Source organism: Amblyomma mixtum, chromosome 10 (genome assembly GCF_055824585.1).
Source record: "Amblyomma mixtum isolate Tamu chromosome 10, ASM5582458v1, whole genome shotgun sequence".
Classification (NCBI taxonomy): domain Eukaryota; kingdom Metazoa; phylum Arthropoda; class Arachnida; order Ixodida; family Ixodidae; genus Amblyomma; species Amblyomma mixtum.
The window spans coordinates 15,277,299-15,382,500 of record NC_143021.1 but is presented as its reverse complement, the minus strand read 5'-3'; the positions used below and the strand labels follow the sequence as shown (position 1 = coordinate 15,382,500).

General features: G+C 48.7%; 1 protein-coding gene across 2 annotated transcripts; it reads left to right on the top strand.

Moving 5' to 3' along the window:
• The first annotated feature begins 9,429 nt into the window (after positions 1–9,429).
• Positions 9,430–57,416, top strand: LOC149325192 (uncharacterized). 2 transcript variants are annotated; one of them, XM_089563116.1, is made up of 4 exons: positions 9,430–9,535; positions 15,769–15,907; positions 24,179–24,370; positions 56,786–57,416. In XM_089563116.1, the coding sequence occupies exons 1-4, from the start codon at positions 9,441–9,443 to the stop codon at positions 57,026–57,028; spliced, it is 669 nt and encodes a 222-aa protein (XP_089419242.1). In that variant the 5' UTR covers positions 9,430–9,440; the 3' UTR covers positions 57,029–57,416. The 2 variants fall into 2 exon arrangements, with proteins under 2 accessions (XP_089419242.1, XP_089419243.1); XM_089563117.1 differs by lacking the exon at positions 24,179–24,370.
• Positions 57,417–105,202: the final 47,786 nt, after the last annotated feature.

Below are 105,202 nucleotides of genomic sequence, written 5' to 3'. Positions count from 1 at the left end.
CCTTTGATGTCCACAGTTTGTTCGAGCTCGGGGCTTGACTATGATATTCTTCCTTAAACCGTACACACTTCTTTTTTCCTGGTATTTTGTTTCAAAGGTAGATTTATCCAACCGGTATTGGCGGTAAACTTCCAGGCTTAGTCTGTATTTGTAGAACTGATGCATTTGGAGTATTCCATAAGATTTATAGTAGGGCGCACAACTAGAAGACAGTTCCAAGTTACCGATAGCGCGTATTGCTCTTCGCCCCCCAAAATGCAGAGCCCGCATTGATAATTTGGGCATTACTGAGTCCTATGATATGACAAATGCTGAATTCAGTGCGGTGCATATATCTTTATGGTTTCTTTTTATTCTGCTGTCTAGTATTAATCTAAGCGTTATGCGGCAGAGTTCACCTGTGCAGGCGAGAAAAGTGAAACCATTGAAGCAATCCTGGACAGTTCCTGAAAGAGAGGACAGCGACGCAGCTTGCAGTACTGTCCATCTTCATAGGTTTTCAACCCATAACAGTCAAACATGCGCGTAAAAAGCGCGTACTTTTTATCAAAAACTCGCGGAATTCAGCATAACCCTTAAGAAAGGAAATCTCGCGGGATTCTATATTTTACATTTGTATACTTAGCATTTTAGATGCCGAAGTGCCGCTGCTATTAGCAACGGGCAAAGCCCAGAACGCATGTCCTCATCAGAGCCAGTTGGGGCACAGGACCGGTGCGCCTAAGTGAGAGCAGCAAGCAGGCATGGAAGGTTAGGAGAAAGGGAGAGAGTACGCTGTGCTTATCGCTGGTGACACTCAGTGTGAGGTGAACTATAATACAGTGGGTAAAAGGAGATAAACGAGTATCAGATGGGACTTTTGCTGGAGGGTCAATGAACGCGGTGCTACAAGAAACAAGGAGCAAATTGTGAGATAATAATCCGGAGCGTAACCTTGTAATACTTGCTGCAGGACTTAACTGTGGTCTCAACGGTCACCTAGCAGGAGTAAGCTGAACGATTATCGCGAAGAGTCGAGGATATGCCAGCAATGGCGCCGCAGGTAGAAAATTGGAGGGAACACTCAGGCTGTGCCTTAAAGGTATGACGTGTTAGCGTAGTGGTTTAATTTCTATATGTGCACACGATCATTCCCTACTTTACATTCATAGATCCCGGGGGGGTCCTCATACCCCTCTTGGCTCAGTGGTGCAGCTGGTAAGCGATGCGCCACTGGTCTGCGAAGGAAGGTGCTCCAAGCGGTGGGCCTTGTGCGACCAAGGTTGCTCTCCCCGAGCGACCATTCATTCATTTCACTGCCACCTGCCACGGTGGGCAGTTCGCTCACTGTTAGGTGGGCAGGTTGTGATTACGACGCAAGACCACGTTACCTAGGCCTCCTGGGGACAACCTGCCAGAGACACGGCCACGATTTTCCACTCGCGACTCCGACAACGGCGACACCGGATTCTCTGGTGAACAGGAGCTTCAATGCTGTCGCTTTAAAGCCCTGATGTGCACAGTCGCACAGGTGCTAGAATGGAACACAGAGGCGAAGAGGGACATGGTGGCTGCTAATCGGGAAGTCAAAAGTTCGAACCAAGAGAGGGATTTCGCAGGGGCAGAGATAAACAAAGAAGTGCAAGGCGTTAGTTTTGAACGAGAAAGCATCCATTTTAGTGGAAATCTGAGAGGAGCGCCAGGCGGACGCCTAAAGAACCGTGGAGTAGCTTTTTTAGGGGTTCACGATTACTCCGGAAGTTGGAGTAGGGGACAGCGAGGAAAAATATATCAGAACGCGGGAGGAGCCCAACAAAGTGGCCATCATGAGGAGCAGGCAGTTGAACAACAAAGAAGAAGGCAGGGGGGGGGGGGGGGGGGGCAGATATGCTGATATATCGAGTAACAATTGGCAAAACATAATATCAGCTTGCAAAAAACGTGTCTGAGTACCAGGAATAATGGCAGGCAGTAGGACGTAGCTAAATGCATCCTATTTATGAACACATTTGCAGACAAGAAAACGAGAGTCTAGAAAAACGCCTTCATGGGGACGTAACTTTTCGCAGATGGTACGGATATAATTCTATTGGGGGATATTAATGACCGCGTCGAGGATCTATATGTATGAATAGATTGTAACTGGAATTTAATGCCTAGTCTCTGCGCGCGCCACGACTTAGCTACTGTTATCAGAGAACCCTAATATGAAAAACAAACCACATGGGAATTTTCAAACAGGCACAAGATCATTCGCTACAGTCTCATGTCGCTGTAAATATAAAATGGACTATAAAAGAAGGGGAAGTACAATTAGGAAAACGATCATAAACAGGTCAATCTGCAGATGGGACACCTGGTAAAAGAGAAATGCAAGAAACAGAGAAGGAGAACGCAGATTTAAGGACCGAACCACTGGAAAAGAAACAGGGATCCACGAAGCTAGAGGAATTTGAACAACGGCGGGAAGCTTCGAGAAAATACCAGCAGATGAAGCGCAGCTTTCTCAATATGAAAAAGAGAAAAAAGTAATTTATATGAACAGAATAAAAACTAAGAGCAGATCCTTGTCTAAGACAAAACAAAGCAGCCCACTGATCGCTGGATGGCGGAAGTTTGCGGTACAACTACATGTGGCCAAGGAATTGTTTGTTAACCATATTAGACTATTAATTACTTATGATTCAGTCAATTTCAATCTTTCAATCAACTTTATTCAGCATTTTTTGTCCTGAACAACAGAAAAGAAAAGCTAGGGTAGGAGCAAAAAGTTACACTATTGCACTATTAATCGCCCACTCAACAAAACCACAACATAAAAAAATGATAGGGTTTTAATGTAGGCGAAGCGAGTACAACGCGCGAAGGCACTTAAGGCAACACCTCCTCAAAGGCAACCGCATAAAAAGAGACAGCACGAGCAGCGCGCATCCATCTGCGCCTCGCGGTTGCTCGCGTTATTCCGGCGCCGATGCCTCTCGCGCGTCGGGAGCGGGGACGGCGGAGCGCACCGGCGTCGCACGGCGAACAGTTGCTTTCCTCGCGGGCAGACCGAGAGAGGCATTACGTTGGAAAGGGCAGCTCGGCGTCCGGTCTACTAGCCTCCCCAACTCTCCCCACCCCTCTCTTAGCTGCGTTACGTGAGCCACGGTGGAGGTAGTGAGGGCTGCTGCAGTAGTCACGCATCAGAGCGAGGTGAGAGGAGGGAGAGGGGGGGGGGCATTTCGCGAAGGCATTATGCTCACCGATAGCAACTACGACACTGCGCTGCAAGTCCTCAGAGATGAGTTCGGAAGTCGGGGCCTGCTGGTGGTTGAACACCTGGATAACCTCCTGGCTCTGACTCCAGTGCGTATCTCGGAGGATGCGGTCTCGTCGCGGATCCTGTCGTGGAGGAATTACGTCGAAGCAGGGCAGACCTCGTAAAGTTGCAGTCTCAGTTGACGAAGAGACAGAGCTCCTGCGCCGAATGCATATGCGTATTATTGTGGGAAAGGAGGTGGAGGCATGCCGGACCGTGATGAATCGCTACCGGAAGGAAGCTAGCTCCGATTTGCTGGCAGCCGTTGCCAAGAAGATCAAGTTCCTGAAGAATGTGCTCACCGACTACCAGCACTCACCCTACCGGACGGACAACGAGCTGGAAGAGCTACGGAATGAAATGATGCTGGACTGTTGTCCAGCGAATAGCGCAGGTGCAAACTGACGAGGTCCAGTTTACTTACGGCCAGGCGGGGGACACCAGCTTCTAGGTGGTTCACTTGGCGGGCAGTCCGCTGGATGTGGTCTTCAGGCTGCGCATAGAGAACTTTGCTGTGCTGGAAGTGATCGATCCGCTGCGGCAAGGGTCGATGTGCTGGAGCAATTTGGCTGCTCCCAGGATATGACTGCTCAGGCGCAGCTCAACTTGAACCGGGTGCACCTCACGACCGTGAGACCCTGCAAGAGCTGCTGGCATCAGCAGAGGCCAAGAACAGGCGTCAGGTGGACGCACTTGGGAGCACCAGCGAGGACTTCCGGCAAGGCTGCTACACGATAATCGGTTATCGGACTGGCGTTCTAAGTCAGGAGCACTTTAAGCTCATGCACTCGTTTGCCGACTCTCCCGATGACTACTTGCTTTTCCAGAATAGGCAGGCGATAATCCGACAAGTTCAGTGGCTCTGCCCCCTGAAAGCGAGCCCATAACGCTAATCGCCAGTGCGGGAGATGTTGAGAATAAAGGAGTTCCGTCCTGCCTCTAGCTAGCGCGAATGTTCAGGGAATCAACGCTGTTAGCTTTCATAAGTGGCACGACCAGGCAGTTGATTTCGTTCTTCTCTGATTTGCAACTGCGCTTTCGACCCAAAAAGTCCCCTATGCTCCTTTGTTTCGGTGACTGTTGGCTGCCTTGAAGTATGTCGTAACCAGCCCCTCTTTTCCCTTCCTTTTTGGCTGAACAGCTACAGCTGAGTTATTCGGGAGCGACGATAGGGCAATCTCCATGAACAGAGAGTATACTGAATTATACTGATCGTATAATTGAACAATCTTAACGCGAAAGAATTGGAGGCAAGTTTTCCAAATGGACATCCGCAGGTATTAACGAAATTCCAATCAATCTAGTTGATTAACTTGGTCCAAGAAGCAAAGAGGAGTTGTTGAAAGCATTGGACACAGTCACGTCCGATCAATTATACGTATGCTATGCAGCCGGTTAGTAATGAATTTTACCAGTTAAATGGAATTGATCTAGGATCATCATAAAATTTTTAGTAGTCACAACGATAACGTCAGTTACATATACGCTACCAATGCAAACAGTGAAATTCAAAATGCAGACATCGATAGAAAGAACCTGAAGTTCATAACGAGTTCACAAGCTGTAGGCTCTTTACTGATTGCTGGTTCATCCTTACGCAAAGTATAGAAATAGCTAGGGCGGAAAACAAGCCTCTGCATTCAGGCTGCCTGGAGATAAGCGGAGCGTGCGGTAACGTAGACAGTTAGCTCCTGTGGAGCATACTGAACGGTGAAGGCATTGATGATGTGATAATTTATTTCATACTGGAAATATACTGACCCGCCGCGGTGGCTCAGTGGTTACGGCGCTCGGCTGCTGACCCGAAACAAGCGGGTTCGATCCCGGCCGCGGCGGCCGATTTTTGATGAAGGCGAAATTCTAGAGGCCCGTGAACAGTGCGATGTCAGTGCACGTTAAAGAACCACAGGTGGACGAAATTTCCGGAGCCCTTCACTACGACGTCTCTCATAGCCTGAGTTGCTTTAGGACGTTGAAACCGAATAAAATAAACCAAACCAAATATACTGAAATAATAAAGTTGAAACTGCATGGGAAAAGATAAGTACAACTATCAAGGAACACAAAGGACAACGCAGAGTTTTCCCTTGTCGCTGCTGCTGTCCATGATATATGCGATAATTGTTGATAGTTTCAAGAAAGTAATCTTGATAATAATCTCTCGTACAAATTACAGAGAATGGTCTTAGAGCACGAGCTGCTGTGTTTATTGTATGCGAACGATATTGTACTGTTTAGGTGACAGCCAGGACGATTTTCAGACTTTGGTTAGTATCTGTGGACGAGCAGGCGCGCACCAGAATTTAGTTTTATCGATATTAAGTCATGGTTGATGAGATTAAAAGATTTTACTGTTCAGGTGCTTAGAATACAAGGCCAAGGCTATGAGAAACCCAGGCCGGCTAAATACAAATATTTCCGGCTATGCGTAAATGAAGGACACACACTCATGAAAACGTATAAAAGGACTACTAGGGCGAAAGGGCGAAGAGATGTCGCCTTAATGCAGCATAGCGCATTAGGGAGGTACAGAAGGTATGAAGCACTGAGAGGTGTTTGGAAAGGAAGAATGGTGCCAGAGCTTACTTTCGGGAATGTAGTTTTGTGCCTGAGGGCAGAAGTTCAGCCGGGCCTGGAAAGCAGTCAGCGAGTGTTGGAAAATTAGCTTCAGGCACGCAAATCAAAACCACTCATGAGGCAACAGAAGGGTGCATGGGTTGGGCATTGTTCGAAGCACGGTGCAGCTAAGGCACTTAAATGCTTGTACAGAAAGGGCGGCGACTCACAGTGGCGGAAATGGACTAAAACACTAACCAGTCAATACGCATAAAACCTGTACGGAGGGATAAGGAGCTTTAAAAGACAGCTTAAAAGCACTCGGGCTAATTTAATGAAATAATAAGACTCGGGCTAATTCAATGAAAAATAAACTGACGCTAGGCCTGCATAAAAATTGTGATGGTTTAAGCATGGCTTGAACCTAGTTATACGAACGAAAGCTTTGTTAAGCATGGTTAGCCTTGCGCCTACGGTGCAGACGTGACGCCCTCGGACCGGCGCGCGCTTCATCGATGACGAGACTGAACGACTAGCGCCGGCGAAGCAGCTGTTGAATTCGCGCTAGTCATTTGGTACCGCAGTGGCAGGGCACCGAGCGAGCGCAGCTCCAACGCCTCTCCGCAGCGGGTCAAGTGGCTCGGCGTCACAGGACACACTCTGCTCCGCCGGCTGAAGGTCAAACGCGTGCAACATTTGACCTTGGGCGTTCGCCTCGAGCAGAAGAGCTTTCTCTGGGATTGAAAAATAAGGAAGGATTCTCGTCTGTGATAACTCAGGAGCGAGCGCCGCACTGTCTGAAGCAAGATCATGATTTCTTAGAACGGGAAACTACAAAAAGAAATTTAGAAAAAGAAATGACGCATGCGCATCATCAGCATCAGCCTGACTATATCCACTGCAGGGCAAAGGCCCCTCCCATGTCTCTCCAATTAACCCCGTGCTTTGCCAGTTGCGGCCAGCTTATCCCCACAAATTTCTTAACCTCATCCGCCCACCTAACTTTCTGCCGCCCCCTGCTGCGCTTGCCCTCTCTTGGAATCTACTCCGTTACCTTTAAGGACCAGCGGTATCTTCCTTCACATTACGTGCCGTGCCCAAGCCCATTTCTTCCTCTTGATTTCGACTAGGATGTCATTAACCAGCATTTGTTCCCTCACCCACTCCGCCCGGTTCCGATCCCTTAACGCTACACCAATCATTTTTCTTTCCAGAGCTCGCTGCGTTGTTCTCAACTTAAGCCGAACCCTTTTTGTTAGCCGCCAGGTTATTGCCCTTGCCTGGTACCCCAATACTGTACTCCACAAGCCATAAGTTTCAGGCGGTGGCGTTTGACAGGTAAATATCATGGTCCTCACATGTGCAACAGCTAAAAATCAAGCTGTGCTCTTACGCCTCTATCTTTTGTAGCCCTCCACCATCAGAATAGGCTGTTCAATAACTTCATTACTACGACTGTATGGAACGCTCAATGAAGGTCTTTTGCGCTAGTCTCCCAGCTCTTCAGTGTCTTTCGCAATACATTATTAAAATCCTTGAAGCTATGCAAGCTAAAGCCATGCGAATCTGCCTCGGCCTTCCCAAAAACACCTCCACAGTGGTTACTCTGGCAGAGAGCAGACGTCTATCTGCATCAGTACTGCTAACCCAGGAGCTCCTTCGTGCTCAGGTGCGGTTTGTGGCTCGTGTACCTAACCATCCACTCGCAGAGTACTGCATGGAGGAAGTTTCTAACATTCCTTCATCACAGTACCAGTGACCTGTCACAACTTCCTCCGCACCTTGGAGGTACGCAGCATGGGAAATCAAGACCATAGTCCCTGGAATTAAAAAAAAAACAAATACCCCCGTTCCTGCACTTACTTTCCTCTTGAGCACATTTATGGTTGCTACAGCGCGTACCGCCACATCTACACTGATGGCTCTGTCACAACCATCTCATTGGGGATTGGCGTCTGGATTCCGTCAACACGCAGCACAATTTCGGCGACACTCAGTCACCGCACCACGACTACTGCTACCGAGCTGGCTGCTCTGCGAGCAGCATTTCATTACATTCTACAACAACCGCCAACAGCGTGGGTTATCCTCAGTCACTCTCGCGCTGCAATACAATCGGTAAAGTCATCAGGAAGCCTTCAGGAACAGATAGTCGATGATTTGAACAGATTACACACCGAGGCCAGTGAGCTACATCACCGTGCTGTGCTTCAGTGGTTACCCGCTCACTGCGGCCTCGCAGGTAACGATCGCGCTGACGGTGCAGCGAGGTCGGCGCATGGCAACTCTTTCTTGCTCCTAACCATACCCTTTTCTCGTAGTGATGGCGCGAGACTTCTGGCTGTTTAGTCCTGGCAGATGCAACGCACTTTGTGGTGTGATCCGCAGCGTCAATATAGACCCCTTCTTCGCATCAACCCCACTTGTGAATTTCGTATGCCACGTAATTTACATAGACGTGATCGTAATTGCCTCCACCGAATTCGTCTGTATGTTGCCTTCACTACATTCTGTCTTTATAAAATTGGTGCACCAAGTAGCGCTCTGTGCTGGACGTGTGGTGTGCGCGAGGATCTTCAGCACTTGATCTGCCGCTCCCAAATCTTAAATCCCCATCGCAAGGAACTCTTTAAGCGCTTAAGGACTCCGTCAGGATAGCCCCGAGCACCTGGATCATGTCCTTAGACCCTGGAGTGATGCGACTTTGGCGGCGCGAATGACAAAAGCATTCTTAGTTTTTCTTAGGGGCACGTGCTTAGTGCACATCTTTTGATAATCATGTCTGTTTGAGAGTGCGTGAGTGTTGAATCAGTCACCTTTCTTTTTTCGCTTTTCCTCTCTTTTTCACCTTTTCCTTTCACCACCATCTGGAGTAACATGCTAGGCGCATAACCAGTGAGACCTCTAATTTATTCATTAAAGTTTACCTCTCTCTCTCATAGCCCTCCAAAAATCAGTAATAAAATTCAATTACGGAAAGGGTGTCAGGCAGGCAGACACGATCTCGCCAATGCTGCACGGCGCCTGCTTAGAGGACGTGTTCAGGGACCTGAAATGGGAACAGTGGGGGATACATGGGTTAACGGGGTACACCTAAAAAATCGACGATTCGCTGATGACATTGCCTTGATAAGTCACTCTGGACATGAACTGCAAAGCATGATCAATGAGCTAGACAAGCAGAGCAGAACAGTGGGGCTAAAGATCAACATGCGAAAAACCAAAGTAATGTTCAACAGTCTAGCAAGGAAACAGCAGTTCGCAATTGATAGCGAGTACACATCTGCAGTGCTTTCAAATACATAAAATATTGACCATATTCTACTGCGGTGTAAGGCTATCCATCCAGGAGTCATTAAAGGTACAATCACTCTCCCTGAGGGCCACGCGTTTAGAAATATCAAAGGTAACGTGGATAAACCTGCGGTAGTCTTTCGGTAGAAATTTCGCGCCCGTAGCCACTTCGCGGAACAACCGGAATGGCTACTTTAGAGTTGCGTCTCCAGAAAGTTTTTCATTGACGCGTGCTTCTCGAAAAAGTAGTAACTGCTGTGTGACTGTCCCTTTATCAATCTTTTTTTCCTAACAGAAATTCGAAGAGTACATGACACCAGCACCTAGAGGCCGCGCATCCATCACGGCGTTGGGGATTAGTGTGGTCGGCTACATGGTGTTCCAAAGGTTCATGGATGTCTTTAAGTGAGTGTCCAATTCCTTTCAAGTTTTCTCGCTTCTAGATGTGGGGTACAATGTAGTGTACCGCCAGGCAATTTTTTTCTGCACTTAAAGCTGTGATGCCCCTACTAGGAAGTGTTGAGTTTGTACCCTGCCTGAAGAGTGTGCCTTTCAACACAGACTTCAGTCAACCCCTCCTACGTGAGGTTTCTTGTCTATGATTTTCGAGCAAAATCTCAAAACGTATACCACCTTATTTAGTGCTTATATGAATGGTAGAATGAACAAAGTTTGTTTTAGTTACATCCTCTAAGTTCAGTCCCATCACGGTATACTGCTATCATTTCTAAGCCTCTAACATCGTTTGCATTTTTTGAAAAGAATTCAGAGGAGATGGGAACAGGGGCAATGTACAGTTCGAGCCGGTCATTTGCCGCTTGCCAAGAACGTTTCTCCTGGCGTGACGTTTCGATGGAGGCGAAACGAGAAAGGTGCTTATGTGAGCTACAACGTCAGTGCACGTAAAGATCCCCTTATGGTAGAAATTATTTTGTAGCCCTGCACTACGCCTTTTCCTTTCTTTCATATTTCACTCTCTGTATTTGATCTATTCCTCACGTCAATCCTGAGTGACCGAGAAGTGAGATATTTACTCTGCCCTTTCTCTCCTCAAAACCAGTTTTTCATTTTTCTCGGCGTGTGACGATGCCTGTTGCATGGCACGCTTCCTTCCTACTGCTGCACCTCTCATGCCCTTCTCCTCGGTTAAACCCCAGGAAAGTAACATGAAATCATAGTACCCCACTAAGGCATCTCTTCTTCCCTCTTGCTTCACTCCTTCTGCACCTCAGCGCGCTAAAAACGTCCCTGTCTTGCGCAATGTAAACCACAGTATCTGATGCACTCGAAACTATTTCAGAGCCTTTGAGTGAGCAGACTTTTGCAGCAAACAGCTCAGAAGTCTGCCCCCCAAACGGAAGATAGTTATTTGCAGACATGGTCAGTGCGGCATATGAGTTTAAAACAGGCTAAAATATACTCCTAGGGTCTTGTGCTCTTCAGTAATTTCAAGTTGTTTGTCTTCTTAGTTGAGGAGGTGGTTTTGGATTACTGATACGTTTCTTTCGCGGAATTTTGTAGCCTTGGTCTTGGTAAATACGGATGTATCTATACTGAGGATGCATTTATGTAGGCGTTAACTAAAGGGATCTCAGTATGCTGCCCTGAGTGACGCAACTGACTGGAAAAAGATGAAAGGTCATTGTACACAGGCACCTGGCTCTTTTCTCTTTTGGTGGTAGTCCTCAAGCAATTTGAGGCGTTTACCACGGATTCCGTATATCTGGGGTTTCTTGGGAAGCATCGGACGGCTTGCGCAATCGAAAGTCTTACTAAAATAAACGAAAAGGCCCACCATATACAAGTTCTCATTAATATTGTTCAGAGTTCCTTCATTACTTAGAAGACTGTTTCTGTGGATTTACCGGTCGCGAAACTAAATTGTGAGTCAGGTATCAGCTTACGTTTATCAAAAAACTTGAAGAAATAACTTTTTCCAGTCCCTTCGGAAAAGAGAAATCGGCCTGTATTTAGGGGGCATATTTTGGTCACCTCCTTCATAAATTACACGAGTTTGCAGTTTTCGTTCCACTGGGAAAAATCCCACTTCCAAATGAAAGATTGTAGTGGTAAGAAGACGAGGTGAGATGATAGGTTAGACATAATTCAATGGTTTTATCTGCATGGCGTTGATATCTAAAGCTTTAGTGCTGCTAATTTCCAAGAACACGTTATGAACTTTACTTGCACCGGTAGGCCAGAATAATGTAGTCTCACAAACCTGATCAGGATAAAAGGCAATAGTAGTGCCTGTAAAACCTTGAGGTGAAGAAGCCTCTTTCAGAAAATGTTCGTTAAGATGATCTGCGGGAAAACAGTGTCTGAGAGGTAGCGAAATCCTGCCGGAGGGACGAGAAAAATTTGTAGGCAAGATAATAAAAAATATGGCTGACAGTCGTAGAGCTCGCCACAAAACAAGCTTTCACTTAGCTGTGTTGTACTTTCTGGAATTGCGTCCCTCACTTCTTCCCACAAGGGCTCCTTAGTTGGCTCCTTTGATGAATAATTCATTCTAGGGTCCATGCGACATTTTGCTATTTTGCCGGAAGCAAGTGTAGTGAACAAACACTGACTTTCCCGCACGACTCCTTTTCTTGTCATGTGACTGTTCCGCCGTGCAGTCATTGGTGAGAGGGCGCAGCTAGCACGCTGTCTCAGCGGAAATTTCCACCTTGTTGGAACCACTTCGCTCTGGCCGGCGGAGCCACCGCGACGGGTCGAAACAGGTTTTTTACGCCGCGGCGACAGCAATCGCGACAATTTTCGCTTGTATGCGAAGAAGCGTTAAGTCGCGTGTCCAAGCCGAGCAACTCACTCTCTAGACTTGCATGCATTGCGCGAAGCGTCTGATCTTCAGCAGCATGGTTCCGGCTTTTAACCATTTCAGCTCTTCGCTTTTCCAGAGGCTCTTTGATGAAGTCATGTGGCAATTCAGTGCTCATTGCTCTCAACTAAACCTTGCTTTTCAATCTTGATTTTTCGAATTTCTCTTGGCATTTCCCGCTCATCGACAAACCGAATAGTTTAATTTTAGCTTTTGCTCCATCTCTTAACTTTGCAATATCATCTCTCAAATTCTCTTTCATGTTTGCTGCCTCCTTGGCAGTCATTTCTGAACGTGTATCGCCTTACACTCAATTAGCACACTCGATAAAGCAAGAGGAGAAAAAAGAAACGCAGAAATTAGGAAAAAAATCTGAACACCTGGCAGCAGCCACAAGCGGCTAATAACAATGCTCATAACTAACGCGTTGATTGCGCTAATCTGCGATGAAGGCAGAAATAGATTAGGAAGGTTCCATCGCGTTGGTCGCTACCGCCAAATGTCGGGTATGCCGACGAAGGCGCTTTTTTTTTCAGTGGATGTGGTCACGCGTGAGCCAACGTGTGAGGTCACAGCGCCACCGACGATAATGCTTCTTTGACCCAAGTGGTTTCAGTTCAGTTCAGTTCAGTTTATTGCCTTATTGCCAGTTTATTGCCTTAAAGACCCCTATTCAGGGGTATTACATAAGGGGTGGGGCTACAGATATAACATGAGGTTTGGTTTAATCGAACATCAGCTGCGTTAACTCTTGGTGGAATCTTGATGGACAGGTAATGGATGCGTCTTGGTGGGAAAGGCCGTTCCAGTCGGATGCTGCTCGGGCAAAAAACGAGGCTGAGAACGCAGTGGTACGGGAGCGTGGACGAACAACTTGAAGCGGATGACCAGTGCGCTGGGATATGTGCATGCGGCGTACGATGTAGGGTGCTTCGTGCAATGAACTGTTGAAGAATTTATGAAAAAGGCAGAGGCTAGCAATGCGCCGGCGGTGGGAAAGAAGTGACAAGTTAATTTCAGCTTTTACAGACGATACACTGATGTCGTATGAGTATGCGGAATGAATGAATCTAACAGCGCGATTTTGAACTTGTTCAAGGTTCGCCTTCAGATAATTTTGATGGGGATCCCAGATGGCTGATGCGTATTCAAGTTTAGGTCTTATCAGTGACTGATATGCTAGTAATTTTAAGTCTTTTGGTGCATGGCGTATGTGGCGTTTGAGGAAACCTAGTTTTTTGTTGGCCGATGAAATGATGTTCACAATATGCGCATTCCAGGATAGGTTAGTTGATAGTGTGACGCCTAGGTACTAAAATGTTTGTACAGATTCTATTGGTAGGTTGTCTATTGTGTAAGCAGAACGAAAAGGTCTAAGACTTCGGGTGAATGACATGAGCTTACATTTGTTAGGGTTAAAAGTCATTAACCACTGGTCGCACCATACTTGTACACTGTTAAGGTCAGTCTGAAGAGCGTTTTTGTATGAGATGTTAGTTACTGTACGATAAATAACGCAGTCGTCAGCAAATAAGCGGATTGAGGAAGACACATGCAAGGGTAAATCGTTAATGTATATTAAGAAAAGAAGAGGACCAAGGACGGACCCTTGTGGGACGCCTGAGGTTACGGGTAGGGGGCTAGACGACTGGCTGTTTATGAGCACGGATTGAGTACGATTAGTAAGAAACTGTTCTAACCATCTTAAGACATGTGGGTGTAAATTTAAGAGGGAAAGTTTAAGCAGCAAGCGTCGGTGGGATACTTTATCGAATGCCTTAGCGTAATCTAAAAATACAGCGTCAGTCTGGATGTTACGGTCAAGATTTGCATGCAGGTCATGTAGAAAAAGTGCCAACTGTGTTTCAGAAGAAAATCCTTTCCTAAATCCATGTTGTGAAGAGTGAAAGAAGTTGCTAGTATCTAAGAAGTTCATGATTTGCGAGTATATGACATGTTCCATGATCTTGCACGGCACGCTGGTTAGTGAGATGGGACGATAATTCAAAGGGGAATTTTTATTACCTGATTTGTAGACGGCAACGACCTTTCCCACCTTCCAGTCGTGAGGCAAAATACCTGTAGACAATGACTGCGAAAATATGCGGCACAAAAATTTTGCAGAGGTATGTTTGGTATTTTTTAACACTTTCGAGTTGATTTCGTCGATGCCGGCTGATGATGAGAGTTTAATATTTTGAATTTGGGAAGCGACACCATCAACCGAGAACGCTGTGGCCGGCATGTTATTCGTTATGTTTCTGGGAAGGGTAGACGCGGAAAGTAGGCCGGTATCTTTGGTAAATACAGATGAAAATGCGTGATTAAACATGTCTGCACTGTCAGCATCTGCGATTATTTCATCACATTCGTTAGTGATAATAACTTCGCGGGGCTGTTGGGGATTTATTATTTTCCAAAATTTTTCTAGGCTGTGACGTAGGATGTTAGGCAAATCATTTTGGAAAAAAGAGTGCTTTGCGTCGCGGATAGCTGCTAGATAATCTTTGCTGCTAGATAACCAGGATAGCTGCTAGATAACCAGTGCGATTCGTGTTTCCGAAATGGCAGGCTGCAGGATGAATCGATGCTGCCGCCCAGTATGAATGCACAAGCACGACCTGCGGTGAAGGCAGTAGCAGATTTGGAGGTTTCCAACGCACTCGTCGTTACTGGCAAAGAATATTCCTCTGCTTTCAGGACAAAGTATGACATTCGTTCGTATTTTGCAAGGCCAAGAATGTTATGCCTACTGTTTTCTTTTCTTTTTTAGGTCATTGTAGAGAACCTGCGCTGCTCAGGTGGCACTGCAGTTATTTTCTAGGCGACTAAAAACTGTTGCCGTCGGTCGCTTGGGCCGCTACAAACGCGAGAGCACATTCTGAACGATTAGAAGCCCACGTTTGGCGGATAGCACTATTTGCCTCTCTTCTGTAGACATAACCCAGATAACTGACACGCACCACGTGTGGCTTCGACAGAGCCCAGAAGCGCGTGCCAATAGGCTCAGAAAGGTGGCGTGGAATAGCAGCACGAGTGCCCCCAAAACTGCTTGCTCCTCTTGCTATGCTGTGTGTTACGGCGCTGCACTCGACACGGCGAACTTCAGTGCAGGTTCCTTGTTCTCAGTGAAAGTAGTTATAAAACTGTAGTCGGCTTCTTCAAGATTTTTGCTGATGAAATTCATGCTTGTTTCAATTTCACCCAGTTCAGTACGCAGGTTTCTTTCGTCTGACTGAATGCTCCGTTCAAGTGGCTTTCGACGGCTTCCACGCTGACTTCATTTCCTCCTGGAAATCGTAGAACTACTTACATTTTTTTAACCATAAAACCAGGCAGCAGCGGCACCGATACTATAAGAAGTCGAAGTGCGATAATACAGATCTTCAGCAACAATTAAGGCGCTCAGTGTCGTGCGTGTAATGCTGTCGCTGCTGCCATGTGCGGTGTCGCCGAGATGCTTCAGTTTTATATCTTTTGGGGCAGTCACGTGGCCCAGTAGCAAGCCATACGAGGGTGGTTTTCTTGTTGGCAAGGCGGGGCGGGCACGACGCTTGCGTAGACCGACGATGCTGGCCCGCTAGACGCAAAATTAGACCTGCAAGGTGCAGAAAAAGTGTTCAGTGCATGTAGCCCTGTCGCGGCTACCAAGTATATAGTGTACTAAGTATGCATAGTATGTACTGAAGTGTACTAAAACCTCAAGACCCATCTTGGAACAGCCGCTGACATTGCGGCAGGCATATCAAAAACGATGCATATAGAGCAGAAGACGACCTTGGGATGCATGAGGTGCGTTTGTCTTCTTTTCCAGGACCATATATACGCCGAACGTGCTGGTGACTGTGGCTCACCTCACGTTCCGTGACGCCGACCGGCCAAACTGCCTGATCCTTCCGCCAACCATGGCGAACCACAAAAGTCGTCTTAACCCGACCTACTTTAATACAATGGTGAGCGCGCACATGCTTCTTAAACCGTCCCCGTGCCTTGTCTGCGTGTTTGTTAGTGAGGTAGCATTAAAGTGCACGTCAGGAGCAAAATGGGCTGTCCAAGGTCAAGAAATTTGCTGACTGGTCTAGCGAGGTCACATGACCTTGTGGCGTCATGACAACCTGCCTTGATGGTTCACCCTGATTGGTCGAGAGAGATCCGTGACCTTGTAACATCACGACAGCCTGGTCACTGTAATAGGTTGCGAACTGTCGGACAGACTCTGAGAAGCGTGCCTACCGTGGCAGGTGGCGTTTAAATTAAGGAGAGGTCGAGACAGGTGACGTGGCTTTGTGACATCATCACGACCTGCCCCACTAGGCTGTGAGCAATCGAGTCTATAGATAGCAACCTAGATAGCATTAGAGTTGACGTTGGGCGTAATGCAGGAGCAGTCCGTTGTCACAAAAATTCACTGACTGGTAGAGTTGGTAGAGGGAGGCATGCGGTCACAAGGTTATGTGACTCCAGTGTAAGCAATCACAGGCCGCTACCCAGAGGAGGAGAAATCCAAAATGGATCGAAATCGATAACGGACAATTCATACAGGGTGTATCATTAGTGATTGGTAGATGAAGTGAGATGAATTAGTTGGCTGATTAAAAAAAAGTAGCGGGAATGGGAGAAATGGTGGATTAGCGGCCAATAGACACTTGTCATCCCGCCATTGCTGCCACCAGAAACACAGATAGGAGAACCTGAAGGCACGTTACAAGCCCATCCACACTGCTTTCGAGACTTCCGCCTACGACTCATATAGGAATGAGAAAAAAAATATAGGGCAATGTAGGCACTGTCCCAGCATGCGGTTCTCGTCTACTGCCTCCAGCAGTCCGAATATGGCGGTTGGAGGGAGCGACAACTGCAAAAATCTGAGGCAAACATACCAACAAGTAGCGACAGGAGCTCCGATATATTTGAAATGTACATTTCTCGCTTTGCAGAGCGCGGTGCTCCCATAAATTCATTGGCTTTTATTTAACACTTTAACGCCTTGTGCTGCGAGTTTACAGCATGCCAATTTCATTGCGTCTACTGATTTGCTACGCGCACCTTGCTTGAAAAAATTCGATGACAACTTTGTCACGAAAAAGGGGGCCCGAATGTGCGTCTGCCAGTCAATGAGGAATTTCTCGTTCTTAATTTCGCAAGAACTGCTCCAGGAAGAACGATAAGTAATTACTAAAAACTGCTTATAGTGACCTTATAGTGACAGGAGGCTTGGAGCGTATATTTATGAACTTGTTAAACCTTGGTTAGGCGACAGACAGCGAAGGTAGGTGTTTGCAACATTAGAACACGTCGAAGGAAATATTATTACGGGGGTTAGCGCAGCAGCAGGTGCGACAGGCCGCAGTCAAGGCACACCAAACCACCACCCCACGCACTAGTTGCCACGTCCTCGACGTCGTCAACTGCCCAGCGCCAAAACAACTTCGTCTTCACCTCGCGACTATGCACCGTAACGCTACGCCCCTCCGCCGTGCGGAAGGAAGCACAGTCCCTGGACGTCCTGCGGTGGTGGGTTTCAATTGTAGGGCTTGAGACAAGCGACGTGCGCACGAGCTCTGTGGAGGGGGCCGCACGAGGAATGTGGGGGTGCAGGTGTGTGATTTCGTAGACCACATTGCTCAGCTGCCGCAAGACGCGGTAAGGACGCACGTAACGAGGTAGCAGCCCACACGGCGCGAAAGGAGCCAGATGAGCACGAGGGAGCCAGGAAGGTAGTGGGCGTCATGGTGATGAAGGTCGTACCGTTGTTTTTGAGCAAGTTGTAAAGCGTCGAGACCATCTAGAGCGATTTGGCGGGCGTCGTGAGCACGGTCAACGGCGTCTCAAACGTAACTGCTGGTAGAAGCGTCATGAGGCAGTAAGCTGTCACAAGGTAGCAATGGGTCGCGGCCAAAGAGCAGGTAAAAGAGGAGTAGCCGGTGTTATGATGCCGTATGAAATTGTAGGCCAACGTCACGAAAGGTAAACTGACGTCCCAGACCCGATGGTGGTCCGAGACATACATATACAGCATGTCCGTCAGGGTAATGTTAAGGCGCTCTGTAAGGCCGTTGGTCTGAGCATGGTAGGCCATCGTGAACTTGTGCCGGATGGAGCATGAGCGCAGAAGGTCGTGGACGAGTTTAGAAAGAAAGCAGCGGCCGCGATCCGTAAGCACTTGGCGAGCAGCGCCATAAAGTAGGACGACGTCATGGAGAAGAAAGTCGGGGACATCCGAGGCACAGCTGGTAGGGATAGCGGGGGCGATGGCGTACCGGGTAATGTAATCGGTTGCAACGGCAATCCACTTGTTCCCGGAAGTTGATGTGGGGAAAGGACCGAACAGGTCCAGACCATCACGTGAAAAATGGGTGAGTCGGAGTGTGTATGGGCTGAAGCTGGCCACTAGGCGGAAGTGGGGGCGTTTTCCGGCGCTGACATTGATCGCAAGCAGGAACATAACGGGGGACAGAGCGGTAAGGGCCAGGCCAGAAGAACCGCCTGGGCACGGTGTCGTATGTTCGCGACACGCTGAGGTGCCCTGCAGTAGGAGCGTCACCAAGTTGGGAAGTACTGTGGAGCGTAGATGGGTCGGGACGACGAACAAAAGCTCGGCGCCATCTGGGTGCATATTGTGTCGGTACATAGTATCGTGACGCTGGCCGAACAGGCGACGAGCAGGATCGGAAGAGTCGCTGCGGAGGCGGTCGACTAGGAGGCGCAGAGATGGATTAAGGCGCTTCTCGTCACCGATGTGTAGAAAGTCCGATACCGAGAGAACACAGTTGTCGGTATCTCGGGTGTGGGAATCAGGAGGATCGACAGGATGGCGGGACAGAGATTCAGCGTCTTGGTGCAGCTGTCTGGAGTTGTAGACAACAGTAAATGTGTATTCTTGCAAGCGCGAGGCCCAGCGACCCAGGCGGCCTTTAGGGTCTTTAAGAGAGGATAGCCGCCACCATGGCCACTGGCGTCCGTGCCAAGTTCCGTAAGCGCAGATGGGTTGAAATTGGCCAGCGCAGGTGGAGCAGTGAGGAGCGCAACAAGTGCCGTGAAGGAGCAAGCTTGGAAGGAGCAAGCAATACGAGCAGAGCCCGTGGAAACTTCGCACATCGCTTGAGGAACGAGGGATGGGGAACTCACGGGCGGCACGAACTTTGTCTGGGTCGTGCTTTACACCAGAAGCATAAACCAAATGGTCGAGGACCTTGGCGTTGGCCGAAGCTGCACTTCTTCAGTTCAGTTGAAGACCAGCGCGACGGAAGAGAGCAAGGATGGCAGCAAGACGTCGCAGGTGGCTTTCGAATTTGGGGGAGGAAATGAAAACGTCGTCTAGGTAGCACAATACCGTCGTCCATTTGAAGCCACGCAGTAGCGAGTCCGTGTTTCGTTCGAAAGTGGCAAGAGCGTTGCGGAGGCCGAAAGGCGAAACTCTGAATTGGTACAGGCCATCGGGGGGTGACAAAGGCAGTCGTCTCACGGTCCCGTTCGTTAACAGCAATTTACCAGTAGCCTGAACGGAGATCAATAGAAGAAAAATAGCTGGCACCATGTAAACAGTAGAGAGCGTCATCAATTCTCGGAAGAGGATAGACGTCTTTCTTTTTTACTTGAGTAAGATGGCGATATAGTCTACATAGAAGTGCCATCTGCCTCTCTTTCTTTTTGACCAACACCACAGTGGACGCCGAAGGGCTGCCAGAAGGCTTGATAATGTTGTTCACCAGCATTCTGTCCACCTCTGTCTGGATGACATGACACTCAGGAAGAGGGGCACGGGGGCCTTTTTTATATAGGGCTGCCATCGCCCGCATTGATGCGATGGGTAACGAGGGTAGTTTGGCCAAAAGGACGATTCCCGAAATCAAAGACGTCACTGTAGGGTGCTAAAAGGGTGCAGAGGGCGTTGGAGTGGTCAGGTGGCACATCCGCCGCGATCATCGCAAAAGTGAGGCCGGGAGTGACGCGGTCGAGCGAGGAAGGCCATGGAGACCACAGTTAAGTTAAGCTGAGAGAGCAGAGACTGCATTTGGCCAAGGGAACCAGTTCAGCCAGTGTGATACCACAGGGTAAAACTTGGGGAGACAGACTGAAATTCAGAATCGGAAGGTATGTGCGGTTGCCGCTGACGGTCAGGATTCTGTGTGGAACGATTACGTTACGCTGAACGACAACGTCCTTGATTGGGTACGTGACGTAGGCACCATCAGGAACGGCGGGAGACGGCGACATTGAGACATAGACTGCAGCGTCGCGTGGCAGGCGTGTGAATTCTGCGGCACGTAAAGGCCGATTCACCCTACGATCTGTTCGCCCGCGGCCCGCGCGATACCTGTTCATGGGTCACCAAATTGAGAGGCGCGCGGATCAGGCCGTGGGCCGACAGCGCGCCTCTCAATGTGCGGATGCATGAACACGTAATGCCCGGGCCGAGACGAACGGACCGTAGTGTGAATCGGCCTTAAGCGGCGCGGCTTGGTATCGGCGCATTCAGAGCAGAGCGGCAAGTGCAAACGAAAAAGGCCAGTGGAGCAATCAATCAGCGCCGCGTGCGTAGTTAAAAATTCGATGCCGAGGATCACATCATGGGGCAATAGTCGAGGACAGGGTACAGGACAGGTGTAGTACGACCAGCAGTGCAAACGCGCCCAGTGCACAGTCCAACAATGGCAGCAGCACTTCCGTCGGCGACACGAACGGCTGAGGAAATGGCAGGTGTCACAACCATCTTTAGACGACGGTGAGAGGAGGAGCTCAAGACAGCAATTTGGGCACCAGTGTCAATCAGAGCGGTAACTGGTACACCGTCCACGGAGATATCGAGGAGGTTGCGGCGAGGAGCGAGGGTCAGGAGAGGATTTTGGGCCGGGTCATCAATGCAGCGTCACCTCCGGGGGCTGCATTGGTTAGTTTTGCGAGTGAGAGCAAGGTAAGGGCGGAGTGGACGGGCGTCGAAAATTCGGTGAACGGGAGTGGTGGACTTGAGGCGAAGGCTAGTGGCTGGATTTTCGGAGGCGGAGTGTTGAAGGCGTGTGCAATCTAAGCACGGGAAGATATCTGACGTGGTTCGTAGTCGGCACGACGATCGTAATTAGAACTAGGTCCGTAGTCGTCACGACGGTCGTAAGTAGAACGAAGTTGAGGTGGTGAAAACCAACGGCGTGCGGCAGTGGCGGGAAACGTGGCCGACACGCGAAGAGGTGAAGCAGATTGGTCGGTAATCCGAGGTTCGCCAATACGCAGGATTCCTGTAGCGGTAATGTGGCAGTATGGTCGGAGTCCGTGAAGCAGCAGCAACCAATGGAGCGGTGGTCTTCAAACAGGGCGACGCAGAGGGCAGGCCAGAATTGAGGCCCACGTTCGCGAACTCCTGGCGAACTACGGCCTTGATCAGCGTTATTGTAGCGTCGGCCGGCTGAGGGCCAAAGATGGCGGGAGTCATAGCTTTCAGTTCGCGGCGTACAATTCGGGTCAAATTGGCAGGATGGGACGGCTGTTGCAGTGTTGGCAGGTCTTCGCAAGAGTAAATCGCCGCTGTGTTCGGAAGGCGGTCGAAACGAGAAGCAATCCGACGGTGTTTTGCTCGCTCGAATTGCCGGCATACCTGGAGGACGGAGTCGACCGTTGCACAATTTTTGCGCAGGAGAAGGTGGTAGGCGTCATCAGTTGTCCCCTTCAGCATGTGGCTCACCTTGCCTGTCTCTGACATGACGCCGTCTACTTTATGGCATAGAGCGAGAACGTTCTTGATGTGGGTGAGATATGACTCTGTAGACCACTGAGCTCAAGAAGCAAGGTCTATTTTTAGCGCCCAGCTTACGTCCAAATGGCTTGCAAAATCAGTCCCGAAGCTTTGGTTTACAGTTGTCCCAAAAGGTGAGGTGTTCTTCATGCGTCTCAAAAGAGACACCCGCCGTGCCCGCCATGTAGAAAATCACGTTAGGAAGCATGAGGGTTGCGTCAGACGAAGGGAGGCCCCTTTTATCGCTAAAGTTCATCGCAACCGTTTTATTTCTCGCTTCGTTCAAACTAGGGCTTCGAGGTCTATAATACTCGCTCGCTTCCACAGTGACATGCTGCACTACGCAACATGGTGACCCAGACAGCGTTTCAATTTTAAAATTCGATTAGTCATGGACAGCAGCAGCACTATGACAGGTCAAAGGGCAGTGGTAAAAGCTCGCTCTTGTCCGCTTTCGCACGTGCTTGTATTTTCCGCGATCGTTCTCTTCATGCGTGGTAGTAAGCTTGAGCTAACGCTAGCGTCCTTGTTCTTTGTCTCGGCGTGACCGACCTGACCTCACATGGAGCGCATGGCAGCGTTGGAAAGGAATAGAAATTATCATGAACAAATGCGGCGATTTTAGTACACACGTTGTACACCACTTCCCCGCTGCTGGACGTGGATGCTTACAAGTGGAGTAACGAAAAGAATACATAAAGTTTTCTTTTGAAAACCTCCCTTGCTATTTTGCTTGTGCGTGAGATTAATACAGCCAGCAGAACGCATGCATTCCCGCTGTGGTCCAATGTAGGCATAGCAAATTTTTAGCGCAAATACTTTTAGAACGTTACTCTGCTTGTTTCCGGAATCACTCACTTCCCATAAGCCGCCAGCACCGTAGTGAGGGCACGTCACATGAAATTAAAACCTTCTCCAAACTTTGATAGTGTTATGTCGTAATAAAATGCAAAGGGGGAAAGCAGCTGGTGAGGATCAGGTAACAGCAGATTTGTTAAAGGACGCAGGAGAGATTGTGCTACAAAAACCAGCCACCCTGTATACGCGATGCCTTGTTACCTCGAGAGTACTAGAAGCTTGCAAGAACGGTAACATTACCTTAATTTATAAGACAGGAGACGTGAAGGACTCGAAGAATCACAGACCGGTCAGCTTATTGTGTGTTGCCTACAAGGTATTTTCTAAGGTAATCGCTAATAGAGTAAGGACAACCTTGGACTTCAGCCAACCAAATAATGAGGCAGGCTTTCGTAAAGGATACTCGACAACAGACCACATTCACACTTTCAGTCAGGTGATAGAGAAATGCGCAGAATATAACTAACCCCTATATATAGCCTTCATTGATTACGAGAAAGCATTTGACTCAGTGGGAACATCAGCTGTCATGCAGGCATTGCGAAATCAGGGTGTGGAAGAGTGTTGTGTGAAAATATTGGAAGATATTTATGACGATTGCACAGCTACTATAGTTCTCCATAAAGTCAGCAATAAAATTCTAATACGGAGCAGTGTAAGGCAGAGAGACACGGTCTTGCCAGTGCTCTTCACAGCCTGCTTACAGGAGGTATTCCGGGGCCTGAAATCGGAAGAGTTGGGGATAAGAGTTCATGGAGAATACATGAGTAATTTGCGATTCGCTGGTGACATTGCCTTGCTATGCCACTCACGACAAGAACTGCAAAGCATGATGAATTAGTTAGACAGGCAGAGCAGAACGGTGGGGCTAAAATTAACACGCAGAAAACCAAAGTAATGTTCAACAGCCTAGCAAGGGAGCAGCAGTTTGCAATTGGTAGCGAGGTGCTGGAAGTAGTAAGATAATATGCATACTTAGGGCAGGTAGGGACCGCAGATGCGGATCGTGACAGGGAAATAACTAGAAGAATTAGAATGGGGTGTAGCGCATATGGCAGGTACTCTCAGATCATGAATAGTAGTTTACCAATATCCCTCGAGAGAAAAGTATACAACAGCTGTATCTTACCGGCACTCACCTATGGGGCAGAAACGTGGAGGCTAAGAAAGAGGGTTCAGATTAAGTTAAGAACAACACAGTGAGCTATGTAAAGGAAAATGATAGGTATAACGTTAAGAGATCGGAAGAGGACGGAGTGGGTGAGGGAACAAACGGGGGTTAATGTGCTAGTTGAAATGAAGAGGAAGAAATGTTTTTGGGCAGGGCATGTAATGTGAAGGCAAGATAACCGCTGTTCCTTAAGGGCAACGGAGTGGGTTCCAAGAGGAGGGAAGAGTAGCAGGGGACGGCAGAAAGTTAGATGGGCGGATGAGAGTAAGAAGTTTGCGGGGATACAGTGGCCGCAACTGGTGAAGGACAGGGTTAAGTGGAGATACGTGGGAGAGGCCTGTTTTCTGCAGTGGGCGTAGTCAGGCTGATGATGATGTCTTAGACGCCACAACAACAAGCTGCACTGAGCACGTGACTTTCGCCTTATACTATGCCTTTTTCCATGTTGTTCCCTGACACCTGGACAAGGATCACTTTCTACTACAACTTCAGGCCGCTGCTCGCGCCGGAATTCGCTCTGCTGCTGCCATATCCCTCACAATGAAGGCGCGTTGGTACAAACCCAGGTTCCCAGACCCATCGGTAATGGACGCTGGAAACTACAGCCTATTTGAACCCTGTACCACTTTCCAGGGCGAGCAAGAGATCTCGCCTTCTGTCGTAAGTACCACGGCGCTCGCACACCAACTGCGGGCGTGCAGGCACTGCCTTTGCAGGTCTCTGTAGTGTTTGTTCATTCTTCAAGGCTGCCGGCACACCGCTTTATCGCTCTGTTTGTGATGCAAGAGGAAACACAATTCACATTTAAATTTAAACCCATTATTACCAGCTCAGCCGGAGAGTTTAACCCCTCGCTGGATTTGCCGTTGACAGATGGCCAAGTTACAAGATTTAAATCTTATCTGGTGATCATCCTCGTATGCAGAATAAGATGGTTTTCAGCAGCACTCTCTTTAAAGAATTCGTTCTAACTATGAAAAGTGCGCGCCTGAGAGCACCTCCTTTAGGGACACCTTTTCTCCTCTATGTACTGCTTTTAATATGATTTACCAACAAGAACTTTGAAAGTCCTTTCGGAGAAGTAACTTTGTATCGATTTCAGCATAGTCCCTGTGATGCCAATGGAGGAGAGGCCGCGGGTACCGTAGCGCCAAGTGGTTTCAAATGCCTTTTCAAGGTCGAAAAAACAGACAATGTTGTTTGAGCGCGAATGCATCCTTTGCGTAACACTCACATGCAACGAGCTGATCAACTGTTGAACGCCCGGCCCTAAATCCTGCTTGGTGTTTGTTGAATTCAAGGAAATGAAAAAGGCGGCGATTTACCATTTTTTCGAACAGCTTACTTAGCCTGCTGGTTAGAGAAACGGCCGACAACTCGCTGTGAGCGTTGCTTCCTCTCTTGCTCCTAATATTGGGACAACGATCGCGTCCTTCCAAGATTTAGGATATCGTCCTGTGGCCCATATTTTATTAAACCGACAGAGAACAGTTTTAAGGGTATCCACATCCAGATGCCTCAGTATTCCGTATGTGATCCGGTCAGGCCCTTGTGCTGAATTCCCACAAGTGCTCTGTGCAATCTTCAGCTCCTGCAAGTTAAATATGGTCTTTTATCATGTATGGGCTTTCTCTCCTTGACTGACTTGTGCCGCAAGGAAGAATCTGTATAACGTGCAGAGCTAAATATGTATTCAAAATGCTGACCTAGAGCATCTCCTTTGTAGCGTTATCAAGCACGCGTGATGTAGTGTTATCAAGCACGCGTGCTGATGTATAGCATGAGCAGGACGGTTCACACGTGTCGCACTCTTGCTTATCATGACCAGTCATGTGACCTTTGCTGTGCAGTTATAAAGCCAATAACACCAAGCAATAAACGTTCATTCTTGGTTCTACCAACCAACCGGCTACGTTCCGTTACTCCATCCTTGTTGTTCGAGTGAATCACCAGTGGTGCTGATAAGAGATGTTCGGTGAGCTCTATGTACTTTAAGAGCTCTCAGCCTATTGTAAATTTTGTGTGTGCCGGAATAGGGGTTCACAGACGCAAGGCATGATGCCCAGCTTTCTCGTTCGGAATGCGTCGAACACGCCTGCCATTCGCCTTTGCTTGCTTAAAGGCCATTAGGTTCTCAGCGGTAGGGTATGTGCGTAATTTTGACCATGCCCTATTAAGGCTCTCGCGAGCAGTCGTGCATTGTGTGTTCCACCACGGTCTTCACTTGCTTCGTGGTGTACTCGATGTTTTGTGGAATGAATTTTTCTGCGGCCTGTATAATATGTAGCGTGATCAAAACCTGAGTTTGATCAACACTTAAATCGGTGAGCGATGAACAGGAGCTGGTCGGACTGGGTTTTAAGGCGAAAGCCTTTAACGCCTCATACAGTCGCTAACAGCCGTGTCGGCAGCCGTGTCGGCAGCCGTGTCGGCAGCCGTGTCGGCAGCCGGGTCGGTAGTCGTGTCGGCAGAATTGTCGGCAGAATTGTCCGCGTTTCGGCGTCACTACTTAAAAAGAAACTGCGTCCAGGCTGGGAATCGAACCAGGGCTTTTTGCATTTGAAGCGTCTGATGCCTGAGGGTTTGAGCATGAATAAAGACTCATCTAGGAACTCATGGGTCTCAAAAATAAAATACAAACAATAAAAATGAAATAAAAATTGATAAATATAAAAAACAATAAAGATAATGAATGAAACGAGAATAAAAAAGTTTAAAATAAAATATAAATATAAAAAAAAGAAATGTGAGTCCCCACAAATCTGAGTCATGTTGAATGTACCACTCCCTCCCCTTATGTAACACCCCCCAGGGGCCTTTAAGGGTCAAATAAATGATGATGGTGATAAATGATGATGAAAATAAAGAATAAAGTACATCAAATTTGAAAAAAAACGCATAAAAAACAAACAGTGCGCCAGGAAAAGCTTTCGCCTTGCAGCACTTTAGAGAGCCAAAGTTCCCCCTGAATTTTTGTCTGATACTTCTATCAGTAAATCACCAGGTCCTAGCTTTTTGACTTCCTAGTTTGCCCCTTTGAGTGACGTCAAGGAATTTGCAATCGGAAAAAAATTGGCAGTGGCTTAACTCTGCTATGCCAGGATATACGTAGCGTGAGGTATTGGTATATCATGGTTGAGCTTGTTGTTATTAGCTTGGCTTTCCCCCTGTCAAACCTTTAAAATCATCTACGTATAACTATGACTAAATTAAAGAGGATACAATGTGCAGTATCAGTTGTCATTGGTAGTGAAATTGACAGGTTGGTCTCATTTTTCCTACGCTCAACAGCTAACTGCCACGCGACAACCTCGGAGTCCGATGAATTGACTTTTTCAAATCTCCTGCTCCGCTGAGCTGCAGCCCGGCTCTCTTTTTTTCTCTATAGAACACGGCGTAGTAGCTGTGTATCCCTCCACCTTTGCGATGAGCGGCGAGGGGTCCACACCTCGGTGGACACCTGAACCAGAGAAAACGCGCATAACTGCCCTCTCAGAACAGTGAACACCTGAATCGTGCTTTAAGAGGGTTCACCAGTGGCAGTGTCTATAGGAAATACATGGGAACTTTTAGAAGCTATACCGTGTCTAAATATGGCTCGATTTTCATGAGGTTTGTGGCAGCGTTTTCTTCTATAGTGAACAGAGGAAATGTTGCGGACCGATTTTATTGTTTAAGTTTAATTTTTTTTTACCAATTAGACGCAAAGTTCCAGAAAAATGGTGCTTTTAGATATGTCGAACTTTCATGTCATCTCGGGAAAAAACTAAGCCAAATATCAAAATTTCGTCCGCAACATTTCCTCCCTTTTTCTTTCATGATTGTTAAGCTGCAATTTTTATCCATATGGAACCTAGTGTTTGCGTTTTACAGGTTCTGAAAGTTGTGTATGTATTTTCTGCGGGGATTTGAATTTCGCGCTAAAATTTTACTAGTGCGACATGGCTCCACCTGGCGACAAATTATTTTGTCGCTACTACACTCTACCACCAACTTCTTACTTGTCTGTGTTCGTGCGCACTTTTTTCTTAGAACCTGGACGAACTTGATTTCTTTCTTTCCTTTTTTCTTCCTCGGGCTGTATTTCGAAAGGATTTCTGCGTTTCTTTTTTTCTCGAGCTTGTGGTGCGAAAAGGAAGCGGGATGAGAGGCCACACCCAAAAGCACCCCCCCTCTCCCCGCAGCACACACAGTAAGGCATTGTTCGCACCAAAGCACACGTGAGTCGGGTCAAAAACCGGTTACTGGGTTTATGTAAACGCGCCGAGTCGAGAGTCAAGGGGTCGGGACCAGTAAACTCCGCCGCAAGGGGTAGGTTGACTCAACTCTACCCTGCCCCGATGTACCTGTAAACGCTGCCGGGCAGAAAAAACGGAGGGGAGAGGATGAATGAAAACTTGTTTTTGACTTGCGCCGTCCCACCTCCAAAGCAGCGGTGGTGTGCCTCAATCTTGGATGCTACCACTGCTCGCTCGCAATGCGGTGTTCGACGCTTGGTGTCGCTGCTGATGAACCTGTCTCGACTAGCTAAAATCGAGTTCATGTAAATACGCGTTGGTCGAGTTGGGTTGACTTCGATCAGCCCGACCCCCGACTCAACCTGGCGTTATTAGTTAATGTAAACAGAGCTTATCAAGAACTCGCTTATGCAATGCCAAAGTTTGCGTTCAGTCTCCATGCATAGCTACAGGACGTCCTCGGTGCTTTTTGGAAACCACACTTCTCGTCCTTTAAATTTTCATCCAACATTGATTTGCTTGGTGCCTTGTTGGGGCTGAGAAGCGGAAGATAGGTGTTCAGCGCTGGGAAGGCTCGTACGATACTAGGCAAAGTAAGCTACACGCTGTCACTACAACCGAGAACATGCTTCTGTAGCTATTTAAGGAAGGCTACGCGCGAATGGGAAGATAATCAGTCATAAGGCCTTGTGCTAGGAGCTCCTTTCTTTCCTTTTATTTAGAGGCTGACTACATAGGTGTTCAACACAATGGAACCTTTTCGGGGTAATGTCCTGCGGATGCACCAAGGCTCTCTTCCGCCATTTTAACCGACCACACCTGTCTGCTCAGGCGAAACCAGTCACCCCACCTTACTATTGTAAAAGAATTTTCTCAGAAAAGACTGAAGGAAGCTTAGGCGACCCCAACCGGAAACGCTAAATTGGTGGGTTCCTGGGAAATGGTTCATTGTATGACCCCCACATCCTTCTGTGCTCAATGGCTTGAGAGGGGTTAACTTTTTTGTGCTTCGGTCCCCGGAACCTTGGCCGCATACCTACAGAGAGTTCTGGGCTCTACTTTTTGTACGCCGAAGAACGAATACTTTCGTGTCGCGATGTAGTTTACACACCTGGAGGGGGAAGAGAGTAGTAGTAGTAGTGAAAACATTTATTTGTTTGTTTTTTTTCCAAAAGGAAGAGTTAGAGAGTAGGGGGATGGGGATAGATAGATGTGGAGCTTCAGTGGTCGGTCTTCCCTAGTCCAGGAAGAGAACTTCCCTCCTTTTTGAGGTACTCCGGTGCTGCCATCTATCGACAGAAAAAGTTCAAATCTGAGTTGCCTTGTAGCTGGTAAGTGGCGGTCGTGACAGGTGTGCACTGCATGCGTTCGCATTGGCAACGTTGTGCCAGAAACGCGGCGCTGAAGCCATAGGCCGTCTGCGTTAGTTGTGTTCATTGTCGTTAGCGTTGACAAAGTTTTACACTCCGATCATTTTAAGAAAAGTGCGCATAATGGCTCCCTGGGTGAGTGGACACCGAGCCCGAGCACGCGCGGCAAGGCACGCCAGCTGTCCGTAGTGGCGTCACTTGATCCTCACGCATGCGCAGTATGGTCGAGAAAGTAGTACGCGAAACGGCGAGACTGTGGCCAATGTACCTCATGCTACAAAACTGACAGGTCATTGACAGGTTTGGACGTAGTGAGAGACCGTAGTACAAGAAACTTTCGGAAGTGGTCAGTTGGGACAGTGGTCTTAGTTTGTGCGACTTCGGTGCGTCTCCTTTTCGAGGGCCGTCAGGTTTTTTGAAGAAGAGTTATCCATGCGAAATCAATTAGATGACGGTTCCTGGTATGTCTCCTGTGCTTCCCCGTCTTATATACAGGAAGGTCCCGGAGCTCCCCACCTGGTAGCTAGATGAGAAACCCGTAAGCGTCGGCTCGACCGCGGCCCCGACTGCCTCCATTCATGGTATTCTACCCTTCACCTTACAACCTATCGTCAGGGTGCGAATGACAGGGTGCTGTTGTGCCGGCGCCCACATTTCGCTGGCTGGGCTCTCTGGAAACCAGCGCTGCGCGCCCGCCGTCGCTCAAAGCAGGCCCAGACTCTCTCGGACATGTCGCGGCTTGCAGCGTGAATTATGCCGCCTCGCCGGCGCCTGGCACGGACCCTTCCTCCTACCACTCCTCTCCGTCGGCTCGAACACCCGCGGCGCTTCGCCGGGCGCCCGTTCCTGTCTGCAAGTCTTCAACGGCCGGCCGCCTCTCGGCCATTCGTCTAATTTCAACGGTGACCAGTCCCGTGACCTGATTGGAGGATTTGAACGGCTGACTGCCTCAACGGACACCGGCGGCTTTAAAAACGGAGCCGCGCTGAACCCGCGCCGCAGACGGGCAGCAGAAGAGCCATCACGCCGGAGCTACGCTCGCCGCCGGGGCCGCCCTTTTCTTTGTGCTAGCCCGTGGCGCTCTTGGCCTTTGTATCATGTAAAAGCCCTTGTACATACTGTACATAAACGTCATTTGACTCACTGTTGCCTCGACCGTTTCCTAGCTCGGACTCCCAGTCCCAACAGTGGTGGCAGCGGTGGGATGCCCCAATACCCAACAGTGGTGGCAGTGGTGGGGTGCCCCAATACCCAACAGTGCGGGCGCCAGGCACCAATACCTGGTTGCTCAAGGTGCTCCTGTGTGGGTTCCGCCGTCAGTTGCTCTCCCCCTTCAGCACAAATGGACGAAAAGAAAACGCCGAAATCACCCTTCGCTCCAGGTCACAGCAGTCGAACGAAAGCGTCGCCATGTTTATAGAGGACATCACACGTCTCTTAAATCAGGCTGACCCTTCCATGTCCAAGCCAATGAAGGTGCGCCTCCTCATGCGTGATGTGAAGGAGCAGCTCTTCGCTGGCCTCATACGCGACCCTCCAAGAACCGTTGCTGACTTCACCAAAGACGCCACCGGTATGAAAATTTCCTTGCAGTAACGTACTGCGGAGTGCGGTCATCAGGGCAGTGTTGCAGCCCCCAGATACAGTGCGTCAGACGCCGGGGTCTAAACGCTTCGGGAGCTTCTGCGGAGTGTGGTCCACGAAGAACTGCGGAATATCCTGTTATATGCTGCCCTGCAGGTGTTGCAGCTGTAGCTGATGCCGTCCTTGACGAAAATCGGCGAGCGGTGCAGGCACCACCGGCACCACAGCCGGAGCCATACATCATGAGCTACAATGAAGCCCTACGGACATCACAGTCCGAGCCGTACATCATGTGCTACAGCGAAGCCCTACGCAGACCTTCGCCGCTGCCGCATGCCTTCCGTCCTACCGAGGCAGCGCTCTTTCCAGCGCTCTTTCCTGTTTCTCCTTCGCTTCGCCTCCGGGCTTCTTCTTTCGTGCTGTTTCATTTATTTGAGTACCGAACCAACGCAGGGGTACATTCCTCCCGTCGAGCTGCGTAACTCGCGCTCCGTTCTTCGAAAAGCGGAAGTGTGGCGTACACCCACCAACCGGCCGCTAAGCACCACTGCGGGAAGACAGGTCCTCCAGCCATCCTCCGAAACTGCCCACACCGGAGGATGGGCTTCAGAGGCTTTCCACCGGGCACACCTCGACCGCGGCACAGAGACCGCAGGCCATTGAACGGTACCTGGCCGAACCCGTGTTGCCCTCGACGCCACGACGTGAGTCACGACGGGTTGCTTCGCCCAGTCGCGCATCATCCTCTAGCCATTTCAGAGGCATGCTGAAGACGGTGTCCTCCGGGGGTAGGACTGCTGCTGCCGCAGAGAGTGAACAGCCTTTGTCCGACGATTTGATGCGACTACCCGAACACCGACGACCTCACCCGCCGACCCGAAAGATGATCTTGTAGTGTGCCATCGTGGTCCGGCAGCAGAAGACGACGACTGCCCCAGTACGCCTGCCAAGCACGCGAAGACTGGATTTCGTGGCTGCTTAACTGCAAGGCCGGCGTAGCGCTGTTCCGTTCCAGCCTGGCTGAGCGCGTCCAGCCGAATATATTTGTGGAGACCCGATGACGACTGGTGTCTACGATTCGTCTCCACAAATTTGGTGACCCGGACGTGATGTGGTGCCGGCGGAACAAGGCCGCGATGGTGAGGAACCAAAGTTCGAGTCCGATGACCAGAAGTCGGGGGAGCTTGAGGGCGGAGACCGCGCACTCATGAGGTGGCAGCGTGCTAGGCGACGGAGACGGCACAGGAGTGGAGGGATCCATGGCCAGGGCTTACACGATGGAAGGTAAACGGGGTCTCGAGCTCCGGGCAGTGGTAGGCCTAGTGAAGCCGCTGATGCAAAGCGGAGGGCAGGAGCAGAGAACGAAGACGCGAAGTCCGGAGTCACCAAATTTGTGGAGACGAATCGTAGACACTGGGGGGGCCCTGTAGCGTGCCATCGTGGTCCGTCAGCAGAAGGCGACGACTGTCCCAGTACGCCTGCCAAGCACGCGCAGAGTGGATTCCGTGGCTGCTTAACTGCAAGGCCGGCGCAGCGCTGTTATGTTCCAGGCTGGCTGAGCGCGTCCAGCCGAATATATTTATGGAGACCCGATGACGGCTGGTGTCTACGATTCGTCTCCACAATCTCATCGGCAATGCCACCGACGCCCGCATCGACGACCCCACCGATCACCACATCGACGACCTCACCGAAGACTCACCGACGAGTTGTAAAAGAATGGTGCCTGCCGCCGTAATTTCAGCTGCCGCCGACAGCTACGAGGTGAAAGCACTCGTGTATACCGAGGCCGACTTTTCAGTCATGAGCAGCTAGCTTGCCACGACCCTAAGAGAGGTGCTAACATCTTAGTCAGGGCCGCTGATGCGCACAGCTGGTTGCCATGTGGTAACAACGATTGGCGTCTGCACCTGCCGCATACAGATCCGTGGTGCCACTTTCATTGGCTCCTTCGCCGTGTTACGAGAATGCTCAAAAGAATTGATACTCGTCATGGACTTCCTTAACGAGTGTGGGGCGGTTGTCAACCTGCAGCAGCAATTGGTATCGTTTCCAACAGAGCGTGCCGTTGATACCCACCCTGAGCCGTACAGAGGCAACGCGTCCCTGACAACCACAAACGATACCGCCGAGAGCAAGTCTGTCACAGTGCAGTGTGGTACCAGCTTCGACACTCCGGGCACTGCCGAAGCGAACATGTTTCTGCTACTGTCTCGCCAAGTTTGCGTTGCTCGCACCCTTGTCCACCTTGTTCACAGGCGCACCGAGTTCTTAGTGAAAACTTTAGCTGCAAACTCGAACATTTCACAAAAAAACGGTGATTGCTCATTTTGAAGAACTTGAAGAGCATGCCCACGATGTGCCTTATTCATCACAACGGACCCGGGAACAGCCGGACAGGGCACGGCAACAGCCAGTAAGACCGACGGAAACCTGGACCTTCTCACCAAGCAGAAACTCCTCGTGGAACGCTTTATTGGCCCTTTTCGCGACTATTTTGCGTCAACATCCAAGGTTAGCCAGACGCCAATAACTAAGCCCTACGTTATCGTCGCTAATGACCAGAGACCGCTATGTCAGCGTTCTTGTTGTGTTTCGTCGAAGGAACGTGCTGCCATCCGCCGCCAAGTTGCTGAAATGCTCCATGGCGACGTCATACAACCATCGACGAGACCCTAGGCATCACCTGTTCTCGTCACAAAGAAAGACAGTTCTGCGCAGATCACAGACGTTACCAAACAACGTTACCAAAAAAAAGGACGTCTATCCGCTGGCGCACACTGATGACTCATTAGACCGCGTCCGTAATTCCACCTACTTTTTGTCACTTCACTTCCGTAGTGGTTATTACCAGTCGAGGTCGACGATTGACCGTCAAAATACCGCCTTCTTTGCTCCTGACTTATTTTACGAATTTAAGGTACTTCCTTTCGGCTTAAGGAGAGCAAGCTGCCGGGCTAGTTGGTGAAGCATGTTAAATAGAATTAAGCGCAAAAAAAACAGACAAGGGACTAAAAAAGAGACACAGAGACGTTCACGAGCGCTAACTACCAACTGTTTAGTGATGCTGAAGTACAGGGGATATATAGGAAGGAAATGAAGAGCATGCGCGTAGAGAGGTACAGATAATGCACATCCGTCAAGCAAACGAGTTAATCAAAAAACGAATCTAAAAAAGCACATTCAGCTGAGTATATGTGTACCGACGTGTCACTGACACAACGTTCGGGCAGCTTTCTGATATAATATACTTTTAAAACGAGCCTTGCCTTATCATTGCCGCTCTTGCCAAGAATCGTGGTCTTCTCTAATCCCGCCCTACATTTACACGAAACAAGGTGCCGCACAAGATTCACATCGTGTCGTTATTTTCTGTTTTTGGCATCCCGTAGCCGGTCATTAATACAGCGGCCAGTTTGGCCAACGTATGAAGCCCCACATGAGAGGGGGATTCAGTACACCACACCTATTGCAGATTTGGCGTAGGCGATCCCATGTTTTTTGTTGCAGCCCCTGCCGGCACAACCAGTGATGCGAGGGCATAGCTTGGACAACTTGTTTGGCGCTGAGGACACCAAGGGCACGTGGTGCCTGCCAGCCACTTTTCTGAGGTTGTGGGAGAGTTGGTGTACATAAGGGACCACCACCGGCTTAGAAGAAGGGGTTTCATGTCTTTTCTGGGCGCCTTTATGCTTCTGCAGGAGGGTTTCAGCAACAGCTGAAGTGACCGGGCCATGGAAGCCTGCTGCTGAAAGTCGCGAAACTTGATCGTTCAAACTCTGTAGCATTTTATGTGGGCAGGATTTTTGAAGCGCAGATTCCAGGCAAAGCGACGCAATAGCTCGCTTTACCACCTTGCAATGTGCGGAATCATAGCTGAGCAACTCTTTGTTGGCTCGGGGGGAGTACATCCAGCAGGTATGGCCTCGGCAGAACATGAGCTTGAGGTTTAAAAAACGCAAAGTCTGACTTTCAGGTAAGGTCATGGGTAAAAACTAAACCTTTCCCCAGTTGATTAAATGTAGATAAAACCAGTGAAACAATATGGTCAAGGGATGTAAAGTTCCCTGACCTTAAACTAATTAAAAAGTCGTCAATTTATCTAAAAACATTAAAAACTTGCCCCCTTGAAAAGTCCGTGCAAGAAGGCGGTCAATTGAAGATAAAAATATGTCACATAAAATGGCAGCTACACATGAGGCGATACAAATGCCGTTACGCTGCAGAAAAAACTGGTTGTCATGAGAGATAAAAGTTACCTGCAGGTAGTATTCTAGTAATTTTAAAAAAATGTCTACCGAGATACCAGCTGAGTTCTGAAAAGCCACAGCCCCCGAGCCTTCAATGCTTTCTCTGACCGAAGCTAACAGCTCAGCATGTGGAACAGAATAGAACAAGTCTCCGATGTCAATGGAAAAGGCTAAATCCATCCGATCGTTATTCTGCACAAAATCTGCAACTTCTTGTGGCTTCTTTATCAGAAAGGGGTCATCAACAGGAAGGTACAGTCTTTGTCAAAAGTGACCAGGCTGCATGTTTTGCTTCTCATTTGTATAGTAGAACCTTTACAGCTTTCCCTAAGGTCGAAAAGTTCTTTGAAGGTGAGGACAGGGGTTCTCCTTACCATACACAGATTCAGAGCTTGAGGGCTGACATAATAGTTCAAATAAACGACTGAGAAGCAAAACCATGCACCCTGGTTACATTTGACAAAGACTGTACTTTCCTTTCGGCTTGTCTTCAGCCCCTGCAACGTTTCAACGTATGATGGATACTGTGCTATCTGACCTGAAGTGGCAGTCCTGCCTTGTGTATCTCGACAACGTCGTGATTTTCTCCTACACGTTCTAGGTGCACCTGAAGTGTGTGCTTCTGTTTTCGAGGTTATTCTTTCCGCGGGTCTGTCTATCAAGTCTGTAAGTTTCTTCCCTACATCGCGAGCGCTCAGGGCGTTAGCCCCGACCCAGAAAAAACGACCGCTGTTGCTGCATCACCCCAGCTAACAGATAAACGAAGCCTCCGTTGTTTTCTGGGGCTCTCCGCCTATTATCGGATGTTCGTTTAAAACTTCTCCAAGCCTGCAGAGCCGCTAACTAGCGTGACGAAAGAAGCCGAACCCTTCTTCTAGGGCCAGGATCAGGAGAAGGCCTTCACAGAACTTAAGGCCCGCCTCAAGTCTAGCCTATCCTTGGCCAGTTCCACGGGAAAGCAGACACGGAACTGCACACAGATGCCTGAAATGTTGGCCTCAGTGCGGTGGCAAGGTGGTGTAGAACGCGTGATCGCATACGCAAGTCGCACTTTGTCCCGTTCTGAAGTGAATTATTCCACCACAGAAAAGGAGTGTCTGTCGATTGTGTGGGCAGTCACGAAATTTCTTCCTTACCTGTACGGCCACCAGTTTCGAGCCCTGAACGATCATCACTCCTTGTGTAGGCTTGCGAACCTCAAATATCCATCGGGGCGGCTTGCTCGGTGGAGCCTTCGGTTGCAAGAGTTTGACGTCACAATCGTCTATAAGTCAGCTCAGAAACGTAGCGATGCTGCCTGTCTCTAACGAGCTCCTCTTCCGTGCCCACCGAATGAGTCCCAAGATTATCCTGCTTTCCTCGGCGCTGTCACCACACCCGGCCTTGCCCAACACCAAAGGACCGACTGCGAACAGTTGCCTCGCACCGAGTACCTTGAAGGATCCGGTCCGTCTGTGCCCCGAAGCTCCTCACGCGGACTCTCGTCATTTTTTTACGCGACGGAATCACCTACAAGAAAAATACGGCCTACCGAAACTGCGTATCTCCTTGTAGTCCCATCCGCACTTCTTCAGGAAGTCCTCATTGCATACAACCACGACCCTTCTTTTGGCCACCTCGGTTTTTCCAGAACATTAGGGCGCCTCCGCCACAAGTACTACTGGCCTCGGCTTGATGAGGTTTCCAACGCTATGTTAGTACCTGTCTTGAGTGCCAGCGACGGAAGATACGGCCGACAGAACCAGCCGGGCTTCTGAATCCAGTATGTCAAATCAAATCAAATCGGGCGCAAATACCATTTCAGCAGGTAGGCATGGACTTACTAGACTCATTCCTGGTATCCCCCATGGGTAACCGGCCTCTTGTTGTTGCTGCTGACTACCTCAGCCCCTACTGTGAGACCAACTCTTCTTCGTGGCTCCGCTTCTGAAATTGCACAGTTCAGGACATTGTGCTTCGCCACGGCGCCTCACGGTCGCATTAACTGACCGGCAACCGCGTTTACGTCGGTTCTTACACACTAGGTCCTGCGTCTCAGTGGCAGCAGTCATAGGAAAACGATTGCTTACCATCATGCAACGAATGGACTAACCCAGAGGGTGAACAAGACGACTGCAGATATGATGGCTATGTATCTCCACGGTGACCATCGCAAATGGGACGAAATACTCCCTAATATCACGTCTGCTTATAAGACCGCCCTCCAGCAAAAGATGCGCTTCGCTCCGTTCCGTTTGGTGTATGGCCGTGATGCCCTGACCTGGCTGGACGCCATGCTCCTCCCCGGTTGTGCCCCCTCGTCTGTTGCGGGCGCTGACCATTTCCTTCGTGCCGCAGAAGCCACTCGCCATCTTGATAGACGCCGTATTCGACACCAGCAGCAAACCGACGACCGGCGCGACAGCCTCCACCACAGGGAGGTGATTTACAAGTCCGACAAGCAAGTCTGGATATAGAGCCCAATGCGTTTGCGCGGGCGCTCTGAAAAGCTTCTGCGCAGCTATTTCGGCACTCACCATGTGCTACGTCAACTCAGCGAGGTGAACTATGAAGTGTCCTGCAATGAACTGTCCGCTCTTCTCTGCCGCCCGAATCTGAAGTCGTCCACGTGTCGCCCATGAAACCGTATTGCGCCCGTTAGCCCCTTGCCGGGTGTTCACATTCGGTGCCGACGCCACACGCGCCTTTGCATTTTCGGTGCCTCTAACCGTTTCCCCCTTGATGGCGGCATCGAGGCGATGAAGGGGGGCAATGCCACTGTGCACACATTCTGCTGGCGCCGCCATGTGTCCGCGTGGCGTGACTTGGCTCGTGATAGAGCGAGGAAGACGACGCTTTCGCTCGGATGCGCGCTGCTGGTGTGGAACTTGGTCGAGACGGCAACTCTGATTCATGGTACGTGAGGCAGCGCAAAACGTCCAGAGAACCCTTACAAAAATGGCTATTAATTTTCTTTAGCATTTGTCTGAACATTCTATTTACTCTAGTAACTTTGTATGAAAGTTTACATTCTATCAACAATTGTTCATAAAACGTTGATAGAAGTTACTTCTTTGCATGTACTCCTGTCAATAGAAAGTTACTAGAAAATACTTTTTACATTCTATGCACCTTTGTTAATACAAAGTTGTAGACTGTTACTTCTTTGTATTTACTCCTGTCAAGAGAAAGTTACCAGAAAATCTGGGTGCAGTTTTACACATCGAGGGAAATAAATGAACAAACTGCATGGTGTGTGAGGTGATTAACACAATCTTGTTCGCATAACCGTGACGACATCTTGCCTGATTGCATGGTGTAATCTGTTGCAGCTAGTCAACAATTTCACTATATGGAAAAGCGACCAACATTATTCGCAGCAAGTGCGTTTGGAATCAAATCAGGGTTTGGGAAAGCGTTTTAAAACAGAAGATATATTCCATTTTAATACTTTATGTACTTTACGTACTGTTGTGAGCAGAGATACTCTAGAAACGGGCAACAAATTTTTTTGGTTATGCGAATAGATGCTTCAAATTATGTACTGTAGGCGAACATTCAAAGCTATTAAAACAACCTTGAACACGAAATAAAACACTACAGTCACATTCTCTTAGTCGAGGGTATTCGGTTACCATTTGTTGATAGCAAGTTCATACAATTTCCTTACTGCTTTCTATATACTGCGGTGAGTAGAAATATACTAGAAACGGACCGAACGCTTTATCATGGGTATAAATGCCAAATAATTAAGTACTCTAGCCTAACATGTCAAAGCAAATAAAGAAGCCTTGAACACGAAACAAACATTAGCAGTCCCATTTTCTTAGCCGGGCATATTCTATTAGCATTTGTTGATAGGAAGGTCACACAATTTTCTTACTGCTTCATATCCTACTGTCAATAGAAATATACCAGAAGCCAATAAAGCATTTTTGGTCATGAGAATAAATGCCTAAAATAATCAAGTACTGTAGCCGACAACTTCAAAGCGGCAACTAAACCAACCTTGAAGACGAAACAAACATTTGCAATCATATTCTTATAGCCGAGCAGAAATTGTGATGTTTTAGAAATTTTAGTTCAATTTTCTCAATGCCAGCCTTACTGTTTCGCATTTTAGAGTGACGGAAAAAATTCAAAGTTCATAACAAAACATTTACACCGAAAATCAGATATGCTCCTTGAACTGAAGACATTTAGCGACACTTTTTGATTGTATGAAGTATTGTTCGAAAAAGGTTACCAGCAAATGAAATAATTTCGGTACAAAGTGAATGAGTTCATAGAATACTCAAGAATTATTGCCTCGCACTTCAGGGAAATTAAAAAGCTTTCTAAGCAAAAATATGAGTTAGTGTGATATTGTGTTACATAAGTACAATGACAGTTCATTACAGAAAAATTAATTTCAGTGATGGTTCATTCTACACGAAAACAATGCTTTCTGCTGCGTATTCGACCCTAAATTTTCTACTCAGGCAGTCATTAAGCAAATTCAACATTTCAGAACTAACAAAGAGTTTCAGCAGAGCTGTACGACCACTCTGCCAAGTCGATAGCACGTTGGTGTTGCTATTGTTGCAATTTTTGATAGGTCGTATTTTAACGTGCAGTAGTTACAGTAATTTTCCGTGCGACGGTGTTAAAACACTTTAGTGTTAAAAGAGTTTCGCTCTGAGGTCTCAGAGGGATTATTGTTGCGAGCTAGAAAAAAAAATCAAGTTTAGTATCGCACCGATGTGTTTTGACGCCATTGAATGACTCGTTCTCCCTAGCTCAAAAGGCGCCAAATTATATCTCCAGCTCCAAGAAAACTCCTTCCTGAACCAACCTCCACCACAAGCACACTTTCCTCCCCTCGTAATACTCTGCGCACTGCCCACCATACAAAAGCGCCCCGTACACTTTATGCCACTCCACGTGGGAGCACCCAATTTAAACCCTCGCACTACCCTCCTCCCCGAGCATTCAGCAATGGCTGATGGCACGGGACTGAAAACCCCGCCCGAAAACGGCCGCGCCGCTTCGCGCTCCGAGGAAATTCTGTTTGACGTGTGTAGGCTTACAGCTTCGAGAACTAAAGTTGCTTCGTTCCTGAGCGTCTGTACACGCGATATTTCGGGCAAGGCAATATTAATTTTAATTTTTTTTAATTGGGGGGGGGGGGAGGGTGCTGCCAGCATATAACGAATGTACACCGGAAATGAAGCTAAAAAGTGAAGCAGGGACACGGGTAATAAAATCGAGCTTATTTAAAGTGTTTTCTTACAACCTACGGCTGGGTGTAGTTCATGTTCTGAGGCCGATTCTATAAATAGAAGTATAGAGAAACCAAACAGGTAACAGCGGCCCGCTGTACTCAACTCCGGTAGCAAGGGCTTTGCATGAGGAAGGTGCACGGCAATTGGAGCACTTAAAGCCCTCATTCTTGATTTGTTACATTTTTCACTAGTACTGAGCCACAGAGGAGCTTGCAGTATGGAAAAAGCTAGGGTGAGAGCAGCCCCCGCTTTGAGCACAGCTACAGCACCGGCCCAGTGCCTCTTCCGCATCTTCACTTGCATCTCCTTCAACGCAAACACGGTACGAAGATGTGGCGAGGGCAAATGTGGTGATAGCTGTATTTTCTACCTTCCCGTAATGTAATTACTTAGGAACCCGGGACAAAAGTGTTGGGTTTTAACGCAGTCTAACCGAGTAGACATGCAAAAGCATGTGTTCATTCTTTGCCTCTTCTTACTGACATCTGCGGACGTGAGCCAGAGCCGAGGACCGCGAAAGGCAGAGAGAAAACTCAATTAAGCTAGGTAGCACACAAAATACTACGGTAGCGAGACCGTCATCGGGGCTCGCTCGAGCAAAGAACGTGCAAGGTGTCCAATTGCGTGATATAAACACACACAAAACAGAGGCGATGCTGCAGCGCGGACTTGAAATTTTTACATGTCATCCTAGATCGGCGTGCGAACGCGCGTGTTCCCAAGGTACACACACGCACACTAAATGACATGAGCCAAGCTGTGTAGAGTGCGCTAAGCCACACAATATGCGAAAATAAAAACCGAAACCAGTCGCGTTTGGCAATATCATCATCATTTCTTATTCTGCGGCGCAGTTACGGGGAACTCAGTTATAGCCTTAGAACTAGGCACACAGTGCAGCCGTGCAGCGGCTGCGGCTTTCCTGGCCCCAGATGCGTCGCCTGTGGCTGCCCCCTTTTCCAAGCTTTCGTTCGCAGCGCCGCCAGAAACAGATGGTTGTGAGTAGTCGCATTTTTTCACCTCAATCATCAATTTGCTGACTTTGTAATTGAAACAAAATATTTTGTCGTTTAATGCAACAAGTATGTGGCAAAAAGGGCTTTATCAATTCTTTTTTAACGCGTGTAAAGTTAGGTGACATTAGCGCCATCTTTCCGTTCGCTGGCGGCGGATTGCGCGTCTCATGTTGGCCGCGCTCTACACTACCTTTTTTAGTACGCTGAAACGAATTTTTGTTGACGGCGTGCGACGGTAAAGTTGTGGGTGCCTTTCTTCAGTTTGTTTGTGTTGAATGTGCGGCCTTGTTAGTGTTGTGGTACTGTGACTGAACTCGGAAGGTGACAGATGGCTCCAGTGCTTCGGAAGACGTTCTTACGCGCATGCAGTGCTCAAAAACTGCTCTGACCTACTGCTCTTGTCGGGCAGTCTGTGCAGCTTTCCAAAGGATGATCTGCACATAAGGAAGGGGAGTGTGTTAGGCGCTTCTATCAAGCTGTCATCGCTGCTGCCAAGTGACCAATCTGGCCGGTGAACGTGCGGCGCTGATGGTTTACGCATCATGGCATCACCTGTCGTTGATGCCGTCGATGATCGCGCGCAAATGCACGTTCTCCTTTGCTCACTCAACTCGGGCAGTCTGTACAGCTTTCCAAAAGAAGATCTGCACGAAAGCAGGGGAGTGTGTTAGGCGCTTCTACCAATCTGTCATCGCTGCTGCCAAGTGACCAGGCTTGCCGGTGAACGTGCGGCGCTGATGGTTTACGCATCATAGCATCACCTATCGTTGATGCCTTCGATGATCGCCGCGCGTAAATTCACGTTCTCCTTTGCTCGTTCTTGTCGGAGGGTCTGTGCAGCTTTCCAAAGGATGATCTGCACGAAAGCAGGAGAGTGTGTTATGCGCTACTATCAAGCTGTCATCGCTGCTGCCAAGTGACCAGGCTGGCCGCTGAACGTTCGGCGCTGATGGTTTACGCATCATGGCATCACCTGCCGTTGATGCCTTCGATGATCGCGCGAAGATGCACGTTCTCCTTTGCTCATTCTTGTCTGGCAGTGTGGGCAGCTTTCCAAAGGATGATCTGCACGAAAGCAGGGGAGTGTGTTAGGCGCTTCTATCAAGCTGTCATTGCGGCTGCCAAGTGGCCAAGCTGGCCGGTGAACGTTCGGCGCTTATGGTTTACGCATCATGGCATCACCTATCGTTGATGCCTTCGATGATCGCCGCGCGTAAATTCACGTTCTCCTTTGCTCGTTCTTGTCGGACGGTCTGCGAAGCTTTCCAAAGGATGATCTGCACGAAAGGAGGGGAGTGTCTTAGGCGCTGCTATCAAGTTGTCATCGCTGCTGCCAAGTGACCAGGCTTGCCGGTGAACGTTCGGCGCTTATGGTTTACGCATCATGGCATCACCTGCCGTTGATGCCTTCGATGATCGCGCGAAAATACACGTTCTCCTTTGCTCATTCTTGTCGGGCAGTGTGCGCAGCTTTCCAAAGAATGATCTGCACGAAAGCAGGGGTGTGTGTTAGGCGCTTCTACCAATCTGTCATCGCTGCTGCCAAGTGACCAGGCTGGCCGGCCCTTAGCAAAAACTAATACGTTTGGAATATACGGAGGTCTATTTAAAATGTATTTTAAACATATTTTGTATTCATGAATGCACTAAAAATATGTAGGAAATACGTTTCTGAAATTTCATGCTTGGTATTCGAAATATTTTTTTAAAATGTGCCAAAAATACCTCACTTAAAGCATACTTCGAGCACTTTTCAAATAGATGAAAAAATATGCATGCAGTTTTAGCATCTTGTCAGTGTATTAAAAGTGTATTTTCGGAAATATGAAATTAATTAATCGAAAGTATACTTCAATTCTAGAAAACGGGCAGCCCTTGTAAACGTATATGTATGCAGTTTTAGCATCTTGTCAATGTATTAAAAGTGAACTTTCGTAAATATGAAATTAATTCATCCGAAATATATTGCAATCCTAACAAACGGGCAGTCCTTTTAAACGTCTTTGCACACTTCTAGCTGCCATGAACAGTCGAGTGCTCGAAATCGTGTTTCGGGAAATGCCATTTGCGTGTCGTCAATGTATTTGAAGTGTACTTCCGTAAATACGTAATTAATTCGTCCAAAGAACGCTGAAATTCTAGCAAATTGGCAGTCCGCATTAGCATATTTGCAGCGCACTACAAGCTGTCGTTGAACAATCTAATGCTCAAAATCGAGTTTCGGGACATCGCATTTTGGTGCTGGCCATCTATTTAAAGTGTACTTTCGTAAATACGCAATTAATCCGTCTGAAGTATATTTAAATTCTAACAAATGGGTTGTCCGCGTAAACATATTTGCATTACACTTCAAGCTACTGTGGAACAATCTAGGGCTCGAAATGACGTTTCAGCGAAGAGTGAAAACTTTCCCTTTCTTGTCATCCTTTCGTTTATGGTAACTTCTAGCAGGAAAGTGATCACCACTTATATCCCTGCTACACGGGCGCTTTGAATGCCTTCCAGACGAATGTCATCTAACGATGCTACACGTGTTCTGTCTAAGGGAGTGCTTGAAGATAATATTACGCCAATGAATATTAACCGCGTCAGCATGAAATTTCCCCGGGAGTGCGCCGATGAGGACGACTGCACTCATACTGTTGTTTACATCGCTGTTTACATAACATAAAACGCAATCTGCGCTTTGGTTCTGATAAACAATCTGTTTTCTTTTTTACTGGTTGTACTCGTGATTGTTTACGCAGTGCTACAATGTTTGGTTTGGTTTATGGGGTTTAACGTCCCAAAGCCACTAAGGCTATGAGAGACGCCGTAGTGGAGGGCTCCGGAAATTTCGACCACCTGGGGTTCTTTAACGTGCACTGACATCGCACAGTACACGGGCCTCTAGAATTTCTCCTCCAAAGAAATTCCAGCCGCCGCGGCCGGGATCGAACCCGCGTCTTTCGGGCCAGCAGCCGAGCACCATAGCCACTGAGCCACCGCGGCGGCAGAGTGCTACAATGTGTGGGAAGCGATGATGCGATCGCACGCCTGAGAAAGCCGGGTTGTTTGCATCGCGCAGGACTGGCGCTTCTCGCTTCTTGTCCCGGCTTTCTCCGACGTGACCAGTACTTTTTTTTAAACTACTTTATCCAGAAGTATGTATGGCGACTGTTCGCTTTAACTGAAACGGCCTAACTTGTTATCCACAAGCTAGCGACGGCGACGACTGCTGCTGGCCGTAAAGCACGGCTCGGCAGTCTGGGTCACACCGGCGATTCCCGTTCATCGTACGCGTGCCCTGCGATGTAAGCAATAGTTGATTTCAGGTCACTGTTGCCAAAACTACACCTGGTGACCATTTGCATTCGCTAAAGCTTGTGATTCGCTCTTCACAACCGCCGAAATCACAGATCCAACCCTGCGAACTCGCTGGGCCTAGTCGTCGCGGAAGGGAACAGAGCCGTCGTCGATTGAAACTGATTTGGCAAGCGCTTATCGCTGGTGAGTGTTCAGGTATGCACACGTGAAATATAGCCGTTCGTTTCGCTCATTTAGAAGCGCGAGCATACACACACCGCCTCCTCATCACCGTGCTCTCGCTCAGCCGCCGACAAGGCTGACCGTCCGCCGACCGGATTCGTCGGTGTCGTTGGCCTGAAAAACGTGTCCCTCTAGAATCATATTATAGTAAACTAGATATTTCACTATAATTACATGCTGTTGTTCAGCGTGATATATACTGTCGTTGTCGGACTAGTGTGACCGCCGTCGTCGTCGTCGCTGTACACTGAAAACGAGCTGAGGCTTTCGAATGCGTTTCGAAAGTGTCGTGCAGCACCGCGGCAGTCCATCGAGTCCGAATGTCATTCCTATTCTCGAATGCCATTCCACTCAATGTCATTCGAACATTTCCGTGTGAGAGCGTGATAGCATTATACCAGCAAAAGCGCCTTGGAACCTTCTGGGTCCGAATAAGCCAGCGGAAAGGACCCCGTGTGGCAGGGCAGACCGGCTCCCTTACACGCCCATGTATCTGTTGGTTGACAGTTCGACTCCTGACCTGTGCCTGACGCAAGTTTCAACTAGCAATTCCGTTCTCAATTAATCCCAGATTCGAACGCGACCAGTAGGGTACTTCTGCGATAATTTGGAAGCCCATAGTATTTGCGCAAAAAAAGGCATCACCGTGCAAAATAGTGCGTCGCTTTGGCTGGGTATATATACCGCAAGCCAAGCTTAGCTCTTGTCGTAGGATTTGTTGTTTGCTGTGTCGCTATCGTCTTGGTATGCTGTATGTAGGTATCTGCCGTTCCCATTCAATCACGTGACCTTATAATATCAGACTCCTGTTGATTAATGATAAATACCCGTGTGCGATTTGTTCTCTAGTTTATGAATTAACCCGTGTCATTCCATGGAGCCGCCCAGTAGCCTTTTTTTAAGCCCGAGTAAACACATTTTTAATGTATTAAATGTATATTTTTAGTATATTTCTAATGTATATTTTTATTATATTTTTAATGCATTATAAATATGCTAAGCGGGCAAAAATGTACTTTTCACGTATTTTTAAGAACGTTTAAAATATTATTCCTAGTATACTTAGAAAGCATTCGTATTGCAGTTTAAGCATAGGGACAAAAAATGCGAAATAAATATGAAATTAATACAATACGTTTGAAATGCATTTTTAGCACATCCTCTTTTTCGCTAAGGGGGTGAACGTGCGGCGCTTATGGTTTACGCATCATGGCATCACCTGTCGTTGATGCCTTCGATGATCGCGCGCAAACGCACGTTCTCCTTTGCTCGCTCTTGATGGGCAGTCTGTGCAGCTTTCCAAAGGATGATCTGCAAATAAGGAGGGGGAGTATGTTGTGCGGCTCTATCAAGCTGTCATCGCTGCTGCCAAGTGACCAATCTGGCCGGTGAACGTGCGGCGCTGATGGTTTACGCATTATGGTATCACCTGTAATTGATAGCTTCGATGATCGCACGCAAATGCACGTTCTCCTTTGCTCGCTCTAGTCAGGCAGTCTGTGCAGCTTTCCAAAGGATGATCTGCACAAAGCAGGGGAGTGTGTTAAGCGCTTCGATCAAGCTGTCATCGCTGCTGCCAAGTGACCAGGCTGGCCCGTGAACTTGCGGCGCTGATGGTTTATGCATCATGGCGTCACCTGCCGTTGATGCCTTCGATGATCGCACGCAAATGCACGTTCACCCTTGCTCGGTCTTGTCGGGCAGTCTGTGGAGCTTTCTAAAGGATGATCTGCACATAAGCAGGGGAGTGTATTAGGCGCTCCTATCAAGCTGTCATCGCTGCTGCCAAGTGACCAGGCTGGCCCGTGAACTTTCGGCGCTGATGGTTTGCGCATTATGGCGTCACCTGTCATTGATGCCTTCGATGATCGCACGCAAATGGACGTTCACCCTTGCTCCGTCTTGTCGGGCAATCTGTGGAGCTTTCCAAAGGATGATCTGCACATAAGCAGGGGAGTGTATTAGGCGCTCCTATCAAGCTGTCATCGCTGCTGCCAAGTGACCAGGCTGGCCCGTGAACTTTCGGCGCTGATGGTTTGCGCATTATGGCGTCACCTGTCATTGATGCCTTCGATGATCGCACGCAAATGGACGTTCACCCTTGCTCCGTCTTGTCGGGCAATCTGTGGAGCTTTCCAAAGGATGATCTGCACATAAGCAGGGGAGTGTGTTAGGCGCTTCTATCAAGCTGTCATCGCTGCTGCCAAGTGACCAGGCTGGCCCGTGAACTTTCGGCGCTGATGGTTTGCGCATTATGGCGTCACCTGTCATTGATGCCTTCGATGATCGCACGCAAATGGACGTTCACCCTTGCTCCGTCTTGTCGGGCAATCTGTGGAGCTTTCCAAAGGATGATCTGCACATAAGCAGGGGAGTGTGTTAGGCGCTTCTATCAAGCTGTCATCGCTGCTGCCAAGTGACCAGGCTGGCCCGTGAACTTTCGGCGCTGATGGTTTGCGCATTATGGCGTCACCTGTCATTGATGCCTTCGATGATCGCACGCAAATGGACGTTCACCCTTGCTCCGTCTTGTCGGGCAATCTGTGGAGCTTTCCAAAGGATGATCTGCACATAAGCAGGGGAGTGTATTAGGCGCTCCTATCAAGCTGTCATCGCTGCTGCCAAGTGACCAGGCTGGCCCGTGAACTTGCGGCGCTGATGGTTTGCGCATTATGGCGTCACCTGTCATTGATGCCTTCGATGATCGCACGCAAATGGACGTTCACCCTTGCTCCGTCTTGTCGGGCAATCTGTGGAGCTTTCCAAAGGATGATCTGCACATAAGCAGGGGAGTGTATTAGGCGCTCCTATCAAGCTGTCATCGCTGCTGCCAAGTGACCAGGCTGGCCCGTGAACTTTCGGCGCTGATGGTTTGCGCATTATGGCGTCACCTGTCATTGATGCCTTCGATGATCGCACGCAAATGGACGTTCACCCTTGCTCCGTCTTGTCGGGCAATCTGTGGAGCTTTCCAAAGGATGATCTGCACATAAGCAGGGGAGTGTATTAGGCGCTCCTATCAAGCTGTCATCGCTGCTGCCAAGTGACCAGGCTGGCCCGTGAACTTGCGGCGCTGATGGTTTGCGCATTATGGCGTCACCTGTCATTGATGCCTTCGATGATCGCACGCAAATGGACGTTCACCCTTGCTCCGTCTTGTCGGGCAATCTGTGGAGCTTTCCAAAGGATGATCTGCACATAAGCAGGGGAGTGTATTAGGCGCTCCTATCAAGCTGTCATCGCTGCTGCCAAGTGACCAGGCTGGCCCGTGAACTTGCGGCGCTGATGGTTTGCGCATTATGGCGTCACCTGTCATTGATGCCTTCGATGATCGCACGCAAATGGACGTTCACCCTTGCTCCGTCTTGTCGGGCAATCTGTGGAGCTTTCCAAAGGATGATCTGCACATAAGCAGGGGAGTGTATTAGGCGCTCCTATCAAGCTGTCATCGCTGCTGCCAAGTGACCAGGCTGGCCCGTGAACTTTCGGCGCTGATGGTTTGCGCATTATGGCGTCACCTGTCATTGATGCCTTCGATGATCGCACGCAAATGGACGTTCACCCTTGCTCCGTCTTGTCGGGCAATCTGTGGAGCTTTCCAAAGGATGATCTGCACATAAGCAGGGGAGTGTATTAGGCGCTCCTATCAAGCTGTCATCGCTGCTGCCAAGTGACCAGGCTGGCCCGTGAACTTGCGGCGCTGATGGTTTGCGCATTATGGCGTCACCTGTCATTGATGCCTTCGATGATCGCACGCAAATGGACGTTCACCCTTGCTCCGTCTTGTCGGGCAATCTGTGGAGCTTTCCAAAGGATGATCTGCACATAAGCAGGGGAGTGTGTTAGGCGCTTCTATCAAGCTGTCATCGCTGCTGCCAAGTGACCAGGCTGGCCCGTGAACTTTCGGCGCTGATGGTTTGCGCATTATGGCGTCACCTGTCATTGATGACTTCGGTGATCGCACGCAAAAGCACGTTCTCCTTTGCTCGGTCTTGTCGGGCAGTCTGTGCAGCTTTCCAAAGGATGATCTGCACATAGGCAGGGGAGTGTGTTAGGCGCTTCTATCAAGCTGTCATCGCTGCTGCCAAGCTTCTGGAGCGCTGCAGGGTGGCTAGTTTTCCGAGCACGATCTCTGCTGTATCCTTCAACAGATCTGTTGTAATGCTGCTCAGCTCCTTTCACCTTTTGGAGTGCTCTTAAGGTTTTCTGTATTTCCTTTTTCATTCATGGTGGGATCGCCCCATACTGTGTTCTACTGCCACTCTCATTAGCGTTTTGCTTTCAATGGCTACAGTATACAATTGTTTAGAACTCTACGGCCACATTAGATATCTTATCTCTATTCCTAATGACGTTGTCTTTGTCTCATTACGCATATATTTCATTTTTGTTTATGGCTAGTTTACTCATCACCACTTGTAGGCTTCCTGCGTTTTTACAGCATGATAAACTCTATCTGTAGTAAACTTCCTTATGTCAGTTACGTTGCACTTGTTAACTATGATAGTTGGGCTGCTTAGATTCCCTGGGGGGGGCGGGGGGGTCATTCTTTCATGCTATGGAGTTTTTTATTCAGGCCTTTCGTCCCTTGAGATAGCTTGCCTAAATAGAAATTAACATGCAGAAAACAAAAGTAATGTTCAAAAGCGTAGCAAGGGAACAGCAGTTCGCAATTGGTAGCTAGGTGCTCTAAGTAGTAAGAGAATATGTCTACTTAGGGCAGGTTGCGACCGCAGATCCGGATCGTGAGAGGGAAATAACTAGAAGGATAAGAATGGGGTGGAGCGCATACGGTAGGTTCTCTAGAGCATGAATGGTAGCTTACCGGCATCCCTGAAGAGAAAAGTATACAACAGCTGTATCTTGCCGGTACTCACCTGTGGGGCACAAACGTGGAGGCTAACAAAGAGGGTTGAGCCTAAGCTAAGGACAACGCAGCGAGCTATGAAAAGGAAAGTGATAGGTGCAACGTTAGGAGATCGGAGGGGGGCGGAGTGGGTGAGGGTACAAACGCGGGTTAATGACATCTTAGTTTAAATCAAGAGGGAGAAATGGGCTTGGGCAGGGCATGTAATGCGAAGGCAAGATAACCGCTGGTCCTTAAGGGTAAGGGAGTGGATTCCAAGAGAAGGCAAACGTAGCAGGGGACGGCAGAAAGTTAGGTGGGCGGATGAGATTAAGAAGCTTGCGGGGATACAGTGGCCGCAATTGACAAAGGACAGGGTTAATTGGAGAGACATGGGAGAGGCCTTTGCCCTGCAGTGGGTGTAGTGAGGCTGATGATGATGATGATGATGCTGAGACAAGGACGACAGGGTTCCACCATACTTGGACTGAACGTACGCATGGAAGGCGATGTCATCTTCGATCGTGGGTTGATCAAGGCAACACGAGGAAAGGCGCAAAAAACTGTAAAACACAAATTCAACGTGAACGACCGAGCGCCAGCGTGTTTTCGCAGCTTCCTTCATCGCCTCACACTCAACCCAAGCACAGGAGAGGAGAGCGAGTGAGTAGAAACTTTATTGATTTCTAAGATTTAGCCTGCGCTGGAGGTATTCTTCAAGTCTTCTCTTCAAGTCTTGAGGTTGCCTCCTTGGCCTTGGGTGGTCCCCTAGTCCAGGGCTCCACTGAGTCTGGCCACCTCGCTTGCGTGTGCTATGAGTGCCCTTTGGGCCTCTAGCTCGCAGCTGGTGAGCCGGCTCTCCCATTGCTCCGCACTTGGTGTGTCGTGTTTGTGGAACGATATGTTTCTGTCGCATTCCCATGTTATGTGGTATAGTGTTGGCCTCGCTTCGCACCAAGGGCATGTGGCGCGGTATTGTGTCGGGAACATCTTGCTTAGTATATATAAGTTGGGGAAGGAGCCTGTCTGTAGCTTCCGCCATTTTGCGGCTTCTTCCTTGCTTAGCTCTTTGTTTGGTGGGGGGTATTTGTATCTTAGCCCCCTGTATAAACTTAGTGTTTCAGAGTACCCAGCCCCTAGGCTAGTCCAGAGCTCCTCCGGGGCTTGTGACCCCCCAGCTCGGATAGTAAGCCCTCGAGCTAGTTCGTCCGCCCTTTCGTTGCCCCAGACCCCCGCGTGGCCTGGTATCCAAATTATGTTATGTTTCTCTCTCCTCCCCGAGGGTGTCCCCTCGCTGAGGATCCTGAGTGTCGGTTTGCCTACCCTTCCTTTTGTGTAGTTTCGACACGCTTCTTGTGAGTCTGTTAAGATATTCAAGGGTCTCCCCTTTCTATCCCCCTCCCTCATTGCTAGGGCTATCGCTATCTCCTCCGCCTCTGCTACATTTGATGCTCTGGCCGTGAGGCTCGTTATGTGTTCTCCCTGGTGGTTGACGACTACCGCCACCATTTTATTTCCTCGTTCACCATAGTACGGGGAAGCGTCGGTGTATACCGTGCTGTCCCTGTGCCCTATTGTTTTTTCATAGTATTCTGCCCTGGCTCTCCTCCTGCTGGCATGGAGGTTTGGGTCCATGTTGCGGGGGATTGGTTGTACGCTTATGTTTCTTCTTAGTGCGTCTGGTATGTTTGCCCTGTTGTTGTTATGGTTCTCCGTCTCCCGACCCAACCTAGTCAGAAGTGCTCGTCCGGTTCTTGTGTCGCTGAGTCTTTGAAGTTGTGCCTTTATTTGGCATTCACTCAGCTCTTCAAAAGTGTTGATTAGCCCTAGTTGCATTAGCTTCTCGTTGATCGTGTTCCTTGGTAGATGTAAGGCTATCTTGTACGCTTTGCGAAGGATAGCTTCTGCTTGCTCTCTTTCAGCTTTGATGGTTACGTGGTATGGTAGTGAGTATGTTATTCGACTGACTATCAGGCTGTTCACCAGTCTGATTGTGTCTTCTTCCTTCATGCCATGCCTTTTGCTGGCTACTCTATCATTCGGCCTACTTGCTCCGCCGCTTTGCGTAGCAGGCTGAGTGTGTGGCTGCATTTCCTGCTACCTTGCAGCCACATACCGAGTATTCTTATCATTCTTTGTTCCGGTATGTTCTGCCCTTCTAGTTTCACCTCGAGGTTAGCCTCTGTAGGGTGCCTTCCTACTCTGAGAAGTTCGGACTTTTCGGTGGAACACCTTAGTCCCCTCTTCTTCATGTATCCTTCAATGCATGTGGCTGCCGCTTGTAGACTTTCTTCTTTGCTTCCTAGCGAGCCTGCGCTGGTCCATATGGTGATGTCATCCGCATACATTGCGTGTCTGATTCCTTGTATCTGGCTGAGCTCTTTGGCTAGGATGATCATTGATATGCTGATGAGCACTGGTGATATCACTGAGCCTTGTGGAGTTCCCCTGCATGGTGTTTAAAAGACCTCGCTTCGTAGGTCTCCCAAACCCACCGTTGCAGTTCTGTTTGTGAGGAAGCTTCTCACGTAGTCGTGTGTTTTCTTTCCGCAGTTGGTGGCGTTGATGCCTTCCATGATTGCTGCGTGGGATACGTTGTCGAAGGCCCCTTTGATGTCCACGGCCATGACTATGTTTTCCCCTTTGCTTGGCATTGTTTCTAGTACTTCTTCTTTGAGCTGAAGCAGCACGTCTTGGGTCGATAGATGTTCCCTGAAGCCGAACATGGTGTTGGGGTACCATCCTCCGTCTTCTAGGTGTCTTTGTATTCTTTTAGTGATGATCCTTTCGAAAAGCTTGCCCAGACACGATGTTAGCGAGATAGGTCTGAGATTTTCTATCTGCAGTTTTTCGCCTGGTTTGGGTATCATAACGACTTCCGCGTGTTTCCACTCTTTCGGAACCGTTCCCTCTTCCCAGAGTTTGTTTAAGTATTTTGTGAGCTGTTCTACCGCTTCATCGCTGAGATTTCTTATCAACGAGTTCTGGATCTTGTCCGCCCCCGCTACCGTGTTCTTTGTCGTTGCCCTTATGGCTTGAATAACTTCTTCTCTTGTTATCGGTTTGTCCATGTCCTGGTTTTCTTTCCCTTGGTATTCTCCTTGGTAGGCTTTCACCTGTTCTTTTCCGTAGCATTTCTCTTTTACTGCTTGGATTAGCTGCTCCTCCGTCCCTTCGTATTGGTGGATCAGTCTTTGTATCGAAAAACCTGTTCCAAGACAACTCAGGAAAGGCCGGGAAGCACTTCTGCATGACGTCACCGGACAATAACCGGGCACAGTGAACAAGTAGAATCGGAGCCTCCTCTCCTCTTCATGGGAACATCGCCGGGGAGCGTGGTCGGGAGGGCGGCTTAAAATGTTCGGTAGTAGCATAGTCCTTCAATGGTAGTAGGCTTTAGAGTCGCCTCCGCGCCATTTTGGGGAAGGGGGCTGGGAGGGGCAGGACAGACACAGAGTAGCCCTTGGGGAAGGAACAAAGGCTGACAGAAAAACCAGAGATGAGCATGTTTTTAGTTGCGACCGGACCCAGGAAAAGCACAAAGGAAAGAAAAAAGCTTCAAAAAAAATTGCGCAAAGACGGGTTTCTCGTGTGAGGTTTCTACGGGTGGTTTTTGTTTTTATTTTGTTCTGTCGCGGCGCTGTACCTTTTCGCTAGCCCGAAGCGTCGCCCTTTAGGGAACACCCCAAGCTGCCGGCTCCGTTGAATTAACCTTTTCTTGTTCGTCGATAGAAATGTTCTGGGTGATTTGTGATTGGTATCTCTTCCTGGTAGAGTGAAGGGTGGGACCGCTCGCGATGGCGCTTGGACAAGTTGCGTTATCAATGGGCGATCACTTGATGAAGAAGAAGCCCAAAGAATTCCTGCAAGAAAACCCAGAATTTTTTGTCTTCATCGATGCGTCGCTACAGACTGCTGATAGAGGACAATTAGAAAGCTGCTGCAATGAACGCGACAGTAACAAACCTTTTGGAGCCTCTGGCACAGTTGCCGGAGGCTCGCCATGTTCATCAACCAGTCGTGAAGTCCATACGCCACATGTTGCATGGAGACGACGAAAGCGCTTGTAGTGCTGGGGTAATTGAAGTGCATTGAAACAATCAAGAAGCCTTATGCTGCCAGCTTTCTCGGCGGCGACCGTAGCACACCAGAAAAGGATGAAATGCGATAAACGCAAAAGGACGAACAATTCTCAGAAGCGGGTTCTTTTTTTATTACGACGTTCAAAGAGCACCTCTTCATTAGAGTGAAACATGCAAGGCCTTGCTATTTGGGTACGCTTAACCCTTTTACCTCTGATGTAGCATATGCATGCAGGCTAAATCTGAGAACATCAATTCTTCCGGTGTACAACTAATCTACGTGGGACTGTCGATAGGTGTTACCTGGAGACTCGTTAATGGCTTGTGACGGTCCTGCACTGTGAAGCCCAGAGTCATCTGAGCAGGACATACGAAGGCTGCTGGCGGATATATACTAGCACGGGAAGCCGATATGGCGGTTTGCCGCAATTTACCTTCATGCAGCCTCCGTCTTTCATGCACAAACTGCATGTGTTGCCACTGCGCAGCTCACGCTTAGCCATTTTCTTAGCCCTATCAACAAAACCGTGTGTGTTGATTATCGCACATATGCGCAGGCCCCCCCCCCCCCCCCTCTGCCCCCCCCCCCCCCAACATATCTGCTGGCGTACAACAGTCAATCTGCAGACCAAGCACCAAAACCACGCAGCACATATCGCTCTGAATACAGGCTGGTCTGTCCTGTTTGAGCTCCGTACCGGACTGGTCTGTCCGGTTTGAGCTTCGAACCGGGAATGGTCTGTCAGGTATGAGCTCCGTACCGCAGCGGTCTGTCCGGTTTGTAATTGATACCAGACCGGTATGAACCGGTTAGCCATCAAACTTGACGGGTCTCGCCGGTACGAGAGTGATACCGGACCGGTATGAGACCGATATGTTCCGGTAAAATCCGGTTTGCCGAGATACCGGATTTTTTAAATGGGGACATAGGCAAAACAAAAAGCAGTGGAGTGGCGTATTTCAATGCAGCCTCCGCTTTTTGAGTATCTTTTTGCAGCTCATCGAACTGCGCGCCGGGTGCTCACTCGGGCACGGTCAGCACGCACGTTTCGTTCGTTCAAAAAACGGTTGGGAGCAATGGAATATGGTAGCGCATGAGTTGCAGTCACGTGGTTTTTTTTCTCACGGACTTTCCTTCAGCGCCGGAAAAAAAGGACCACACAGGAGATTCTTGCTGCAAAAAACTGAATCGATTCTTTCGTAACCCCTTCTACACCTTATGATAATAAACGCACGTGACCCAGAAGTGAATATTTTAAGAATTGCATTATTAATCTGAGCTATTAACTATTTAAGCGGAATTTTTAAAAAATACTCTGAGGAGCGTCGCAAGACGCCAAACAATATGTCGTTGGTTTCGCCCATCTCCGGTGGCCCCACATTTTTTTCAACCCTTGGTTCATGTTACGTTTAACGCCCTGTACGTTGTGTGTTGGCGATAGATTAGACTTCTTTAGTGTTATATTTCTGGTGTTACGTGATGACGTGGGAAATAGGGACATATATGCAAAGGTTGGTTGTGCCTTACGATGACCTTTGTGACATTGCCTTTTTCATAGAAGGCGTAGTGAAGAGAAGCATAGTATCTGTAAGACGTCAAATAATGACTTGCTGGAATTATCAGGCTTGCAGTGACTTGTGACTCTTACTGATCACTTCTGTAATGTCGCAGCAGTGGTTTAGTGGTTATGGCACGTGCTAGGCTGCTGACTGGAGAAAGGCGGGTTTGCTCCCCGCCGCAGCGGTCCCATTTCGTTGGAGGTGATATACGAGAGGCCTGTCTATTGTGCTGTGTCAATGCAAGTTGCCCAGGTGGTCTAAATTATCTGGAGACTTCCACTACGTGCGTCCCTCATAGCCTTCGTTATTTTTGGCACGTTAAACTCCATAAAACCAAGCTAAAACGAAAACCAATCGTTTCTGTAATTTTCGGAATGGCTCGAGGTAACTGTTTTACGTCAATCCCAATAATTCTAAGGAATATGAGAGGCGGCTATGTAAAAATAAAAATATAAAAAACTCCATATATTTACGTCAAAGAAGTTAGTTGCGCGCTTGCAGCAGTTTATAGCATCCAAATGCCATTTTCCTCCCACTGCTAATAAATGATTTTATCAGTGCAGGTGCCTCTCAGAGACTACGCGAAGTTATTGAAAAGAAGGTGCACATTCCAGGAGAGAGTCTCTGTTCGATTAGGCGTGCACGATGTTCTTTTTTTTCGAATACCCATTAGCTGCTACCATTTATTACGTATATTTTTTGCTGACTCAAGTAAAGGCTGTTTTGCGGATTTCATTTATGACACCGAAAGCCTTCTGTTGTACCACTGCTGGAATTTTTTTTTGTCATTTAGGGCGAAACGCGCGCCTTATACGTGAACATATATCTCAGTACTGCTGTTAATTGCAGAGTATACAAGAGTGTCAGTTAATTTCAGAAAGAACTAGATCATCAATTTTCGCCGCTCACTTAAAGCAAGTGTACAGCTGTTCATTGTCTAGAGGGAACACAGCATCATATGAAGGTGCGGGCTTTTGCTGTTCAGCGTTCTGTTGACATAAGAACAACATGGGGCTTCGGGAGACCCATATTCTACAGCGTCTCGAGTTCGTGAGGCGTGGCGCAAGCCGCTGTTCCGGTCCCATTATTCCAGCACTTGTGATGTGTCCGAAGCACTGGAAGGCAGTGAAGAGGTGGCGGATGGGAGCCGCGCACAGGGACTGAGTGCAAAGGACTAGTGACGCGGGCAACGGCGAGCCTTCTCTGTCGTGCCCCGAAACCGCCAAAAGTTCACTGTCGGTCGTGCACGGACACAAATACTTCCCCCGTGTCCGCATTCTAGTTTTATCTTAGCCATGCCTGTGAAGGAGAACTTGCCGGACCTAATTTTCTATTCCTTACTTTTCTCGATAATCCAGGTTTGTCAAATGCCTACAGACGCCTTTCGACGGAACTACCACTACGACGTGATACGGTATTATGCCAGCTCAACCTTCGACAAGCAGCTGGAACGCACCCTTGTGTTTGAGACCATGGAGAACCTAAAAGGCAAAGTAAGGCATGGCACGACGTCAGCGATATCAGCAAAGGCAGACAACTCGCTTCGACGTCCCCCCAGAGTAGGCAGGGGAGGACTCTTCCGTACCATGACACAAGCGTAATGTCGGAGGCTGCGGGGTTTAACCTTAATTATTGTAATATTTTGGTACAGCGAACGGCAAGGGGTCATTGCACATCATGGCTTTATAATTGTTGACGAGCCTTCTACCGGCGTAAATGAGTCCGACGCCGTCGTGGTTAATAATGGAAACCCCGCAGGCTCCCTGAGATTCCATTGCTGCTCCCGTTTGTTGGCCACCCGTGTTCGCATTGTATGAGGTCACTGCAAAGAAAAACAGACCAGACTGGATTGGGAGGCGCACACGCTAGGCGCTCTTCATGCGCTCCTCACCTGTTTGTTCTGAGTTGCCTTCTAACGTGCCTTTTAACGTTCTAGCGTGCCGCAGTCTGCACGTTAGCCTGTACGTTCGTGGTCAGCCATTCCCTTAGTTCCACCATAGGCGTGACGGCGTGGCCAGAAATTCGATAGAAGTTATGACGAGTGAAAGGGTAGATTTATGTCAGCCCCCCGGCAGGACTGACGTAAATCAAGTGAGCCAGTTTATCGAAAATCCGAACACGCCCTTCTTCCTACTCGCGCCTTTTAAAATGTAAGGTTAAATATTCTTTCAACCTAACCGCCTGTCATTGTGCCCGCAACGGCACCTTCAGTCTCAAGGTAATGGTGCTTGGCCCCACCACGGGCGCTTAGGCCCCATACCGAAGCTGTAATCCGCACCGGGGTGAGAAGTCGTAAGGTGAAGAGTAGAAACCATGAACGGTGGCGGTTAGGGTCATGGTCAAGCCCCGGCCGACGGGCACCTACCCCATCTGTATACCAGGTGGAGGGCGCCCGGGCCTTCTTGTGTGTTAAGGGTGTAGCACAAGTGACAGCATAATAACCCTTAATCCACAGACGCCGCACGGATTCTCAATGCCCCCCCTCCTCAAAATGAATGATCGGAACCGGAAAAAGTACGGCTTCTGAAAATTTCCCCCAGCTCCTGGTAGTGCACGCTGTTGAGGAAAATGCTCCAGTGGCCGCGCAATCAGTGTTCGTGATACAAAAGTGGCTAGAGACCAACATAGGCGAAGAATATGATGCAAAAAAACTCTCCTCTGGATATCTGTTTGTACAGGTGGAGTCCAGGAAGCCGAGTGATGTATTACTCGCACAACAGGAAACTTGCTGACATTGACATTGCAGTAACACTCTAGAGAAGGCTGAACAGCGTTCAGAAAGTAATGTTTGAGCGGCTGCTAATGGCGGAGGATGACAGCGAACCCCTCGAGAATTTGCGAGACCAAGGCGTAATATCCCTTCGCCGGATCAGTATAAGGCACAAAGGAGGAGAAATAAAAACACCTGAAACCGTTCCAACATGTGACAGCACTCGTTTGCCCGAGTCTGTCCGGGCTGCGTTCATCAGGTGCCCTGTGCGCGCATACATCCCTAACGCTAGGCGATTTTCGAGTGCCAGAAGTGTGGCCTTGGCAGCACCACATATAGAGGTAAGGAGACCTGCACCAAATGTGCTGAAACCGAGCATGACACACACAGCTGCCAAGCAACTGAAACAAATTGTGCAAATTGGAAGGGTAAGATAGGAGAGCCTTGCTCACATGTGCATACCTCCTAAAAACCCGTTCACTACCAAAACAACTCTGCTACTCCGTAGTTGCGAAGTGCCCGTCTAAGGAGCTTTTCCGTAATGAACCCAGAGCAACGAGACCACTCATCTTCCGTTAGGAAGAAATTTGCAAGAAATTAAGTAATCTGGACACACTGTCTGATATTTCCCAGCCACCCGAGCCACTGCCACCTTGGTATAAATTTCCCGCTGTAGGCGAATACACACTGACACAATTTCACGAAAAAGCAAGCTCCACTTGAACACATATTACAAGAATTTTTGTCGCTACAAATAATACGCACCATTTTATACAGATGGTTCTAATACAGCCCATTACGTCGGAATTACCGTAGTGGAAGATAAATGGGAGAAGGTAGTCAGGTTGCCTCAGTACACGTCAATTTTCTCAGCCGAGTGTTATGCCATTACCGGGGCTGTAGCAAAAATAGTGAAAAAGAACATCCAAAACAGCATCATCTACATAGAATCGATAAGTGTATTCACAAAAATGAATGAGAACCTTTAATAGGAGATGTAATACATAAGATAATTACTGCTGGAACACAAGGACATGAAATTAAGTTCCGCTGGGTACCAAGCCATCTCGAAAATAGCGGCAACGAGAGATGACGCGTACGCCGCTCAAGTCCGCCATAAGGAAGTCAGGACTGTAAATATAGCCCAAACAGATTGCATGAGGTGAGTAAAAAATAAACTTAAAGAAAAATGGCAGACTGCATGGAATGGTGAAGAAAATAAACTACATTTAGTAAAACCCATCCAGGGAGAATGGAGATCATGCAGGCATCAGGAGCGTTTTACAGAGGAAAGTTTATGCCACATACGCATTGGACACACACACGTAAGACATAACTTTCTACTTTCAAAAAAAGACAAACCTCTATGCGAGAAATGTGGAGCTGAGCTCACAGTAAATCACATTTTATTTTCGTGCACAGAACTCGAACGGCTAAGGAAAAAAAATACTTTACTGTATTTTACAACGAACACATTCCCTTCCACCTCAATTTACTTTTAGGAGGTATTTGACCTATCGATATTTCATCTGTTCTTAGTTTCCTGAAAGAAGCAGCAATCTTAGACTACAATATCACAGAAACTACAAACTCAAAGAATTCTTACCTTGTGCTTTGACGCAATTCGGGATGCGCCTCATCCATTATCTCAGGCTTGAGAAGAATGCTGAGGTCTTTATTTGGTTTGTTGGGCTCCTCGGAGTCCTTGTCCGGACAAGGGCTGTCGCTAAGGGCACCTAAGTGTCAAAAAAAAAATTATGCTATGTGTTTGGCGCACGACGGTCTTCGTTGCTTACACCCTAAAATCCAATACAATATATTGCAGTGCCAGTTATTCTGCCCGCCGCACAGCGCAAACCACTTTCCTGCGCTCGCTATTTGTGTGCTCACAGTAAATCACATTTTATTGTGTTTTGTCAGACATGTTCTGCCTGACAAATGCCTTGCCGAAAATGCCGCCATAGGTCTGCTCACTGTCTTTCGACTTCCGTTTGTTTGATTTAGGAAAGATGGGGCTGATTCTCGACGAGGAGCAGGAGTGTTCATTGCGGTTAACGAAGGTTTCCATGCGTCTCTTTTCCGTATCTATTTATCTATTCATATGAATACCCTCAAGGCCCGAAGGCATTAAAGAGGGGATTGGTTAAGATATACATTGTATAAGGTACAGTACAGCAGAAAAACAAAAGAGAAGAAATTATATCGGAAATTATATCGGAAGAAAGGAAAATAATAAAAGTGGAAAAAAGAACAAGTGAGGCAAAAAGAAACATTTCCGGAACATCAATATGACAGCGAAAACCAACGCAAAAAAAAATTGAGTGAAATTTATAAATAGAGATTACATACGGCATTCTTAAAGGCATTTGGGTCATTAATATCGACAATGGGCCTGGGAAGGTGGTTCCAACTGTGTGAAGTGTTAGGGACAAACGAATAGAAAGCGTGTTTGGTATGACATGAAGGAATACCTACTTTGTGAAGATGATCAATGCGACCTGAAACATATGTAGGGGTAGTTAGTAGACGGTTCTTAATCACAGGATTGTTCTTAAGGACTGTCCCTTTGAACAGTCTTAGTTTCTGCTCAATTTGGCCAGATGCTTTGCATTATAGGCTCCTGTTATAGACCGCCATGTAGCTAACTTGCATTTATTGAACTGTTAAACGACGCTATCGAGCAGATCCTTGTAAAGCAGCCGAACTGCCTTCTATATTTAGCAGATGACTTTAACTTTCCTGCTATTAAATGCACGACGCTAACTGTTGACTCCGATAGTAACCGAAAGGACAACATTAACTTCCTTCATTTACCTCAATATATAATTGGCAGAAATAAGTTACCGCAAAAACGTGCTCTGATCTCTTTTACTTGCACGGGTCGACAAAAAAAAATTCGCTGTGGCTTAGCTTGGTTACGCCCGGTAATTCCGAAAGCAATATCCGTACCTATGCCATGGTACAGCTGGTAGTGTAGCTGGTGGTGGTGCTCGTGGTTAGACTTGTGGTGATGCATCGCTTATACAATCCAATCCAATCCCATCCAATCCAATCCATTTCAATCCACTCCAATCCACTCCATTCCATTCCAATCCAATCCAATGTAATCTACTCTAATCTAATGTAATCTAATCTAATCCAATCCAGTCCAGTCCAGTCCAGTCGAGTCGAGTCGAGTCCAATCCGATCTAAGCTAATCATATCTAATGCAATCAAGGTCAAATGAAGGTAATTGTGGTCACCGCCGCGGCACGGCAAAGGCGTGAAAGTGCAAGTAGTATTGCTTTGGTGGTCACCGCCGCGGCACGATGGTGGTCACCGCCCCGGCACGACAAAGGCGTGAAAGTGCAAGTAGTATTGCTTTCGCAATAAAACCAAAACATATTTTCAACTACGCACATGAAGACTTTGAAAAAATGAACCTGTTGCTGGAAGCTTTTACAAACAGTTTTCAGACCAATTTTGATAATCGCACGAGTAATGAAAATTGGAAGTTGTTTCATGACAAACTCAAAGAAATTGAAGATTCCTGCGTGCCAGAAGGAGTGATAAACACAGGTACTACCAATCCTTGGTTTACCACAGATGTCAATAGGGCACGAAATAGGAAAAAGTGAGCATTTAGGAAAGCGGTTAGATCAAACCACGCTACAGAGGGGGAAAACTACAAAAGCATTCGCAAAATAAGTGAAGAACAAATTTCTGAAGCCAAAAACAAACATATACTTCCCAGTTAGATGAAAAACTGACCCTAAGATTTGGAACACTGTTAATCTAAAAGCGTTAACACGGTTACTGTTCTTTTGAGTGTGAAGGGCAGCACCCTACCTATAGAGCAGTGTGCAGAGCAATTCAACAGCCACTTCACGCAAGTTTTACGGATGAACTGCCCATTTACAATCCGCTGTTGCTTCCTGAGGCCGATATCCAGATTCCCTTTTCACCCATTCGCATATCTGCGCTTGGCGTGGCTCGTGTAGTTCAACCCCTACCCCACCACACTAGCCGAGGACCCGATGGTATCAACGCGAAACTGTTAAAAAAATTTCGCTGTGGCTTAGCTTGGTTAAGCCCGCGGTAATTGCGAAAGCAATATCCGTACGTACGCCAAGGTACAGCTGGTAGTGTAGCTGGTGGTGGTGCTTGTGGTTAGACTTGTGGTGATGCATCGGTTATATAATCCAGTCCAATCCAATAAAAACCAAAATAATCCAATCCCATGCAATCCAATCCATTCCAATCTAATGCACTCCAATCTAATACACTCCGCTCTAATCTAATCTAAACTAATGTAATCTAATCTAATGTAATCTAATCCAATGCAATCCAATGCAATCCAATCCAATCGATTCGAATCCGAACCAATCCAATCCAATTCAATCCACTCCAATCGACTCCTATCAAATCCAATGCAATGTAATCTTATCTAATCTAATGCAATCTAATCTAATCTAGTCCAATCCAGTCCAGTCCAATCCAGTCTTATCCAATCTAATCTAATCCAATCTAATACAATGTAATGCAATCAAGGTAAAATGAAGGTCAATGGTGGTCACCGCCGCGGCACGATGGTGGTCACCGGCCGCGGCACGGCAAAGGCGTGAAAGTGCAAGTAGTATTGCTTTCGCAATAATAATCTGCCGGCGCACAGGTTTCCTCCTAACTCTGATTTTGTGACAGTAACTTGGTAGGACATGCGTGCCGGAAGATTGGAGGTCTGCTTATGTAATCCTGGTATTTAAATCTGGAGACAGATCCATTCCTCATAATTACAGGCCAATTTCACTGACCTGGATATGCTACAAGGTACTCGAATATTTAATATACACTCGCATTATGACTCATCTTAACCAGAAAAACTTGCTTCATTACAACAAGCATGGCTTCCGCAAACATTTATCGTGTCAGACATAGTTATTTGAATTATTAACGGACCTTCGTCATGCAATGGAATCTTCTCTCTACATTGACTCTATTTTTACAAATTTCTTTGAATCCTTTAATCGCGTGCGGCATTACCACCTAATGATAAAAATACGTAACCTGCAGATGGATCCACATAGTACGCAGTGGACTGACGCCTTTCTAACAGAACCGCTTTCAGTCACTAAGTTAGGGAGCTTCTTATCAAGGTGTTGCTTCCGGAGTGCCTCAGAGTTCGGTGCTGGGTCCACTAGTTTTCTTAATACATAATAATGACATCGCGTCGAACATAAAATCAACAATACGATTACTTGCAGATGCCTGTGTAATTTACCGAGTGATATCTAACTGATGCAGCATCATTGCTCTCCAGACAGGCCTTGATGAACTGAATGGTGCGGTAGGTGGCAAATGGCAGTTAATGCAAATGAAACAAAACGCATAGTTTACTTACGTTACTAACACGAGTCCTAATGCCTAAACAGTTATAACACTCCCATTGAAAGTGCAGCGTGCGTAAAATATCTAGGCGTAAATTTTAACTCGAATTTATCCTGGAGCCCTCATATTTCAATCAATCAATCAATCAATCAATCAATCAATCAATCAATCAATCAATCAATCAATCAATCAATCAATCAATCAATCATTTTTTATTCAAGACAATAATACAAAACTACTGTCTTGGGGGACGTGACAAAAGGCGGAAAAGTGCCTGACGAGGTCACGCCACCCTGTGGCAAGCAGCGGTTTGACACTCATGCAGAGTTTACAGCAGAGTTTACATGCAGAGAAATGTCTTAGATGAAACTGTATCCCCCAACCCCCTTATTATATTTTTTTACAGTGCAAGAATATGTACAGGAACGGAGTACAAGAATAAGTGCAGTAACTTCTACTAGCAATACATGTTAACAAAACACTTCCAAACATAAAATACATGTAAACTATCCAACTTGAAGCACATGAAACATAAAATTGAAAACAAGAAGAAAAACATGAAAACATAACACACTAGTCTTCCTTTAAGAATAATCCCTTCAGTGTTTTCTTAAACCTGCTTAATGAAAGATTTTCGGTTCATAGGTCATGAATGACGGCATAGCTGTTTATTAAATCTCCTATCTGACAGCTTAATATTTGATGTCCATAGTTTGTTCGAGCTCGGGGCTTGACTATGATGCTCTTTCTTAAATCGTACACACTTCTTTTTTCCGGGTATTTTGTTTGAAAGGTAGATTTATCCAACCGGTATTGGCGGTAAACTTCCATGCTTAGTCTGTATTTGTAGAACTGAGGCATTTGGAGTATTCCATGCGATCTATAGTAGGGCGCACAACTAGAGGACAGCTCTAAGTTACTGATAGCGCGTATTGCTCTTTTTTGTATTGATAGTAAGGAATCTAAATTTGTTTTCGTCGTGGTTTGCCACACAAGAGAGCAATAGCTAAAACGTGAATGTATAAGGGAGTAGTAGACCAGTCGTTTGATAGAAGCTGGCAGGTAACACCTCAGTCTGTTTAAGATGCCTATGGCACGAGAGAGATCAGTTCTAAGTGTGTGGATGTGAGCATTCCCTAAGAGATTTTCGTGGAATGTCACACCTAGAAATCTGGTAGTAGAAGACTGTTGTTTGTCCAGGCCATTAAATTTTAAACATGGAATTGTATACATTTCAGTACCTTTGGAGCGAAAGAGTACATACTTTGTTTTGTTTATGTTTAATGCGAGCCGGTTACTTCCCAGCCATGAGGTTAAGCCCAACATCCAATTGTTTGCCTCCCAGAACAGCGCATCTAAATCCCTACCCGAAAAGAACACATTCGTGTCGTCCGCATATAAAACCAAATCCGAGGCACCCGGTATATTTACAATATCATTAATATAGATGAGAAATAAGACTGGCCCTAGGATGGACCCTTGTGGTACACCATACAACAGAGTGTTCGTCTCTGAACATACACCATTGATGACAAATACTGCTCACGTGAAGTTAAATAACTCATGAGGAGAGTACCCGCTATACCCCTGACACCGTAATGCTGAAGCTTTTTTATTACTATATCATGTTGTACACTGTCGAACGCATTTCTAAAATCGAGGAATATACCCAGAGTTGTGCCTTGTTTTCGATATTGTGCAGAATTTGATCAGTACCAAAGCCTGATCAGTACCAAAGACTTAAAAGAACTTGGTCTTCTTCAACGCCGACTGCACCAATCTAACCAGGACATAAGACTACACGCATTTAACATGCTAATCAGGCCTGCGATAAAATACGCATCAGTCACTGGGAACCCTCGTCATGCCTATCTTATTAACAAGCTGGAATCTATCAAAACAAAGCTGCTCGATTCATCCTTTCCCAGTACTCTCGGTATCAAAGTGTAACAGCACTGAAAATGTCACTCCATCTCCCGCCACTGGTCTTGCGCATAAAAATCAGCCGTTTATCTTTTCTCCCATATGCTATACCACAGGAACACACCAATAGCATGTTCACATATTATCGCGGCACCGCACACATCGGCTCGTGTACATAAAATGAGGAAGATTAAACCAATTTTCCCTCCGACAGAACGATACAAATACTCGCCTTTAGTACTGGCTACTGAAGAGTGGAATTCGCTTTCTTCTAGCATTGCGGCTATCGCTGAAACAATCGTTTCAAACTGCGCTTTTTTCATATTTAGCAAATTCAAACTTAGAATAATGTGCGCCTTTTGTCGCTGCGTGGTTAACTATCTCTTTTTTTTCGCTTGCTTGAGGTGTCGGCCGTTACGTTCCGCGGAATGTCAGATGCAATATTTTGTAACTTTCGAAGGTGGGATTTTGGTTGTTTTGTTTTGTGGATTTGGTACATGTGCATTTTTCAATTACCTCTCCCTAGCCATTTTGCCCCTTTCTCTTATTAATTTTTACCTCGTCTCTTAACCTGTTTGTTTCTGTTTTCAGCACTTTATATTTTGCGCTACATATTTGTTAAGTTTTCTTAGAAGATTCCCCCCCCCCTTTTGTAATGCCCGCATGGGCCTTTAGGGTAATGAAATAAATAAAGAAAATAAAAAGGCAAAAGCCTGTTACTCTCTCTTTGCCTTTTGTTCCTTTTGCAGCTCTGCTGGGTCAAGCAGCAGTACCTTTCGCTCAATTTCAGCTTCGCCGTGTACGACATAGACTACGACGACGGACCGGGCTGTGCCGCCCTGTTCATTGGTGGCCCCTACGAACGCTTGAGCGTGCTCGGAAAACTACTAGAATTCTTTGAGTATGATTACACGTATGCCGGACCAACGATTGAGAATGAATGCAATAGGGTCAAACCATGAATATGAAGCCCCAAAATCAAGCGTGCTTCATCTCCGAATTTGAAGGCGACGGTAGTCACAATGAGCGGACATCTCACAGCCGTTTTACCAGGGCATTGCAACGATGCCCCACTTCTGTGTGCTTGGACAGATGGTTCCAGCGTGTGTGTGAACCCTTGACTGTTGAGATTCATGACTGTTGTTTAGTAGTCGAAAGCAGTGTGTTCTATTAGACTGCGTTCAGTTCTGAGCCGTTGATTTTGTTTTAAGCAATGTTTACTTGGTTTGTTGTTCAGCTTCCTCTCCGCGTCTTACAGCGCACTGCCCAAGCGTCCCTATACCGTGCAACCAATAGTGTTATGCCTTCTTCATGCAAAGCGTCGTTTGCCCAAGGAGAGCTTTGTCTTGTTTTCATGGGGGAATCACACGTTGTTATTAACAGCAGTAAGCGTGTTCGAAGGTGCTTCGCCCAGTTCGAGCAGCGGGAGGCTCAGTGTGGCAACTGCTTCTGCTATTTGCTGCCAACCCTTCAAGGCGGCTGCGCTTTTTACACAATCGTAGCAATCAAGTCACTGCTGTCTGTGTCGGTCACGAACGGTCACTTTCTGCGTCACATGACGAACATCTAAAAATGTGATGTTCATCGTTTTTAAAAACTTTGAATCTCTTACTCCGTACGTCATCGCCCAAATTTTGATATGTTTGATGAATTACAATATTCTATTAGAATCTTTGGCTTTTTGTTCTACCAAACAAGTGTTCACATCCCTGATGTTGCGCCGTATTTCTGAAATTGTAATTACCCAGTTCATCCAGTGTACGCATACAGCGCAATCTTGCGGCGCGCTTTCGGCTGATGAAGCTGGTGAAATGCGTTGCTTCTCAATTACTACGGCTTTATCGATCCGTACCGTAACGCGTTTAGGCACATGCATGCGGATAGTACATCCGACGTGCGGCGGGTCTTAACGTTGCGGCACAAGATTCAAGATACATGAGTGAACAGCTGATGTATACTGCACGGAGCAAAGTGCTGGTAATTACTTTGTGCTGAAAAGGTGCGCGAACCCTGCTCTTAAAAAGAAAATTGGCCATGCATTCTTTCCCATCGTTTGAGCCGACTTCTGATTTCGAGCTACGTTTCAATATTAAGAAATCGCCTGGAATGGACAGCATACCTACCTACTGCTTTTCTCATGAGATACGCCGAGTGGTGCTCGAAGTATTTGTGTATTCTGTTTAATAAGCCTTTATCGTGTGCACGACTTCCAAATGACTGGAAGTACGCAGAGGCTACCCCAATACCCAAAACAGAAAACCGGTGGCTTATCACTTCGTACAGACCATTTTTATTGCTGCCTACATGCGCGAAAACACTTGGAACATATTATATTCAAACAAATTTTGGTCTTTCTGAATAACAACAACAATTGATTCCAGGCAGCATGGGTTTCGAACGGGATTATCTAAAACAACGCAGCTTCTCGAAACCGTTCACGAATTCGCAGCAACTTTAGACAAACATGATCAAATTGATATGATATTCATAAATTTCGAAAAGGCATATGACCGTCTGTCTCACCTGAAACTACTTTTAAAACTACAGCCAATACTGAAAAATGACTTGCTGCTTGCATGGAGTTCTGCATATTTGTCGTCATGGCTACAGAGGTGCACTACAGAGGTGCGTCATGGCTACAGAGGTGATGGTGTGCGCTCTGACTCAGCACCGGTGCAGTCGGGCCTTCCACAGCGATCCGCCCTTGAGCCCCTTTTCTTTCTAATCTTCGTCAGTGATATCATACAAGTAGTGAACGTAAAAATAAGGTTATTTGCTGATGACTGCATACTATATCAAAAAATCAATAACTGCAATGACAAGGTTTGCGGGAATTCCATTAGCCAACGTGGTTTGCATGGTGCGCCGCATGGCAAATGACTATTAATGCAAAGAAAACGGTCGCTATGTCAATAACGCGAAAACGCGAAATTTTCTTACAGCATCGGTAGTAATACTCTGTCTACGGTCAGCAGCTACAAATACTTGGGTCTCGTAATTAAATCTGACCTCAGATGGAACGAACATATATCATATATTTCAAAAAAGGCCATGCGCAAGCTTGGTTACTTGAGGAGGTCGCTTCGACAGTCCACACAAGAAATCCGTCTTTTAGTGTACAAAACGTACATTCGACCAATTCTTGAGTACGCCTCAATAGTATGGGACCCGTATACCCAGAAAAACACAGCAGTTAGAAAGCATTCAAAGAAAATCGGTTTGATTTGTATTCAACTGCTATAGCTGGCAAGTATCTCCGACGGTTCTTCTAAACAACGCAAACTTAGAGCCATTAAAATTGAGACGTTATAGGGACATACTGAAATATATGTACCTACTATGTCATGATATGCTGGGAATAGTTCAGGATGTGTACATTAATTTAGTTTCTAAACGCCCAACGCGATCTAATCATTCGAAAAAATTAAAAGAACTTTCTCGCAGGACTAACGTGTTTAAAACCTCGTTTTTTCCACGGACAGTAAGTGAGTGGGATGCGCTAACCTCGAATGCCCGATGGTCCAGTCGTTCTGCGGCATGTTTAAGAGTATTGAGACAAAATAGCATTACCATCGTGTCGTTACACGCAATGCCTTGAGTGCTTCATATGCATGATTATGTTCATTGCCTGTATATTTCGTTTCTTGCTAAAGTGATTGAGCATGCGTGGTTGTATCGTGATGCTGTGTACGCGCCTTGTTGTTTTTGTCGCGCTATACTTTTCGTTACTATTATCACTGCTTCATTCGTCTCTCCTTCTCGCTTCAATTTTGTGATGCATTTTTGTTATGTGCATTTCTTTGACGCATTATTGATATGCCACTCCTGCACAAGGCCTCAAACTGAGGCCGGCCGTATCTTGTAAATGAATAAATAATTCGTCAAAGACGTGCGTGTGTCTGTGTGCGTGCTTGCGTGCGTGTGCGTGTGTGGGTGTGTTTGAGAGCCAAAACAGGCTTCTTCCGCAGCTTGAAGCACTGCTGAAAGGGGACAACTCCATTGAATTATTATTCTCGCAAAAAATTCATTCTTTGGCTCTCTGTGTCGCCATCTCCGGCCGATTTCACAAGTAAAATTGTGAACCCGATTATTCTTATGCGCACTTCCATTCCTTAGTCTTCGGAGTGTAAAACGCTGTCAACACCAGCGCCAACGAACACAATTCACGCCGACGACCTATGGCTCCAGCGCCGCGTTTCTTGCACATCGCTATCAATGCCAACGCATTCAGCGCACATGTCACTAACGCCACGTAGCTTAATGCACGATTGAGGTGTTCACTGTTCCAAGAGGGCAGTTATGCACTTCCCTCTGCTTTCCAAGCCCCTGCTCCATTGTTTTCGCAGCTTAAAGCGTGAGTAAGGTGTCCACTGCTCGATACAACACACAATGGCGACGGCGACGCCGCGAAACGCAGAAACAGGCGCCAAAGCGCGGCGTTCTAAAAATAACAATCGCGTGAAATGCATTCGACACGTGTTCTATAAGTACGAAAAGGTGGCTTATCGATGTCAGAGCTACTGAACAGTTATATCTTAGCAGTACTCAGCAGTAGCAGAGTGCTCACTAAACTGTCGTGTGTACTTAATGCTAGCATGGTTGAAGCGGCAACTGAGATTTTGCAAATTTCCTAAAAGGAGACGCTTCGACTTGCGATTCTGTCACCCAGTGCAAAGTTCTACAGCAGTGCGTTAATGCATGGGACAGCGGTGAAGTTTATCATGACAGGACTTTGTATATTTCCGCTTATTACGGCTGGCTACATCTGTGGGGGTTGAACTCCGGAGCAGTGTTCAGTTTTATTTAACAAGAGAGCACGGTCGAATGTCGCCGAACTTCTGAAGAGTCTTCGAAGAACATCCATAGTCTTTCTTTGGAAGCCGGAATGTTAACGCAGGATAAAATAAATATCTGGACAATCGGCCGGGGATAACAAGCACGCGGACGTTCGATTGTAAGTCGCGTGCACAGTGCTGAGCTGCTCACGTTCTTGATAGCTAGCTGTGAACACATATTGCTCCGTTGAGCAAAAATATCGAGCTCTAAATGTGAAGGTTTCAGGCCTTGGCCCGCTTTTAATCGGCAGTTCAACAAGTTGTGCATTCCGCCAATAGCGTTGGAAGATGAATTGACTGAATAAATATGCACACGAATGAAGCTGACCGCGGTCTGTTGATACATTCGAGCCGATGCGGGCAGTCCGAAAATGACGAGTAGATGAGCTGGTTGAAGCAAACATTTTTCAGCACCAACACGTTCTGTGCGGACCCGCACGAAGATTTTGTGCCGTTTGGCAGCTCGTTATCCACAGCGAGAGCCAGAGAAGCGTCTTACAGGTGGTCGCCAGCGTGCCGGCAGCTGTCGAAACGAGAAGGCCCGAAGGACAGCGATGGCAGAATGGTCACGTGACGAAGTATGGCGGCGCCCATGCTTCTGCGCTGTAAAGCCTCTATAAGTCCGGCCAGAACCACACCGACGCTGATGGCTTGCCGGGCCCCCCTCTAACCTCCTCCGCAAGAAACTACAGACAACGATAGCTTCCTCGGAGCAGTCGGCACATCCGATCTCATTCCACGAAAGCGTGCTGACGCCGAGCTGTAGCTGATGATTGACCATCTCGAAGGCGCGCACAATGTAGTACCTCGGTACCTAGCTCGTCGGCTGTCATCATTCTGCCTCGGGAGTGCTCTGCTTTGTTCTTATAAAGCACAGCACTACATCCATTGCGAAAACTTAGCTTCTCGTCGTATCGTCCGATCTACGGGACGAAATCCCCCTTGCCTGCTACTGACGAACCGAATTCCGGCCATCTTCGTTTTCAACGCACCCTATAGCGACTGAAGCAAAATTATTACTGTCCACAGCTTGCTTCAAGCGTTATGTCATGACCCGCCGGCAATGCCATGCGGAAAAAATAAACCTACGCTAAAGCCTCCTGGTATATCGCGATCTATCGACCCACTCAAAATCCCATTCGACAAAGTCGGCATAGATCTTTTGGGACTCTCTCGTCTGTCGTCGAGCAGCCACAGGTGGATCGTAGTCGCCACAGACTACCTGAACCGCTACGCTGAGAGGAAGGCCATTGTGCGAGGTACTGAAGTTGCTTACCTATTTATGCATGACATTGTGCCTCGTCACGGGCCCCCCTCGGCCATCAATATTGCCCGACCAGGGACAGCTAAGGTCGTGTAGGATATCTTAACTCTCAGCCACACAGATAATCGAACGACAGCGCGTCGCCCGCAAAGAAATGGCCTGACGGAATGGCTAAATCTATCGACCCACTCAAAATCCCATTCGACAAAGTCGGCATAGATCTTTTGGGACTCTCTCGTCTGTCGTCGAGCAGCCACAGGTGGATCGTAGTCGCCACAGACTACCTGAACCGCTACGCTGAGAGGAAGGCCATTGTGCGAGGTACTGAAGTTGCTTACCTATTTATGCATGACATTGTGCCTCGTCACGGGCCCCCCTCGGCCATCAATATTGCCCGACCAGGGACAGCTAAGGTCGTGTAGAATATCTTAACTCTCAGCCACACAGATAATCGAACGACAGCGCGTCGCCCGCAAAGAAATGGCCTGACGGAATGGCTAAATCTATCGACCCACTCAAAATCCCATTCGACAAAGTCGGCATAGATCTTTTGGGACTCTCTCGTCTGTCGTCGAGCAGCCACAGGTGGATCGTAGTCGCCACAGACTACCTGAACCGCTACGCTGAGAGGAAGGCCATTGTGCGAGGTACTGAAGTTGCTTACCTATTTATGCATGACATTGTGCCTCGTCACGGGCCCCCCTCGGCCATCAATATTGCCCGACCAGGGACAGCTAAGGTCGTGTAGGATATCTTAACTCTCAGCCACACAGATAATCGAACGACAGCGCGTCGCCCGCAAAGAAATGGCCTGACGGAATGGCTAAACAAAACGTTGGTGGACATGATTTGGATACACAAAATAGCGGCACAAAATACAGGGACAAGCAAGAACAGACACGAGCACTTGTGCGTGTCCTTGTGCTCGACTTTGTGTGCTGTTGCGCTGTTTTGTATGCCATGTGCTACCAACGAGCCCAAACTGCTACCTTATTAACATGTTTTCGATGCAGTACTTCGACGCTGAGCATAAAACATGGATAGTACTGTTCTTTTGTGTCTTGTCCTCCCCTGTTTTGCGCTGTCTTCCTACCAAGTCTAAAATATGGGACGAGGTCCTGCCGTACCTTTGCTTACAATATCGCGACACAAGAAACAACTTAGTTTACCTTGTTTCTTCTCGCCTATGGCAGGGAAGTCCAGATGATGTTCGATGTGATGATCCCGTGGTTGGATGAGGCGTTCCCACTAGTCGCAGGCCATTTCGCGAAAAAAGCAGAGAAAGAGCGCCAGCTGGCCCGCTTGCACATTAAGGAGCAGCGATGCCCGACACTGTAACCTTCGCCGTAGGGAAGTGCACTACGAACCGGGCGACAAGGTGTGGGTGCGTACCCCCGTGCGCCACTAGGGGTGGTGCGAGAAGCCCCTCCATCAGTATTACGTACCTTACGAAGGCCTTCGCCGCATCAGCGGCGTCAACTACGAGTTGTTCCTCATGGGACTGTGACAGTCGGGCATTGGCGTTAGCTGCCTGAAATTGCGCATATGGTGCGTTTAAAGCCTTATTTTTTGCGTGACTGAGCGCTATTCACAATGGGTTTTGCATTCTTATCGCCTTCTCACAAGTGCGCACTTGGCATCTTTTTTCGCCTCTCAACTAGCACAGTATGCATAGTCCAGTTCACCCCTATTTTTCTCTTTCTTTTTTCTTAATTACTTGTCTATGGCTCATTTTGCATCGAGACGATGCTTTTCTTGACTGACCGCTAGGGGGCCGGTGAGTGCGAACGCGCTACGCATCGGCTCCGTACAAACACGGCGATTTCTTCGAAGTACGAGCCCCGCAGTGCCCACCTCTTCACTACACCGTTCATAAAGGTGAGCACTACGATCAGCTCTACTTTGGTGGCCGACGGTCTCTCCTACGTGGGCCCACGGGCCGCAAACCACCCCTAACCGACCAGCTGCCGCACTAGGCCTCGCGCCACCGTGCGTTCACCTACCACCTCACCCACAGCGTGAGCATGGAGGTCCAGGTGCTCGGGGAGACCATCAACCCCAAGGACTACAATCCCAGGGACTGGACTCATATCCTGAACCTACCCACCCGCCAAAAAGATGCGCCGAAGATCCAGGACAAGGCGAACGCCAGCGCCGGCTCACGACCGACACATTCCATACACCAAGCGTCCCAGCTGCGAGCGGCGCGTCTCGCGGCGCAAAGGTCGCAACGCCAGCCACCGTTACCTGCGGGCGATTACAAGATTGTCTTCCGCTCGAACGGAGGCCTTTCTTTAACCGACCTTCAACCGCGCCAGCTTCGCCTCGCCCTGATAGCTGCGGCCAAGGACATCCAAGATCCAGACGCCACCCAGTTGCGCATTCACCCCATAAACAACACATGCACCATGAGCACCCCTCACCAAGCTGACGCGCTTCGCCTGGTCGCCATTCAACAGCTTAAAATTCGAAACCAACCCTACGCTGTCAGTGCCTACATCGCCCCCCCGGATGGTGCAGTAAGGGGAGTTATTACCAACGCCTACTGGGAGGAAACCCCGACACAGGTTCTAGAAGACCTCATCGTGGACAACCCTACGGCCCCCATCATTGATGCACGCCGCATGGGACAGACCCGTTCAATCCTCATTACTTTCCGGGGGGGCCCGGTGCCCAGAACCATCTCCTACGGAGGCGGCCTGCACAACTGCACCCCCTACAGAGGACACCTCGACGCATGTACAAACTGCCGTCAACCTGGACACCGTACGGACGTGTGCACCCTTCAGCGCACACACAACTGTCCAAGGTGTGGCGTCCCCCACCCACGAGAGGACACTCCGACATGCACCCCAGCCTGCATACTATGTGGAGGCGCCCACATGACCGGCACTAGAGGATGCAAAGGCAGGGGACGCCGCTCACCACCCGCCTCACTGCAACAGCACATCTCCCGCACACCGGACCGAGACGCGGACCGCACCGACGTGCGTCGGTCCAGCAAGTCCCGTTCATCATCTCGCCGCCGCCAAGACCAACAGGCTCGTCAACTTTCCTGGGCGGACAGAGTGGCCGGCAGAGTCAACAATGCCAGCAAGCCCCCGGCCCCTCCGCCCACACAGGTGGATCCCCGTGACCGGGAGCTCCAGGCCCTGCGAGACGAGGTGAGTCGTCTTACCTCTCTTATCCAGACCCCCACCTCCGTCCTTCCACAGCTTACACCAACCGTCCCTCCCGCCCAGCACACTCCACTACCTCAAACAACAACAGAAAACATGGAAGAGTCCGTCTCCCAATCCCCACCCTCACCCCCACCCAAGAAAAAACGAACAACAGAGCCCACACCCGTTACCCAGACCGACCTGACATCCCTCGAGGCCCGCCTGGATGCTAAACTCGCTGAGATGGACGCGCGTCTAGAGGCAAAATTCAATCACCTCATCGACCACCTCTCCCAGCGGTTCGAGCAACAAATTGAAGCGGCATTTACGCGCATGGTGCACACCCTAGAGATGAGCCTTGCACAGTACGACGCCCGCCTCCAAACAATAGAGCAGGCCCTTCCCTCGCTACACCTCAATCCGCCGCATCAATCCAGCCCACCTACCCCACAGAACTCCCCAACCAACCCACTTGCCCTCACCCCACCAAAGCTCCAGTATGGCGGGGCTCCCTCCTAATTTCTTATCAATTCTTCAGTGGAACTGCCGCCGCTTCCGGGGCAAGCGCGCACCCCTCCAACTCCTCCTCCCCACACTTCCCACGCCCCACATCCTTCTCCTTCGGGACACACACAGCCCTGCCACACTTCCTAGCTACACATCTGTTCACTCGGACGCCACGAATACACCCAGGGCGTCCACACTCATACATCGCTCCATTACACACCAAACCCATTACATCACCTCCGAGACGCCCTGCGTAATTACAGAAATCATACAAGATACACACTCACTACCATCGATGTTTGTCGCCAATATATACCACCCACCATCTCACCCGATGGCTTCATTGGAAACGCTACTGCGAGATCTCCACCGTCTTGCAGGCAAGCATCCATTGATTATCGGAGGAGACTTCAACAGTCAGCATACTGACTGGGGCTACCGCACCACCACTGGACGAGGCCGGCGTCTCTGGTCCTTGGTACAAGAGCTCCGCCTCACAATACACAACTTTAATACCCCCACGAGGATTGGTAACAGTGTCAGCGCGGACACCAGCCCGGATTTGACACTGAGCCGCAACCTTGTTGGTATTACGTGGGCCACAACGCGTCATACATTAGGAAGCGATCATTACATCCTCTCCGTTACAGTACCCTACAAGCAAAGACAGGCCCGTCACCTAACACACAAAATCACCAACTGGGATGCTGTACGCTCCGCACGGGCGGCCCTCCCTGACGCTTCCATTATAGACATCGACCAGTGGGTGGCATCACTCATGAACGATGTCTCCACACACACGCGAACCCTTGTCACAACAACAAATACGCCCACCCTCGACACTCGCCTGGCCCACCTTTGGGAGGCCCACCATAGCATCCTAGAGCGCTGGAAGGGGCAAAAGCTCAATCGGACCCTTAAAAAGCGGCTGGCCGCGCTGCAAACACAAATTACTGAGCACGCTGAGGAGCTCTGCCGATCAAACTGGGGTCAGATTTGCGACAGTTTGGCTGGCAATCTGTCCTCCAAACGTAGCTGGCAACTCCTCCGTCACCTAATTGACCCCACGCAATCCAAAACAGCCACACAACACCACGTCACACGCCTTATACACAAGACCGGCCTTTCTCCTGACGCACTCATTAATATACTTAGAAACACACATACAACTCCCGGTACCTCAAACCCCCTGCCCCCCTATACAGGCGCCCCGAATGCCAACCTCGACGCAGAGATCACGGAGACAGAAGTCAGAGCGGCCCTCCTGACTCTCCGTTCTAACTCCACCCCAGGAGTTGACCGGATCTCTAATGCCATGCTCCGCAATTTGGACGATCAATCGATCGCCCAGCTCACGGAGTACTTCAACAAATGCTGGCAGGAGGGCACTCTTCCCCAATCATGGCGTCATGCCAAAATCATATTCATACCAAAGCCCCACAAACCACTTACACCCTCAAATCTCCGTCCCATTTCATTAACCTCATGCCTAGGCAAGCTTTTCGAACACGTCGCACTCGCTCGACTCACCCAACACATGGCGGAGCAAGACCTCTACCCGCACAGCATGGTGGGCTTCCGTCCCCATCTGTCAGCACAGGACGCCATGCTCCAACTCACGCAGGACATTTTCGACCCCCTCATTCCGGGTCACACAAAAGCTGTCTTAGCCTTGGATCTCTCCAAGGCCTTTGATCGCCTGGACCATCAAGCGATCATGGCGGCTCTCTCCCCCTTGAACATAGGTGAACGTATGTACACCTATATTCAAACATTCCTTACTAACCGCACGGCCGAAATTCACTTCGGTCCCCACATCTCCCCCCCATACACCCTTAGTGGGGTCGGAACCCCCCAGGGGTCCGTCCTCTCCCCTTTCCTCTTCAATGTCACTCTCATTCCCCTTGCCCACAAGCTACAACCATCCCTCACCTTCGGCATACACTCTATGCCGATGATATCACGCTATGGACCACCCATGGCAGTGATGGAGACATAGAGAACACCCTACAGTCCGCGGCTATCCTCACCCAAACGCATGCGCGGAGTATCGGACTCTCCTGCTCACCGGAGAAGTCGGAGCTCCTCATAATCCGCCCCACAACACGAAACTGTCCCACAGCCCCCATCACCGTGACACTGCAAAACCGGCCCATCCCGGAGGTAAACACTCTCCGGGTACTTGGCCTCCACATCCAGAACAACGGGAAAAACACACTCACCATACAGAAACTCAAGCAGACAACTGTGTCGATATCACACCTAATCTGCCGCGTTTCTGCACACCACCGGGGCATGAAGGAGCATGACCTATGTCGCCTCATTCATGCCTTCGTCCTCAGCCGCTTTATCTTCACGCTCCCCTACCTGAAACTCCAGGCTAGGGAAATCTCCACCCTGGATGCCATGATTCGAACAGCATTTAAGACAGCATTACAACTACCCCAAAATACCTCAACCGAAAAACTCTTTCAACTAGGCCTGCACAATACGATAGGGGAGCTTATTGAGGCCCACCGACAGACACAATACATACGTCTCGCGAGAACCACCACCGGGAGACACATCCTACACACCCTCGGTATACGCCTACCAGTTACCGATCCCACACAGCTCCAGGTACCCCGCCTCATTCACCGCAATTTATTTATTAAACCTCCCCCCAAAAACATGCATCCCACCTACCACGAACCCCGCCGCAGAGCTCGCGCACGGGCACTCCACAAATACTATGGCACGGAACCGTATGCCGTTTGGGTGGATGCCGCATGCACGGGCGAGGACGTGGTTGTCGCCATCACGAACCCCTCCCTCCAACCCATTGCCACACTTCACATAACCCCTACTGCCACTTCGGAGGAGGCCGAAGAGGCCGCCATTGCCCTGGCCATCACCCGCACGGAGGCGCGATATATACTGTCAGATTCCAAAACTGCCATACTAAATTTTGCTCGCGGGAGAGTTCACGTCCCTGCATTTCGCATACTGGACTCCCTCGCCGCGCACCCGCCCCGCCATGTGGAGCTGATATGGGTGCCTGCCCACTCCGGGAATCCCGGAAACGAGGCCGCCAACGCTTTAGCCCGAGCTTCTCTCAACCGGGCACCGGCGGCCTCCGACCTGGGGTTCTCGCGGGAGCGCATGCACTCATTCAGTGAAATGACGCAGGCCTACAAAGCCGAGCGTCGGCTCTACCCCCCACCTCATCCTTCCCTCGACAATTACCATCAGACACTTTGGAGGCGGCTCCAAACACGCACTTTGCCCTCCCCTTATATACGCTCGCGATATCACCCAGTCCACACGAACCCTTCCTGTACCCTCTGCCACCACCCCAAAGCCACCCTCGACCATATTCTTTTCCTCTGCCCGGCGGATCCTCCCCCGCGGGGCCTGGAGCACCTTACCTCATGGGAGGCTTGGGAGACCCTACTGCGCTCCGAGGACCCGGCCAAGCAAGCCATCGCCACCGGCCGGGCTGCCAGCGTCATGAGCCTCCGGGACATGAACGTTTGAGTGCAGTGGGGCCGTGCGGGGGCCCAAGGACCGACGTGTCCAAAACTCCCTTGTTATAAATAAAGTTTTCATCATCATCATCATGCTTTTCTTTAGCGGAAGGGGAGGGGGATAATGTCGCATGCCTAGCACCACGCGACCTCCGCGCTTATCTGGAACAACAACGAAGCGTCCATTGGCGCGTGAGGAGCGCTCGGGCTGGAGCTGACTCGGCGATCAGAAACGGACCTGCGCCTGTTTCTGATCGCCCTACGCCTGCCTCCACGGCTCCTTGGGTCGTGAAAACGTGAAGAATTTTGGATATGCATACGTTTGACAACGCGCACACAACTTGAGGGCCTGCACTTAACAGTACGTCCCTGCAGAGTTGCGGACATATATGAGGAGGTGGTGTAAAATGTTTTGCTGTAGTTTGTCTCAATGTGTGATAAAAGGAAGTTATTATTTACAGCTAGCGTCACTTATCCTAGACTGCGTGCTCACAGACAAGCAATGCACGACGTTACCCGAGCTTCCCAGTAACGTGGGCCCTTCAGTCGTTTCTGGCGTCTTGACCAGCATCGCAATTTGGCTGTTTCCGCAAAAAAAAAATGGGGGGGTGGGGGTTTAACGCAGTTAAACCGAGTAGACGAGCGAAAGCAGGTGTTCGTTCTTCAATTGGAGGGGACACTTGAGATTTTGTGCGTTATAATGCCCATATACCGTAATTTTTAGATTATACTCCGCACCCGATGTATAGTCTGCAGGAGCAAATTTCGGCTTAAAGTAAGTTTTTTAGAATTGTCCGCAGGCAGTGCGCAATGGGCAAGCAATAATTTTCCTGTCAAGAAGTAAAGCTGCGTGTTTTACGAGACCGCATTGATTGCAGTCCTAGAACCCATCGAAATCACTTCCCCCTGGGCTGTCGGAATGAAACGTTTCAACCATGCCAAATTTAACGAAAGGCTCGTAAATATGGTCATCGCGTCAGAATCCGATACTTCTGTAGCAAAAGTTTTTAATTAGGCTTGCCTGAAACCGCTAACGACAACCTGTACTGGAAAGCAGCCACTCTTCGCTACCGCCACAGCACTGGCTTGCATACCGAGGTTGATTGCATATCGGAGGTGATTTTCACTGTCAATCAGCACGGTAACACGTCGTAGGCGCCCACTCGGGGCACGCTTTTTTTCTTTCATAGCCACCGGTAGGGTTCGCCGGCTTTTACAAATGATCTGAAAAAAATTATAGTCCAAGCACATTGGTAGTACGCATGACGCAAAATTAAAACTTTTAAATATGCACAGCGCCACAATGGCTTTCGCCTAGCGCACTGTAGGCTGCCAAAGTGCCCCTATAGTTTTTTATATTTAATTACTACACCACATGTATGACTACAGGACGCTTAGAGGAGACGAGAACAGTGCAGGTCGAGTCTGTAGCAAATAAACTATTTTATTTTTAGCACCACCGTCAATTGTCCTTTCGATGTGTCCCACTTCCATAGCTTTGCTTCCAGCCTTTCACTATAGCTGCAGTGTGATAATTTAGAAAAAAATCACGCAGAAATTTGCACATTTTTGCTAGACTGAATTCTGCACTGCCTTTCCCTTACAGGTCAGTTATCGTTACAACAGAAAAAAAAACTAGTACGAGACGAGTACGCAGATAGGACGCTGAACTTACAACTGATCATATTGAGGGTTTGCCACTGAGGGTTTCTTGATGTTGAAACACTATGTACAGGGTCGGTCAAAAGTTCCCAGGCCACAGGATCTGTTTTTGAGCAGTGTAGCCAGGCAGTTACGACTCCCCCGAAGCTCAAAATATTCGCAGAGGGTATAATAAGCATCGTTCTAACCTTTGAGGACCTTGATAGTTTTATCCGCACCTTAAGTGTCAGGATATACCGCTGAAAAGCATTCCCTGCGGCCTGGGAACTTTTGACGAACCCTGTACATATGTCATCACCTCAAATTTTTTTCTTCGATCAATTCCTGTTGGGTCACCCATTTTCATATCTCGGCTCTAATTGTTTGCAGCAACTTTCCAGCCGCGGCGTTCGAAAAAAAACATTTGGAAAACCGGTGGCTTTAAAATGTTCAAACTGATTATAAAAATTTGACTGTGCAACCACTTCATGTCAAACTCCTAGGTAAAAAGCATAAACATACATGGTCATTCTCACGATAATTTAGTTGAAGTTTTAAAAGCCTAATGGCGTGGTTACTGGGTAGTTCATGGGTAAAGGAATGAGCAGTTGAGCAAGCTTTAAAAGCTTGCTCATGCTTTAAACGACATACAGGATGTCATTCTATGAAATTCATTCATTCATTCATTCATTCATTCATTCATTCATTCATTCATTCATTCATTCATTCATTCATTCATTGTACCCTTAAAGGCCCTTTTCGGGCATTACATAAGGGGGGGGGGAACAGTTGAAACATAAAGTAGAGAATAACAATGTTAATACAGTAAAATACAACACAATGCAATGCAAGAAGAAAAAATAAAAAACAAAAAAGAACCGGAATACACTGTGAAGTAAAAAAGTGAAGACTTAAAGTAATCAAGAAATCGGCAACAGATCTAAAAACTTTGCACACACCTTTGTCAAGCAATGAGCCCTGAAGTGTGTTGTCAAACTTTGCTAAAAATATCTGGCACAAGACAGGCGCCACGCTAGCTTCAACACAGATTCCTCTTTTTTGTATGACCAGGGCGTCTTGAAAATCTACAATCGTGGAACAAAGCTAAACTTAACAGTTCTAGGAACACAACGTATATACACAACCATTTTGGAAGGCGACGAGGCCGCTCTGGTCAGGGCACTGTATTAAACAGTTCGCCATTAGGGATGCTGTAAAATTAGTCTTCAGTGTAAATAGAACGGACACTATGGGCTCCATGGATGTCATTACCGAGCACTTCTACTGCAGCAGCTCTCGCAGTGCAGTTCGGGCCCTGCACAGTGAGGGGCTCAAATGTTGCTGCAAATACTGGCTGAATAATCGTGACGGAGGCAGATACTTGGCAGAAGTTATTGGGCCAGTATTTGCAGCGACATTTGCAGTTCTTGCTGCAAATCTCTGCAAGTCCCAGATTTGCAGGACCCTTAGTGCATTGCGAGCGCAGCTGCAGTAGTTGAAGTGCTCGGCAACGGCATCCCTGGAGCCAATAATGTATTTTCTATTGACATTGAAGACTTGTTTCAGAGGATCCCTGATCGCGAACTATTTATTGCAGTGCGTTGAACAGAGCGGCATCGTCGCCTTCCCAAATGCCTGCGGTGTAGATGTGTTCCTATGTATGTGTGCTAACTATATATCTTCTTTCCACGATTTCAGATATTTAGGACGACGTGCTCCTGCAGAAAAAGGAATCTGTATTGGGCTAGTGTGGCACTTGTCTTGCGCCAGATTTTTTTCGCAATGTTTGACAACACACTTCAGGGTTCTCTACTTAACTTCTATGGGACGTTTATAGATTTCTTGATTAAATATTTCATCTAATAACATCCTATATGTGATTGTAGACCAGGTCTTAAGAACTTTTATAGTATCCTTTAAGGTTTATTAGTAACAGAGGCTCAGTGCTCGAGCCGTGGCGGCCTCCCTGTTGTTCTAGTGGCAAGCATGGTTGACGTGCAGAACATCCGGAATGAACCGTCCGTGATTAAAAATTACGAGGAACTTTAGCGGCTAAAGTGCTGAAAGGCGAAAGCCTGAGTGCTGCATTCTGCTACACGATTGTTCACTTCACATTTTGTTCATGCATTAATTAACTGCCAATTAATGACGCTTAAGCTTCGCCTTTAGGAGTGGAACGCGACAGCGTGTTGTAGCGCTGCCACGGAGTCCATTGAACGCCACCACCCGTTCAGCGCGATGCCTTGCCCTTTGAACGCAACGCTTTTTAAGGAAAGTAAATGGCGCATTAATTCTCTGTCGTCTCGGTGGACACCTGAGCCGCACTGTACAGGAAGGGAGGAAGTGGAGTGAAAGAAGAAAGAGGGGCCGTAATGAAGGAAATGAAAATTGTATTTGAGGAAAGGAAATTACGCATTAACTGTCTTGCATATATCAGTGCCACTAGTCGAAAATTGTATTTGACGAAAGAAAGTTGCGCAGTAACTGTCTCACATATTTCGGTGGACACCCGTCAAAATTCGCGCGTGGTGATATCACGACAATTTGGACCAATCGGAAACGCGGACAAATACGCCTTGCTCGTCAGTAAATTGTTTTTTGAGGAAAGGAAATGTATCTGTCTCGCATATCTCGCTGCACACCTGAACCTCGCCGTAACGGGAAGGGAGGAAGATGGGAGTGAACGAAGACACCGTATTCACTAGACGCACCTTTGTTCATTCCCAACCATCCAGCTGGCATAGCGGACGAAAGAAACCGAACGCTTGCTACAATCTCTTTGTAGTAACCAAAAGTTCCACCAGAGAGCTCTTCTGTGGATACCACAAACTCCGGCAGCAATCGCCGCAGCTTCACTTGGCACACGGTGCGCAAGAACGGGTCTGTGACGTCGCGAAAAAACAAAAAACGGTTCACCAGCTGCCTTAAAAAGAGGTGCCCTAGCCCTAGCCCCCCGTCTTTTACCCGCCGGAACAGGTTCGTTCTGCTACAACGTTCCCATTCGGACGCCCATATGAAAACTGCAAAAATCCTGTGTAGCTTCTGAACGTTCACACGCGAGCAATGCAAAACCTGCATCACATACCAGAGTTTGCTAATAAAAAAAAGATTGCAGACTGTAGCTCTGGCGAAAATTGAAAGGTTGGTGCCTTTCCATTTCCCAGCTCGGTCACGTGCGTCTTTAGTTTGCTCTTTCTAATAGTCCTCGCTATCGCGATAAGCATCGAGCGGAACGCCCAAATACTTGCCCGGGGTCGTCGCCCACGGTACGTTGGCGAAATGGTCCGGGTGGGATGGCCACCATCCATGCCAGAGCCCAAGGCACTTGGACCAGTTAACCCCGCTACCTGTGACTTCGCTGAACGCGCGTACACACCCGACAGCTTCACTTATGCTCCCCTGATCAACCGTAAATACTGCAACGTCATCTGCATAGGCCAGCAGCTTAACTTCAGCTGCTTGTAACCTAAAGCCATTAATACTATTGTTTTCTATGATTTTCATGCACAGCGTTTCGATGTAAATACAAAACAAGAGAGGGCTGAGGGGGCAGCCCTGACGCACCGAACGCTGCACGCTAATGGGGGCCCCCAGACTCTTGTTAACAATCAGCCTCGTCGTGCAGTTTCGATACGCCAGGGCTACACCCTTACGGATAACTGAACCGACGTTCACATGGTCTAAAACGGCAAACAAAATTTCATGAGAAACACAATCAAATGCCTTTTCAAGATCAATCTGAAGCATCGCTACTCGCCCATTGATGTCATCACAGCTTTCAAGCACACTGCGCGCTTTGTGAATGTTGGAAAAAATTGAGCGCCCTTTGATTCCACATGTCTGGTGGGGTCCAACAATATCCGATATCACTGACTGCAGTCTACGCGCCAATACCTTCATAAAAATTTTGTAGTCCACATTAGTGAGTGCTATGGGTCGATACGCTGTAACCAATTGTAATTTCTCTATATCATCCGTTTTAGGTATGAGCACTGTATGGGAGGTCCCAAAAGACGGAGGCAATACGTTTATTTTATAGGCTTCATTGAAAATTGCACACAGCACTGGGGCAATTTCGTGCTTAAATTCTTTATAAAATGCCGCACTGAATCCATCTGGTCCTGGTGATTTTCCTAGGTTTAACTGATCTATCGCGTGCTCTACCTCGCTGTGAGTTATTGTTAGTTCCATTTTCTTTTTGCTTTCTTCGTCAAGCCGTGGCATTGCACCAAGAAACTGATGCGTAAAGGCTACTGCGTCTACAGGAGTCGATGAAAAAAGCCTCTGGTAGTATTCATTAAAGGCTTCTTTGATGTGGTCAGTGTCTGCCGATAAGATACCCCCCCATTCTATTTTATCGATGTGATTTCTTTCAGCGCGCGCTTTTTCTAGACCAAGAGCACGTTTCGATGGCGCTTCGCCAGCAGCTGTGTCTTCCGCCCTTGCCCTCACTAGAGCTCCGCGATAACGCCGTTCTTCCATAAGCTCTATCTTTTGTTTTGTTTTCCTGACATCTTCTATCCATTTCCCAGGCGCATTGCATTCCTGCTTCATCAACGTTTGAAGCAGTGACCTTAGCTCAGCTTCGTCTTGTTTTTCCTTATAACGATTGCATGTCGCCCTTTCTATTGCTTTGATTTTTAAAGATTCTTTACTTAGCTCCCACTGTTGCCAAATCCTCAGGTTCTTGCGCGGGTTTATTTTACCTATTTCGTCCTTTACTGCTCTGCAGTAGATTTCGTCTTGAAGAAGCGTGTTGTTTAGCTTCCACATTTCCCACGAAAATGCCTTGCTTCGGTTCACACTACCCCGGCAGCACTCAACAAAACAGTGGTCTGAGAAGGAGACTCCCACAACTTCATAATGGTTGCAAACAGGGGCAAGGTCAACTGATGCGTAAATGCGGTCCAGCCGTGCATGGCTTGAGCCCTGGAAATGAGTGAACTGCACTGTCCGCGCACCCTCAATAAGTTCAGCCACATCCTCAAGGTTTCCGTTCTCGATCATTCGCATCAACACTTCAGTGCTCCTGTCTCGAAACCCACGGATGCCTGACCTACCGCGCGCGTTAAGCACACAATTGAAGTCGCCTAATACAATGAGCCCCCTCTCCGTACAAAGGCGCTCTTGGAGGCTTTTGAAAAAGGCAACCCTTTCCTCAACCACATTCGGCGCGTACACAGTAACAATGCGCCACTCATTGCCGTTCAGACAAAAATCAAGCACAATACACCGGCCATACACACACGAAAAATAAGCCTGCACCTCTAGCCCCGGCATCTTCTTTACAAAAAGCACGCAGCCAGCCGATGTTCCCACTGCTTGACTGACGACAGCATAAAATCTAGTCGTGAAACGTCTCACCATGCTGTCGGTTCCTTCGTTGCGGTCCACTTTCGTCTCCTGCACGGCCAATACATCTATCTCGCGCTCCGTAATAAGTCGGTACACCTGACCTTGTTTCTTCCTTGCCGCCAGGCCCCTCACATTCAATGTAGCGACTCTAAAGGCGGAGGCGGGAGCCATTTTTACGCAAGAGGAAGGAACCAACAGCATGGTGCTTACCTTCCACGTCTAGCGCGCCGCTAGACGCCACTGTGGCCGCCGGTATCATCCGGCTCAAGAACATCAGTCTGCTCGCGTAGGACCTTGCCTGCGGAGGAGTACCGTTTGTCAGCCGCATGGTTTGGGCGTGGCCGTAACGACGAACGCCGGGCTTGAGTCGTCTTTGCAGGGGGCTCCTCGACGCCGGGTGCTACCACTTTGTCCCCTACAGGGCTGGCCTGGTAAAAGGAAAAAGTTGTACAATGATCTTTGTGATATTGTTTTCCCAGAGCCCATGTACAGGGCCTTGTACAGTGGAGGCACGGGAGGGGATGTTTTAAAAAGGGTGAAGAAAATGCAGGTGCCACCAGGAGTAAAGACTTTCTTTTTTAAGTTACACACCGGGACGTTACCAGTTAAAAAGTTTCTAGAGGGAAAGGATTTCTTTTTACCGTGGGGATCGAACTGCTTAATTTGTAAACAGCCTGAAACAATAGACTATGTTTTTTTGCACTGCTGGGAAGGGGTTTATTTTTGGGACGTGCTACAAAGGACCATAAAGAAAGAGCTACCACTTGACGCGCACGGAATTCGCTATTTAAGCACTGGTAATGAGGATGGGGCACCTTTTGGTCTCATAATGCTCTTGGGCCTCCACTGTATATGGCGCTCCAGAATGGCAGGCTACCATTGTGACAAAGACGCACGACCGGCCCGAATTTATTTTCGGGAAAGCATGGACTGGTTTCTTGCAATCCAAAAAGCAGCTGCAGAGCCTCCCGAGTGGCTCTCAAGACTAGAGCCGTTGTGTATGTTGCGGGAATTTTAAGCTGACGAAGCCAGTCTCGTGCTGGCTGACCTCGACAGTGTCGTATGTATATAGCGTTATGTGTATTTTTGTTGTGCAATGTCATGAGCCAAAGACAGGCAATAAAGAAAAAAAAAGCTGGCATAGCGGAGTGGTAGTGTGCTCGACTCGCACTCCGGAGACCGGGGTTCGATTCCCAAGCTCGGCCAATTTCTTACTCGGTTTTATTTATATATCTGGCCTGACTAGAAAGGTTAATTGGACTAATTGGTTAAGTAAGCAATTAACTAAACTCAAACTTACTTGGACCATCACTATACGATCCCTTTAATTGGTTGAATGGTTAGTAGACAAAGTACAATTGGCCCCGTTTGAAATTCGCGCACTGTGACGTTACGACCGTTTCGACCAACTGAAAAGCGTGACATTTCTTGTTGACAGCTTCTGCTTACAACGATGAGGCATTAAAGGCTTCCGCCTTAATACTTTGACAGCTGCTAGCTTCCCTGGGAGTTGATGCTCTGAGCTGAACTCCGTCAGCAGTGGACGATTCGCGGTGCTTTGACTCCATGCCCTCCGCGATTGCGGTACGAACACAAACCTTGGCGAAATAGCAGGGCGGCACGTACCTACTTCCGAAGCGCACGCGAGACCCCACGGTAATCGTGTTTTAGATTGCGTAGGTATTCACAGCATAGCGGTCCAGGGTAACATAAAACTTGATAAGCCAGAAGTCTCAGAGAAAGAGTGAGAACGTGTGTGAGAGAAAAATATTCGTGTTCCTAGAGGGTAGCACCCCGCAAACGAGAGTCGAAATGAGCTCTTGGTCGGGAAAGGTGTCCGAAGAGAGGAGTGGCGGAGTGTTTTAACTGCTGCACACTACGCATTACTTCCAGTGTTTGTGGGGAAGTGTACCTGTGAGTGAGGTTCACTTGCCCTGCATTGTTGCGACCTTCCGGCGCGACGGTCAAGGACGGGCTCACCCTACCGCCCATTAGTGTTTTTTTTTGTGTGTGTGTGCCATCTCCCACTTGTCGTTTTCCGCCACATATCCTTCTGGCCCGGGGAATGCCTGGGGGGTGGGGGGGGGGGGGGGCGTTTGGAGGCTTGCGCTCTTGTCTTCCGAAGGAATCAGTTAGGAGCCGTGCCGGCTCACCCAAAGCGGAAGCTCTTTGTGTGAGCGCGGGCTACGATGCCCCCCCTAAGGTGCCGTGGTTGGAAGGGGCTTTGGACAGCGTGGGGAGAACGAGTTCTACTCCGGACGCCGAACGACGAGCGCCTAGCTTCGTTGACTGCTCGAGCGTTCCGAGAGATGTGCAGTTGCTTGCATTTTATTCTTGTATTTAACATGTAAATAAATTCACCGAGTTAAGTTTCAACGACTGGATCAAGTCTGATCATTTGTGATTACGCCAACGAATAGCGGCAGCTGCGCACAGTTACAACAAAAGTTCTGGTGCCGAAACCCGGGAACGGATTTCTTAGATCGACCGGACCCCAACGACAACGACAAGATGGAGGTGCTGAAGAAGAACAGGAAGGTTGTCAGAGCATCAGCGACGCGTCTCACTAAAGAAGCCGACGACATCTTTGCCGCCGAGACAGCACCCGACATCGAAAAGGTGAGCGTTCTTCTCGAGCGCTCACAATTGGTGAAACGGCAGCTCAGCGATGTGGACTCCGCGATCGAGCCACATATCAAAGATGACGACGCAGACGCTGAGTTTGAACAGGTCCTTGAGTATACGGACAAGATTGCCATTAGCATCTGCAGATTAAAACTCAAGACAAATCCTGAAAGCCGGAAGGAATCAGCGACCACCTCTACGACTTCCGCACATCACAAGATAAAACTTCCGAAATTAGACCTTTCGAAATTCGACGGAAGAAGAAAAAAATTATGGCTGAGGCTTAGCTAAGGTTAAGCCTAGTCAGATGCGAAGCATATTGGTGGCTAGGCTTGGTAATACATGGCTTTCCTTGGTTGCATACTTCGTCATTTTAATACAACCACCAGAAGCCTTCGTTGTGGGGGAAGACAACGGCATGGCTACAGCGGAACGCCGACTAACCCCGAGACGCGCGTTGGGTGGGCGCCTGGATTGCCACAGAAGCCGCGTCTGCCTGCCCGGTGGAGCGAGCGTTTCACCTACACCGAGTGTGAACGCGCGTTCGAAATGCGCGGGAATGCCGCTCGAGGACATTCCGGCGTCTGTGCGATGGCATCGTCACGACGACGTCACGGTGTCATGTGGCGTGACGGCTAGCGGTCCCACGGCGACGGCGCGAGGTGGAGGCCGCCTCTCTCATCCGATGTCACGTGGTGTGACGTCACGGTGTCACACCACGTGGCGTCACGGTGTCACGTGCTGTGACGTCGCGGCGTCACGTGGTGTGACGTCACGGTGTCACGTGGTGTGACGTCTAGGGGTCCCACGCCGACGGCGTGAGTGGTAGCTCTAGCAATATGCTTCGCATAAAAATTGGCAGCCGTTCTGGCAGCAGTTTGAGCCAGGAATTCATACGAATCCGGACCTCTCCCCTGTTAACCGCTTTAACTACCTAAAGTCGCTGCTTTCTGGAGAAGCTGAAGCCGCCATCGCCGGGCTTCAAGCTATAGCTGAGTGCTATACCGATGCTATCGAAATCCTCAAGCATCGATTCGGCGACCAAGCGGCCTTGATACAATAACACATGCAGGGGCACATCGATATCCGGGGTGTGATGTCTGCGGGAAAAGTACGCGACTTACGGCGGCTCTACGACGACGTGCAAGTGCGTATGCGAGGCTTGAGAGCGTTAGGTATTGGCGACGACAGTTACGACGCGATGCTGTATCCCGTCCTGCTTCGTGCACTTCCAAGGGAGCTCGTCCTCGCCTATCACCGCGCGCACGCAGAGGACCAACATGCTCCGAGTACAACGTCATCGACAACGGCAGAAGATTGTGCCCGGTCCACGACATCCTGAGCAACAGCGACGGTCAGCCGGACACCACTCAAGTCTCTACTTCGGTTCTTCAGACTGGAGTTGGAGAGCCGCGAGAAAGCCTTCGAGCATCGACCTGACACTGCACCCGGTAAGCCAGCGTCTCATTTTCACGGGCCAAAAGGCGAATCAAGAGCGAGCATTCGACCCTCCTCGTCCGCAGCTTTGCTTGGCTCAGCATCGAACATCTCCTGCCCAATCTGCGGATCAAGCAATCACGGAGGGGAAGATTGCAATTCAGATTTGGATGTAAAGAAGCAGAAAGCAATTTTATCGTCAAAAGGCAGATGCTTTCGCTGCACGAAACAAGGTCACAGATCCAAGAATTGCAGAATGAGACTAAACTGTAAAAAATGTACACGAAGGCATGCGACCTCCATGTGCGATCCCGCCTTCATTAATAACTCATCGAAAGGAGAGGGAGCTACCGAAACAGCTGGAGAAGTCATCCTGCATGCTTCCGAAGCCGAGGAGAATCGCCCCAAACAAAGTGTGCTAATGCCGACGGTGACCGCTTGGAACAACGGGACTAAGGCAAGGCGAATGTGTCGAATATTATTTGACAGCGGAAGCCAAAGAAGCTTCATTTCCGAACAGTGCTCGCGGCGGCTCGGTTGCCGACTGCTAGGAACCGAAATACTAACTATTGGAGTTTTCGGGGGAGTACTGAAGCAGCGCACATTCCGACGCGTCGAAGTGCGTCTATTCGGAAAAGATGAACCCAAAACAGAATGTAAAATTGAGGCCTTGGAGGTACCTACTATATGCGACCAAGCCATCCCTTGTCCCGACGAGCAGATCACGAAGACTCTGCGCGAGCTCTCATCGTCACCGGGTGACGAATTTCAGCATCCCCACACTGCCCAGATCGACGTCCTGGTCGGTTCAGATCACTTCTGAAAATTTCTAACTGGCAGGATGGAGAAATTGGACGCTCGGCTAACGGCACTCGAAACAGTGTTTGGATGGGCAGTGCAAGGCAAAACTGCGTTTTCCTGTCAGGAAGGGACTTGTGCTCATGCAGTCGTGTTAAGAGCGACGGTTTCAGATGAACAGGTTGAGCCTGTTTTGAACTGTTTCACACCTGTCGAGATTGAAGAACAAAGGGAAGTAAAAGCCCCGAAGCCCGTCTGCGGAGAAGAAAGCGAACTCCTAGACTTTAATCGATTCAGCTCTGCAACTAAGGTAAATTGGGTGACAGGTTGGATTCTGCGGTTTGTAAATAACCTGCAAACAAAACAAAGGCATGCGGGTCCCCTAACGGCTCTTGAATTGGAACGTGCACAACTTTATTGGCTGAAGCAGGCACAGAAATCGACATTTGGTACCGAGCTGCAGCGCGTAGCCAAAGGAGACAGGACGCCGCGAGATTCAACCCTCAAGGACTTCGTTTTACAGAGAGATGACAACGGGTTGCTACGGATACGCAGTCGCCCCTGTTCAGCGGACAAGGACTACGACGAGCGGCACGCTATCGTCCTACCGAAGCAGCACCGATACACTGTCTTGTTAGTGCATCAGGCTCACAAGAAGTTGTTGCCTGCAGGAGTGCGGGACACGCACGTCCAACTACGCGAAAGGTTTTGTATAGTGCGCGGCCGCCAATTGGTGAAAAGTGTAGTGCGCTCCTTTGTTGTGTGCCGGCGGCTGAGTGCCACCTGCGTCGAAGTGGACACGGGCCAACTCCCCCCCGACAGAACTTCTCAAGCAGAGCCTTTCGAGGTCGTCGGAGTGGACTTTGCTGGCCCACTCCTCGTGAAAGAGGGTTCAAGTGTAGCTAAATCCTACATTGTTCTCTTCATTTGTGCTGTGACGCGTGCTGTGCATTTAGAACTGGTGAAGGACATGAGCACTGAGACTTTTATCCAGACCTTCCGCCGCTTTGTGTCTAGACGAGGGCTGTGTCGCATTATTTATTCTGACAATGCACTTACGAATTCAAACGAGCATCGAAAGAATTGAATATTGTCACGTTGTAGTGACGGCAGTCCAGCGGTCAGGAAGACACCAGAAATACTTACAAACGAAGCTCTTTATTAGGGCCGACTTGCGCCCGCAAAAGAACTGAATCACTCGGTGGCGGCGTAAGCAACAAGCGTGCTCGTCAATCGTCGAACTACGAATGTCCGCCGCTCGCGGCATCGCTCAATTTAAAGCCGGCAAGGAAACTTCCAGATAGCAGGACAAGATCATCTACACTAATCTGGAAAAACCTAGATGCAGCCTTTCATGGCTGCGATCAATCGAGATTAGACTGGTCGCTTCGCGCGTCAAGAACAAAAATGATAACACCCCTTTCCTGCAGCCTTGAGCGTGAACGAACAAACACTACAATGATACGTGGCAATATGCTTTGGGATGTTCTGCGACACCCGGACACTCAAGACCACTTCGCTAACTCTAACATACAGTGGAAATTCATAGTGGAGCGGGCGCCTTGGTGGGGTGCATTTTATGAGAGGCTAGTAAGAAATGTAGAATGAGTCGTTGACCCATTCGGCGGGGGAGTGTTGCGACCTTCCGGCGCGACGGTCAAGGACGGGCTCACCCTACCGCCCATTAGTGTTTTTTGTGTGTGTGTGTGTGTGTGTGCCATCTCCCACTTCTCGTTTTCCGCCACATGTCTTTCTGGCCCGGGGAGCGCCTGGGGGGGGGGGGGGGGGGGCGTTTGGAGGCTCGCGCTCTTGTCTTCCGAAGTAATCAGTTAGGAGCCGTGCCGGCTCCTAGCGGAAGCTCTTTGTGTGAGCGCGGGCGCCGATGCCCCCCCCTAAGGTGCCGCGGTTGGAAGGGGCTTTGGACAGCGTGGGGAGAACGAGTTGTACTCCGGACGCCGAACGACGAGCAGCTAGCTTCGCTGACTGCTCGAGCGTTCCGAGAGATGTGCAGTTGCTTGCATTTGATTCTTGTATTTAACATGTAAATAAATTGAGAGTTAAGTTTCAACGACTGGATCAAGTCTGATCATTTGTGATTACGCCAACGAATAGCGGCAGCTGCGCATAGTTGCAACACTGCATCATAGATGCTCAGAGAGCAGAGAAACTTTTCGGCGGCATGTTTCAAAAAACAGGTCCCAGTGGTCTGGCGATCACAAAGATTGCGTTTCAATAATTACAAAAAGCGCCAGAAATAAGCAGCAGACGGCTAAGAAGAAAACATGAAACAGGCATGTAGGCCATAAATGGAGTTTACCGCACGAGGCAGATTTTTATTTCTTGGCGGCAGAACGAATAATTGACCCGTAAGCACTGATGCTCTCAGCCTGCCTCCCCGGCCTAGTGCCGAGAGGGGTGAGAGAATGCATTTGTTGGACACGAAAAAGTTCTTTTACCCTCCTCCTCTCAGTCAGTCGCTTACGTTTCGCACCTGTTCAAAATAATGTCGAACCAACTCGCCCACCAATACGTGGGCTAGCTCTCAGCAAAGAGGACGAGAATGCGAGTGGTCACAAATGGTGCTGGACTGTGCGGGGAAGCACTCGTCCCCTGTGGTTCGCTTTCCCGCATGCACCCCCAACTGTGGTTAGTTTTCGCGCAATGACCCTCAACTGTGGTTAGCTTCCCCTCAATGCACCCTCCTTAGTTGTTACTTTACTATCAGGGGAGGGCGCTCGCATCGCAGCGACACGAGCGCCACGGATGGAGTTTTTGCTGCGCGCGCGCGGGGAAGAGAAGGGTCCTCTTCTGCTCGGGACCGGGGAACGCGTGGACGTCCACGCGCAAGGCTCCGCTCCTTGCCGGCGGGCGAACTCGTGTGGAAACATGGTCCTGTCAGATCATCCCGTCCGGCCTCGGAGCTTCCCTCTTGCCCTAGCGTGGGCGAACGTTCGCTGATAACCGCGCTGGTGAGTCGGACGTCTTCGATTCGTCAGCGTATTTTGTTGCTAGCGGGCGTTTTTGTTGTTCTAGCAATAAATGCCTTGTTTGTGTCAGCTAGTGTGTCGTTCCTTTGTTCCCTTAGAGCAAGGCCCGCTGTAGTCGGCGTGCGCTCGGTAGCGTAAGCGACCACGGAGTGGAGTCCGCGTGGTTTTGAACTGTATCAGCCGCGGTTAAACGGGGAGAACGTATTTATCCCCCCTTTCAGCCCCACATCTGGCAGCCCAAAGTGGGGCCTGCTCTTGGAACATTAGACGACTGTCTGTTCGGTTCGAGGAACGCTCTTTGTCCGGACTTGACAAGTGCTAGGCAATAAGTACAGAAAGTTGGGCTAGTTGGTGTGGATTCATACTTAGCAGCGCAAAAACCGAGGACCAAAGTGAACGAGGAGAGACAACACAAGTGGTGACTATCAACTGAATTTTTTATTCACGAAATTGAAGCATTAAAGGCGTTAGAAAAAACAAAATCGAAACACAAAAACCACTACCACGCGTGCGAAGGAAACCTATGACATATCATTCCTGTGTGAAATAAGAACACAACAACAGGATAACAAATGCAATCGCATCAGACCAATCCCCCGTACTGTCTGTTCGTACTCAAGAAACTGCGCACAAAAGGAACCTCCTTTTCCTGCAGGCTGACCGACGGTGATGCGGCACACGTGCCTATTTTTTTAATCACGTAAGCTTCTATCAGCTCCCGGCAAACCTTATCGCTGTGCCTGAACAAGATATTTGTCCTATCTAGGTGGAGAAAGCAGTCTTTGCAGCCCCTGCAATGCAAGGAGAGGTTGGATGACACAGCACCTTTCAGTGATGTCCGGTGTTCCGCTAAACGCTCATTGATACAACGACCGGTCTGGCCGATGTAATTCTTACCACAGGAAAGCGGAATGCGATATAGAACACCTGCGTCACAAGCAGTGATCCTTTTTCTGCGGGCTATCGTACATTTACCCCTCCAGCGGACACCACCATGCTCAAGCCTCTTGCGCAAGCACTGCACACACCAGCAAGCTTATTCTTCGCAGTGTAAACCACGTTGATCACGTACCTCGCCCCCACTTTCTTTAGGCGATGTGAAATGCCGTGGACATAGGGGATTCCTACCAATCGTTTCTTCGTCGCATCCTCTTTCACGATGACCTCGGGCCTACCGGTCCTGGCCCAGATCCTTTCAGTGACTCTAGCCAGAGTCTGGTCAGGAAAACCTGCTTCCTTAAGCCGGCGTATTTGTGCCAGGAAGCTTGTTTCAACCTTGTGGCAGCAAGATTTTGAGAAGGAGGCTGTTAGGCAAGAACTAGCAATGCCGGCCTTCACCAATTTCGAGTGACCAGAACTCTGATTGAGGAGGGGCTTTCCCGTCCTTGGGCGATACTCCCAGCACGCCCCACTCGCATGGCAACCAATCTTCAGGTCTAGGAGGTGGATGGAGCCTGACTGCGGTAATTCAAATGTGAACTTCAGACCGTCGCCCCTTTCCTTAAATATATTGACGACGTCCGGGATAACCCTGGGGGAACTATCTTTTCGGAGGATCAAAAAATTATCAACATACCGGAAGACTCTTTCAGCAAGATCAGGAATATCTTCAGCTAGTTTAGCGCCCGTTCTGCTTAGGAATATGTCGCTCAAAACAGGTGCGACACGGGATCCAACGCAGACGCCAGACCTCTGGATGTACACTTTCCCGCCCCACCCGACGAAGGTCGAGTGAAGCGGGAAATACCACATTCCGCCATGAACACAACCTCGTCATTATCCTCGATGATGCAATCCTTCACATACTTCATAAGCTGAGCATGGGGTAAAGAGTAAAATAAATCTTAAACGTCTATGTTGAAGGCGAGATGCCTCTTTTCCTCCACCTGTGACAAGAACTTCACATCTATAGAGTTTCTCACGAAAAATGGGTCGGAAAACCTGAGAGAACCCAGATGACGCTGTAGAAATCCGGAAACAGCATGCTGCCAGGTGTCCCGCTCCGAAACAATCGTCCTGAAGGGAGCGTCTGGCTTATTGGTCTTGGCTGTGAAAAACAAGTCCAGAACGGAACCTTTGCTATTGCTGACCGTGGCAACGGTCACTGGGACTGGGTGCCCAGCTTCTTGGCACAAATACGCCGGCTGAGGGACGCAGGTTTTCCTGATCAGACTCTAGCTGGAGTCACTGAAAGGAACTTGGCCAGGACCGGTAGGCCCGAGGTCATCGTGAAAGAGGATGTCCCCTATGTCCACGGCATTTCACATCGCCTAAAGAAAGTGGGGGCGAGGTACGGGGTGAACGTTTTTTATTTATTTCATTGATTTCATAATACTGCAGGCCACTGCCTGGCCCAAGCAGGAGTGAACTTACAATGTTACATAACCAAAAGAATAAAATTATTCAATATTAGCAGCACACGGAAACCAAAAGAATAAAACCAAAAGAATAAACTTATACAATGTTAGCAGCGCACGGATACCAAAAGAATAAAACCAAAAGAATAAACTTATAAAATATTAGCAGCACACGGATACAAAACATATATATAAGCAATATTAGCAGGTAAGTAGACGATTTAACGCATCAGAAAAATTTTGCGAGGGAAAAACAGATTCCGGTAACGAATTCCAATCTTGCACTGTTCTAGGTAAAAAACTGTATTTACAACTGTTAGCTTTGGCGAAAAGGGGAGTAAGTGAATGTTCACGAACGTTCCGAGTCCTTCTCACTAGAGGACGCTTAATGGACTCCGGAAGCTTCAGTTTATTTTTACCTGTTAAACTATTAAACAAGAATACCAATCTATTAATCTTTCGGCGGATTTCTAGTGTAGGAATGTTATTTGACATCATTAACTGCGAGGGAGAGTCTTCCCTTTTGTATTTTCCGTATATAAACCTAACCGCTTTCCTATTGACTTTTTCAAGGACCATTATGTCCTTTTTCGTGTACGGTTCCCAAACGACTGAAGCATATTCAAGTAAAGACCGCACACAAGTTTCGTTAGCCAATTTTTTCATGTGTGCTGGGGCAGTTTATAGCTTTCTTCGTAAAACCCATAGCTTTCTCAATGCGGCTGTAGAAATATTAGTAATGTGTGACGACCATTTTAAATTACTGTCGAGTGTTACACCTAAATATCTATATTTCTCAACTTCCAAAATCATATTACCGCGAATAAGGTAAGGCAGCAAACTTGGAGACTTCTTTCTAGTTATACGTAAGACAACAGTTTTTTCACTATTAAGTTCCATAGCCCATTTAAGACACCATTCATTCTTCAATGGCAAAAACTGCTTTTTGTACAGAGCTGTGGTCATATTCCGATGAAGTTTGTTTAAACACAACACAGTCGTCTGCGAATAACTTAACAGAAACATCTTCAGGTACAACCGCAACTAAATCATTAACATATATGAAAAACAATAGCCCAAGCACACTTCCCTTCGGGACTCCTGATTGAACACTAACAACACTTGAAGCGGTCTTATTAATTTCCACATATTGCCGCCTGTCTGTAAGGTAGGCTTTAACCCACTGAATGATAAAAAAGGCACACCCATACATTCCATTTTATAAAGAAGTTTGCCATGTGGCACCTTATCAAAGGCCTTGCTAAAATCAAAGAAAACCACGTCCGTTTGCCCGGACATATCAAGCACCCGCGCAAAGTTGTGCACAGCCAGAACAGTCTGAGTAACTGTGGATAACCCGTGCCTAAACCCGTGTTGACAATCAGAAGATTATGATCGCTCAGGAACTTTCGCAGGTAACCGGCTACAATGTGCTCCAACATCTTACAGCAACTCTATGTTATGGAAACAGCCCGATAATTTGAAATTGACAATCGATCACCTTTTTTATATACAGGAACCACACGTGCCATTTTCCAATGTGAAGGAAGTTTTCCTCATGCTAATGATAGTTTAAAAATGTCTGTTAGGAAACCTGATATTTGCTCTGCGTATCGCCTCAAAAATACATTCGGAAGACCATCGGGTCCAGCGGACTTTTTAGTGTCCAGTTTCAAGAGCATCGCCAGGACACCCTCACTAGTCACTTCAATGCCCTCCTCTGGTGCAGGCGCTGCTTTTATTTCATATTCATCTAACTCTGAAAACACCTCGTAGAAATACTGATTAAAATTCTGAGCTATTTCGGCAGCGTCCGTGATAATCGTGTCGCTAAGTTTTATTTTGGTAAGTGCACCTTTGGGTTTACTCAAGTGCCGCCAAAATTTCTGCGGATCAGACTTTAGAAACTCTGCTAAAGTGTGCGAAAAATATTTAGTCCTGGCGCTGCTCACTTTTGATAACAGGTCATGTTTGATGTCTTTAAACAGCGGCGTTGACGTCCCATGCTTTTTACGATATCTCTTAAGTCTACGCTTAATGTGTATAATTTCACGAGTAATCCATGGATGCTTCCGCTTTTTAAATGTTTTTCTGTCTGGAACGTAATCTTTAATACAATGCCTAAGCACATTAGCGCACCGTTGCCAAGAGCTTTCCACATTACATGTAATCACAAGATTTTCTTCAATATAGTCAATAATCGCCACATCGTCAGATCGACTAAATTCCTTAACTGTAGCAATATCAAGCGCGTGTGTTTTTGACTTTTCAACTTTCCAGGGGAAAAAACTAACTCATGGTCAGATATAGCGGGTTCAATTGTAACCGTTCCTTCTCTAAATCTTTCGCTAATGAACAGTAGGTCAAAAATTGATGTTTCGCGAGTACAATCAGTAACTATTTGGTCAAGACCATGAGCAAGCATAACATCAAGGATAATATCGCTCGTTTGCGATAATCCAAAAGACAGATTGTTCAAATTTAATAAAGGCAAATTAAAGTCGCCCGTTACAATCACATTCTTGTTTCGTAACAACAACAATCGATCATACAATTTACTCAAGAAGCTTTCATCAGCATCTGGAGCATGATAAACCCCACACAAATAAAACGCTGTTTCCTTCACATTGATCACAAGGTTGAAACAAGCTTCCTGGCACAAATACGCCGGCTTAAGGAAGCAGGTTTTCCTGACCAGACTCTGGCTAGAGTCACTGAAAGGATCTGGGCCAGGACCGGTAGGCCCGAGGTCATCGTGAAAGAGGATGCGACGAAGAAACGATTGGTAGGAATCCCCTATGTCCACGGCATTTCACATCGCCTAAAGAAAGTGGGGGCGAGGTACGTGATCAACGTGGTTTACACTGCGAAGAATAAGCTTGCTGGTGTGTGCAGTGCTTTGCGCAAGAGGCTTGAGCATGGTGGTGTCCGCTGGAGGGGTAAATGTACGATAGCCCGCAGAAAAAGGATCACTGCTTGTGACGCAGGTGTTCTATATCGCATTCCGCTTTCCTGTGGTAAGAATTACATCGGCCAGACCGGTCGTTAAATCAATGAGCGTTTAGCGGAACACCGGACATCACTGAAAGGTGCTGTGTCATCCAACCTCTCCTTGCATTGCAGGGGCTGCAAAGACTGCTTTCCCCACCTAGATAGGACAAATATCTTGTTCAGGCACAGCGATAAGGTTTGCCATTAAAAAAGAAGGAGACACGTGTGCCGCATCACCGTCGGTCAGCCTGCAGGAAAAGGAGGTTCCTTTTCTGTGCAGTTTCTTGAGTACTAACAGACAGTACGGGGGGGTTCGCCTGATGCGATTGCATTTGTTATCCTGTTGTTGTGTTCTTATTTCACGCAGGAATGATATGTCATAGGTTTCCTTTGCAAGCGTGGTAGTGGTTTTTGTGTTTCGATTTTTTTGCTAACGCCTTTAAAGCTTACCTTTCGCGAATAAAAAATATTCACTTGATAGTCTGCGCTTGTGTTGTCTCTCCTCGTTCGCTTTGGTCCTTGTTTTTTGCGCTGCTAAGTATGAAAGTGCTAGGCCTAGTGTGGATTTTGATCGCTAGGACCTCCGGCATGCTATATTGAGTGCGAGGTGTATTGCGCTGCAGCATGTTTGAACTTCTCGACATGCTCAGGTTGTTTTTGTCAACTTTTTCTTCCTGGAGTTTCTTCACAAGAACCACTTGGTCCGCATCGAGGGAGCGCGAGGCCTAGCGCCCGCGGAGTTGCCAAGCCCGAAGCCAGTGAGTACGGAAGCCGCGTGGGTGCTCCGAGTTTTCTGAATAAATTTTATCGCTGTCTGTTTCGACTGTGGGAGTCGCGGCTCCAGGAGCCAGGTGGCCTGCGGCCTCAGGTGCCGCTATGAGCTCTCTGGTATGGCAGCTCGGCACCGGGCCCTCCAACATTGTCCGATACGGTGGGCGCCGACCGCTCAGAAGCTGCATCGTGCAGTGAGCGCGGTAGGATCACCCCACAAAGCTGATGTCTCCTCGCGGCTGCGCGCACGAAACCCGTTTCGGGTCATTTTTTTGTTGGGGGTCGGTGTAACAATGGTAGTGAGGACTAAGGCTTTTCACAGCTGCCTTCACCATGTCGGAAAAGACACGACCACCGGACCGTGGTTTTGAGAGGGGGCGCACTTTGCTGCCCACCCGTTTTGTAACCTCGCACGGACTGAGCAGCCTCGTTCAACTCAAGAAAGCGCTTTGTTCACTCGAACTTGGCGTTGCACAGCCGCCCGACACGCTTTGCTAGCACGTTGCGCATTGAGCCACGAGGCCCTTGTGTACGCAGTTTCCCCTCCCGTGGCCTACGTTAAAGGCATGTGGAGTGCGTTTCGGAAATCTTGCAGATCCATTGGAGTCACCAGGCTTGCTGTTCTGTGCACATCGTCTCGCTGCCGCCTGTTGTGACGGAGCCGCCTGTATCCTGTTTGGCGCATCCATCCGAGACCAGGCAGCAGTCACCTCCGGCTGCTGTTAACCGGCCAACTACTGCAGAATCCTGGCCTACAGTGGTCAAACGGCCTTCTCTTCGCGGGCCTGCGGACACGTAGTCCGCGGGCCTTGCGAGACGTCCCAGCGGAGACCTTCACGCCGCCTTCGGAATACCGCGGAAGACTGGGAGCACGCAGTGAAGTTCAGGTTCTTCCTTGCACCAGAGGTGCCCCGCCAGAGACGGCTTGTAGACTAGAAGACTGAATCGTTATCTTCGCACCAGGGGTGCCCCGTCAGAGACGGTCTTCCGATGAGTTGGAACGCAGGGATAAACAGGGGAATACTTGAAGATTTATAGACAGATATTTACATCACATACAAATTTAGGCACTGGAGACAAGTTTAGCGGCAAAAAGAGAAATTAAGCAACAAAGATACAAAACAACCAAAAAGTGGATCTGGCTAACAATAGGGGAGGCCCCTACTCGGCATAGCCGAAGATGCATAGCATCTCACCTTAGCGTAGAACCCTTATTCCGGCTCCGGGGCCCAGTTTTAAAGACCTAGAGGCCCGGCCCACCTTTAGTAGCACCCAATCATGTTATACTCCTAACATGATTGGTTCATCGAGAGCATGGCCACCCCTGCAGCTTCCGTAGGGTAAATCACCTTCTCCATCACAAAATACCAGTAAAAACAAACACACACGCACAGACAGGCCAGCACGTGCAAGGTAAAACATTCTCTTTCTCGCAAAAAAAAATAAAAGAAAAGCAAGTGAAAACACCCAGTCGTGCCCGCACGTGCGAGGTAAAACATCCTTTCCTTCGCACAAAAATACACGCGGAGCGAGGGACACCCGTAGTTCCCGGCGCATTTGCGAGGAGGAGGAGGAGGAGGAGAAAAGCATTTATTTGGTAAGGTACAGAGAGGTGCTCGGGGAGAGGCCCCTAGTGGGTCTCACCCTTACAATACTAGTCGGAGTCCCTCATTCCGGGATCCCGTTGGTCGAGACCGCTACACAAGTCCGCCGAACCAGGGCCTGCTGGGCCGATAGTTCCTGGCAGCTGGGTAGGGCCGCCTCCCAGTCCTCTCGGGTAGGGGAAGGGGTGATTGGGGGGAGAGAAGGATTTTTTCTGCATGCCCAAACCATGTGGAAGGTGTCGGCCACCTCCCCACAGAATGAGCAGCGGCCGTCAAAAGAAGGATTAAAGTGCTTGAGAACCGCCGGGCACAGCAGGGTGTTTGTAAAGAGCCTGAGGAGAATTCGTTCGCCAGCTTTACCCAGTCCTTTCATAGGAACTGGGTATCGCCGGTGTTCGGCACGATAGTGCTCAGTAATTTCTCTAAAAGAAAGGAGAGGGCTGTGATCTGGGTTAAGCTCCTCCCAAGGGACGCCTGGTGCCCGGTGAGTGAGTGCGCGGGCTGCCTCATGGGCGGCTTCGTTACCTGGCATGCCTTGGTGGCCGGGGACCCATATGATTGAGCGATGAGTTGGATCGCCGTCGCGAGTACTGCGGTGCAAAATTTGGTGAGCGAGTGGAGTGATCCAACCGAACTCAAAGTTACGACAGGCTCCTCGAGAGTCTGTGAGGATGAATTTAGAGTCGGGATGGGAGGCTGCGAGGGCGATCGCCACCTCCTCCGCATGCGTTGAGTTGGGCGCTCTGAACGAGAGGCCGTCCACCTGTTTTCCCTCGTGTATGACTGCAGCCGTGTACCATTCCCCCCTGGAGCGGTAGGGGCCTGCAATGTCGACGTAGAAGACGTGTTTCTTTGAGCCATAGTGGCGGTGCAGGGCATTCGCCCGCGCCTGGCGCCGGCCATTATGGTCCTCCTTGTTCATCTTAGTCGGAAGGGGTCGAACGTAGAGGGCGCTTCTCCACAGTTCTGGCACTCGAACCCGTTCCATGGTATGGTGATCATGTCTGATATGTAACCGGTCCAAGAGGCGGTGACCGGACACGGTCTGGGCGAGACGCGTGTATTGGTTAACGAGATGCGCCTCGCGGAGTTCTCGATAGGTGTTCACCACCCCCAACGCGAGAAGTCGCGCGTTGGAAGTGGATATCGGGAGGTCGAGGGCTCTCTTGAAAATTTTGCGGAGTACAATTTCCAAGTGATCTTCGTCATGTTTCCGTAAGCGGAGGTAAGGAGTCGAGTACAGTACTCGACTTGTTACGAAGGCATGCGCAAGCCGCATCGCATCCTTACTTCGCAACCCTCCTCGCTTGTTGGAAACGCGGCGAATTATTCGGCCCACCTGGTCGCCGACTTTGCGGAGTTTGGCAAGAGTTGTGTCTGCCTTACGATGTTGATTAATGAAGAGACCGAGTATTCGTAGCTCCTTCGCTTCACGGATGGGGCCGCTTGCGAGAGAAAGCTGAACGGAGATTTTGCATTTCGGAGAAGATCGAATATGCACAAATTCAGACTTGGACGGGGAGCACTGGAGGCCGCAGTACGTGGCATAGTGGTCAACTATGCTCGCCGCTGCTTGCAGGCATTCCTCCATCTCTCCTATATTTCCCGTAGTGGCCCAGATGGTGATGTCATCGGCGTACAGCGCATGCTGAACACCGCCGACAGCCGCCAGCTGTGCCGGGAGATACATCATAGCAATGTTAAAGAGAAGCGGGGACAACACAGCGCCTTGTGGTGTGCCCCGCGTTCCCATCTCAAACGGGCCGTACTCGGTCTCTTGTATACGTATATAGACCAAGCGGTCTGTTAAGAAATCTTTGATGTAATTGAATGTACGAGGACCACAGTTAATCTCGCAAAGGTGTTTTAGTATATCGCCGTGTTTAACATTGTCAAACGCACCCTTGAGATCGAGTGCTAGGACTATTTTGTCGTTGTGTGGGTGTTCTACGGGTTCGAGAACCTCGTGATGAAGCTGTAAAAGGATGTCTTGTGCGGACTTACTGGGTCGGAAACCGAACATGGTGTCGGCAAACGAGTTCTTGCTCTCGAGATATTCTGAGAGGCGGTCACGGACCATCGTTTCCATCAGTTTTCCTACGCATGAAGTGAGGGAGATGGGCCGGAGGTTGTGTTTACCGGTTTCCCCGCCTTTGGGATAAAGGTTACCAATGATGTCTTCCAATCCGGTGGCAACGAAGTGTCCCCGGTCCAAATGGCGTTAATATATTCGAGTAGGGTTTCGTATGCCCGATCAGGAAGGTTCGCCAATAATTTGACTGTGACCTTATCCCTCCCGGGCGCCGTCCCCCTGTGCATTTTGGCAAGAGCCGCGCGAAGGTCGTGAAGCTGGAAAAGTTGATCCAGTTCCGGATTATCCCAGCCTGCATACGAATAATCCTGCCCACGCGGGTCTTGATCCTGATTGAGGTATTGTGAGCGCAAGGTGTTCGCTAGCTGCTTCGTGTTTCCTTGAAAGTTGTGTATCGCGCGATTGATGTGTTTCTGTGTTTCCGAGCGTGTTTGTGTGGGGTCTATGAGAGTCCTGAAGAGCCGCCAAGTGTTGCGGCTGGACATATGTCTTGCTGCGCTGTTGCATCGATCCACCCAGTTAGTGTCTGCGAGCTGGGCAGCATACTCGGCAGCTTGCTGGGTGAGGTCAGAGATGCGAGCGCGGAGTTTACGGTTGTGTTTCTGCCGCCGCCATCGCTTAGTGAGGCTGCGGCGAGCTTCCCAGAGGTGCATCAGGTGGTTATCCACGTCAGGTGCACGCTCCGTGAGCGGCCGCGTTCCGAGAAAGGAGACGCTTCGCTTTGAGCGCCCCGGCCGCCCCCCTCACGCCGTTGGCGTCCATTGAAGACGGTAGCTGGCGGGGTTGTGAGGGAGAATCACCGGTCCCGATGACCCCGCGTACACTACCGATCCCTTACACACTCTGTCGGCGTGACCTCCGCTGCAAGACCTGCCTCAAGTGCATGAAGACCAGGAGACTCCTCCATAGCATATACTTGCAGGCGCGTGGGTCTATTTAAGGTTGTGGGAATGTGGGCACGCACTAGTCCCCTGTGGTTCGCTTTCCCGCAATGCATCCTAAACTGTGGTTAGCTTCCTCACAGTGCACCCTCCTTAGTTGTTACTTTGACTAACAGCGGTTTGCGCTCGCGTCGCAGCGACACAAGCGCCACGGATGGCGTTTTTGCTGGGCGCGCGTGGGGGGGGGGGGAGAGACGGTCCTCTTCTGCTCGGCACCGGGGAAGCGCTTGGACGTTCACGCGCAAGGCTCCGCTCTTCGCCGCCGGGCGACCTCGTGTGGAAACATGTTCCTGTTAGCTCGTCCCGTCCGGCCTCGGAGCTTCCCTCTTGCCCTAGCGTGGGCGAACGTGCGTTCGTAACCGTGCTGGCGAGTCGGACGTCCTCGATTCCTCAGCGTATTTTGTTGCTAGCTGACGTTATTGTAGTAGCAAAAAATGCAGGGGGTACTTTGGCTCTCTAATGTACTGCAAGGCGAAAGCGTTTCCTTGCCACTGTTTTTGTTTACTTTATTTTTCATATTTCTTATCCTTTTCTTAATTTTATTGTTTTTACTTTTATTTCCAAATCTTATTTTTATTTTTATTTTTGTTTTTCTTATTTTTATTTTTATTTTCCTTTTCTTGACTTTACTCCTTTTATTTATGAAGCCCATGCATTCACTAGATGCGCCTTTATTCATGCTGGAACCTTGAGCCTTTTAAGCAGGGACGCCGAAAGGCGGATGAATCTGCCGACGCGTCTGTCGAAACGGCTGCCGACGCGTCTGCTCACGACAGTATGAGGCATTAAAGGCTTTCGCCTTAATAAATGCCTTGTTTGTGTCAGCCAGTGTGTCGTTCCTTTGTGCCCTCAGAGCAAGCGCCGCCGTGGTCGGCGTGCGCTCGGTAGCGTACGCGACCACGGGGT

What these genes read in the sequence shown, in the direction of transcription:
- LOC149325192 (XM_089563116.1), top strand. Translation starts at nt 9,441, where the DNA reads ATGACACCAGCACCTAGAGGCCGCGCATCCATCACGGCGTTGGGGATT. An exon ending in AGGTTCATGGATGTCTTTAA is followed by an intron (nt 9,536 to 15,768) that starts GTGAGTGTCCAA and finishes CTTCTTTTCCAG; the next exon opens with GACCATATATACGCCGAACG. An exon ending in CGACCTACTTTAATACAATG is followed by an intron (nt 15,908 to 24,178) that starts GTGAGCGCGCAC and finishes CACCTGGACAAG; the next exon opens with GATCACTTTCTACTACAACT.